Consider the following 144,179-nt stretch of genomic DNA (forward strand, 5'->3'; position numbering starts at 1 on the left):
CAACTGTGCAGCGATGCACAGGTCAAATCACCTCATCAAGTTCGCTGATGACACAACGATGGTGGGTCTAATCAGCACGAACGATGAGACAGCGTACAGAGAGTATGCGCAGCAGCTAATGGACTGTCTCTGAACATAGACAAGATGAAAGAGATGGTTGTTGGCTTCAGGAGGGCATGGAGTGACTATTCTCCACTGGACATCGACAGCTCCCCCAGGGAGATTGTGAAGTGCACCAAATTTTTGGCGTACACCTGGAAAGAAACTCATCTGGTCCCGCAACACCAGCTGCACAGCCAAGTAAGCCCGGCAGTATGTCTACGTTCTGCGCAAGTTGAGGAAAGCCCACCTCCCACCCACCCCCATCCTCACCACATTGTACAGAGAGTTCATTGAGAGTACCCTGAACTGCTGCATCACTGCCTGGCTTGGGAATTGCACTGTCTCTGATCGTAACGCCCTACAACGAATAGTAAGGACAGCTGAGAAGATCATCAGGGTCTCTCTCCTTTCCATTACAGACATTTACACCACATGCTGCATCCACAAGGCCAACAGCATTGTGGGCAACCCCACACACCCCTCATTCAAACTCTTCTCCCTCCTGAAAGATATAAAAGAGACCTAAGGGACAACTTTTTCATGCAGAGGGTGGTATGTGTTTGGAATGAGCCGCCAGAGGAAGTTGTGGAGGCTGGTACAATTGCAACATGTAACAGGCATTTGGATGGGTATATGAATAGGAAGGGTTTGGAGGGATATGGGCCAGGTGCTGGCAGGTGGGACTAGATTGGGTCGGGATATCTGGTTAGCATGAACGGGTTGAACCGAAGGGTCTGTTTCCATGCTGTACATCTCTATGAATCTTAGAAAGCAGAGCATTTGGTCTCTCACAGCCAGACTGTGTAACAGTTTCTTCTCCCAAGCCATCAGGCTCCTTAACACTGTATGATCGGACTCTTTTCCATTTGCAATTCTTTGCACAACTTCAAATTGCTGCTAGAACAATGTCGATTAAATATCATTCCTTTTATTACATTGTAATATGCATGTTTTGCACTTCTTATGCACTTTGTATGATTGTGTAGTTTGTGTTGTCAATGTTGCACTTTGGTCCTGGAGGAATGCACTCTTGTTTTTTCCTGTATCATTGTATATGGTAGAAATGACAAATTACACCTTTTCTCTCTCTCTCTCTCTATCTGAAAAAGAAGGAATGAAGAACATCCACTAATTGCCAAGACTGGTACTGGTACAAGTGCAAATACTATCCCTTTATGCATCTTCCATGAGATGTACTCAGGAACTGGTGCTGTCTCCACCTAAGAAGTTAACTGCTTACAATAGGTCTGACATCCCATGCATTTTTATTATTTACTTTAAATATGAATACAACTCCTCAGAATGACACCTTTAACGCTGGTCTGGGTATTATTGGTCTGCTAAAATGCAGAGATATACAGATGATTACAATCCACGAGTTAACAAATTTGTTATTTGTAACACCAAAGATTTTAGATTATAACATCAAGTCTATCCATGACCTAATTAAGTTTTATGGGCCAATACAGTGGCTCAGTGGTTAGCTCTACTATCTCACACTACCAGGGACCCAGGTTCAATTCTACCCTTGAGCGACTGTGTAGAGTTTGCACCTTCTCCCTGTGTCTGTGGGGGTTTCCTCCTACAGTCCAAAGACGTACAGGCTAGGTAGATTAGCCATGCTAAATTGCCCATAGTGTCCAGGGATGTGCTGGCTCAGTGGATTAGGCATGGGAAATGTGAGCTTACAGGGATAAGGTAGGGGGGATGGGTCTGGGTGATGTCCCTGAGCCAGCATTTTCTTTCTGAACATCCAGAGATGAACTAGGACTCTCCAGAAATGTAACCTTCAAAGGCAAACAAGTGATGATTCCTCAATATCTAAATCTAGACATGTTATACCATATGTATATAGGTCACATGGGCAGAGAGATGAACCAAAGGATTGGCAGATGAATCCATCGATTCACTTGGCATCAGTAAAGATATTGGTCCCCTGATCAAGTCATGTGAAACATGTCAATTCTGTTACCCTAACAATCAAGAGAACCTTTAATTCCATGTTGGATTCCTTCTAAGTACAAGATTGTGACTGATATTGTCCATATCCAAGGAAACAATTACATTCTGGTGACTGACAACTTCACTAATCTCCAATTCATTGCACTAAATCAGTAATACTACTAATGCAACAGTTCTTGACATGTTGACTGTCCTATTCTTGGTTTCCTCTACAAGTTGTGCCTGACAATGGCCGGCGGTATAGTACTGCACACTTGTGCAGGGAATGAAATTTCAACAGATTACCTTTTGTCCATATTACCCTCAATCCAACAGTCTCACAGAACACGCTGTTAACATAAAATCTAACGTAATCAACCACAAGGTGATTTTCTGAGACTTTTGGATTTGTTAAATTTGCACAGTGCGACTCAAGGTAATGGTTACCCTCAACAGCAGCTCTTAGGTTTGGAGGACATTGTAATGATCCCAGCCGATGATAACAACTTTGAGTGCAACCTGGCCTGATAAATACATATAAATGAAATGTTTGCAATTTGCTTGCCATGGTCATCAGTCACTGAATGCATTAACATGAGGCTGTAAATGTACTTCCGATAAAACAGCATAAGTTTGTAACTCAAAGAAAAACAAAATTATCACCAGTAAAAAAGAAAGATTGCATCTGTTTTCCCAGAAACATATTTTACAGACACTCACCTTTTAGGTACATGGTTGTGGTAGGGGACATTATAATTAGGAGGATGCATTTCCCGCCCTGTGTCAGATTAAGGACTTCTCAGGGTTGAAAAGAAAACTTGGAAATAGACTAGTCATCCACATTGGTAGCAATGTCTTTGGTAGACTAGAGAGGAGGTTTTTCTGAAAATGGCTAAGTGTTAAATTAAAAAGCAGGACCTCCAGGGTACTAAGCTCAGGATGACTGCATAAACCACAGGCAAACTAGAATAGGGTAAATACTGTCAAGGAGTTAAATGTGTGGCTCAAAGATTGATGTGCGTGGAATAGCTTTTGAGGTGTGGGTCACTGGTGCAAGTGTTGGGGTAGAAGGGGGCTGTTCTGGTGGAAGGGACCAATGACCTGGTGAATCAACTAACCATGGCTGTAGAGAAAGATATCCAACATGAGCAAAACTAATGTAGTTTACAAAATACCATGCAAGGACTGCACAAAACACTATATAGGACAAACAGGAAGACAGCTAACAATCCGCATACATGAACATCAACTAGCCATGAAACGACACGACCAGCTATCCCTAGTAGCCACACACTCTGACAACAAGCAACATGAATTCAACTGGAAAAACACTACTATCATAGGGCAAGCCAGACAGAGAACAGCCAGGGAATTCCTAGAGGCATGGCATTCATCCACAAACTCCATCAACAAACACATCGACCTGGACCCAATATACCAACCACTACAGCGGACAGCTGAAACTGACACCCGGAAGCGACAAGGACAGACCACTATAAATACCGGAAGAAACATCAAAGAAGCGCTTCGCAGGAGGCTCCAGAGCACTGATGATGTCGCCTAGCCAGGGGACGAAACGTTTGCAACAAAAACTTCCAGCTCGGCGAACAGAACCACAACAGAAAGAGTCTAAACTAAGAAAGAGCTTTAAACTAACCAGAGAGGGGAAGGTTTGGGAGAGGAGAAATATAGGCCTACAGAACAAGATGATTTGACAGCATTGCAGTACCTGGTAACAAAATCTCAGTGAGACTGGAAGGGTCAAAGTTTTCAAATGTAGAAAAGCAGCAGTAAAAGGGCTTAAACTGAGAAAAAAGCATGGTAAAGGGGCAAAGAAAAGGCTTGTGAATACAGGTAGTATTCAGAAAAAAATTAATGAATTATTGTACGAATACACTTTAAAGTGTATGATCTTGTAGTCATTACAGAGACATGACCACAAAGAGATCAAAGCAGGTAAATAAATATTCAGGAGTTTGTGACCTTTTGAAAGAACAGGCAAAAGGGCATGGTGTTGGGCTATCATTGTTGGTACTGGGCAGAGAATGAATGCAGGCAGGAAATGATCTTGAGTCAGAAGATGTGGAATCCATATCAGTGAAAGTAAGTAATGAAAAGGGGAAGAGGTTACTGGTCAGAGTCATCTGTAAGCCCCCTAACAGTAGGTGTGTATTAGGAAAGAGAATAAATCATGAGATAATGATGGCATGTAACAAAGGCAGTAATCTTAATCATGTGTAACTTTAATCTTCATGCAGGATCGTGAGATTGGCAGAGGAAACAACAGGGTAAAAAAAGAGTGGACTGAGAAAATGATTGAGCAGCAAAGACAGTTGAGGAATAATAATGCCAGATGGTTCAAAAAATACTTCATGGTTCATAGGAAAGATATATTCCAGTGAGGGGTGACATGGTTAATCAGGGGAGTTAAGGATCACATCAGATTGAAAGAAAAAAACTTATAAAGTGGCAAACTTACATAACAGGCCAGAAGATTAGGAAAGGTTTAATAATCAATGAAAGGCGACAAAAGACAGTATCAAGATGGACAGCAAAAGCTTCTTTAAATACATAAAAAAAGGGAAGAGAGAAACCAAAGTACATACGCGCCTTAGAGAAAAAATGCTGGGGAAATAATAATGGGGAACCAGGAAATGGTAGAGAAGTTGAATAAAGGCTTTGCACCCATCTTCACAGGAGAAGATACTAATAGCATTCCAAAATTGCTGAATATTCAAAGGCTATTTGAGAACAGCAAATAAATATAATAACCATCTTTCGAGAAAAAAGTGCTCAGGAAAACAATGAAACTAAAGGTCAATAAGTCCCCTGGACCTGTACATGAGGATAGTTTAGGAAGAAGCTATAGAGATAGTAGATTGGCAGAGGAAAATCTAAGGAATCCTGGTAGTAATCTTCCAGGATTCCTTAGATTTTGGAGACATCCCAGAGGATTGGAAAACTGTCAATGTAACATGCTGCAATAACTCAGGAAATGCAACTGGAATGTAACATAATTTATTATTGAGACCAAAAGAGAGCCACTATTGGTAGCATACATAGGCTAGTCCCAGCCTGGGACAGACAATTCTGCCAAGCCCACCCTTTTATAAATGCTTTATAGAAGGCTTGGGTGATGTACTTCAGCTAGGCAGGGCATTGCCTGTTACCAAGGGAACTCTAACTCATTGTGCTCCATAGGAAGGATTCTTAGTGATCCTCCACAGGCCTTGTAATGGTTATAACACACATTTATTTAAAAAGGAAAGGAGAGAAAAATGGCAACCTTAGGCCAGTTATCTTACCATCTGTAATTTGGAAAATGAAATATAGCATGTTATAAAGGCTAAATATCCTATAGGATGCAAAAACTTAATACGTAATATAAAAATTAGATTCCCTACAGTGTGGAAACAGGCCCTTCAGTCCAACAAGTCCACACCTACCCTCCAAAGAGTAACCCACCCAGCCCCATTTCCCTCTAACCAATACACCTAACACTACAGGCAACGTAGCATGGCCAATTCACCTGACGTGCACATCTTTGGACTGTGGGAGGAAACTGGAGCACCCGGAGGAAATCCACACAGACATGGGGAGAACGTGCAAACTCCACACAGACAGTCACTAGAGGCTGGAATCAAACCTGGGTCCCTGGTGCTGTGAGGCAGCAGTGCTAACCACTGAGCGACCATGCCGCCCACCTTTACTCCCCCCAAGAAGTCAGCATATCTTCATGAAAAGGAAGTCTTGTCTGACAAACTTGCTAGAATTCCTAGAGGAAGTAACAAGTAGGATAAATAAAAAGGAAGGCAGTGGATGCAGGCTTTTGGATTTTCAGAAGGCATCTGATAAAGCACTTACTCGGCTACTTAATAAGATAAGCAATCATAGTGTCGGAAGTAATCTACTAGAAGATTGAGTAACTGATAGGAGACATAGAATTTGGGTAAGGGTGACAGTCTGTAGTTAGTGGAGTCCACAGGGATCAATGCAAGGGGTCACAATTATTTATGATATACAGCAAGCTTTGTTTTAACCAGCACCTTATCAACTGGCACTCTTGATAAAAATTATATACCTCAAATACTGCAATCTATTATGATGTCTGAGTATTTATGCTGTGATAAAGTATAACAGTGATGTATATACCCCCTGCTATTTCTTTCTGTTGTAGTGATTGTAATGAGGTCAGCCAAGTCGACATCATAGAATATGAGTTCCCTGATTGGGGCTGTTAACCTCGTCCAATCATGGAGCCTTGGCTGACATATATAAACAGGAGTGTCCGAGATTCTGTTCACTCAGAGATGGCTCTGAGGAAGCCAGACCAGCATCAATAAATGGGCCATGCACGTGTAAATATACAGTGCCTCGGTGATGGGATTACAGCCTCTGTCAAATTATTTCAGTGGAGACGAGATAAAAAATTAATTTCCTGAAGAAAATCACTCACCGCGGTCATCCATGAGTAGGGGTAAACAATTCTGGCATCATATCGTTATTTGGGAAGCTTAACTCATTTGATCCTGCTGTCAAAGACTGGGCCCAGTATGTGGAAAGAATGCATTTATTTTCCCTGGGCAAATGACACTGGGCCAGATGAAAAGTAATGAGTAATTCTCCTGCCACCCTGTGAACCTGCAGATCTTTTGGGTTATTAGGAGCCTAACTTTCTCTGAGGCACCAGATACTAAAACCTTTCAAAAATTAATGCATTTACTTAAGGTATATCATGACCCCAAACCTTCTCTAGTTCTGAGACACTATCAGTTTTACTCAGCATTTTGGGAACCAGGGGAGTCTGTATCAGGATTGTTGATGAGGTTAAGGTGACTGGCAGAGGCATATCATTTTGCTTAATCCTTAGTGAGATACTGAGAGTCTGTTTGGTATGTGAGATTAATGATGTGACCATGCAAAAGTGCCTACCAGCGGAAGCCCAAGTGGACTTCAAACAGGCACTACAACGGCTTTACTATTGGGAAATTTGGCAAGTGGAGCATATGAGTTGCAGGGTATTCCGATGGAAGTGGGTACCCTTGCCAGTCCGACTGAGCTTTGGGAACACCACTTGAGTGAAGGCAATTACATAGCCTCACTCAGGGTGTATTCTTAACAGAAGGACTCTGGGTCAGCCCACAGCCAAACCCCAAAACAAAGCCAAGCCTCGTCCAAACAGTTAACATTTCCTTTGGGACTTGGCCGGCAAACCCTTTCAGTTGTAGCCGGTATGTGGACTCCAGGCAGCAAAAGAACCCCACTTGAGTTGAATTGAGCAAGAGAACTCATAGGCCAGTAGCCAGGACAGTGCGCCCCTAGAAATCTCACTCCATCTGGTTTGGAACAGTTAAATTGCTTAGCAACATATAAATTAGAACCAATCAAAATAAACGTCTGGTTAAATGGTCACCAAGTTCTAATGGAAGTTGATGCCATGGTTGCATTAATAATAGCAGACCCAGTCTTTAACAAAATTCACTCTGGACTCCAATCCTTAAGTTTGCATAAGACCTTGGCTAGACTGAGAATGTCTAAAGATGTACAGGTTAGGTGGATTCGCCATGATAAATTGTCTGTAGTGTCCAGGGATGTGCAGGTTAGATGGATTAGCCTTGGGAAATGCAGGGTTACAGGTTGGGTTGGGTGCGGGTCTGAGTCGGATGCTTGTTAGAGCACAAAACCAAAGCTGACATTCCAATGCATCACTGAGCGAGTGCTGCAATGTCTGAGGTGCAGTATTTTTTTTATGAGACATTAAACTGTTTTGAGACCAATATGACTCTGGTTCGGAACTGCAGAAGAATCACATCGGACTTGAAACATTAACTCTATTGCTCTTGCCACAGATGCCACCAGACCCATTGAGATTCTCTTGCATTCTCTGTTTTATTTCTGATTTCCAGCATCCACAGTATTTTGCTTTTATCCTTCTTCAAGTGTAATACCGAGCACGGAACATAATACTCCACCAGTCCCCTTAAGCAATACCTGTGCCAGGTATGAATTTAATGTACAATTTCTGAGTGTTTGCTATCAAATTACATTTTGTTACTTTTATTCTCGGCTGTGCGATTCTAATCAGTCATCAGCCTGGTAAAATGATAGTCTCATTAATATTATACAGTACAAACTGTTGTGGAAATTGGCCTTGCATTGCTCAGTCTGAATACAATGAAATGCAGTTATGATGAGCAGGTTGCAAATGTGCTGTCTATTTTTGGGTTGTAGTGTGTGACCTGCATTAATACTGAAAAGGCAGATTGCAAGAGGAAGTTGATAAGGTCAGAGGAAAGATGACACCACCTACAATGACGACTTCCACTTTTATAGCACCTTTAGGAAGCTTTGAGGAGCGCTTTAAAAGCTAGTGAAATGGAGGAGTAGGAAAGATTAGAGAGGAACAAGTATCACTGTATGAGCATGCTAATTCACCCCCTCTGCTGAGAGTAAAAGCTGTCACATAGATTAATGGCAATTGCTCAATAGTCACTTAGAACAATTTGTCAAACGCATTTGCAATTATTCTACTGCCAATAACATAAGTAACACCACCGCTTTGAAAAGGGTTAATCTCCTTAAGGTACAAACAATTTCCAATGCCAACATCATGTTCCGAGTGCTTGAGAAACTCACTGAATATGAAAGGGTTATGGACTTTGGTCACATATGTCAGGTGACTCAGAAGTGTCAGCTGTAGCCTGGACAGTAACATTCCAGCCTTTGTCATAGAGTCATAGGATCATACAGCATGGAAACAGACCCTTCAGTCCAACTAGTCCATGCCGAACATAATCCCAAACTAAGCTAGTCCCACCTGCCTGCTCCTGGCTTTTAAATATTGTAATTGGACCTATATCCACCACTTCCTCAGGAAATTCATTCCACACGCAAACCACCTTCTGTGTAAAAAAATTGTCTCTGTGTCAGAAAACTGTGAAAATCTCCTTGTAAAAAACTTTTGTGAGATCTAAGTTGATGTTTCAGTGCTGATGAAAGAACATTTCTTTCAGATGTGACAAATTGCAAAGGGTGAGGAGGATGGCGGGATCTTCAAAGGCCATAGGCAGATTGGTGGCGTGGGTGGACAAGCTGCAAAAGAAGTGAATGCCATGAAGTGATTTGTTTTGATAGGAAAAATGCCAAGTGGTGATATAAAATAAAGGGCATAATTCTAAAAGGGGTACGGGGCAGAGAGGTCTGGGATTATAAATACATGAATCATTGAAGGTGACAAGACATGATGGAGAGAGAAGCTAATAAAGCACATTATGCATTATTAATAAGGGCACTGAGTACAAAAATAAAGACAATGTATTAATGTTGTATAGAACATTTGTTCATCCTCAATTGGAGTTTTGCATCTGATGTTGGGCACTGTGCCTTAGGCAAGTTGTGAAGCTAAGAGAGATGATGTGGAAAACACTGATTCCCAGGATGAGCAACTTCAGGAACACGGATAGATTGGAAACATTTGGGAATTCCCTTGAGGAGAGGGCTCTGGACAGAAAAGATGGGAAAAATATTTGCAGAGTTAGAGTGTCGAGGACCAGAGATCACAGATTTAAGGAAATTGGAAAACACAACAAAGGTAACGTAGGGGAAAATGATTTCACCTGAGTGCTTATTATCTGGAAGGTGCTACCAGAGAGGTGGTCGAGGCAGATTCGGCTGAGAGATTCAGTTCAAGAGGGAGTTGCGCCATTACCTGGAAAAGGAAGAATTGGCAGGAATACAGAATGGGTGGGGGGTGGGGGGCAAGGGTGGTATAGCATTCATTGAGTAGTTTCTTTAGCGAGCCAGCACAGACATGATGGGCCAAATGGTCTTCTGTGCTGTAACTATTCTGGGATTCTGAGATCAATTGTAACAATAATTCTCCTGGTACTACTTTGAGACGTATTCTTCCCTCGTGCCAGGTTGATGTTTACCTCTCAACCCAAAATAATCAAACACAAGGTTATTTTCCTCTGGAACAATTGCATTCTAACCAGCAGGAGGCATCTTTTTATATAAATCTTTAGCAACAGAAAGTGGCTTTCACCAACAAATAATGTTCTTTTCATCAACAGGACAGACCATCCATCTAAAGAAGGTGCAATTGAAAACCATGAATTGAAAACCATTCACAGTAATATGAGGCACTCTTATCACAGGCACAAGGGACTCTTGTTATCATTGGCATGTGTTCTTTCACCAACAGGAGGAGCTCTCTCCCACAATTACAGAGCTCCCCTCAACAAAGTTGACACTCTTTTCAACACTAGAAGGCATTCTCTTCATTTAGATGAGCCCTTCTTTTTCCCCAGTGAAAGACAGTTGTGCCCAGTGAAGTGTGGGACTCTCTCCACCAATAAGTAATACTTTCATTATGATTATGATGTTTTTTTGTCATGGATAGAAGAGCTCATTTCATCAATAGCAATTGACCTGTTCACTAATAAGACATGCTACCCACCATTGCGAGATACTCTGTTCTGTCTATAAGAGGTGCTAACAGTGTCAAAACCAATTGCAACAGCTCCTTACACCATTAGGAGTTTTTTTCTGCCAAATGGAAAGGAGCTGTCTTCACCAAAAGTCATCACTCTGTTTGTAAGAAAGGAGATTCATAATTTATAAGAGGATTTCCCTTCAGCAGTAGATTTTTTTACACGATTAGATGATCTTTTTATTGTTAGGAAGTGCTCTCTAATAGCAAGTTCTATCTTCATCACTATATCCTTCATTAGGTTAAATTGTCTACACCAACAGGGAACATGATTATCACTGATTTTTTTTTCTCACGGTGAGCAGGGCGCCAGACACTGTTTATTTTTTTTTTGTTTTACCCCCACACTACCGCCTAACTGCGGTAGTGCTTATATTTTCCCCCACACCCATGTTGTGTGTGTGCAGGTGTGAGACACAGTGAGAGACACAAGGTGCATGAGTCTTTATTCAACTTTCCACCACCAGGAAGAAAGGAAACACCCAAGTAGCCTCCCCTTCACATCAAAGGGCAATGCTGTGTGATCAAACAGTGAAGGGCAGGGCAAGGATTAAATCAAAATAGAGTTGGAGGGGGAAATAATGCACTCCACTCCCTGCGGTGCCCATCTCTCCCTAAACAACTTCAGGGTGTTGGTGGACACGGCGTACTCCTTCTCCAGAGACACTCGGGCTCTTACGTAACCGCGAAAGAGGGGCAGGCAGTCAGCCTTAATGACCCCCTCCACGGTCCGCTGCCTGGACCTGTTTGTGGCCAGTTTGGCCAGGTCCAGGAGCAGACCCACGAGGAGGTCTTCAGAGCTACCCTCCCTCCTCTGTACCGGGTGTCCAAAGATCAGGAGCGTGGAACTGATGTGCAACCAAAAGCAGAGGAGGAGGTTTTTAAAGAAAAAAAATGTGCACACTCCACACAGACAGTTGCCCAAGGCTGGAATCAAACCCAGCTCCCTGTGAGGCAATAGCACTGTGCTATGCTCAGTTGTGAGCTTCACTGATATTAATTGTACTAATCACCAACAGGAAGGGCTCTTTTCATCAATTGTAGGTTCCAATTCCACCAATAGTAGTCAATTGCCTCACAAATTGCCTCAATTGTGGGCGGCACGGTGGCACAGTGTCTCAGTGTCACAGCACCAGAGACCCAGGTTCAATTCCCGACTCAGGCGACTGACTGTGTGGAGTTTGCATATTCTCCCCGTGTCTGCGTAGGTTTCCTTCGGGTGCTCCGGTTTCCTCCTACAGTCCAAAGATGTGCGGGTCAGGTGAGTTGGCCATGCTAAATTGCCCGTAGTGTTAGGTAAGGGGTAAATGTAGGGGTATGGGTGGGTTGCGCTTCGGCGGGTCAGTGTGGACTTGTTGGGCCGAAGGGCCTGTTTTCACACTGTTAAGTAATCTAATCTAATCAAAGGCAGCAGACCCAAATTGGATTCAGAATTCCTGCTGTCTGGACTTTGCATTATTATTGTTGTGCTTACACCGGTATGGTAAGCATATCATAAGTCACAGCATAGGAACGTGATTGGTTAGCTCAGTTGGCTGGACAGTTTTGCAACTTTGAGTGATATCAACAGCAAGGGTTCAATTCCCAGACCAACTGACTTTACCACAAAGGAGTCTCCTACTCAACCTCTCCCCTTACCTGAGGTACGGTGACCCTCAGGTTAAACCACCCACCACCACCACGAATGAAAGAGCAACGCTATGGTGTTGGGCCATTGCAGTGTTACCGTAATTAACGTGTTCACAATTCTACAACAGATTAGGGCAACAGTGATACAATACTACGACAACGACGTGCATTTGTATCGACAAACATGGACTGTTTCGCTGCTTTGTTTGTGGTCTCGGCACACTTACTGTGAAGTGTCAGGATGGTGCTTGGTAGGAACTCCTGAAACAAAATTTAGCATCCAGCCTTGACGGGCAAGTGACCGGAGCATTGTCTAGAGAGAATGTGAAAAGAAGAAACGTATAAAGGAGACAATCCCTGAAAAAAAAATCTTAAGAAGTAAGGCTGTCATTCCAATCCTGACTCATGAGCTGTTTTATTAGCCTTGGTGAACCAAGATCACGTAAACAATCGTCGATTGGCTTGTTTTAATCTGCGGTTTTATCAACGCAATAAAACAAAATCGTTGGATGTAATAGCAGTTCACGTTAACAAGAGTGGGGCATTGTTTTCTCCACTCCCTCAGGATATTGTATGTCCAGACTGTGCTGGTGTCTCCCATCTGCCAGTGAAGAGGAGAAGGAGGGAGGGGAAGAGGAGAAGGAGGAGGAACAACTGAATGACGGCTTCACTCCTCTCCATCTCACATGTGAGCTTGGGACGGCAGCAGCTGAAGGCACTCGGGCTGGTTTATTACAGCGATCAGGCAAGTCAGGTCAGTCCCCATGATGGCGGAGCCCAGCACACAGTCCCGTGTCTACTTTCAGTCCCCGGGCAAGGAAGAGGAGGCTCAGTCACAGCGGAAACTGGGCAAGTTCACGGTCCGGTACGACAGGAAGGACCTGCAGCGGAGACTGGACATCGAGGAGTGGCTGGACTTCCAGCTCCATCAGTTGTATGGCTGTGAGGTGAGTGGGGGCAGTGCAGCGATCACCTTGACTCGGGTCAGGCCGTGTGCTCGGATGCGGTGGGGGGCTCTGTGTTGTTCACCCCCCTGGCGGGGTCTGACTGCACCAAACGCTGCAGACACTGAATCCAGCAGCGACAGCCTGCCTTAGGTGAACACCTCTGTGTAAAAAGGTGGAAAACGCCAACCATTTGCAATGTGCCTTCACCACGGCAGTGTCAATGTCCAAGAACTGCCAGCCGATTGCATAGCAAAACATCTGTAATTCCAAGCTGTGGTTTTTTGGAGTGAGCTCTGCTGAGTTTTCACAGTTACTGAATGTATTATTTAATTGGGTGACTTTGTGCTGAAGGATTTGCAATCTTATTGAAAGCTCAGTGATTGTGTGTGGGCATGGTTTTGGGTGTGTGTTGGGGGGGGGGGAGTCTGTGATGTGGTGTCAGGGTGTGGTGCCATGTGGGTGGTACAGTACTGTGTCATGGTGTGGGCACCCAGAGCCATGTGGGCTCATGCTGCTGTATGGGGTCACAGTGTTATATCTCTCTCTCTGTGTGTGTGTGTGTGTAGTGTGGGGAGGAGGGGGGGGGGGTCACAGGTATGGTGTGAGGACATGGCCATGCAGTCGTGTAGGGTCGTAGGCACAGCACTGTGTGAGCTTGTAGTTGTGTGGTTCCATTTGTTTGTGTGAGGAGTGGAGGGGTATGTGTTTTGGTAGGGGTATGGGGAGTGTGGTGACATGTTTTACAATTGTATTAGTGTGTTAGGGTATGGGATGTGTTGGGAATGCCTGTTTTGGTGGGTATGTGTGTATGGGGGTGAGAATATCTGTCGGAATGGAGTATCTATGGGAATGAGAGGGTACGTAGCAGTGGTGCTGTTTGATGGTCATGACAAACGCATTGATAGCTCTGAGCACTGGAAGAATAGGAAACTGAACAGGCTAAATCCTAGAAATATGACGACTATCCCAGATTCTATTCACTAGACTGTATCCACATTCCATGTGCTGAATGCTACCTCCAATCTGTCTCCATTTCCTATTTTACCTTGTTAGATTGTAGTTGGATTTAAACATGTTTAATGGTTTCTCTGATTTAAGATGTGATATTACAGGCAGTGAACATACCATGTTTCAGATTTGGGGGAGGGTGGAGGTAAAATATTAGAATAACAATCTGATAATGTTGGAGTGATATTTTAATTTAATCTGTTTGGGCATGCCGGTTTCACACCCCTGAAGGAGGTGGGACTTGAATCTGGGCATCCCAGATCAGAAGTAGGGACATTATCACTGTACCATGAGAGCTCCCTCTGAGAATACCAGGAATTATAAGGCATTAATCAACATTATAATGTGCATAGTTGATTATTGAATATGAATGCAATTGTAATGTATTCATAATTGGGAATATTTTTGAATCCAATTAGACTCTGGTCTGTTGTGGAAGTCGCTCGGATCATAATGAGATCATAGCTCAAGTTCTACTGAGCAGGTTCAGGTTTGATTCAATTCTGATCATAGTACCTTGGTTGGGAGCAGATTCACTCATAGGACTCTAATAGGTGCATGTGTTGATCTAAATGGGTCTCTAAACCAGTCATGTAATGCAAGGACTAATGTCAACCTCAGCTCTACTCTACTGCACATTCTCTCATCCTTTGATTTGTTTAAAGTCTAAAACTTTGAGCATTTTCAAGGATGACATAAACAGTAATTGAGCATCTATAGCTTTCTTGGGTAGAGAATTTTAAAGATTTGCAACCCTCTGAATGAGGAAATCTCACTTACCTCATTCTGAGATCATGAGACTGTGACCACGTGTTCCAGACTTCCTTCCAGTGAGATCATCTCGGCATCTATTCCCTTTGTGGCCCCTTAAGAATATTTTGAGTTTGAGATGATCATATTAAAACATCTAGACTGCAGGATATATAATGCTCATCTACACAATCTCATCTTAGAGGATAAGCCCCTCACCCCAGCATTTTAATCTAATGTACCTTCATTGTTGCCTCTCTCAGGCAGGTATCCACTTCATTCTGTGCAAAGCCAGACATTGTGTACAGTTCTTCAGTTGTCAGTTCATGAAAGCTGCACACAATTGCACCAAGATGTTCTAGCTCCTGCACTTAAATTCTTGAACATTCAATGCCATAGTCCCAAAGAACCACTAATACAAGTAGTGCAACATATTGGGTTGCCTCCAGCACGGGGAACACCATACAGATTTGTACCTTCAATCCCCAATCCCAAAGATTGTCCTACCAATTGGTCTTCTAATCTCTCCAGTCTCATTTTGAACCTGCTCACAATTTTGGTTATACTTCTCTCAAGTCTTGCCTCTCTCTGGTTATGTGTTCAGCTAATGGAGGTTTGGGTATGAAAACTAATTCATTTATTGCTTGAGGTCTTCCTTATGGTTGTCAGAGATGCCAATGTTCTTCTATAGGGCAATAGAATTATTGGATATCTATGTGGGAAGGGTAAAATGGACATTGTGGAGTTTTGGATGGGTCCCAAAGTGTTTCCATGTTGGAAAGATACCTTTTGTGATTGTTATACAATATTCTGCTCTTCCCTTGTATGCCACTTTGGTTACTTTCATATTCACTGATGGTGCTTAAATAGTACATTTTAAGGATATAAAACCATCCAAAGCTCCTCTGTGTTGTAGATGGAGTGGGGATGGACATTAGCCACTTTCCCCATTCTATATCCCATCTGATTGGACCCTGAAATTGCCTCCCCTGATGGTACAGCACAGGCATGAATGTTTTTGTTAGACATCATGTGGTGTCCCTCACATATGATTCCGATATTCTCTACTTGGTAGGTGTGTTTGGGTTTCTCCTTCCCTATAATTATGGAATGGATGTCTGCACTCCTATCAACATATTTGTTTAACCACATTATCAACCTTGATGTATGTGCTAAACCTTTGCATTGGCAACAGGTCAAATGCATTGATCTGGATGTCAAGTACTGGAGCTGGTTATTGGTGACCGAGAAGGGAATGCCCTCTGATGTATCTGTCTAAAATGTAGTTAGGTCTGCTCTACTATCCAACATTCATACACCCAGCAGACATCATTTTTATGCTTCTTTGGTCCTTCAGCAATGAATTAATAGTTGTTTCATGCTGTGCCATTGCAGTTATGTATAACCTTTTGAGACTAACAGGTTCACAGAGCCACAGAGATGATATCAGTTTCTGGACATTGCTTCATTGGGGTTCCCTGGCCCCTCCAGCTTTGCGAAGGATTATCCTTCTTGTCCCAAATCATTAGGGCTTATCAGGGAGTCCATATCTATGTTCAGCCACCTTCCTTGTGTTCAAGTTCGGTACAGGCACCCTCTTCATTTGGTTAACCTGGAACCATGTGACACTCCCGAAGTTGAATAACGTAGATCATGTGACTGCCCTTGATCACAGTATTGTATGGGCCTCTATACAAGGGAACAGTTCTCTGTCAACACCTGATCCCTAATATCCCACTCCTCTGTGATTTATTTGTCATCATGAACAATTTATTGTGTTGGCTTTTCCTCCTAACGTTACAGGCTGTTTGTCTGCACAATTCCCAAAAGTGATTTGATGCTTGTTTGGCTCTTATACTGCTGGTGTGGCACTGTCAGTATGAGGTGGTGTGTGGGGGGTCCCCATAAGTCTGCTAACCCATGGAGAGAGTACCCAGTCTCCTTAGGTTTTTGGCCCTGTATATTGATGAGGAATGGTGTAGCACCTCATCTCTTCTGAGGCTGACTTCAATCTGCAGTGCTAATTTAATGGTCTGGTTCACATGCTCCACTGTTCCCTAAGTTTGAGGATTGTGGGGTCCATGCCATTTCCCCTCTGACCCCAACAACCTTAAATGGATTTACATCACCTGTGCCCTATTGATCTGATTCCAGTATACAGAACAACCTCTGTTATCCGAACGTCAAATATCCAAATTTCGGATAATCCAACCAATCAAGCTCTCGAGATCCTGGAAAAATGTTATCTGAGCAAGCAGTTATCTAAACAAAATACTCCCTACCTGTGTCACTCGGATAATCGAGGTTGTTTTGTATCAGGCAAATCCCACCTTGAAAATGCTCCCTTTAAGAGGGTTGACTAAGTTGGAAGTCACATGACACCAGGTTATAATCCAACAAATCACAAGGTGTTGGAGCACAGCCCCTTCATCTGGTGCAGTGAGAGAAGAGCACTCACGGATGTAGTTGATAGCCAGAGAGATCAAAGGATCATACAACTGGTGTGATTACTGTCAGATAAGTCTCTGGCTCATAAGAAGGAGGGTTTTTGCAGTCTACACAGCTGTGACCAATCTCAGAGGAAAGCCTGCATTCACTTTTTATAAAATTATAAACCAGGACCAGGAGTTCTTTTATCTTCTTCACTGGTAGAAGACCAATAAAGTGGATTAGTATGGATTACTGCAGCCCTTCTGCCCATCAGTTAACTCTCAAGTTGACCTTCCGTTCTGGGTGTTTATTCTGTCGTCTGATTCACATCGTTTCACGTGGGACTCCATACCTGCTCTTAGCCACTGTCCCACCTGCCCAGCACGTTCCCTGGATGTCTTGCACTGGGACTCCACAGGCCACTTCCAATTAACTCCTGTCAGTAAATCTCATATCTCCTTTGAACAACATGACTTCCTTCAGTACTAAACCTGTAGACTGCTGAGGGTCTTCCAAATCCTTTCCTCTTGCTTTTGTCTCAATAATGTTTCTTGAAACGGGGTCTTTGAGGTGCACATCAGTCAGGTCTGAGTGAAGGGGCATGCACACCATTGCATCCTTATCCATTGTGGCTACCATGGGTTATCCTTCTCCACTTCAGCTTTGAGTCGACGTTTGCCTTTGGGATGATGTTCTATTCCCTATTGACCACTTTCAAAATTACTCAGAGCAATGAGCTGGTCATGAAAGGCATCCTCTCATCTGGGGTGAATGGTCTAAGGGCCCATGCAGCTAGATAAGTTAAATGTGAGCATAGAACCAGAGCAGATGGGGTAGGGCATGGGCAATTCCTACAAGTGTGTGATCACATGCTATACTGCCTCCTGCTGGGTATTTGCCCTCCGAGCTTCACTTCTCTGTCCAGGCAATACCCCCTTTTTGTTTTAACCACAAAGCTGTCTTGTCCTTCTGGATGTATGCCCATACATGTATTACCCTTGGTGTCCCATACTCCTTCTACAGTACATATGAGTGCACCTTCACCATCCATGTTTACTGCCAGCTTTGGTTCATTGAATGGTTTGACGACCAATCCATCTCACCCGGGAACAAGGCCTACATGTGCCATCTTTGATCCTCGCCTTCAACCAAAGCTGTGTGTGTGTGTGTGTGTGTGTGTGTGTGTGCTGGGTGGTCAGGGTTATACTGTGTGCTGCTGTACATTTATAGAATACTGAACAGCATATTGAGTGGCCAGAAGCTGGGAAACTGAACAGCAGCACTAGACCCTTTTTGCTCTGTTGCAGGAGATGGGACTCCATCAACTCTGCGAAGGCTCAGTTTGGGCAGAGAGAGAGGTTTAGTTTCTTTGACCTGCACTCCCCTTCCCAGTATTCTTTCAGTCAGGCCTATGCTTTGCAAAAGCCTCTTCATTTTCCTGAACTCGTTTCCGGGACTGCATCAGTAAGTTCACTGAATTCCTGCTGGTTTTGTTTGCCACCAGTCAGCCTGTCTCCCCAGACAGAAACATGATCATCATCAATGATATTTTCACCATGTCTCTTGCAGATACCCATCGGTCATATCCATTGCCACGCTTGGATATATGAACAATTAGCCAATCTGCTCCTCGTACTCCGAGTGAGGGGTCCCCATTTTGTTCATATACATTCCCATTCGTTTGATAGGCCCTTTCATACTGAAGGATTTTGATACCACTGCTGTTGCGGAGTCACCTGTGAAACCCTCCAAATGGTCTGATCTTCCACTGGAGAGGGCTGGTCCCTGTGGTTTTGATGATCCAATCACAATGCAAGAGAAAGGGTGTCTAGTAGAAAACAGCACCAGCCTGTTCAGCCCCTCCCTATAGCTCAAATCCTCCAACCCTGGCAACATCCTTGTAAATCTTTTCTGAACCCTTTCAAGTTTCACAACATCTTTCTGATAGGGAGGAGACCAGAATTGCATGCAATATTCCAACAGTGGCCTAACCAATGTCCTGTACAGCCACAACATGACCTCATTATTCTGACCAATAAGGGAAAGCATACAAAACACCTTCTTCACTATCCTATCTACCTGCGACTCCACTTTCAAGGAGCTATGAACCTGCACTCCAAGGTCTCTTTGTTCAGCAACACTCCCTAGGACCTTACCATTAAGTGTATAAGTCCTGCTAAGATTGGCTTTCCCAAAATGCAGCACCTCTCATTTACCTGAATTAAACTCCATCTGCCACTTCTCAGCCCACTGGCCCATCTGATCAAGATCCTGTTGTTATCTGAGGTAACCCTCTTCACTGTCCACTATACCTTCAATTTTGGTGTCATCTGCAAACTTACTAACTGTACCTCTTATGCTCGTATCCAAATCATTTATGTAAATGACAAAAAGTAGAGGACCCAGCACCGATCCTTGTGGCACTCCACTGGTCACAGGCCTCCAGTCTGAAAAACAACCCTCTACCATCACCCTGTTTCTTCTACATTTGAGCCAGTTCTGTATCCAAATGGCTAGTTCTCCCTGTATTCCATGAGATCTAACCTTGCTAATCAGTCTCCCATGGGGAACCTTGTCGTACGCCTTACTGAAGTCCATATAAATCACATCTACTGCTCTACCCTCATCAATCCTCTTTTGTTACTTCAAAAAAACTCAATCAAGTTTGTGAGACATGATTTCCATGCACAAAGCCATGTTGAATATCCCTAATCAGTCCTTGCCTTTCCAAATACATGTACATCCTGTCCCTCAGGATTCCCTCCAACAACTTGTCCACCACCAAGGTCAGGCTCACCAGTCTATAGTTCCCTGGATTGTCTTTACTGCCCTTCTTAAACAGAGGCATCACGTTAGCCAACCTCCAGTCTTCCGGCACCTCACCTGTGACTATCGATGATACAAATATCTCAGCAAGAGGCCCAGCAATCACTTCTCTAGCTTCCCACAGAGTTCTCGGATACATCAGATCAGGTCCTGGGGATTTATCCACCTTTACCCGTTTCAAGACATCCAGCACTTCCTCCTCTGTAATCCGGACATTTTGCAAGATGTCACCATCTATTTCCCTACAGTCTATGTCTTCCATGTCCTTTTTGACAGTAAATACTGATGCAAAATATTTATTTAGTATCTCCCCCATTTTCTGCGGTTCCATCCAAAGGCCGCCTTGCTGATCTTTGAGGGGCCCTATTCTCTCCCTAATTACTCTTTTGTCTTAATATATTTGTAAAAACTCTTTGGATTCTCCTTAATTCTGTTTGCCAAAGCTATCTCATGTCCCCTTTTTGCCCTCCTGATTTCCCTCTTAATTATTCTCCTACTTTCTTTATACTCTTCTAAGGATTCACTCGATCTATCCTGTCTACACCTGACATATGCTTCCTTCTTTTTCTTAACCAAACCCTCAATTTCTTTAGACATCCAGCATTCCCTATACCTGTCAGCCTTTCCTTTCACCCTGACGGGAATATACTTTCTCTGGATTCTCATTATCTCATTTCTGAAAGCTTCCCATTTCCCAGCCGTCCCTTTCCCTGCGAACATCTGCCTCCAATCAGCTTTTGAAAGTTCTTGCCTAATACCGTCAAAATTGGCCTTTCTCCAATTTAGAACTTCAACTTTTAGATCTGGTCTATCCTTTTCCATTACTATTTTAAAATGAATAGAATTATGGTCACTGGCCCCAAAGTGCTCCCCCACTGACACCTCAGTTACCTGCCCTAACTTATTTCCCAAGAGTAGGTCAAGTTTTGCACCTTCTCTAGTAGGTACATCCACATACTGAATCAAAAAATTGTACGCATTTAACAAATTCCTCTCCATCTAAACCTTTAACACTATGGCAGTCCCAGCCTATGTTTGGAAAGTTAAAATCCCCGACCATAACTATCCTATTATTCTTACAGGTAGCTGAGATCTCCTTACAAGTTTGTTTCTCAATTTCCCTCTGACTATTAGGGGGTCTATAATACAATCCCAATAAGGTTATCATCCCTTTCTTATTTCTCAGTTCCACCCAAATAAGTTCCCTGGATATATTTCTGGGAATATCCTCCTCAGCACAGCTGTAATGCTATCCCATATCAAAAATGCCACTCCCCCTCCTCTCTTGCCTCCCTTTCTATCCTTCCTGTAGCATTTGTATTCTGGAACATTAAGCTGCCATCCCATCCCATCCCTGAGCCATGTTTCTGTAATTGCTATGATATCCCAGTCCCATGTTCCTAACCATGCCCTGAGTTCATCTGCCTTCCCTGTTAGGTCTCTTGCTTTAAAATAAATGCAGTTTAATTTATTAGTCCTACCTTGTCCCTGCCTGCCCTGACTGTTTGTCTCGCTTCTGAATAGGAAGGGTTTGGAGGGGTATGGGCCGGGTGCAAGCAGGTGGGCCTAGAGTGGGTTGGGATATTTAGTCGGCATGGACAGGTTGGACTGAAGGGTCTGTTTCCATGCTGTACATCTCTATGACTCTATCTACATGGACACCAGGTCATCACCATTCATCGTACACTGTCAAGCACAGGTATTTGGGATGGGCACAGCCCTTGGGACAGAGCAGAGGGACAGGTTCCCTGTCTGCAGTCTAATTTCAGCGACCTCTCAGTAGAGTTCTTTTATTGTTTGGAAGTCAAACATGCCGTGGGGGGAAAGAGTGTGGTGTCCACTCAATAGTCCCATTTCCTGAACATCCCCTTCTTCATCCTTTTGACTTGTGTTCGCAACCCCACCCTGCCCTGGCTCCCACTGTACCCACTATCCCTCTTGTTTGTTTCAGAGCCTCCCTGTAGTTTGTCCATCTTAGCCTGACATTGGCCATGGTTAACATCTCCAGATACAACCTTCAGAATTTGTTTGACCAGACACTTTTCTCAGTTCCTGAGAACTGAAATGCTGTCTAAATTCCTCTTCTATCAGACTGTCACACTGCTGGTGATCAGTGACCAAACTGGCTTTCAATAAATTGTAATCAGCTACACCATTTATCCCTTTCTCGCCCATGTTTTCCAATTATTCGTTTTTTTATCCCACGTGTCCTGCAAACTGTTTCAAAAACCTGTCCACAACCGTGTCCCCCTGTTCTAATTTTCATCTCAATTCCTCTATCTCTGCATTGAGTATAGGAATTGGGAGGTCATTTTGCTGCTTTACAGGACATTGTATAGGCACCTTTTGGAATGCTGTGTTCAATTCTGGTCTCCCTGCTATAGGAAGGATGTTGTGAAACTTGAAAAGGTTCAATAAAAGGATGTTACCAGGGTTAGATGGTTTGAGCTATCAGGAGAGGCTGAATAGGCCAGGGCTATTTTTCCCTGCAACGTTGGAGGCTGAGGAGTGACCTTATAGAGGTTTCTAAGATCATAAGGAGTATGGATAGGGTAAATAGCCAAAGTCTTTTCCCCAGGGTTGGGGAGTCTTGAACGAGAAGGCATAGGTGAGGAAAGAAAGATTGAAAAGGGACCTAAGGAGCAACTTTTTCAGGCAGAAGGTAGTACGTGTATGGAATGAGCTGCCAGAGGAAGTGGCGGAGACTGGTACAATTGCAATATTTAAAAGGCATCTGGATGGGTATATGAATAGGAAGGGTCTGGGGGTATATGAAGAGGAAGGGTTTGGAGGGATATGAGCCGGGTGTTGGTAAATGGGACGAGAATAAGTTAGGATATCTGGTCAGCATAGACAAGTTGGACTAAAGGGTCTGTTTCTGTGCTGTATAACTTTGACTCTGTGACTCCTATTGTGAATAATTTTCTTCGATAGCCCATTATCCAAATAGCCTTTCTCGCTGCAAGTAGATCCCGAAGTCCACTCATTGGCTTCTTGGACTGGGTTCTCACTGCTCAGAATAATCCCGACTTGGTATTCCTTAAGTGGAACCTTCTTTGCCATTGTAAAGCACAGTTGCCCCTTCCAATACCTATCCTGGTTATGTCTTTATATTCGGATGGCTTGCCAATCTGTAGGCTTTCATTCCTACTTTCCCTGGTCTATAAGGGTTTACTCCAATGACTCAAGATATCTCTAACCATTGCTTCCTTAACTAATGGGACTAAAGGCAGATAGTCCCCTGGCCCTGATGGCTTCTATCAATCTGAAAAGAAGTAGCCACAGAGATAGTAGAGGCATTGGTTGTAATTTTCCAACAACCTTGTGGTTTCTGGAGAAGTACCAGAGGATCGGAAAACTGCTAACGTGGCATGTCTACTCAAAAAGGGGGCAAGGCAAAACGTGGGTACCTATACGTCCCCTAGCTTGTTGAAGTGTTGAAATTAATTAGTAAGTAATAGCAGTAAAATTAGAAAATCATAATCTAGTTATGTCTGCTTAATTAATTAGAGTTTGAAGTCTGAACCAGGGTGGATAGAGAGTGTATTTGGACGAGCAGGGGTGTTTGAAAGTACATCATAGAAGGTTAAATCACAAGATAGGAGCCCACGGTGTTGGAGGTAGTATATTGTCATGGATAGAGAATTGGCTATTGGACTGGAAACGGATGGGTATTAGGGGTTTTCTTCAGGTTGACACCCCATTACCAGTGAGGTTTCACAGGGCTCAGGGCTGGGACCACAACTGTTAACAACATATGTCAATTGGCTTCCTTCCTATAAGCAATGTACTATAGCCACACTTGCAGATGACACACAAATAGCTGGAATGGCAAGTGGAGAGAGGGATATGTTTCCTGAAGAAGGGCTTATGCCTGAAATGTCGATTCTCCTGCTCTTTGGATGCTGCCTGGCCTGCTGAGCTTTTCCAGCACCACACTTTTCAACAGGGGGATATGTCTTACAGAGTTTACAGAGATATTGATAGATTGAGTAAACAGTTAGCGAATGGAGTATAGTGCAAAGTTGTTCAGTTTGGAAGGGAGAACAAAAGAACAGAGTATTGTTAAAATAGAAACAATTTTCAGAAAGCTGCAACATTAAAGGGGTTTGGGGGTACTTGTAAACAAAGCACAGAAAGCTAGCATGCAGCAGCAAATCGGGCAGGCTAATGGAATATTTCAAGGGGTAAGCCAAAACTAAAGAATGAATGTTGTCCACCATATCTGTTGACCAGGGTGGTGTTGTTGTTGACTGGTGTCTAGAGTCTTTAATGCAGAGGCTGAGCGCCAGCTCTCTCACACGCACACACTACCCCAGACCATGACCTCCACCATCGCGTGTCAGACCATTGTGTCTTATCTCATTTTGTCTGTTGACACCTTCCCATCCCGCCTGTTGCACAGACTCCAAGCTCTCAATCCTGCAACCCTTTACAGCCCGCTTCTACCTTCTTCCCAAAATCCATAAACGTGACTGCTTGAGGAGACCCATTACTTCTGCTTGCTCCTCCCCCATGGGTCTCATCTCTGGCCATTACAAACCCACTGACTCCCACAGTTACCTTGACCATACATCCCCATTCCCTGCTTCCTGTAAAGACTCTATTCATTCGCCCAGCTTCTCCACCTCTGTTTTGATGATGTCACCTTCCACAGATGGGTTTCAAATGTCCACTTTTTTTGCTTCAACCAAGATTCCCTACCACAGGGCCCTCAGCCGTGTTCAACCCACTTCTCCTGCACTTCTGTCATTGCCCCTCTCTTCCCTCCCACAACAGAGATGGGGTCCTCCTGGCCCTTACTAGCATCCCCATCTAAAGGATTATTAGCCACTATTTCTGTCACCTCCAGTGAGATGCTGCCACCAGACACATAGCCCTCCTCTTAGTTGTCAGTTTTCTGCATTCCCTTCAACCCTGGACCACTCCTCTTCCGTTCCCAACACCACTGTACAGCCTCAGGACATCTTCACCTTCTCCCCTCCACCCCCCACCCCGAGAGACACCTTCCAGACGAAGCCGGAACTTTTGCTCTCACTTCGCTCACTCCAGTTGACTGCATTCGCTGCTTCCCACGTGGTCTCCTCTATATTGGGGAAACTTTCCCAGTTACCATCAGTTCTGAGGAAGGGTCACCGGACCCGAAACATTAACTTTGATTTTTCTTCGCAGACGCTGCTAGATCTGCTGAGCTCTTCCAGCAACTTCTGTTTTTTTCATTTAGGGGTCTTCTCAGAATAAATGCTGTGCGGATGTAAATGCTGTGAGAGTCTCTGACCAAAGGGCACAGTCTCAGAATAAAGGGGCACCAGTTTAAGACTGAGATTAGATTCGATTCCCTATAGTGTGGAAACAAGCCCTTCAGTCCAGCAAGTCCACAACGACCCTCCGAAGAGTAATCCACCCAATACCATTTCCCTCTGACTAATGCACCAGTTCTTCTCCAAGAGTGGAGAGATTTTTTGGAACTCCTTGCCATAGAGAATCATCGGAGCAGTGAGCTTGTGTATATTTAAGGTTGAGAAAGAGTCTTGATCGTTAGAAGAATCAAGGGTAATGAGGGAAGGGCAAGCAAGTGGATGAGAGCAGAGCCGACTCAGCCATGATCCTATTGAATGGTGGAGCTAGCTTGAAGAGCCAAATGGTTCACTCTTGTTACTATTTTTTTTATGGTCTGAAACCTTTCTCCGTACAGAGAGGCTGTGCATTCAAACGTTAATACTGTCCAGTCTCCAGCAATTTGATCAGTTTGACCACTGACAAAAATCGCAAACATGTTGGCACAGTGACTCAGTGGTTAGTACTGCTGCCTCAGCGCCAGGTTCGATTCCTGCTTTGAGTGACTGTGTTTGTGGGGAGGTTGCACGTTCTCCCAGTGTCTGTGTGGATTTCCTCTGGGTGCTCCTGTTTCCTCCCACAGTCCAAAGATGTGCAGGTTAGGTGAATTGGCCATGCTAAATTGCCCATAGTGTCCAGGGATGTACGGACTAGGTGCTTCGGTCAAGGGTAAATGTTCGAGTAATAGGGTAGAGGAATGGCTCTGGGTGGGTTACTCTTCAGAGGGTCGGTGTGGACTTGTTGGGCCAAATGGCCTGTTTCCATATTGTCGGGATTCTATGTCAATTGATCAGTTGCTCATTCAAAACTGATACAGTCTCCTTGCAAAGATTTTTTTTTTGCTTGTAACAAATCTTTTAACAAGCTCTGATATATCTTGCTCGGGCTGTTACATCTATAGGTAAAAAATGAGGTCTGCAGATGCTGGAGATCACAGCTGAAAATGTGTTGCTGGTTAAAGCACAGCAGGTTAGGCAGCATCCAAGGAATAGGAAATTCGACGTTTCGGGCATAAGCCCTTCATCAGGAATCCTGATGAAGGGCTTATGCCCGAAACGTCGAATTTCCTATTCCTTGGATGCTGCCTAACCTGCTGTGCTTTAACCAGCAACACATTTTCAGCTGTTACATCTATATGCCACTCCAAGGAACCTTATGGTATTTACTTGGCATAGTTTGTGATGTCTGTTTAGTTGGCGTATTATATTCTAATACGTGGTCTCCTTTAAACCAAGATTTCAGCCTTTCAGTCATACTGTTGTACTTTAGTCCATTACTGTTGAGGTAAAGCACTTCATCTTACCACACATTCTTTCAGACACAGAAACACATTTAAGGCCAATGACCTTTTGTAATCGTTAACACATGAAGTTAGTTAGATGATTTTATTTTTTCTCTTGTTAGATTTTATTTCATTTTGGCTAACCCTGAAATTTTAGGTATTGTATACTGTAAACCTGCAATGTCCCCCAAATCATCATAAAAATGAAATTTTGATTAAACAGCCAAATAGCCCCATTTTCACTGGCCTAATTCAGATTAAAATAAAACATGCATTGTGTTTTTTCCACAGAAAATAACTATTATTTGTCATCAAACTGAGTGTTTTTTAACAATGGCAAAGAGTAATCTAGTAAAATGCTAAACAAAATTATATAAATGTAAACTCTACTTCATTTAAAATATTTTGTTCAGGTAGACAGACACACAGTCTTAAATGTTATAGGTGAACAAAAAAATTCACGGAAGCACAATTTGATAGCACCAGTTTGAACCAAAGGCAGCAGTGAGTTGTTTTCTTTTTGGTTCTTTTCAATTCCTTTTTGTTTTTTTTTCAACTCCTTGTTGATAGGAGGTTGTGGATTCTCTGATTCTCAGTTTTTCATTAGCTAGTTGGGAATGTGCCCTTTCAGTGTCTCTAAAATTGGCTTCCCCTTTCCCTTTTCAACAGTGACTTTGAAGAATGAACAGCTCACAGAGGAAAGGTGAGGAAGAACAGCTAGTTGCTATGGATTTCCTCCAGGGAGAGAGAGAGATAAATGGATGTGCTGTGTTTTACAGGCTAGACGTGTCTACTGCATTGTTCACGCACATGCTGTAGCCAACTGCCTAGGAACCAATCAAAAGTTTGTTGCTATGCTGAGCCCACAACAATTGATGCAATTGAAAAGCCCATCAAAGGACTGCTTTTGGGCAGTATTGTCCTGAATACATATCGACAGTACTGCTTTGTCTGGATCTCTCGCTCTCGCTCTCTCCTGCAATAATGCAACATCAACATCCGTAACAACACTATGAAGCTTGTTGTAACAGGTTTCCTTAGTTTAAATCAATAGATTTTCCCATTTTAGTCCACAGTCCTTTTTTTTTAAAAAATAGTGAACTTTTAAGCACCAGCATTCAATAGATTTCCTGAGATTTTCTATTCCCAGAGTGAGTACCCTCACAATTTCCCACATTGTATTCTGTACCTACTTCACCACTCACTGCTGTCAGCTTGAAACTGCCTAATTTATTACTTTTCTATTTTCTGCCTCCTTCAATCCTGTCCCCATACTAATGCAACATTTGCACAGCAGTTTATTTAAGGTGTTTTGAAAGCCCAAATACACTACATTCACTGGTCCCCTGTTATCCACCCTGCTACTCATTTTCTCAAATATCTAACAAGTTTGTTACAGAACAACTTTGATTACCTGAACAAGACGGGCAGGGAGTATTTTGTTCGGACTATTTTACGGAACCTTGAGGTCTTGTTCGGATAATCTGAAATTTGAATAATTGACGTTCTGTAATTGACATGGTTCTGTGATCAGTTTTCAATTCATAAAGCTGTGCTGACTTCGTCTAGACATGTTATGACTTTTTGACTGCCCCTTAATAATAGACTGCAGCATTTTCCCAATGATTGGTGTCAAGCCACCTGGCCTGAAGTTCTTTTTTTCACTCTCTCCTTTTTCTTGGGAGCAATATTATATTTGCTGGCTACCAATTCCCTGGTATGACTCCAGAATCTAGAGAATTTTAGAAAACCATAACCAGTGCATCCATCATCTCTCCAGATACCTCATTTAGAACCTTTAACATGGAAGCTATCTGTTCCAGGAAATGTTTGTTGACTTTCAGCTTCATTTTAACCTTAGGTTTAACGTTAAGTTCAAAAGAGTCATTAAACTCTTGCTTCACCACTATTTCTTGTATTCTTGTCAACTCTTGTATAATCTCTCAATTTGTTTCATGTCTGCATCACTTCTGCAGCTACCCACCACTTCCTCATTAAAAATTCCCTGTATCAGCCTTTCCACAGTTACATTCACCACTTTATAAAGTTGTGAAAGCTCTTATAACCTTCTTAAAAATATTTTTGGCTTGTTTACCTTCATAGTTTACTTTTTCTCTTCATGCTATATAATTGGTTTTATTTAAGATCAGTGCTCTAATCTGTTTGTCAGTCTGAAATTCTGTGACATTATGATTATCCTTACACCACTGGATTCCTTACGAAGACATTGCTAATTAACCCATCTTAGATGTAGGTTTGCTCACTGAGCTAGAAGGTTCATTTTCAGATGTTTCGTCACCATACTAGGTAACATCATCAACCTTCCCACCAGTGCTTCACCTGGAGGCTCACTGATGTTACCTAGTATGGTGACAAAACATCTGAAAAACCTTCCAGCTCAGCATGCAAATCTACATCTAGAACCTCAACCTGAGCTACAAATCTCCTCCACTTGCTAACCCATCTCCATTTGCAAAACCTAGTCTAAAGTTGCTTGTTCCTTGTTTGATGACTTTTACAAATTTCAGGAGCTGTCTTAAATACATTCCATGAATTAGTTCTCTCAACTATTCTTGCCTACTTCATTTATCCAGTCTATAAACAGACTGATATCCCCTTAATGCATTATATTTGTTACAAGTACCCTTTTTTTTTAATGAATACTCTCTCCCCTCAGTTGATTGAGCCTGCTCTGCCATCTAATTAGATTGTGCTGATTTCTAACTCCACACCACTTGCCTTATCTCCATCAGTTTGAGAAGGTGATGGCTTGTGGCATTGTCGCTGGAATATTAATTGAGAAACTCCAGCTAATATCTTGGGACCCAGATTCAGTAATAATATCTGGATTTAAGAGTTGACCGATGACTATGAAACAAAAACCCATCTGGTTCACTGATGTCCTTCAGTGAAGGAAATATGTCATCCTTACCTGGTCTGGTCTACTTGTGACTCCAGACCCACAACAATGAGGTAGACACTCAACTGGCCTCTAAAATGGCCCATCAAGCCACTCAGTTGTGTCAATCGTTATGAAGTTTCAACAGGAAATGAAACTGGATGAACCATCTAGCATTGGCCTAAGCACCAGAAAAGAGAACGGCAGAAATGGTCCTGTTGGCCCTGCAAAGTCCTCCTTACTAACACCTGGGGGCTAATGCCCAAAATTGGGACAGCTGATTCACCGACAAATCAAAGAACAACTTGACCTTGTCTGTAAGGTCAGGGTCCATGAGTATGACTATGTCCCAGACTCCACCATCACCATCCCTGGATATGTCCTGTCTCACCAGCAGGACAGACCCAGCAGAAGTGGCAGCACCGTTGTATACAGATTGGAAGTTGTTGCCCTGGAGGTCCTCAATATTGACTCCTGATCCCACGAAGTCTCGTGGCATCAGGAAAAGCAATCGGAAGGAAACCTCCTGCTGGTTTCTCTGTACTATGCTCCCTCAGCTGATGAGTCAGTACTCCACCATGTTGAACAACACTTGGAGGAAACACTGAGGGTAGTAAGAGCACAAAATGTACTCTGGGTGGTGTATTTCAATTTCCACCACCATGAGAAGCTCGACAGTGACACCACTTAGGAAAAAGCTGCTAGACTGAGGTCTGCAGCAGATGGGGAGGGAACCAACAGGAGGGAAGAACATACTTGACCTCATCCTTACCAATCTGCCAACAACAGATCCAACTGCCCATGCAGTATCATTAAACGTGACCATTGCACAGTCTTTGTGGAAACAAAGTCCTGCCTTCACAATCTCCATCATATTGTGTGGCACTATCACTGTGCTAAATGGGACAGACTTCAGACAGACCTAGCAACTAAAGACTGGGCATCCATAAGACACTGTGGGCCATCAACTCCAGCACAATCTATGACTTCATGGCCCGACATATTCCCCCACTCAACCATTACCATCAAGCCAGAGGGATCAGTCCTGGCTCAATGTAGAGTGCATGAGGCCATACCAGGACCAGTATTGAGGTGTCAGACATCATTAATAGCAAGTGATAGAGCAACATAATCCCATGACCAACAGATCAGAACTAAATTCTGCAGTCCTGCCAAATCCAATGTTATGAATGATGATGTCTAATTAAACAACTCACTGGAAGAGGAGGCTCCACAAATGTCCCCATCCTCAAAGATGGAAGAATCTAGCAAATCAGTCCAAAAGATCAGGCTAAAGTTTTCATAGTAGTCTTCAGCCTGAAGTGGATGATCCATCTTGGCCTCCTTCAGTGGTCCACAGCATCGCAGATGGTTTTCAGCCAATCCAATTCACTTCACATGATGTCAAGAAACCGTTGAAAACCACACAATACCAGATTATAGTCCAACAAGTTGGGCTATAACCTTGTGTTGTGTGATTTTTAACTTTGTACACTCCAGTCCAACACCAACATCTCCAAATCTAGAAGCAGTTGGAGACACCGGATATTGCAAAGACAATAGGCCCTGACCATATTTTAGCAATAGTACTGAAGACCCTTGCTTCAAAACTTGCTGTTCCAGTACAACGCTGGCATCTGCCCGGCAATGTGGAAAATTGCCCAGGTATGTCCTGCAAAACAAAAGAGCGAATCTAACCAGGTCAATGACCGTCCCATCAGTCTACTTTTGATCATCAGGAAGCTGTTACCAACAATGTTATCCAGCATCACCTACTCAGCAATAACCTGCTTAGTGATGCTGAGTTTGGGTTCCACCAGGGCCACTCAGCTCCTGATCTCATTACAGCTTTGGATCAAACATGGACCCAGGGTTGAGAGTGACAGCCCTTTATGTCAAGGCTGCATGCGACCAAATATGGCAACAGAGGGTTCTAGCAAAAATGGAATCAATGTGTATTGGGGACAAACTCTCTGCTGGTTAGAGTCAGACCTAGTACATAGAAAGATGGCTGTAGTTGTTGCAGGTCATTCATCTCTGCTCCAGAAGTTCCTCAAGGTAGTGGCCTATACCCAACCATCTTCAACTGCTTCATCAATAACCTTCCCTCCATCATAAGGTTAGAATTGGGGATGTACAATCATTAGTTAACAATGTTCAGCACATCTGCAACTCCTCAGATACATGTTCAAATGCAATGAGATTGTCTGTCTGGCATTTTTGCCCCAATGATCATCCCCAACAACAGACAATCTAATGACTGTCCCTGGATACTTAATGGTGCTACCATCACTGAATTTCCCACTATCAACATTTGGAGGGCAGGCTGCAAGAACAGGTCAGAGGCTAGGAATACTGCAACAAGCAACTCACTTTCTGACTCTGCAGAACCTGTCCACCATCTGCAAGGCTCAACTTAGGAGTGTGATGGAATAGTCCCTGTTTGCCTGAATGGGTATATTCCAACAACACTCAAGAAGCTTGACACCATCCAGGACAAAGCAGCCCACTTGATTGGCCCTACATCCACTCTCTCCACCACTGGCACTCAATAGCAGCAACATATGCTATCTATAAGATGCACTGCAGAGATTTGCCAAAGCTCTTCAGACAACACCTTGCAAACCCAATACCACTTCTGATGGAATCAAACATCAACTGGAAGGGAAACTTGGGATGGGCAATAAATATTGGTCTAGCCAGCAATATCCGTGACCCATGACTGAATTTAAAATTTAAGGCCTTTTTCTCTGGAATAGGGGAGTTCAAAATGAGAGGGCATAGGTTTAAGGTGAGAGGGACAAATTTAAAATGGACCTAAGAAGCAATCTTCTCAGGGAAAGGGTAGTGCGTGTACGGAACGAGCTGCCAGAGGAAGTCGTCATCACAGAAGGGAACTAACTCGGTCCAACCTGTCCATGCCGACCAGATATCCCAAACCAATCTAGTCCCATCTGCCAGCACCCGGCCCATATCCCTCCAAACCCTTCCTATTCATATACCCATCCAGATACCTTTTAAATGTTACAATCATACTAGTCTCCGCCACTTCTTCTGGTAGCTCATTCCATACACACACCACCCTCTGCATGAAAAGGTTGCTCCTTAGGTCCCTTTTAAATTTTTCGCTCTCACCTTAAACCTATGCCCTTTAGTTTTGGACACCCCTACCTCGGGGAAAAGGCCTTAACTATTTACCCTATCCATGCCCCTCATTCAATACCCTCTGCATGAAACAATTACCCCTCAGGTCTCTTTTATATCTTTCCCCTCTCACCTTAAACCAATGCCCTGTAGTTCTGGATTCCCCCCCCCATGGAAGAGACTTGGTCTATTTATCCTATCCATGCCCCTTTCGATTTTGTAAACCTCTATATGGTCACCCTTCAGCCTCCGCTGCTCCAGGAAAAACAGCCCCAGCTTATTCAACCTCTCCCTATAGCTCAAATCCTCCAACCCTGGCAACATCCTTGTAAATCTTTTCTGATCTCTTTCAGATTTCACAATATCTTTCTGATAGGAAGGAGACCAGAGTTGCACACATTATTCCAAAGTGGCTCAACCAATGTCCTGGTACAGCTGCAACATGACCTCCCAACTCCTCTACTCTAACCAATAAAGGAAAACATACCAAATGCCTCCTTCACTATCCTATCTGGAAGTGGTGGAGGTTGGGTACAATTGCAGCATTTAAAAGGCAGCTGGATGGATATATGAATAGGAAGGGTTTAGAGAGATATGGGTCAAGTGCTGGCAAATAGGACAAGATTAAATTAGGATATCTGGTCAGCATGGACAAATTGGACTGAAGGGTCTGTTTCAATGCTATACATCTCTATAACTCTGTGACTCATGGGCAAGGACACTTAAGGTCCCTTTTTGGAGTCCTGTACTTATTTGAGAAACAATTTTTCTTTCTACCCATTTTTTTCCACTAAAATGAATAACTTCAGAATTGTTCTAGCCTGTCCAGTTTTCCTTTGTCAGTCCTCCTCACAGCTGACACACTCCCCCCAATTTAATATCATCAAATTTTGAAATACTGCAATTAGTTGCCATATATGGATCATTTATATAAATTATGAACACACGTGATCCTTGCAGTGTTATGCTAGTAACAGACTGCCAACCCTACAAAGACCTCATTATCCTGCTCTCTGCTTTTCTGCCTGTTAATCAATCCTCAATCTGTACTAAGGTATTACCGTCATTCCCATCTAATCTAATTTGCTAATCTCCGTGGGACCTTATCAAAAACTTCTGAAAATCAAAATACAGCATGTTCACTTCTCTTTTATTAATACTAGAAGTAATATCCTCTCCATACTCCAAGTTTGTCAAACATGATTTCATTTTCATAAATTCGCATTGGCTTTACCCATTTTAACCATTCTTTTCTAAATGTCCAGTTGCCACATCATTTATAATAGTTTCTGAAATTGTCCCTACTACAGATGTCAAAGTGTCAGATCTGTTGTCCTAGTTCTATACTGACTAACATATGGGACTGAATATAATCCTAAGATTATAGTATGAGTTGTTCCACTTTTCAGTCTCCTTTCCGAGCTCCCTGAAATCGGATTTCAGGCTCACCCTACTTAAGAAATTGTTACTGACGTAGACCCTCTGCCTGGTCACCCTTCTGCAGAAGAATTCCTGCATCCCATTGACATCCATGACCTTAGATATAGGGAGGCAGCATTGCCATCCTAGAGTCATGTGTACAGTTGTGGAAATGCCTATTTCTGTAATGATCAAATGCTCCATTACTGCTGCTGATCCCCATGACTTCCTCCTAATATGTGCAGCTGAACTGATTGTGCTCTGGTTAAAATTGATAAATCTTCTCAGATACTTTTTTCATATAATCTAGGCCAACCCTAGATCATGATCCTTTGCACCTGTTATAGCTGGTCCTCTTCTATAGTTGCCAATTGTAAGTGTTGGCTCTGGGTGTGGACAAAGTGCAACATATCAACCTTGAGAATATCTTCACCTTCATAGTCTAAAGAATTAACTTGTGGAATATCTTGGTCTCTGGATGCCAAATATAATAATCTTGGTAATATTTCACTTTGAAGTTATATCTTTGCAGATTGGTGACTGATTTGATTGCATTGAATCTGGTCTGCTCCATCATAGTAGGCATGGTTTGAATTCTGAGTTGTGATTGTACAGAGATCTGTGCCTACTTGCAGACCTGCCACAGCTTGATGGTTGGTATCGAACAATTAGAAGCTTTTAGGAAGCCCAGATGAGCTTCAAGTGGATTGGGACTACAGTGCGATTCTGCCAGTGCATGAAGCTGGTGATCCAATAAAAACTGTGAGACGGTCTTTCAAAGGCTGTATCATGAAGTGCCATTTGCTGAAGGATCTATCTTTTCAGAATGCGTAATTATAAAATGTTGGCTGTAGCTCCCATATTGCTTTTAGCTTGTTGTCTGGACTTTTCAGAACATGTGTTCATCATGATTATAAAGAATTCTGATCACCTTGTAGTGCCAATATGGTGTATAAGGTTAACAGTGTGGAAAACATGGTCATCTTCTGGCATTTAGCTTTCCCTAGGTTGACTCTGCATCTCATTTATCTGCTGCAAACTCCTTGCTGCCGATGTTGTGATGTTATACCATTTGTGTTGGTTACCTGTGTTTTGTTCTGTGGTCTGACTTGGCCTTTGGGCATGTATAGAAATCTGATTCCCTTGGCGCCAAATGCTTTGCCAATATCACAAGAAGCTGGGCAGTTACAACTGGCATCTATTCCAGATTTTGTGGGTTTGGTGCGTTTTGCTGACTGTAACAATTGTGTAGGCTGTACCTAAGGCATGAAACCATTGTTGGCCTGCTCCTATGAATTTCATACAAGTGTCCATCCTGAAGTAAGACTTCAGCCCTTTATCAATGACCAGATGATCCTCCCTAAAGGCTTTTAGGGTGTGGAGGCTTTGACTAACTCAGTGAGCCTTCCTGACAGTTCCTGTTTTGAAAAGTCACATTCATGCTTCATCTGCCAACAAACTAGTCAATCTGACTCTTGGGGATATTGTCTGAAGAAGATTGGAAGCAAACGCAGATGAGCCAGTACAAGGCTTTAGCTGTCATCTCGTTGTTGCTACCTTGGCAATATACAATAGATGATGGAAATCTGAAATAAAAGTAGAAAATTCAGAAAGCTCAAAGCGAAGCAAAGTTAGCATTTCAGATTGACTCTCAGCCAAAACTGAAGAACAACAGAAATTGCAAAGTGTTATTTTTTTTTGAAGCAAGTGAGAGGAGGTAGGATTTACTGGCAAATACACAGTGGTGGAGTTCTATGATCAGTTGGGGTGTGGGAGAGGCTGGATGGTGGAAGGCTTCCTGGTGCAAAACTCAAATGGAGTGCTTATCAATTAAATACAGAAATGAAGAAATGTCATGGGGAGGAATGAGTGACAATAGCCATCTGAACACAAAGAAAGGGAGTTCAGCAAGAAATGATTAAAAGACGAACCGGAGGGGGAGAAAAAATAATGTAAATTAAATGGAGCCAGAGGTTATGTTGAGTGTTGTAAATTGCCTGAACCTGTAATATGCTGAAGAGCTCTCTTAATCCTTTCCCAAGTCTGCTTTGATCAATGCTCCATTTCGGCTTGTTGGTGTCTAATAAAATGACCACTTCCTAACATTGTTTTGTCTGCGCATCACATGAATGCGGATGGTTGTTGCTGTCTGTATGGTGAGGATAGTGCAAAGGATAATGGGGATGTACAAAAATAGAAAATTTGAAGGAACACCCGAGGTCTCAGAACTTTGGAACTGATGGAATGGATCTGCTATACCCTGCTGAAGAGGGAAATCGACCAATGGTACTTGCTGTCCTGTGACAGAGGGAAAGATGGCACTTGCAATAATTCACAGGGGACTGCGTACTGGCATTTTAACAACAATTCCGGATTTTCTGGAAACAGAAGAAGTTGTGGAGGTAACGTTGGTGGCTTAACTCCTAAGGTGGGGATATGGGAAAGCCTCTCTTCCCATCTCGTGACAAGAACGCATAGAGTTTTGATGAGATGGCGCTGCTGGACCAGGACGTTGCTGGCAGTAGTGCTTGATCTGAATCCTCAAGTCTAGCCTTCTGTTGCTTTATTATAGAGTCCCTACATTGGGGAAGCAGGACAATTGGCCCATCAAGTCCACCCCTCAGTTGCCCGAGGCATCGAACGAGTGTTCCTGCCCCAGTGAGATGGCAGTGCTAACCACTGAGCTATTGTGCCACCGCTGAGTCACCTTTATATTTCAACCAGAAATATAAGGGGAGGCAGGGGCCTTCAATGCTTTGAGTCGCAAGGCTTGTGGTTCCCACTTCTGAGAGACAGTCTGGACAAAGCTATGGCTGTTCTCGATGTAGCAAATGTTGATCAGATTTGATAGAGGCATTGAGAGTTATGAGGACTTTTGATGGAGTAGCTATTTGGAGAAACCGGCAAGCAGATTGTTAATCCACCAATTGACTGCTTTTTCCAGACTACTGTTAATGTTAATGGAATTTTTTTTTTACCCACAAAACTGTTATGCTTAATATGAACTGTTATCAATGCATTGCCCAAAATGGTGGCACAGGCAGATTCAATAGAAAGATTCAAGGGGAACCTGAAAAGGAAACTTGGAGAAAGAGCAGGGGTGGTGGGAGTAATTGGGTCGTCCCTTCACAGAATCAGGGAAAGGCATGATGGACCACAGAGTCATAGAGATATACAGCATGGAAACAGACCCTTCGGTCCAACCTGTCCATGCTAACCAGATATCTCCACCTAATCTAGTCTCACCTGCCAGCACCCGGCCCATATCCCTCCAAACCTTTCCTATTCATATACCCATCCAAATGCCTTTTAAATGCTGCAAACATAGCAGCCTCCACCACTTCTTCTGGCAGCTCATTCCATACATGTACCACCCTTTGCATGAAAAAGTTGCCCCTTAGGTCTTTTTGCCCTCTCACCCTAAACCTATTTCCTCTAGTTCTGGACTCCCCCACCCCAGGAAAGAGACTCTGTCTATTTATCCTATCAAAGCCCCTCCTGATCTTATAAACCTCTATAAATCACCCCTCAGCCTCCGATGCTGCAGGGAAAACAGCCCAAGCCTGTTCAACCTCTCCCTATAGCTCAAATCCTTGTAAATCATTTCTGAACCCTTTCACATTTCACAACATCCTTCCAATAGGAAGGAGTCCAGAATTGCGCACAATATTCCAACGGTGGCCTAAAATGTCCTGCACGGGAGCAACATGACCTCCCAACTCCTGTACTCTGACCAAATTAGGAAAGCATACCAAATACCACCTTCACGATCCTATCTACCTGTGACTCCACTTTCAAGGAGCTATGAACCTGCACTCCAAGGTCTTTGTTCAGCAACACCTCCTAGGACCTTACCATTTAAGTGTATAAATCCTGCAAAGTTTTGCTTTCCCAAAAGTGGCACCTCTCCTTTATCTAAATAAAATTCCATCTGCCACTCCTCAGTCCGTTGACCCGTCTGATCAAGATCCCCTTGTAATCTGAGGTAACCTCCTTTATTGTCCAAACACCTCCAATTTTGGTGTCATCTGCAAACTTACTAACCATAGCTCCAATATTCACATCCAAGTCACATATATAAATGATAAAAAGTAGAGGACCCAGCACTGATTCGTGTGGCACTCCACTGGTCACAGACCTCCAGTCTGAAAAACAACCCTCCACCACCACCCTCTGTCTTCTACCTTTTGAGCAGTTCACTATCTAACTGGCTAGTTCTCTCTGTATTCCATGAGATCTAACCTTGCTAACCAGTCTCCTGTGGGGAACCTTGTCGAATGTCTTATATTAACTCTTCTGTGAAAACTGATGTATTGGATGGTGAGGATTGCCCATTCAAAACCAAGTTTAGGCATTCTTTTGTCCTTCGAGTATTGTGAAGTTTCCTGAAAAGGTAGTGGAAGCAAAGTCCTTGAAGATTCCTAAAGTGGTGGTAGAGCTGTGTGAAGCAAAGGGATGAAAGGGGAAAGGATGGTAAATTTGAGGTTACAATCTGACCAGCCATGATTTTATTGAATGCCAAAGCAGACTCTGGGGCTGGCTGACTCACTCAGGCGCTTGATTCATATGTTTGTGTGTAAATGTTCCAGGGCCATGTAAAACACAAGGAACAGGAATAAGCCATTTGGCCCCTTGAGCCTATTTCACCATTTAATGAGAGAGTGGCTGAATTCCACATACCCGCCTTTGATCCATATCTCTTAATGCCTTTGCTTAACAAAAATGATACTACCTCTGATTTAGAATTAACAACTGATAAATGCAAGTTTTATATTTTAGGGTATTTGAATGTAAGGCCATGGTACTATTACAAAAGGTGAGTAACCTCATTCTGAATGCTTCCCACAATTTTGAAAAGTTGCAAAATGAATGAATTTAGATTTTTGTCCTTTTTTATCGCCACAAGGAAGCCGCTTGTGTTCATGATTCATGAAGTGTCATGTTTACCGAGTGAAGGTAAATATAGGTTGACATTGAACATTGCCACTTTCATACCAAAGTAAGCTCGTACTGGAGCTTAAATGCTACAATAAAATCCAAATCATTGACAGTGAGCTCCTTGAGTTTAAACAAGGGTCAAGTTCCTTTCCAAACCTACCCAGATGTGTTCATCTTTTTATACCCTAGAAGTAGGCAAAGGACTACTTCTCCCCTTGGTCCTAGTGGATTGTACCACTAAATGATGTCATATTGTGAATCAATTTATGACATCATACAGAGGGTTGATCCATTTGAAAAAAGGGGGGAGGGGAACAATGGTGATTGTTGCCATGCACTTGCACTGGATTTGTTTTGATGGTATGACTGGAGACTGGTGCAATAAGTATATTAAAATTCCCAGAGCAATACTCCTTGTTCATTAAATAAAAAATGGAACCAAAATCTTAAATCAATTGCAAATATTTACACTTCTTCATGGAGTGTGCAGGTTAATTAGGTAACTCATTGGTCATTGTGTAACATAGGAGCAGGAGTAGGCAATTAAGCCCCTCGAGCCTGCTCTGCCATTTGTTACGATCATGGCTGAGCTCACCTTGGTCTCAACCTCACTTCCCTGCCTGCCCTCCGTAACCCTTCAGCTCATTGACAGATTTTTAATTAGTAATGTCCCAGAATCCACCACACTAAACCTCAGAACTAAGATCCCATTCCCTCCCTGTTTCCAATTTTTTTTTCTCTCATTCCTTTCCTTCCCATTCCACCTCCTCGTCCATTCCTTTTTCCTTCAGCTCCAACTCATTTCTGTAGTACCAGAGGTGAAGGCTCATTTAGTGACGTGCTAATGTGACACAGTGTATATCATCGCAGGAGGTAAGTGCAGTGTCTCTCATGGGATGGCAAGATGGTTGTTAAAAACAATGAAAGTTTTCCTCACCTCAGCAGACTTCATAAATATTCTTTTAGCGGCATGATAAGCACAAAAATAATTCTTTGCCTTCCAGGAATTCCTTACCCTTCCCACCCATTCTCGAAATTTCTTCCATTTCTACCCTCCCCAATCCTATTGTCTTCACCTATCTCCTTCCCTCATCCAGTTCCCCAATCTCTTCTACATCCTATGCTTTTTCCATTCCCTTTTATAATACACGGCAATTCCCTGGAATTAGTCAAATTGCCCTCAATGGAAGTGTGGACAGTTCCACTGACTGGGAATGCTATTGGGTCAGCAAATCCCCATAGTGTAGTGAGCAGCTGGGTCCCCTTCTGTATTTATACCCACCACCTCCCTCACCTCCAGTTGGTTGCAACAAGGTAAATTTACAAAGGGATCTCTCCCTTGTCACTATCTTTGGCTCCTTTTGAAACGTTAATAACAATTTAAGCAGGCTTTCTTAAGGTAGCGGTAAAGTTAGTTTATCATTGACAAATACAAACAAAAACAATAATACAACACATACACAAATATTAGAAATGAGAGTTGAGGCCAAGAAAAGCTATAAAATACATAATCAGATATTTATTTAAAAACTATGGATTCTTCTTTGACATTTAGATCACATTAGTACTCGAACCCTGGCTAGTGTACATGAATACCTCTGCCATTGGCACACCCAAACACCAGTTCATTTGTACATATACGCCTTCCACAAGAACACACAGACCAGAGTTTAACTCCTACTCTTGAAAGAGAAAACACAAAACATATCTCTTCCTGACTTCTCTTCCACTATGTTCATGGCTTGAGAATTCCCAGAAGACGGTAATTCAGTTTGAAGCACATTTCTGCCTTTTAAGCCCATTGATTTGAACCTTCCTTGATATATTAACCTATGTAAGCCTTCCAAGAGTACTCTCTCTCCAGACAAGCCACTGGATTTACATCCGCGGTAACTTCCCCTGATTCAGTCCTTTTGGTTTAAAAAGCACATTGTAATTTAAAGTTTGATATGATCTTGGGTTATCTGGGATGATGATCCATCCGCTTCAGTTAGAGCACATCAGTTGACCTCCGCTCCCTACCAGCCCCTGCTTTCAAGCTATGGGAATGGGAAATAAAAGGGTTGAGAAACCTGCATCATACTTTTTCTTTATCTTCCGTTTTAAGATAATACTGCTACCTGGACATAGAAAGTTTGAACTTGTCTCGGATTATGGATGTCTACATTCATGCTGTTCCCAAAGTTGCTTTCTGCTTATCACTAAATCTTCAACTGCTTTGTACTTTAACACTCCTTTATTTGCATTTGCACACAGGTTATCAAATGCAGCGCTTTCTAGTGTCGTGCCTAAGACTGTTTACAACATTCATTGTCAACAGGTATCTTCCACCTGGCTGAATTGTGTCATGTGATCAATTATATCCTATAATTTACATAAATCTCATCACCCCTCACTGATGCTTCCTTGTGACCACCTCCCGGTAAAGTGTGCTTAGACGAACAGTGGGGAGGATAGGATTACCTATGATATACATTAGCAATTTATTGTACTTGTCAGAGGAGAATGGGGCAAGATTTCACTGCATGGATCTTGCAGTTGGAACAACTTGCATTTATACAGCACCTGAATGCAGTGAAATATCCCAAGTTGCTTCATGGGAGCATTTTTCAAATAAATGTGACACCAAGCTGCAAAAGCAAGTATTAAAGCAGGCCAAGAGCTGTTCAGGGGGAGGGCTAATAAGCCTTTTATGAATTTCATGGAATTAAAAAGTGAGTAAAGTTTAAGGGGCAGTTCTAGAATGTGGGGTCATGGCTGCTAAAGAAATGGCTGACTATGGGAAAGTGATGGAAATCACGGATTCTCAAGGCGCCCAAATTACTAGGAAAGAACCAAAGTCCACAAAGATCAGAATACGCTTAATCAGAAAAATGTAGTTGATATTCCTGTTTTCCCTCTCAGAGGTGGGTTCCAGTTACTGCTAGATTTCACATGCTCCTGATAAAGTTATTTCACTTAAAATACAAAGGTCTAGCTGGTGAATTATTGCTGCTCATAAATCTTTATTCACTCACATTCCTCTGGTGCTGTTAAGTTTTTTTTACTATTGGGCAGTCTGTAGTGAGCTCAGGATAATTGAAAGAGGTAACAGGTCAGAGTTAATGGATTAGCTATTTACTTGTCAGTGTTACAGTTGAGCTCATCAAGTCTTGCAGTGAGTTTTTTGTGAAGTCACCTGAAATTCTCTCAGTGAACATAGTGTGATGCAGAGATTTGCTGCTACTCTATGGTACATGTCAATTGCAGCTCTGAACACCAATGTGATCTAAATCCCTTATGATTAAGCTGTCACTACAACATCTCAGTAACAGTTGCTTTGGTGCAGTTCGTGATCTTCGTTAACCTAAATATAGGTAGTTGGTAATTTATTGCCATTTTCTGATAATTTATTGAGTTTGTAAAGAAGCAGTAGAGTCATACAGTGCAGAAACAGACCCTTCAGTCCGACTGATCCATGTTGACCAGATACACTAAATTAATCCTAATCCCATTTGTCAGCACTTGGCCCATATCCCTCTAAACCCTTCCTATTCATTTGCCATCCAGATGCCTTTTAAATGTTGTAATTGTACCAGCCTCACAACTCATTCCATACATGTGTGAAAATGTTGCCCCTTAGCTCCCTTTTAAATCTTTCCCCTCTCGCCTTGTACCTATGCCCCTCTAGTTTTGGACTCCCCTACCCTGTGAAAAAGATGTAGTCTATTCATTCTATATCTATGCCTCTCATGATTTTATAAACCTCTGTAAGGTCACCCCTCAGCCTCTAAAGCTGCAGAGAAAATAACCCTACCCTATTCAGCCTCTAGTTTGGATAGGATACATTAGTTGGTTGGATAAATACATTATACAAATGTGACAACTGGGGATGGTTCACTGGTACCAGAGGACAAACAGTCTGTTGGCGAGGAATATTTTGATGTTGTTAAAGTGGTGGGGGCAGCATTCTGCTCTTCAGCCAGGGTGTTAGGAAACCCCTCCCTTGATCTTCCACCTCTCTTTCTGGTAAATCTTCCCCCTGCCTGGGGCAACTCCCCTAGCCCTGAGTCTACTCTGTTCTCGGTTTCCGTGTCGATAATCTGGTGGGGATTTGGCTTCCCTTACTTCCTTGGCCCCAGCACAGCTTTCCCAGGGCAGAACTGGCTTAGCCTCTGATTCCCCCAATGACTCCTATCCTGAGTATTTCTCCAAGTGTGGCACTTCATGCACTTGATTATGGTATGACAATGGGTTATTTTCTCTAAATCAGTCATTTGTCTGAATCCTTTTGGCCAATAATCTTGGGGAGAGCCAGTTGGAGGATCGTGGTGTTATCTCAGAATTCTCTCTGGGGCAGACTCTCCTAATGTTGGCTCAGTAAACGATCATTTAACCTGCTTCTCAAAATTATTTCGTAAAATAACTCAAGTCTCAGCATCACTTCCTCCTCCCCATCACACAACCGAAGTACAAACTGAGGAGGAGGGAGAATAGGTTAATGCAAGTTAGTCAGTATTTCCAGGCTGGTCAAATGGTCTTTGATTTATCTTGGGCTTTGGTTCGAAGCTGCTACCTACTCTGCATTTACACTGTCCCTGAGGCTGCTTACTCTTCATCTATTCATAAGGCTAATCAACTCAACTTTATTTAGATTAGATTAGATTACTTAGTGTAGAAACAGGCCCTTCGGCCCAACAAGTCCACACCGACCTGCCGAAGCGCAACCCACCCATACCCCTACATTTACCCCTTACCTAACACTACGGGCAATTTAGTATGGCCAATTCACCTGACCCGCACATCTTTGGACTGTGGGAGGAAACCGAAGCACCCGGAGGAAATCCACGCAGACACGGGGAGAACGTGCAAACTCCACACAGTCAGTCGCCTGAGGCGGGAATTGAATCCGGGTCTCTGGTGCTGTGAGGCAGCAGTGCTAACCACTGTGCCACTGTTTACATCCATGATTAGTAGGTTCACAAATGCAATTATCTAATAGAGCGTCTGGAACCTCTCCTACTTGCCCTTGGACTCACGTCTTCTCTCTCACTGATGGTGGAGTCAGTTGCACCATCATGATTTGAATGAATCACATTATACTATATTCCCCCTAACTTCCTATCAACTTGTTCCACATTATTTCAGTAATACATCAACTTATTACCTAGTCTTTGTGATCATTAATGGTGTTAATTGTAATAACAATGTTAATGGGTTCTCAAGAAGGGTCATTAGACTCGAAAAACATTTATCTCTGTTTTCTCTCCATGGATGCTGCCAGGCCTGTTGAGTTTTGCCAGCAATTTGTTTTTCTCCAATGCGCTCTCCCATGCATTCTTGCCTCGTTTGTTCAGGAACTCGGGTTTTCTCCGATCCTGATTGCTTTTAGCAGTGGTAGATAGCATTTTCAGACTTGTACTTCTATTCCCGTTTTTAAAAAAGACTTGTATTTACATAGGGTCCAGACATAACATCAGAAACTCCCACAGAGCTTCACCCAAACCACCTTTTTTTATTTTGTTGTTGAGAAATCACTGTTGCAACATTGGAAATGTGACAGCCAATTTATTTAGTCAACTCTCCATTTCTAGGTCATGCATTGAGGGTCAAATATTGGCCAGTATACTAGGAAGAAATCCTTTGCCTGTACAAAATCTTTGTATCCTCACAGGAGAGGTCCCAGAAGCCTGGAGAATAGCCAACATTGCCCCTTTGCTTGAGAAAATCAACAGGGACGATCTGGGAAATTACAAGCCATTGCACTTTACGGCAATGGTAGGGAATTATATTGGAGAGGATTCTTAAAGACAGTTAATTCATATTTGGAAAAATATGGTCTTATTAGTGATGGGCAGCATGGCTGTGTGTGGGGGAGGTCATGTTTTAAAAACTAGGTTGTTTTTTGAGGAAGTGACAAAATTGATTGAGGGTAGGATGGTGGATGTTGTCTGTATGGACTTCAGCAAGGCCCCTCATGGCAAGCTGATACAAAAGATGAAGTCTGCACTGAGCTGCTAAGATGGATACAGAACTAGTTTAGTTATAGAAGACAGTGAATAGTAGTGGAAGGGTGTTTTTCTGACTGGAGTTCCGTGACCAGTGGTGTTGCACAGGAATTAGTGCTGGGACCTCTGTTGTTTGTTTGTGTTATATTTAAATAATTGAATTGAATTTATTGTCACGTGTACCGAGGCACCGTGAAAAGCTTTGTCTTGCGAGCAATACAGGCAGATAACAGATTTAAGTAGCATAGATAGTAGATAATAGGTAAACAGTAGAAAAAGCAAAACATAGGTGCAGGTGAATGTTAAAAGTTTGAGAGTCCATTCAATACTCTAACAACCGTAGGGTAGAAACCATTGCGAAACCATCTGATGTGTGCATTCCGGCTTCTGTACCTTCTCCCCGATGGTAGAGGTTATAGAAAAACATTGCCAGGGTGGGATGGATCTTTAAGAATGCTGGCGGCCTTTCCTTGACAGCGGGCCTGGTAGATGGATTCTATAGATGGGAGGTTGGTCTTTGTGATTGTCTATCTGGGCTGAGTCCACTCTCTGTAACCATCTCCAAACTTGAATGGTACAGTTGCCCTACCAGGTAGTGGTACATCCAGACAAAATGCTCTCGATGGTGCACATGTAAATGTTGGTAAGGGGATTCACTGTCATACCAAATTTCCTCAGCTGCCTGAGGAAGAGGAGACATTGTTGGGCCTTTGCATCCACGTGAAGAATCCAAGAAAGCTTGTTGTGGATGACCACTCCCAGGAGCTTGACACTGTCCACTCATTCCACCTCTGTGTTGTTAATGTGTAAGGGGGCATGAGTAACATTCAGCCAGAAGTCAATAATTAGTTCCTTGGTTTTGCTGGTATTGAGAGCTAGGTTGTTCTCAGTGCGCCATTTTTCCAGGTCTTCCACCTCCCATCTGTAGTCTTGTTTCATCGCCATCTGAGTACAACCGACTATGGTGGTGTCATCAGCAAACTTGTAAATGGCATTTAGTCTTTTATTTTGAGGAAAATGTAAGTGGTCTGATTAGTAAGTTTGCAGATAACCTAAAGATTGGGGGAGCTGCAGATAGTGAGGAGGATTGTCAGAGGATACATAGAACATAGAACATAGAAGGATACAGCGCAGTACAGGCCCTTCGGCCCTCGATGTTGCGCCGACCGAGTCCTACCTAACCTATACTAGCCCAATAACTTCCAAATGCCTATCCAATGCCTGCTTAAATGAACATAAAGAAGGAGAGTTCACCACAGATACGGGCAGGGCATTCCATGAACTCACAACCCGCTGTGTGAAGAATCTACCCCTAACATCTGTCCTATACCTACCACCCCTTAATTTAAAGCTATGTCCCCTAGTAACACCTGACTCCATTAGCGGTAAAAGGTTCTCAGTGTCGACCCTATCTAAACCCCTAATCATCTTATACACTTCTATCAGATCTCCCCTAAACCTTCTCTTCTCCAATGAGAACAGCCCCAAGTGCCTCAGCCTTTCCTCATACGATCTTCCTACCATTCCAGGCAACATCCTGGTAAACCTCCTCTGCACTCGTTCTAAAGCTTCCACATCCTTCCTATAGTATGGCGACCAAAACTGCACACAATACTCCAGATGAGGCCTCACCAGAGTCTTATACAACTGCAACATGACCTCAGGACTCCGGAACTCAATTCCTCTGCCAATAAAGCCCAGTACACCATATGCCTTCCTCACAGCACTATTTACCTGGGTGGCAACTTTCAGAGATCTGTGTACATAGACACCAAGATCCCTCTGCTCATCTACACTACCAAGTAGCCTACCATTAGCCCAGTAATCCATCATCTTGTTATTCCTACCAAAGTGAACGACTTCGCACTTAGCTACATTGAATTCCATTTGCCACATTTCCGCCCAGCTCTGCAACTTATCTATATCCCGCTGTAACCTACCACTTCCTTCCTCACTATCCACAACTCCACCGACTTTCGTGTCATCCGCAAACTTGCTTACCCAGCTTTCAAGTCCTTCCTCTAGATCATTTATAAAGATAACAAAAAGCAATGGTCCCAAAACAGATCCTTGTGGTACACCGCTAGTAACTGCGCTCCAAGATGAACATAATCCATCAACTACTACCCTCTGTCTCCTTCCAGCCAGCCAATTCCTAATCCAAACCTCTAATGTATCCTCAATGCCATACCTCCGAAGTTTTAGCATTAGCCTACCATGGGGAGACAGGATACAACAGGATATAGATAAGCTGGAGACTTTACGGATGGAGTTTAATCTGGACAAAGGCGAGGTGATACATTTTGGGAGATCAAATGCAGGAGGAAAACATACAATCAATGGCGGGGCTCATAATAGCATCAACATACAGAGGGTATTGGTCTACAGTTCCCTGAATTCACAAGTGGATAAGGTGGTCAGGAAGGCATGTAGCATTTTGCCTTCATCAGTTGGGACATCGAGTATGAAAATTGGCAAGTTGTTTTGCAGCTGTATAAAATTTTAGGCCACATTTGGAATATTGTGTACAGTTTTGGTCACCACACTACCAGAAGGATGTGGAGGTTTTGGAGAGGTAACAGAAATGGTTTACCAAGAGGCTTCCTTTTGAAGTTATTAGCTATAGGGAGAGCTTGGACAAACTTGGTCTGTTGTCACTTGAACCTCGAATGATGAGAGATGACTTCATTGATTACAAAATGTATGAAAGGCATGGATAGAATGGATAGTAGGAGTCTTTCTCCTGGGATAGAAATGGGAATTACTAAGCAAAAATGTGTTTAAAGGTGTTGTGAGAGCAGAGGGTGGTTAATGTTTGGAATATGCTGCCACTGGAGGATTTTAGTTTAGGTTTTGTCTTTATTGTCATGAGTACTTAAGAACAAAAGTATAGCAGTACAGTGAAAAATTTTCAGTGCTGTCATCTTAAGCAGAAAAGTGAAAGAATAAGGTAGAAAGAAATAATAAGGAGAAAATATAAAGTTTAAAGGAGGAGGCAGATTCAATAGCAATGTGTAAAGTTGCCTCTTGAAGATAATGAATAGTCAGGAAGTCTAGGGATATGGACATTGTAGAAGCAAAAGTTTTAGTTCTGAAAGTCAACTTATGTTGAATGGCCTGAACCTGTGCTGTACAGTCATTTTGTTCTCTCTTTGTTCATCACCAAAGCTGCATTTTCAGATCTGGCTGTTATAGATTATCCTCAACTCTTAGTGGCAGGAACCAGGGTCTAGGTGCAAACTTAAAAATGGACACGCAACATGGATGCACAGTAATATAAACATTGACATCTACAAATATGGGTGCAGGATCAAATGCACACATGCACTAATAAACAGACCTATCCTGTCAATAAACACAGCAAAACACGCACAGTTACAAATACGTATTCACTCCCAAATACCTGCAGCTCGCAAGCAGATGTACGTGCACTCTATTTACTGGATATCACTCAATGGCAATCAAGAAGGTGAGCACAGGGTCCAGGTATCTTCATCCAATTTGTTGGCACATGCACTTCCTGGAGTCACAAGTCCATGAATCAGAATTGTGGATCTTGTCTGATTATTATTTTTTTTCTTTTCTACTTCCTACAACCGGGTGTCTAAGTCCATTATATCCACGTTTTTCCACTCGAGATGAAATCAGTTGTGTAGCTTTGCACTGACTCAAACTCAAACCTAGTTTGCCCGATTCACTAACACACCAAGTCAACCAAGGCTGAGAGATTGTGGGGAGCATGTATTTATAATAAAAGATTTTCACTTGTCTGACCTCAGCAGTACCTTCTCTTTCTGTTTGGAAGCATGTTTACCTTGCCACTGGAATGCAGTGGGGAGGAAGGAAGGAGACCAATAGTCACTAATAACTTTTATTACACAGTTGACAAAGAAACAGATTATCTTGACGTTTGCACTTGCTATATGTGGTGATAGTGGCATAACAATAACATTCTTGGACTTGAAACTTTTATATATAGAATTCCTACCGTGTGGAACCAGGCCATTCAGTCCATAGAGTGCATACTAGCCCGCTGAATATCACAAGCAGACCTGTAACCCTGCATTTGCCATAGTTAATCCACCTAGTCTGCACATGTTTGGACTGTGGGAGGAAACTGGAGCACCTGGCGGAAACCCGTGCAAACGCTACACAGATGGTCACCTGAGGCTGGAATTAAACCCAGGTCCCTGGTGCTGTGAGACAGCCAGGGTAACCACTAGGCCACCATTCTGCCCTTTTAACCTGCACCAACAATAACCCAGAAGCTCATGAATTCAAATCCCACAACAGCAAGTTCAGAATTGCTGAACACTGTTATGGCGATATCTGTTCTGAGAACCTCCCTCGCTCATTAACTGCTACTTCCATAGCAATGGTTCACCCTTAACTGGCATTCGAAACGAGCTGGAAGGTGACGGGGAGGTGGCAGCAGAAAGGCTCTCCACGAGCAACCACCTCCGGCCTTCCGTGGATGTGTGAGAAGATCTGGCCTTGCCCCACCCTGAGCATGAGAAGAATATGAAGCTTCCATTGTTTGTGTTCTGCTAGATGTTGTCAAGACCCCAGAATGTTCCAGGTCGTGTCAGCCACTGCTGGCATCACGCTTTGCAAACTGACAGGGAGAACTGAAGGTCACTGTGTTCTTTCAAAGAAAAAATACCTCTATTCAATACCCATTTACACAGAGTCCTTTCATTAACAATGTGAAGGAAACACCAGCATCAGAAAACTGCAGAAGGAAGCTTTTGTTCAACAATTTAACCCGTTGAACTTGAACAGCATGATTGGGTATAAACACTGGGTGCTAATCAAACTGTCAAATGCTATTTTTCAATATCTTGCTATAGAGGATCAGCCTGCAGCACCCCCGCCTCTGCGTGAGAACACTGTACACCCAAGGCACTGCGCAGAGAGTTAAGGCCATAATCTAAACCGACGTCACTAGTACGGCCTAGTCAAGGGTGTCATCTTTCAGGCAAGATATTAAATCAATGCTCTGTCTGAAACTTGATTAGATGTGGAACTAATCTGAAGGTGAATACAGGAGTTCTCTCTAGGATGCTAAGTAATATTTCACCTTCAATGTATAACCCTGAAACAGAGGCTTTGCAAAATAAATTGTCGCATTTCCAACATTATATCAGTGACTCATCTATAAACACCTGAACACCTCTACTTGATTCCAATCTGTAACTCATTTCTAGGTATCCATTATTCTATATGTAAAGTATCTGAACCCCTCCATTAATTCCCAGTGTGTAACTCACTCCCGGATAATCATTTCTCTATATATAAACCGACTGAACCCCTCAATTAGATACCAATCTGTAACTCATTCCTGGATATCTGTTATTCTGTCTTTAAACGTCTCACTCCTAGAGTGAATGTAATGAGGTCAGCCAAATGGACCTCAAAGAATGTGTTTCTTGATTAGACCAGATTAACAGCCCAATTTGGGAGCCCTGGCTAATAGATAAGAATGTGAGTGTCTAAAATAATTCATAGGCCAGTATCCAGGACAGTGCACGTACTGGAAAATCTACCCACGTTTGGCTTGAAGCAATTAAAATGCTTAGCAACATCCCAGTCAAAAAAAAAGAACGGGAGTGTCAGGGATTCTGTTCACTGAGGGAGCTGGATCAGTGTCAAGGACTGTCCCACTGTAAATAAAGGGTGACTCGATGACAGGATTACCAGTCTCTGGGAATTTATTTCACCCTCAGTCACCAACACCAATATCCTGTCTTTAAAAAAAAAGCCAGTTCCACAGTCTATGACAACAAAAAGAAATGTTAGGCATCCTCTTTTCTCTGAAAGCTGGATCTGTGGGAGCTGGATCAGTGTCCAGGACGCTCCGCGTATAAATAAAGGGTGACTTAATGGCAGGATAGCGACCTCTATGGAGTTATTTTAATAGTGATAAGAGTGGAATGCTGAAAGACCATTTGGTGTTTGGGATTAATGATGTAACCATGCAAAAGCACCTAGCTGAAGTCCAACTGGATTTCAAACAGGCACAACCACTAGCTTTATCGCTGGAAAATGCAGTAAGTGGAGCTTATGAGTTGCTGGGTATTCCTCGCCAGCCCATTAGCTGAGTGAAGGCAATTGTGTAGCCTCACACAGGATATATCCTGAACTGAGGGACTGCAGGTCAGAAGAATTGGCCATGCTAAATTGCCCATAGTGTTAGGTGCATTAGCCAAATGGAAATGGGTCTGGGTGGGTTACTCTTCGGAGGGTGGGTGTGGACTTGTTGGGCTGAAGGACCAGTTCCCGTACCCTAGGGAATGTAATCTGATCTCTATACACAGCAAATAACTGACCATTCTCAAACCTGCATCTGTTATGTTTTAGGCTGTGAATGTTTATTTCTTTTGTAAATTAGAAAATATGACATTACTAAAGCGGTGGATTTTACTGGTACTCAGCACACTGAGTACAATATTTTTCCCATGTGTCTTGAGAGTGATGACTGTTTACCTCCTCACTGCTGTGAGGCCGACACTAGGGATTTTCATTACGGTCTGTCTAACGAGCCTTTTTAATATATAAGGATGACTATAATCTTCTGGTAATTATCTCTGTGAAACTCGGTCCTTGCTTGTTTGGTATTTCTTGCTTCCACTCCTTTGACCGCATTAATTATTGCAGATGGACTGGTTCATTGATTATACGACTGGAGCCATGTTAATGATTAAGTTAAAAGCAGGTTGTGGTCTACTCAAGCGGTATAGCCGGAAGGTGACCTATTTTATTGTTGTTTTTTGTGTGTGAGCGTGTGTAGGAAAGTCAGTTCTGGTTGGGGGTAGTCCTGTAGGTTCCATCACTTGCTTTCCCATTTCTAAGCCATGCCATTGACACGTCTGCCCCTATTGTTTCCCCAGCTTCTGGTGGTCAATTAGAAAATAGACAGATTTCTGATTGCTGCATGTTCCTGATTGACACTTGGTCAAATAGTTTGATTGTTACTATTTCTCTAAATAACACCGCACGATTAGTTGTCAGTCTGTGTTTGTGACCTGCATGTTAACCTGGTACCCGAACTGAGGCTAAAGAATTGATGGATATTGGTGTTGATGCGTATGTACCTGTGTATGGTAGGAAGTGTTCAGAAAAGGAGATCATGTTTTATGTATCGCTCTCTCCAGGATTGGAGGTGAAGCTTCAGTTACTGCTGACTTCAGGCCCATTCTGAAAGCTTGGCAAACAAATTCTTGTTGCTGAATCTCCATCGGCAGTGTTAGCTAATTTCTGTCTTCTTAGGCAGTCCCTCAGGATTGAGGATGACTTGCTTCCCATGCAGCTCGATAGCTTCCGAAATGGCTGAGAAGTCCACTCCGTGATCTTCAGACTCTGCAGACAGTTCTTGAAGGGTTGGGTAAACATATGGTTTGGAGGTTTGTGCAATCCCTCTAATGGCTCGACTTCACTTCTGCTGATTCCCAACCAAGTGTCTCAATGTGTTCGGAACCTTTTATAAGCAATGCTTCCCATTCCAGTTGATCTCCATGAGTCAATGTGTATACTTAAACTCTTGGGTGCTTTAAGAACCTCTTGTACATGGATTTTCTGCTGTTTTCTGAACAGCCTCCCGCCATGACTGAGTTCCAAGTAAAGTACTTGTTTTGGGAGTCTGTTGTCAGGTATTCCAGTGATAGACCCCATTCAGTGTATCTGATTTAGCGTCTCAATGTTGACTTGAGAGAAAGTATTTTCTTGCCACAGGGCTTGGGGGATCCTACAGAGATGGAACTTCTCCAGTGTTTCATGAGGCCTACAGTAGATTGTTTTTATCTATTATAAAGATTCAGACAATGACTGCAGATGCTGGAAACCAGATTCTGGATCAGTGGTGCTGGAAGAGCACAGCAGTTCAGACAGCATCCAACGAGCAGCAAAATCGACGTTTCGGGCAAAAGCCCTTCATCAGGACTAAAGCTGAGTCTTTATGATATCTCCTGCTTGGTGAACTGTGATCTTTGTTTCAGGTTTGAGATACTTGGTCTCAAATAATTTTTTTTTACCTCATACTCCTTACCTCAGTTGGCCTAAGGCTGAACTAGAATATTGGAAGTCATAACAAACTTTTTCATCCATGTCTGCCTTCAGAGACACAGACAATAGTCCACATTTTCCAGGATCTAACTATAGCTCAGTCGATATAACTTTTATCCCTGCTGGAATATTATAATGGACTAGATCAGACACCTCAAAATATTTTAAGAAGGTGGCATACAACCAAATGTTTTCTCATTTTAAAGGTAGATGTGAAGTACATGATGCAGTGTGACTGGTCAAACTACCCAATATTAGACAAAACAATTTATTTAAACACTATTGTTAAAATACAAGCAAAGGAAAGTGGAACTTAGAATAACTTAACTCTATTGGAAAACTTAACTCATAGGTACTGTATCTATTATTTAGTTAACTGTTCCAATATAATAATGTCCCATAAACACACCCCTTGGCAAATCCAGCAACATGACGTTGTCCAATCCAGGAGGAGAAAAAACATCAAGAGAAAATTCGGAGACTGTGGCAGGCAGCTTCCAACTCTTCTGAGAGCCCAAGAGCTTTTGCTTAAAACTAAAGCTAAAAACTGAAAAAGAAACGGGAAAGCCTGGTCTGAGAGAGCGGGCTCCACCCAGGCTGCTTCCCCTGTTCCAACTTCAAAAAGAACTCCAAGGCATTACAAATTATTTACTTTCTTGGCGACAGCTCAGCATATCTCTGTCTTACACCTTCTTCTCTTCAAAAATAATAAACCGGGACAAAATACCGTCTTTGATGTGGCACATGGTCACAATATCACGGATTTAATTTGCACTTTAGCATGAGATCCAGGCAGACACTTCCGTGTCCAAACTCCAAGCACTACTTTAAAACATCATAGTCTGGCAGGGAGAAGTGGTTTAAGCAAAGAATTCAGGAGCAGGCTATAAATAAAGGCTGAGTTAAGAGATGATCTCAGTTTTTTTTTTAGCTGAGAGCACAGGAAGCACACCCTAGCTTCCATTTACTGTCTGGGTGACCAACTGGGTAGTTTGACACCTGTTTACAGAGACTAGGTATTGGAGTCAAGGGAATACAGAAAGGAACTCTTTACTATTGTGAGTTGTTGGTTGTCTGTCTGTGTTGTTTATATTTAAAAACACCAGGTTATAGTCCAACAGGTTTATTTGGAAGTACAAGCTTTTAGAGCTGCTCCTTTGTCAGGTGGCTAGTGGGGAAGGATCATAGGGCACAGAATTTACTGTTTTAAAAAAAAATCAGTGTCATAAAACTGATGCGATGCATTGAACAAACCTAGATTGCTGCTACGTCTTTAATCGCTTAGAATGGGGATGCAGGTTTTGATTGACTGATATGTACAGAGGAACCTTGATTATCCGAATATCAATTATCTGAATTTCGGATTATTCGAAGAAGATATCAAGGTCCCACAAATATGTTACATCAAAGAGGTAGGTGTATTTGGATTACCTGTATTTGAAGAATATGTGAAAACGCTGGCAAAAACAAAGAAACCCAAGCAGCTCAAGCAACAGTGACTGGATTTTTTAAAACGTAAGGGTTAGTTACACAGCCCTTTGCAAATGTAAGTGCTTTACTCCCACCACATTACCAGACTGTTCATGCAAAAGATGGCGGAGAAAGTAAGCATGTGCACGAGGTGGTGCTTCGGTCTTTCTATCGTGACAGTGAGTTCAGCAGAAACTGACAAATGCTCGTGTGATTGTAGAAGCTGTTTGGGAGCCTGCTTAATGCTGGGATTTCATTTATTTACATGATGGTAGGGTTTAGTCCTTCTCAGTTTAACCTGCAATTTGCAGAATGCAAAGATAAGTCTGTTTAAATAGGTGACTTATCAAAATTATAGATGTTAAAGAAACTATCTGGTAGAGCACAGCGTTAGAGCAGTATGGCTTCCCTTGTTTAAGGTCAAGTTGATTATCCAAATAATCAAATATCCCAACGAAATATTGTCCGACCATCTTGTTCGGATAATCGAGATTCCTCTAAATTTCAGAACTCTTTCAAGTCAGAGTCCCAAGATGATAACTTAAGGTTTTATATTAAAAAAAGTGACCACTCTGCTCAGACAATGCAGTAAAGCTGAGGTTAGAGTCTCCCAACCTTGAGTCAGACCAGTTCTATTTCCACAGTAGTAATTCATAAAATATCACATGTACTGCCTATAGGTTGTGTGGTTTTTGAACAAAATAGAATGTATCTGCAAATGCAAATTCATCACATGGACTTTAATGGTCCTGCCCCTCTAGCTACTTGATGAAGAGGCAGCGCTCTGAAAGCTTGTACTTTCAAATAAGCCTGCTGGACTGTAGCCTGGTGTTGTGTGGTTTTTTTCACTTTGTCCAATGCCGTCACCTCCACACCATGTATTGTTTATGACCTGGAAACTGGGCCGGAGCCTGAACTGAGGCTAAAGAATTTGATGGAAATAGGTGTTTGTGCGTAGGTTCCTGTATATGGTAGGGAAAGAGAAGATTGCTACAGATAGCACAGAGACTGCTTTTGCAAGTAAAGATTTGAGCTCTCCCAGCAGAGAAAGCTTTCCCTTGTGGGTACATGGGTGCCTTAATGAGTTTCTCTTTAATACTTGGTGCACAGAGCTAACCTGGTGTTAAGCCAGGGGTGAGGGTGGGTAGTGGACCAATTGTATTTCTAAGCAGCACTGAAACCAATCCGGTTGGTGGAGTGGAACAGTCCACGCTGAGTAATGGCTGCATGATGGTTAAGGTTTAGATTAGATTAGATTAGACTTAGTGTGGAAACAGGCCCTTCGGCCCAACAAGTCCACACCTACCTGCCGAAGCGCAACCCACCCATACCCCGAAATTTACCCCTTACCTAACACTACGGGCAATTTAGCTTGGCCAATTCACCTGACCCGCACCTCTTTGGACTGTGGGAGGAAACCGGAGCACCCGGAGGAAACCCACGCAGACACGGGGAGAACGTGCAAACTCCACACAGTCAGTCGCCTGAGTCGGGAATTGAACCCAGGTCTACAGGCGCTGTGAGGCGGCAGTGCTAACCACTGTGCCACCGTGCCGCCCAAGGTGTTGCAGACCCCAGAATTGTATGGCTACCTTTTGATCCAACAGAGTACAATCCCAATCCCTTGGATACGGGTGCTGAGCATCACAATCCTTTATGGTGGTACTTCCAAAAACATCTTCCCAGATTCCGAGGCTCAAATTGTCATGTCCCCTGAGTGTTGGAGTGGGAAAGCTACTGTTAATCTGTTAGGATTTGGTCAGAGCTCCAAAGCTGCCTCAGAGCTCGCAACCTCCAAATTTCAGCTCCCACCTCACTTGGAGTTCTGACCCCCCACCACCAACACCACCCCCCACCCCACTTTAGAAAGCCTTGCCTGTATGGAATCCAGTACTGGAAGTCACTGCTTCAATTGAGTCCAGTTGTGTTTTCCCAGATCTGCAGTAATGTTTTCCATAAATATATTATTTCTGAAGGAGGAAGAAATCCCGGATCTGGAGATCGACATCGATGAACTGTTAGAAATCTCAGATGAAGACCAGCGTTCAAAACTCCAGGTAACCACTTTCTGTTCTCATTGCTATTACTCTGATTTCAAACCATCTCCTTTGCTTCAGTCATTTTGCTGAGAATAGTCTTCACCAAGATTTGGAAGCATGAGTGAGAACCTCACTGAAACTGATTAAAATTCTGACAGGACCAGACAGAACAAAACACAGGAAGGATGTTCCTGATGACTAAGGAGTCCGAAACTGCCCCAGAGGATTGGGGGTGGGGAGTTGTTACAGTCTAGGATTATGGGATAGGCCATTTAGGACTGAGACTGGGAGAATTTTTTTCACCCAGAGAGCGTGGTGAGGAATTCTCTGCCATGGAAAGTGAGTGAGGCCAAAATGTTGAATGTTTTTAAGATGGTGCTGGATATAGATCCTAGGGCTAAGGAGATTTTTAGCGTATGGGGAGAAAGCGGGAACAAGCTAGCCCAAAAAAAGGGGAGTCTAGAAACCTCAGATCCCTGGAGCTGATTAAAGAGAGAGTACATTTTTCCCAGTTCTTCTGAATGTGCCCCTACTTTCTATGTTTGTAAGATTCCGTTAAAGAGAGATGGTCCCTTGATAGAATCTCCTGGCTATGATTTTATTAAAACGTACGTCCTCATGGGATAAGTCCCATAAAACTCTCAACTTTGTTGGTTAGGCTCTCGCTGCGCAATGGTGGCTGTAGGAACCACAATGCACTGCATTAATGAAACCACTCTATCACCCCATTAATAGATATAGGACTGCCTTTTCAGGAGAGCTCACGCGTGCAGAGCACAATGGATTAGCAGTCCATCGCCTTAACCACTCGACCACCTTATCTATGGTTCCGGGTGGACCTGAGGAAAAGTAATGGGGCTTTTCTGCGCATCAGTTTCGAGATGCCATTCTTGGCATTGGAAATTTTGTGTTGGGGGAGGGGTCGCATTGTGGAACCCAACAGATTTGAGGTCCACGGGCATTTTCAGTTTTCACAGTCATCTCCCAGTTTCCCCTTGCAATAGGAGGCTTTCTTGTTTGCTGGGTGGAAATTGCAGCCAAAGACCATTCAGTGATCCTGCTCCCTTTGGTAGTGGGCTGGCTGCTTTTACTGTGATGTTTTTGTTTTTCAAGAGGTGATGGCACCTCTCTGGGTGAAATGGCTTCCCCCCCCCCCCACCAGTTATTTACTTTGCACGCAAGTGATGCTGGGAAGGCTCAGTTTGTTCTTTTTTTAGCTTCAAGGCCCTGCCCACTGTCCTCCAATGGTCAGGAAAGTTGGCTCTGTGCCAATAAAAGGAACATCCTTTTGAAATTCTGAACAATCACTTCCTCCCACCTCTCTCCACCTTCTCCAAATAGGAGGCTACCATCATGGTGAAACTTCAGCGCAGTGTCTTGTCACCAGGTCCAGTTCCACATTTAGATTTGCCAGGGATCCCTTCCTGGGTCTAGTGGTATCATCTGCTGCAGGGGGTTGGGGGTGAGGGAAGTGCAAGGTGATCTTTTATTGAAAGTGAAATCAAAGAGCTGTGTATTGGAGAGGAAATTGTAGATGCAGGGACACTTAGTTTACAAGATATTTGGACAGGTAAGTGTAGAGGCAAGGTACAGAGGAAAATGGGCCAAACCTAGGCAAGTGGGACAGTTTAGTTGATTGGCATAGATGAGTTAGACTGAAGGGTCTGTTTCTGTGCTGTATGACTCTGCGCTATAGCGACACCGTAGGGTTATAGGTCAGGTAGGGGGAATAATAACAATGGTGCACCTTTCTGATGCCAACCAGGTTTTAGGTCCTGACACGCACGTCTCTTTAATTTCTGATCGGAGACCGAGAGAGCCATTAATGAGATGAGGCCAGAGAGAAATCAATGAGCTACTTTATTTCACAATGAGATGAACTGCACTTAGGAGCAGATGCACTTAATTTGCCTCATAAACAACTTTTGGTTAAGACTTGAAATAAAGGGCGGGTTACACTTCACCGTATCCTGACTTATCCCATGCTTTCTTTAACTCTATTCAAGCCCATTGGTATCCCCACAAGGGGGATTGGCCTTTGTTTAGAAAAAAAATATTATTCTTTTACGGCCTGTGGGTGTCACTGTCTAGTTCAGTGTTTCTTGCACATCCTAATTACCCTGGAGAAGGTGATAGTGAGCTGCCTCCTTGAAATATGATCGTATCTCCTTTTCAAAATGGCATTGAATACAATTCACGCAGGATAGGTTCACCCACAGTGCTGATGGGTAGGGTATTGCAGGATTTAGGCCCAGTGACAGTGAATGTGAACAGTAGGGTTCCAAGTCAGGATAGCGTGTGGTTTTAGTGTGGTGTTACCATGCACCTCAATCATAGAATCCCTACAGTGTGGAAACAGGCCATTTGGCCCAACACGACCACACCGACCTTCTGAAGAGTGACCCACTCCCCTACTACTCTCCATTTCCCCTGACTAAAGCACCTAATCTACACATCCCTAAACACTTCACCATGGTCAATTCACCTAAACTACACATTCTAGACTGTGGAAGGAAACCGGAGGAAACCCATGCAGACACTGGGAGAATGCACAAACTCCACACAGTCGCCCGAGGGTGGAATCGAACCCGGATCCCTGGTGCTGTGAGACAGTAGTGCTAACCACTGAGCCAATATGTCCCACCCATCTGCTGTCTTTGTCCTTCTAGGTGGTGGAAGCCTCGTGCTTGTAAGTTGCTGTTAAAGACTGCAGTGCATTTTGTAGATGGTGCACACTATGCATCAGTGATGGAGAGGGTGAATGTTGAAGATGGCACATGTGCAAATCAAACAGTTGCCTTGTCCTGGTTGGTGTCAGCTTGGTCCTGCACTCACATCCTGTAGACATTTTGTGTTTGTATGGTTTTGGTCAATGGTATACCTCGACTTCTCCACCCCCACACCCCCAACCTCCAGGATGTTGATAATGGGCTATTCAGTGATAGAAACACCATTTAATATTAAGCATAGATGTATAGATGTTGCAACTAGTGTGTTGTGAATGTTGCTTGCTGCTTATCAGCCCAAACCTGAAAGTTTGTTCAGCTTTTACTCATTTCGACACAAGCTGCTTCAGTATCTGAGGAGTCTTGAAGAATACTGAGCGTTTTGCAAACATCACTCCACATTCCTGCTTCAGACCATATGATGAGGGATGGGCTTTGATGAAGCAGCTGAGGTCGATTGGGCATGGGACATCACTTAGTTTGATGGTTTCCAGCATCTTGTGCCACTCAGGTTATGCTGCTAAAAAGATCAAAAAAGCCAGTCTGATTTTTTTTTAATGTCTCTTTGCTGTTCTCGATGCTTTAAACTAATGATTTTGATATCTTTTTCCTCACAGGAGATGCTGCATGAATGTTGTAAACCCACAGATGTAAGTGAACCCACCTGATCTCCATGACCTCTCCCTCACACACGGTTACTTCATTTGCAGGCCCCTCAGAAAGGAGTGTTGTTCAGGGGTTTTAGTAGATCAGCTAGGTCATAGGGCACTGGGTTAGGTGGATTAGCTGAGCTGGTGGACGTGCTGCATTGGGTGGTTCAGGAGACTTGCAGCTTCTTTCTTGTTGATAGTTCATGTCGACTGAGTGCCTGAACATAAATCTGGCTGGGTAGTAGAGATATTATGCTTGGAGCAATATGACCATACTTAACCTTTTGTCACATTGCTGTATCCCTCTCAATTACAACAAATCACACAATCAAGATAGCTACCTGATAACTTCGCGATTACTGTTGAAATAATATTACTGGCTTCACATCTCTATAGTCAAAAGGATCACAGCCTGTATAACTAAAGGAACAGAAACCAAAATTGGACAGATTGTAGGACTTGGATTAACCATACCTGGATCATTTGAGTTCTGAGCTCTGTTATTAGATAAATTTATATAAAGGAAAATGCAAAAACACTATTACCAATAATAAGAGGGTACAACGAGAGAAAATTGAAAAGATAATTCTGAATGAATCTTGAATGCTTTGTCGGGGTTTGATAAGGAAGATGTTTCTACTTGTTGAGGAACTAGATAGTCTTTAGGATATTGAGATAGTCACTACAAAATTCAATGAAAAATTCAGGAGAAATATCAGGAGAAGTATTCAGGGTTCTTAGAATGTAAATAGCATAGATGTATTTAAGGGGAAGCTCAATGAGCACACGGGGAAGGACTAGATGAATAATCCGAGAGGGTTAGCTGAAATAAGGTAGGAGGCAGGTCATGTTGAGTGGAAGGCCCTGTTTCTTTATTGCAAATGCTAAGTAATTCTGTGTAAGAAGTGAAACCGAGGAATCTTCTCCAGCTCTGGTGCAATGTGTGGAACAAAAGTGGAAATAAATGGAAAAAGGTAAACTGCTCCCAGTGGACATTTTATCAAAACGTAAAGCATTTTCAACTCCGGAATGTCAGTGCACATTATTAATGAGACCAAAATATGTAAAGTAACTACCCTGTGCCAACATACAGCACCAATGAATTTAATACCTCCTCTCTCAATCCGCTCAATGCCTTTCAGTCCCTACTATCAATTTGCTTCTGACAACATGAAAAGCTTAACATTAGAGGAACGTTTGAGGACCCTCTATACTCGGAGTTTAGAAGGATGAAGGGTGACCTAATTGAAACTTACAGAATACTGAATGGCCTGGACTGAGTGGATGTTGGGAAGATGTTTCCATTAGCAGGAGATACTAGGACACCGCCTTAGAGTAAAGGGAAGACCTTTTTAGAACGGAGATAAGGAGAGACTTCTTCAGCCAGAGAGTGGGGAATCTATGGAATTCACCACAGAAAGAAGGCTGTGGAGGCTAGGGCATTGAGTATACTTAAAACTGAGATAGATAGGTTCTTGATTGTCAAGGGAAGGAGGTGGGAGAATGGTGTTGAAAAACGTATCAGCCATGATTGAATGGCAGAGCAGACTCGATGGACTGAATAGCCTAATTTCTCCTCCTATGTCTTTTGCTCTTAACATGATAACCTCCCTCTCAATTTTTCCCAGGTGGTCTGCTCCTTATGCAGAAAGGCCTTCACTTTGGCTAGTTAATTCAGAATAATCAAATCCTCCAACCCTGGCAACATCCTTGTAAATCTTTTCTGAACCCTTTCAAGTTTCACAACATCTTTCCGATAGGAAAGAGACCAGAATTGCATGCAATATTCCAACAGTGGCCTAACCAATGTCCTGTACAGCCGCAACATGAACTCCCAATTCTTGTACTCATAATCTGACCGATAAAGGAAAGCATACCAAACGCCTTCTTCATTATCCTATCTACCTGCGACACCGCTTTCAAGGAGCTATGAACCTGCACTCCAAGGTCTCTCTGTTCAGCAACACTCCCTAGGACCTTACCATTAAGTGTATAAGTCCTGCTAAGATTTGCTTTCCCAAAATGCAGCACCTTGCATTTATCTGAATTGAACTCCATCTGCCACTTCTCAGCCAATGCCCATCTGGTCCAGATCCTGTTGTAATCTGAGGTAACTCTCTTCGCTGTCCAATACACCTCCAATTTTGGTGCCATCTGCAAACTTACTAACTGTACCTCTTATGCTCGCATCCAATTCATTTATATAAATGACAACAAGTAGAGGACCCAGCACCGGTCCTTGTGGCATTCCACTGGTTACAGGCCCCCAGTATGAAAAACAACCCTCTACCACCACCCTCTGTTTTCTACTTTTGAGCCAGTTCTGTATCCAAATGGCTAGTTCTCCCTGTATTCCATGAGATCTAACCTTGCTAATCAGTCTCCCATGGGGAACCTTGTCAAATGCCTTACTGAAGTCCATATAGATCACGTCTATCCTCTGCCCTCATCAATCATCTTTGTTACTTCTTCAAAAAACTCAATCAAGTTTGTGAGACATGATTTCCCACGCACAAAGCCATGTCGACTATCCCTAATCAGTCCTTGCCTTTCCAAATACATGTACATCCTGACCCTCCGGATTCCCTCCAAAAACTTGCCCATCACCGAGGTCAGGCTCACTGGTCTATAGTTCCCTGGCTCGTCCTTACCATCTTTCCTAAACAGTGGCACTACGTTAACCAACCTCCAGTCTTCCGGCACCTCACCTGTGACTATCGATGGTACAAATATCTCAGCAAGGGGCCCAGCAATCACTTCCCTACCTTCCCACAGAGTTCTCGGGTACACCTGATCAGGTCCTGAGGATTTATCTACTTCTATGCATTTCAAGACATCCAGCGCTTCCTCCTCTGTAATCTGGATATTTTGCAAGGTGTCAACATCTATTTCCGTACAGTCTATATCTTTCTTATATCTTCGATGCAAAATATTCATTTAGTATCTCCCCCATTTTCTGTGGCTCCACACAATGGTCACCTTGCAGATCTTTGAGGGGTTCTATTCTCTTCCTAGTTACCCTTTTGTCCTTAACATATTTGTAAAAACCCTTTGGATTCTCCTTAATTCTATTTGCCAAAGCTATCTCATGTCCCCTTTTTGCCCTCCTGATTTCCCTATTAGGTATACTCCTACTTCCTTTATACTCTTCTAAGGATTCACTCGATCTATCCTATCTATACCTGACATATGCTTCCTTCTTTTTCTTAACCAAACCCTCAATTTCTTTGGTCATCCAGCATTCCCTATACCTACCAGCCTTTCCTTTCACCCTGACAGGAATATACTTTCTCTGGATTCTCATTATCTCATTTCTGAAGGCTTCCCATTTTCCAGCCGTCCCTTTTACCTGTGAACATCTGCCTCCAATCAGCTTTTGAAAGTTCTTGCCTAATACTGTCAAAATTGGCCTTTCTCCAATTTAGAACTTCAACTTTTAGATCTGGTCTATCCTTTTCCATCACTATTTTAAATCTAATAGAATTCTGGTCACTGGCCCCAAAGTGGTCCCCCACTGACGACTCAGTCACCTGCCCTGCCTTATTTCCCAAGAGTAGGTCAAGTTTTGCACCTTCTCTAGTAGGTACATCCACATACTGAATCAGAAAATTGTCTTGTACGCACTTAACAAATTCCTCTCCATCTAAACCCTTAACACTATGGCACTCCCAGCCTATGTTTGGAAAGTTAAAATCCCCTGCCATAACTATCCTATTATTCTTACAGATAGCTGAGATCTCCTTACAAGTTTGTTTCTCAATTTCCCTCTGACTATTAGGGGGTCTATAATACAATCCCAATAAGGTTATCAGCCCTTTCTTATTTCTCTGTTCTGCACAAAAAACTTCCCTGGATGTATTTCCAGGAATATCCTCCCTCAGCACAACTGTAATGCTATCCCTTATCGAAAATGCCACTCCCCCATCTCTCTTACCTCCCTTTCTATCCTTCCTGTAGCATTTGTATCCTGGAGCATTAAGCTGCCAGTCCTGCCCATCTCACACCCATGTTTCCATAATTGCTATGATATCCCAGTCCCGTGTTCCTAACCATGCCCTGAGTTCATCTGCCTTCCCTGTTAGGCCCCTTGCATTGAAATAAATGCAGTTTAATTTCTTAGTCCTACTTTGTCCCTGCCTGCCCTGACTGTTTGACTCACATCTGTTCTCAGTTGTACCCATCTCAGATTGATCTCTTTCCTCACTATCTCCCTGGATCCCACCCCCCAGCTTACTAGTTTAAATCCTCCCGAGCAGTTTTAGCAAATTTCCATGCCAGCATATTAATCCCCTTCCAATTTAGGTGTAATCCATCCTTCTTGTATAGGTCACTTCTACCCCAAAAGAGATTCCAATGATCTAAAAATGTGACTTCTTCTCCCAGACACCAGCTCCTCAGCCATGCATTCAACTGCTCTATTCTCCTATTCCTGCCCTCACTAACTCGTAGCACTGGGAGTAATCCAGATATTACTATCCTCGAGGACCTCCTTTTTAAATTTCTGCCTAACTCTCTGTAATCTCCCTTCAGAATCTCAACCTTTTCCCTTCCTATGTCATTGGTTCCAATGTGGACAATGGCCTCTTTCTGACCCCTCTCCCCCTTGAGAACATTCTGCACCCTCTCTGAGACATTCTTGATCCTGACACCAGGGAAACAACACACCTTTCTGCTTTCTTGCTGCTGGCCACAGAAACATCTGTCTGTACCTCGGACTAGAGAATCCCTGACCACAATTGATCTCTTGGAACCCAACGTACCTCTCGTTGCTGTAGAGATAGTCTCAATACCAGAAACTTGGCTGTTGGTGCTACGTTCCCCTGAGAATCCATCACCCCTACATTTTCCATAACAGCATACCTGTTTGAAATGTTTATAGGGTAAATAGGCAAAGTCGTTTCCCTGGGGTCCGGGAATCCAGAACTAGAGGGCATAGGTTTAGGGTGAGAGGGGAAAGATATAAAAGAGACCTATGGGGCAACCTTTTCCCACAGAGAGTGGTACATGTATGGAATGAACTGCCAGAGGAAGTGGTGGAGGCTGGTGCAATTGCAACATTTAAGAGGCATTTGGATGGGTATATGAATGGGAAGGGTTTGGAGGGATATGGGATGGGTGATGGCAGGTGGGACTAGATTAGGTTGGGATATCTGGTCGGCATGGACGGTTGGACCGAAGGTTCTGTTTCCGTGCTGTACATCTCTATGACGCTATAATCTATTCACCTTCCATTTTCTGAGTGACCTTACATACAGACTTTGAGTAATGTAAACCATAACCCTAGGGCTCTGGTGGTGCAGTGGTAATGTCCCAACCTCTCTGACAGAAGGCCTAGCTTTAAGTCCCAGCTGCTCCAGAAGTGGATAATAACATGCCTGAATGGCAGAAGGAAGCAGAATTTTAGGGAAAGGTCAGCTTAGTAGAGAGCAAAGAATTAAGGCTATTTATCCTTGCTTGATGCAATCCTTTCTTGAATACTTAGTTACAGTCTCTTGCCCACTTACATTGAGAGTTCCCAATGAGAAAAAAAAGCTTTAAGAATAAAACTTGTTTTCTTTGTTTACCCAACCCTGGTCTAGGATTTTATTAACGAACTGCTACTTAGAATAAAAGGTCTTCGGAAAATGTCAGTCTCTCAGAAGAAGTGACGCGGGCTTCTGCTATCAATGGAACAGAGTCACCAAGACGAAACGGAGTGTGTGGTCAGACCAGCCTTGCCCTGACCTATTTATGAAATAACACCCTTGTTTTGGTCAAAAAAAGGGATCAACTGTGGGACTGAAATATGTGAAGCATGTCAGACTGTGGATCAAGTTCACGGATTTATAACCAGAAAATAGAGAATGAGCAGGATATGTTTGTGGCTATTTATGGGTCATTTTTGTTAAAAATGTTAATAAAAGATGATGTGTACGTGTAATTTCTGCACTGCTGTTGCTGGAACAAAGGACATTTTAATCCTCTTACCACCTTTCAGACTGCACAGGCCTCTTATTTGAGGGAATCTGTGCCAAAAGGGGCTTAAGCCCCAACTCCAGCCCTACACTCCCAGTGCAGTACTGGGGGATTGCTGCACTGGTGAAGGTGCCATTTTTCAGGTGACCTACTCGAAGGAGGCCCAGCGTACCCAGTTGGCTGGATGTTAAAAGATCTCATGGCTCTATTTCAAAAGAAAATAGCAGGAAGTATTGCATGTGCTCCTATTTATCACAGCTACTAGTAAAAGTGAATTCCACGACATTGTGGAATTGCTATTTGTGGGATCTTGTTTTGTAAACTGGCTGTTGTGTTTCTTTCATTACTGCAGTGGCTCAGTCCAAACATAGTTCATCGGCTGTGCAGGGCTTTTGGGACAGAGCGTATAAATTACTATCGAATTACCAGAAATGTAATCAATTATGTGATTGGTGGAAGTCAGATCTGCGTGAGGGAGGAAATGTAGAACATTCAGGAACAGAGAGCTCTGACAAGCCAACCAACTGAAGACGGTGACCCTGCAGGAAGGCAGCAAATGCCTAACAGCAGGATTCTGGCAGTCAGTAAATTGACTGGTCCGCAATGCAAGTTGGGAGACTGAGTTGGATTTCTGCCCTATGCTGTGGGAACAAATTTAATCCTTAACGGATGGTTGGGTCCACAGCATTCCTGGAGCCAACTATGTATGTTTGAAGAAAAATTATAAAGTCAGCCAATATCTGACTTCACCTTCTGATCGTTACCCTGTGACACCCTGACGTTTCTGATTTCTGCCAAGTTCCTATTTCAGCAGAAAGTCCTGCTCCTGTGTCCCAATTACACAAACACCTCTCAGGTTGCTGGAGATCAAACTCTGGAGCCTGGTAACAGGAAGGCAAAACAGCTGAGAACAGGGATATGGCCTATGTGGTGAGCTGGACTCAGTACCACATTATTGGACGATAGCAGCTCACCTAGTGCAGGCTTGCCCTACCTTTCAAGTCTCAGATGAACACATTAGCGGTAAATGTCATGAGCTGGGTTTGTGTAGCAGCTGGCATCTCTGTGGTCCGACTGTGAGGTTGAGGGTTAGGTGGAGGGCATGGTTCTGGATGTAATCACTCTTAACAGGTCATCCTGCTATAACGTGCATTTGCTTAACCCGAATTCGTTACAACCCGATGACGAATTGGGGACACTGTTTCTATAGCATGAAGTGTGTACTGGTTATAACCTGATTCCAGTCCCATTCAGTTAAACAGTGGTGCTATTATGCAATTTTCTTATAATACGGATTGCACAAGAATGGAGCTAATGCGTTATAGCAGAATTGACTGCACCTTGAGCGTATGCAACCAGGGGAGAGAAAGTAGATTGGGTGATTGCCAGGTAAAGAAGGAGCAGACAGGTAATCCCCTGAGTGTATCCCACTCTCTAACAGGTAGTCTGTTGTAAATAACCATGTGCTGGTGGCTACATTTGCTGATGACACAAAGATAGGTAGCAAGGTCAGTGGTGAAGAGGACGTAAGGAGCTGACAAAGGGATGTGGGTGGACCAAGTGAGTGGGCAAAGATCTGGCAAATGGAGTCCGATATGAGAAAGTGAACTCCCCCATTTTGGTAGAAAGAAATATTTTACCTAAATGACGAGAGTAAACTGGGATTTGAGTGTCCCAGTGCATTAAACACAGACGTTTAGTAAATAGCTTTCCTGATTACTTGGTAAACATAATAGAAATGTTATGTTTTATTGCGAGGGGAAATGAGGACAAAAGTAAGGAGGTTATTGCTTCCATTACAGAGCACTAGTGAAACCACATTGGAGTACTGAATACAGAATCGATCAGTGTACATAAAATCTCTATAGTATGGAAGCAGGCCACTTGTCCCATCGAGTTCACGTTGGCTATCTGAAAAGCATCCCGCCCAGATCCTCATATCTCTCCATTTCCCCTAGCTAATCCACCTAGCTTGCATATCCCTAGACACTATGAACAATTTAGCATAGGCAATCTACCTCACCTGCACATTTTTGGACTGTGGGAGGATAGTTCCACATAGACATGGAGATAATGTGCAAACTCCATACAAACAGTTGGTTGAGGGTGGAATAGAACCTGGGTTTCTGTGCTATGAGGTACCGGCGCTAACTGCTGAGCCACCATGCTGCCCTATGCTGCTATGTACAGAGGAATGTTGGAAGCAGTTCAATTAGATTAGATTAGATTATTTACAGTTTGGAAACAGGCCCTTCGGCCCAACAAGTCCACACCGACCCGCCAAAGCACAACCCACCCATACCCCTACATTTACCCCTTACCTAACACTACGGGCAATTTAGCATAGCCAATTCACCTGACCCGCACAGCTTTGGACTGTGGGAGGAAACCCTCGCAGACACGGGGAGAACGTGCAAGTTCCACACTGTCAGTCGCCTGAGGCGGGAATTGAACCCGGGTCTCCGGCGCTGTGAGGCAGCAGTGCTAACCACTGTGCCGCCCACAGAGAAGGTTCACGAGAATAACACCTATAATGAGTGGATTGCCTTGTGAAGAAAGTATCCACAAGCTAGGCCTGTGTTTTCTGGAGTTTAGAATAGTAAGAGGTGACTTAACTGAAATATCTAAGATCCTGAGGGAACTTGACCAGGTCAGTGTTGAAATGGTGTGCCCTCTAGTGCCTGAATCTGGAACTGAGAGCCAGAGTTTAAAAAATAAGGGGTTAGCCATTTAAAGCAGAGATGAGGCTTATCGGTCTTTAGATTTAGATTAGATTAGATTACTTACAGTGTGGAAACAGGCCCTTCGGCCCAACAAGTCCACACCTACCCGCCGAAGCGCAACCCACCCATACCCCTTACCTAACACTATGGGCAATTTAGCATGGCCAATTCACCTGACCCGCACATCTTTGGACTGTGGGAGGAAACCGGAGCACCCGGAGGAAACCCACGCAGACACGGGGAGAACGTGCAAACTCCACACAGTCAGTTGCCTGAGGCGGGAATTGAACCCAGGTCCCTGGCGCTGTGAGGCAGCAGTGCTAACCACTATGCCACCGTGCCGCCCTTATAAGGAAATATTTTTAAGGCAGATGAAAGATTACTGGGGATGTGCAGGAATGTAGGGTTGAGGTTAAAACCAAAGTAGCCATGATCTTATTGAACAGTGGAGCTGACTGGCCTACTGTTGTTCCTTGTTTGTATGTTCAATGTTGCAGAGATTTCACTGAGGCTCTCAAAATCATGATGGATCAGGACAGACTAGATGGGGAGAAATTGTTCTCGTTGGCAGAATGTTTGAGAACCAAAGGGTATAAGATGAACAGCAAATGAGCCCAGTGGTTTCATGAGAAAAACTTTTTCGTGCATTGGAATGTTCTGCATGAGAGTGTGGTAGAGGTGTGGTATCGAAATGGACTTGAATAAACACGTGAAAGAAGTTTAAGTGACAGGGCTACGTGGAAAGGTCAAAGGAATGGGATGGGCCAAGTTGATCTTGCATAGAGTTGGCACAGACAAAATGGGCTGAATGGCCATCCATGCTATCATCATTCTATGACATTCCCCAGCTAGAAGGAGACATCAGGGGCCAATACAGATTAATGAGTGCAGTGTTGGTGGGTCTGGAATTGGACTTGCTAGTAGTCTGTATCGTAAAGAGATTTGGGAAGAAGAGTTAACGAAAGAAGGTTCAATGTGGCGAAGGAAGATGAGGTAATCAGAAGTGGAATTTCAGCATTTCCATCATTATTTAGAGGTTGTAAGTGGATTTAAGAGGGAATTATGTACCATTCTGGAGAGAGAGAGAGAGGAGAAGGAGCCTGGATGAGAAGGCCAGTTGGCTGGGATTGACCTCAGATAATGTTGGTCCTAGTGAAACCTTCCTGTTTGTCACACTGGGAGGCCCAGGAAAAAGAGGACATCCATTTTGGCAGAGACTTCCAGATGTGAATGTCACTCATCCTACTTTTAATGTTGAGCTAATTAGTTGGTAACATTTGAGCATGTTTATTTGATCTTTAACCAGGCAGTTTTACTACAGCTGGTTACACTACATAGAGTCTTGTTCAGCTTATTCAACAGCAGGTTGCTACAGACTTCTGAATTAGTGGTAACACTACCCTTTTTATATTAGCACCAAGTGAGAGTATTGAGAACTGTAATTGTACTCACAATGCAGCCAGAAGGTGAAAGCACACACACACACGTACACATACAGTCACTTATACACACACAGACACATGTACAATGACTCACATGCACATACAGGTACACACACACAAACACACAATTGCACATACCACACATGTACACACAAATGCATTCACACACCTTGAACAAAGCAATGCAGTGAGGAGGCAGGCAGGTCATCTGAAAGGTACATAATTATAACTTATCTGCCTGCCAACATGGCACATTTAACCGTTTTCATTGCTGCACCCTCTGGGGGAATGGGTCTGAGCAGTTCAGCGGCTTGTCGTGCAGGGAATCATAAAACACTAACTCCCCACCACCCAACCCAACATTGAGTGGTGAGGGATTCCTCAGAGTGAGCAGTACTATGACCTTTGACATTTCTTTGTCGTGGAAGCACCAGGGAGAAGACTCCAAACCCTTTGAACCAATTCCCTTAATGTCCAGAAGTCCAGGACCTTGAGAACAATTTTTCTTTGCCTTGTTGTTTGAATGCAGGGTCTCTGTGTTATAACAAAGGACTTTCATTTCAAAGGCACACTACTTTCCTACTGTCAGGATGGCCAGAACTGTACTGGTTGGCCACAAAACTGACCCTGGCCTTTGCTCGGACTCAGTGCCTACGATCCCCGATCCTAATCTATTGCGGTGGCTAGTTCAGTTCATTTACAAATCGACGCTTGTTTCACATCTGTCCGTGGAAACATAATTGACATCCCCATTCATGCCCACTGTGCAACGTGCTTCTCACCTGAAAATAGAAGAGATTATCTTATTAAGTTCCTTGTCTGTAAAAACCACACTCCTCACACCTCAAGTAGTCATCCAGGTTGGGCTGTGTACATGAGCAACAGAGCACTTCCCTTTCTGTGTCAAGAAGATTGTCAGCCCTGTCTCAGTGGGTACCTGATATATTTATTTTATAAATATTCAAGACAACAGTTTCAGCCTTGGCTTCGTATCTCAGCCAAAAGATGGTTGTTCTGACAGTGTAGCATTCCCTTGGTACCGACACTGGCATTGTCAACCAGAGTTGGAGCGTCGGAGGCTGAGAAGTGACCTTACAGAGCTTTATAAAATCATGAGGGGCATGGCTAGGGTGAATAGCCAGGGCCTTATCCCCAGGATAGAGGAGTGCAAAACTAGAGGGTATAGGTTTAAGATGAAAGGGAAACATTTAAAAGTGATTTAAGGGGCAACTTTTCCATGCGGAGTGGTACGTGTATGGAATGAGCTGCAAGAGGAAGTGGTGGAGGCTGGTACAATTACAACATTTAAAAGACATCTGGATGGGTATATGAATAAGAAAGGGTTAGAGGAAAATGGCCCAGATGTTGACAAATTGGACAAGATTAATTTAGGACTCATTGGACCGACGGGTCTGTTTCCGTGCTGTAACATCTCTCTGACTCCAACATGATGGGCTTGGGTCTCTGGCATGGGATGTGAACTCACAATGTTCTGCCTGAGAGATGTGACGTACTGGCATCTGAGCAGCAGGTACATGGGAACACCACCACTTGCAAGTTCCCCTCCAAGCCAATCACATGACTTGGAACTACTTCCCTGTCACTGGGTCAAAATCCTCCCTAACGCCACAGTCCCCACACACTGAGACTGCAGCAGTTCAACAAGATGGCTCATCACCATCTTCTCGTGGACAATTAGAGATGAGCAATAAATTCTGACCCAGCCAGTGAAGCTCATTTCCCATGAATTATACATGGCTTGGAAAGGGTGGACGCTAGGAATTTTTTTCTGTTAGGCGAAGAGGCTAGGACCTGTGGACACAGCCTTAGAATTAGAGGGGGTCAATTCAGAACAGAAATGCGGAGACATTTCTTCAGCCAGAGTGGTGGGCCTGTGGAATTCATTGCCGCAGAGTGCAGTGGAGGCCGGGACGCTAAATGTCTTCAAGGCAGAGATTGATAGATTTTTTGATGTCATGAGGAATTAAGGGCTACGGGGAGAATGCTGGTAAGTGGAGTTGAAATGCCCATCAGCCATGATTTGAAGGCGGAGTGGACTCGATGGGCCGAATGGCCTTACTTCCACTCCTATGTCTTATGGTCTTACGGAATTAATAAATAAATACTAAATGGCAGACTATTGCACCCTTTATTTTCCACACTCATTGATTTAGCCAGCGAGGGCCAACACTGCGAGCAGAGAGAAGAGAAGGCAGCTTAGTAATATATGTCACCAGCATTCTATGTCTCACAAAGTGACATGGTGTTTGAAAATCAGATGGCGTTAGGAGCAAAAACATGTACAACAAAAACTTTGAGGTGAAAGTCAGGGAGCATTGGGAACTGGCCCAAGTGTCCAACTCTGATGACACCGGCACTGCCTTCAATATGTTGTGGTCTCATCATTGCCACCCAACCATTGCTCAGTTACTCCTCTAGTTCTCCAGCCAGCACCTAACATACTTCAGTAAAGGAATGGTACTCACTGAACTGGCAGATGTATCTGTTGCGCGTCTTACAACGCTGATCATTCCAGTTGAAAGCACTTGAAACTTGCAACTCGACACAGTTTCCAAAACTGGTACAAAAAGAAAGGACGCCCAGTGAGTGGAATGATGATAAGCTGAGGGGATACACATTGTGCGTGTCTCCCATCCATTTTTAGCAGGGAGGTTCATTTCCACTGGTACCAGAATATGGTACTATTTTTCTGGTTTGGTGCTAATTAGTTAACACAGTTGATGACACAAAGTAATGCCATCATGCTGAAGGTTCCAGAGGTTCCGCATGAATTTTGTATGTTATATATGTGCTAATTATCTGAGCAAGGAATGTGTCTCAGCCCACCCTGACTTACCCCTGATTATCTGGCTGTCCAAAAGCAAAACTGTAAAAAGTGGGAAGTTCCCCAGAGTCCCAACGGAATGAATCTCTCGACATTTTGTATGTTAAGCCTGAAAACAGTAAAAAGAGCCAATTAAGCTAAAATAAATACATCTACAGTGATTTATCCATCTTAATCCTATTATAACCATACCCCGTGTCTTTACTGATGTTAATCCAGCTCCCTCACACTGTCACTCAGTAACCCCTCTCCCTCAGCACCCTGTGTTTCTGACTGTATCTCTCCTGATGTTAATCCAGCTCCCTCACACCGTCACTCAGTAACCCCTCTCCCCCAGCACCGTGTGTTACTGACTGTATCTCTCCTGATGTTAATCCAGCTCCCTCACACTGTCACTCAGTAACCCCTCTCCCCCAGCACCCTGTGTTACTGACTGTATCTCTCCTGATGTTAATCCAGCTCCCTCGCACTGTCATTCAGTAACCCCTCTCGCCCGATCACCCTGTGTTACTGACTGTATCTCTCCTGATGATAATACAGCTCCCTCACACTGTCACTCAGTAACCCCTCTCTCTCAGCACCCTGTGTTACTGACTGTATCTCTCCTGATGTTAATCCAGCTCCCTCGCACTGTCACTCAGTAACCCCTCTCCCCCAGCACCGTGTGTTACTGACTGTATCTCTCCTGGTGTTAATCCAGCTCCCTCACACTGTCACTCAGTAACCCCTCTCCCCCAGCACCCTGTGTTACTGACTGTATCTCTCCTGATGTTAATCCAGCTCCCTCGCACTGTCATTCAGTAACCCCTCTCCCCCAGCACCTTGTGTTACTGACTGCATCTCTCCTGATGTTAATCCAACTCCCTCACACTGTCACTCAGTAACCCCTCTCCCCCAGCACCTTGTGTTATTGACTGCATCTCTCCTGATGTTAATCCAACTCCCTCACACTGTCACTCAGTAACCCCTCTCCCCCAGCACCTTGTGTTACTGACTGTATCTCTCCTGATGTTAATCCAGCTCCCTCACACTGTCACTCAGTAACCCCTCTCCCCCAGCACCTTGTGTTACTGACTGCATCTCTCCTGATGTTAATCCAACTCCCTCACACTGTCACTCAGTAACCCCTCTCCCCCAGCACCTTGTGTTACTGACTGTATCTCTCCTGATGTTAATCCAGCTCCCTCGCACTGTCATTCAGTAACCCCTCTCCCCCAGCACCTTGTGTTACTGACTGCATCTCTCCTGATGTTAATCCAACTCCCTCACACTGTCACTCAGTAACCCCTCTCCCCCAGCACCCTGTGTGTTTCTCCTAAGGTTAATCCAGCTCCCTCACACTCGGGAGTAGAGTGACTATGACTCACTGAGAGTGAAATGAAGCCAACACAAAGATTATTAATGGATAGAGAGTGTTATGGATTAAACAACAGCTCACCGATCCAGAAGTTGCGAGTTTCAAAGTCTGGGTCAGTCACCTCATTTGTAGTCTCTAACTGGCTAAGGTAAAAAGCCAAAATATCTTGCACCTTCTGGTTTTTAATTTGTGCTAAAATCCCACCTCGCTCCTGAAGAAAAACAATGAGAACAAAGGTTAATCCACAAAGATGTCACAGCAATAAGTCAGACTTGGAACACTGCTGCTGGAATTGACTGGTTTTTCTATACTGTATATCTGAGTCACTAGTCTGAGAATCTATTCTCTTTACAAATAATGTGTGTTCACTCTTGGCTTCAATTTTCATTTTGAGCATGCAAGCTGATGTAACATTCATGCCATCTATTCCATGGCACTATGGTTCAGCTTAAATATAGAATAATGCTCCCTGTCATACAGCAATGTAGGTATAACACATATTAGAATAATCATAGAATCCCTACATTGGGGAAGCAGGCCATTCGACTCATTGCATCCACACCAATGTTCCAAATAGCATCCCCAAACCCACCTCCTATCCCTGTGACCCTAAATTTCCTATGGCTAGTCCTCCTAGTCTCCATATCCATGCACATTATGGTCAATTTAGCATGGCTAGTCCACCTAACCTGCACACCTTTGGACCGCAGGAGGAAACTGGAGCATCCAGACGAAACCCACGCAGAACGTGAAAACTCTGGGCAGACCGAGGCTGGGATTGAACCCAGGTCCTTGGTGCAGTGAGGCAGCAGTGCTAACCACTGAGCCACTGTGGCACCTAGAATTGGGGGCCTGAGAAACTTCAAAGGCAGGGCTTGCCTGGTTTGTTCTGTTACCTGACATTTGTTCTTGGCTCCGTAGTATGTGTCGGCTTCAGGAGAGACCATAAAGCAATCCCCATCAATCTGGATATCACAGGTATGAAATGGAAACTCCATCTTTTCTGGGAACGAAAAGTCACGCAAGAGTTAGGGGTTAGAACAGCTACCGGGAAAGAGCAAGGCTGAGTCATACAGTTCTTTCGAAGAGCCAGCATGGCATGATGGGCCAAACAATCATCTTCGTGCCTGTATGACTGTAAATGATCAGGGATCTTGGGTTTTAATCACACACGACACAGAACCAAGAAACGTGTGAAAATGCATTGCCCTCACCATGAGAAAACAGGGATCATATACTAGGACATACCTCTTAATAGGTCTGCTAGACAGCTCCTTAGATCCTATTAACCTTCCAGTTTAACTGTTTCTTGTTAAAATCTCACGTTAGGTTTGTCAGAAGAAACTTATACAGAGATCTTTGGCAAGACAGGCATGATTTGGCAATGACCTTCTGATCATGACATTATTTCCAGCACAGGAGGAGGCCATCTGGTCCACTGAACCCCTGCTAGCTTCTCAGGAAACAATTCAGCAGGCCCACTCCTCCATATCTCTCCCCAAAGCCTGTGAGATTTAATTCCCTTAAGTGTCCAACTCCCTTTTGAAATCACGGACAGTTTCCAGTTGCACCACCTTCATAAACAGTAAGTTCCTCGCCATTACTGCTCGCTGCATAAAAAAGACCATCTTGCTCAGCTTCCCACGACATCTCCTGCCCATAACATTTAATCCAGCCTTAGATATTGGGTAAAATGCTGAACAGCCTCTTTCTTGTCTGTCTTCCAACAGCTGGGCTGTGCTTTAAGATAGCAGGATCTAAATTCCAGAATGGCCTCTATTAATCTCTTTAGGAGAAAGTGAGGACTGCAGATGCTGGAGATCAGAGTTCAGAGTTTGGCGCTAGAAAAGCACAGCAAGTCAGGCAACATCTGAGGAGCAGGAAAATCAATGTTTCGTACAAAGGCTCTTCATCCTGCTCTCTATTCCATTTTGATTTGATTTGACTTATGACTGTCTCGTGTGCCGAGGTACAGTGAAAAGTATTGTCTTACATGCTTTACAGGCAGATCGTACTATACAAGCACTTCAGGGTAACAGAACAGAATTTAGGATACAATGTTACAGCTGCCAAGAAGGTAGAGAGAGAGATTAACATTAAAAGTTTGATTACAGCAGGGAAGAAGGTGTTGTTAAACGTATTCGTATGTATATATAAACTTTTATATCTTCTGTCCAATGAAAGAGGATGGAAGGAAGTGTAGTTGAGGTGGGAGGGGTCTTTGATTATGTTGGTTGCTTTCCTGAGGCAGTAGGGAGTATAGATGGACTCAATGGCCGGGAGGCTGGTTTGCATGATAGATACCTCAAGATGCACCTCTCGGGCTGAACTTCCAGGCACCTTCCCTGATATCCTTTATTGTCAAAAACACATTTGTGATCTAATTTGGAATGTGATGCCACTGTAAAGTTGGTACATAAATACGAATTGTTGTTGTTTTCTGTAAAGTTCCAATCTATTTCCAAATGCATTTGAATAGATATTGGCTGATACCAATGATTAGCCAACAGGGTAGGAAACAAATTGCGCAAGGATTGGAAGTTCTCTTTGAGCATGCTCTCTACAGGCAGATTTATATACTGCCTTCAGGGCTCTTGTAGTGCAGTGATAGTGTCCTACCTCTGGGATAGGAGGCCAGAGATAAAGTCCCATCTTCTCCACAGGTACGCCATGAGATGTCTGAAATGGTTGATGAAAACTATCTAAAAATACGTATTGCCTGAGCTCAACTGAAGCTGTAGTCACTATTGTTCTCTGAGAGCCTCTGCTGGCAACTAACTGACACTGCAATGGAACAGCACAATGGGGATTTGCTGGATGTTGAGTGGAAACTGCATATCTTTGTCTGCAGTCTACAGGAAGCTCCTCATTTCCATCTTTGGTCTCGGTAGTTCTGTAGTTGCCGACGTGTCAGAAGCATGTACAGCTTCTTCCTCAAGAAGGTCAAAATATTGGTCTGAATCTTCTGATGCCAAAAACAAATGCCAAGTACAAACAACCAGAGGGATGTCCTGAATTTGCACACGTGCAGGTTTTACCTGGAACACTTAAATTCTGACTGGCAGAATTACAGTTCCCAGGGTTTTTGGCAAATGTATCCAACAGTGACATTGACATCACGGTCTCAGGTTTCATGGGCAAAACGTATCCAGAAACCCACCCCAGGATGGATTTACATACCTGTCGTTGGTCACAGGTAGAATATCTGGGTTGGAAAAGCCTAACAGTGGGAAGACCCAACCATTGACCTTTTTCCAAATATCTCTCATGCGCCTGTCTCGATGGGTGACTCAAATATTGGTGTTTCAGCTTTCCATTGGGAAGAAAATGACATTGCATCTATGGTCCTCAAAACTTTCTGTGGTTTTCCTCACCTCTTGCGCACTGAAAATTAACTAGCAGAGAATGATTGACACAATTGGTCACCAACTCAACGATCATTGAACCAGCTGCCATCAGGTTGGTAGAGAACAGGATGGATGTTGAGCCTGTTCTCCTGCAAACATTTCAACATTCCTATCCTTCTCAACAACGACATCAGCAAAATCGATCTCCACCTAAGTTCAGCTTCTGACTCGCATCGTTTATTTAATTTTGTCCTTTCAGGACAACCCACATTTCTCATTCACTGAGAGGACTGAGTTGTTTAAATTGTATAAGCGCTGAGGACTGAACAACCAGTTCAGATGGACAGTCAGTGAATTTAATGAGCATTGGAATTTGGAGTCTGGTCAAGGTAAGCAGGTACCTTCTTGCAATGACTTACTGACTGCTTGGCAATACAGTATGAAAGCATGAATGATCAATTTGTCAGCTCATTTTCAATTCAGACAATTCCCTTCTAGACCTGCCCCAAACCTCAACTCTTCTTAATAAACGTAAAAGAAGTTACACAGCTCCTGATGAGGGGCTAACTCAAACAAGAATAAAAACAACAATCAAACAGTCAATGGAAATATTCAAGATTGCAATGAAAGCGTTTCAAATTGTAAAGTCACCTCCACTGGTGATGATGCACCTCAGCCCCTTCTTCATCGATGTCCGAGCTTAACTGACAACTAATCCCCAATCAGTACCTAATTTCCAACCCTAATCCTAACCCGTAATCCTAACATTAAACCTAGCCTTACTTACTTTGTCAGCCTTCCACCTCACAAGATAATGGCTTGCGCTAGAATGCTCAACTCTTTGTCAAGTGTGAGCTGGTGAGGCTCAGGGAGCCCAATCTGAGCCAGCCGTGAGTGGAGAAGCTCTGGTTTTCTCTGGACCCTCTTCTCAACCAGTTTAGGATTTCATTTTTCTTCATATTTTACAAACAGTCAGTCTCCAGAGGTCATGCCCATCAGCGATGTCTCCTAGTATCAGTGCTGATGTCTGCCAGCTTTATATTTTGCTTGCAGTATCCTTGTGGCAGAGGGACAGTCATTCCATACTCAGTTCACTGTACAGAAGTTATTGGCTATACAGCCGGTTGGGCCCAATAGTGACATCATTGGCTTAGTAATGGGGTGGCTCAATAATCTTGTTGGACCTTGTCCTGGCAAAAAAGCTGAACATACCCTTAACTTTAACCTTAAGCATCTATCCATCCTAATCTTCATGCCTAAACCTACTCTAAAGCCAATCCCAACTCCTAACCGTGAGTATAAACCCTGTGCATAATCTTGACTATTACCTCTAAGTCTCACCTTTAAACTTAGTTTTGAGTCATTGCAGTGAGGAGCATCCATCGATGAAAACTTGCCACACTCTGCAACTGTCTCTGTGTCCTTGGCTTTCATATGAATCTGTTGTCACTCACCTTCCTTTCATTATATTAAAAAAAGTACTTTACTCCTAAAAAATATCTTTGTGTACGTACATAGTCACTAAAGCAATTCAATTCTGTACAGTCATTGCACATGGAGAACAAACAAACATTGGAGTTTGACATTCCTGCCCATTGTCACTCACCCCCACACAGGGCTCCTCCATATCCGACATTGCACATGCAGGAGCATTCTTCTTCTCTATACTTCCCGTGAATGCACTGCACACTGCACCTGACTGGAAAAAAGGACAGCCAGTTTCACAAAGAAAGACAATGTTTAATCTCTTCACAACTCAATTTGTCTCCATTACACCACAGAATCCAAGCTCAATAAAACCCCTACATTGCGGAAGCAGGCCATTAGGCCCATCGAGTCCACACTGTCCCTTTAAAGAGCATCCCCCTCCACTTCCACCCACCCCCATAACTCTCCATGTCCCATGGCTAATCCATTTACCCTACATATCCCTGGACACTATGGGAAATTTAGTATGGCCAATCCACCCTTATCTGCACATCTTTGGACTGTGGGAGGAAACCGGAGCACTCGAAGGAAACCCACACAGGTACGGGGAGGACGTGCAAACTCCACACAGACAATCGCCCGAGGGTGGAATTGAACCCCGGTCCCTGACACTGTGAGGCAGTGATGCTAACCACTGAGCCACCGTGCAACTCCATGTGGGATTGAGATACGTCAGAATCGTTATAATTATTCAGATCTTCAAGCAATAGCCTGAGTATTTGCAACCAGCTCCAAAGTGGCTCAGTGGGCAGTGCTCTTTCCTTTCAATCAGGAAAACTGTAGTTAAATTCCCACTCCAGAAAGTAAGATCCAGACTGGTATTCTCAGTGAAGTACTGAGTACGTGCTGCAACATGGGGTGCTTCCTGTTCAACAAGCTGTTGAATTGGGACTTCTCTTGCCGTGTCAGGTGGGTATAAAAGTTCCCAAAGCAATATTTGAGAAGAGTACGGCAGGTGTCCTGGACAATATTTAACCTTCATCCAACAATACATGATGTGGCTGATATCATATTGCCGTTTGCAAATGGTCTGTTGTGTTTCCTACATTATATCAGTGACCCCATTTTGCACTTCATTGGTTGCCAGGTACTTTGAGATGTCCTGAGATGGGAAGAAAGCAGTCAGCATAAGTTTCACAGTCCAAGGTGGGTAATGGACCCCAGTTCCTCATTCCTTGCACATACCTTGGCAGTACCTCCCAGTGAATCCTGGCAAACACTCACATCGACACGAGCTCACATTCAGCTGGCCTCTATTACTGCAGCTCATCCGACACGGGTTCCTGGGAACCTCTGGAAGGAAAAGGCTTGCATTGATACAGTGTCAGTGCACAGCAGGATCCCAAACATAGAAATGTGCCAACAACTTGGCAGTCTCTTTCAGTGGCGCTGGTTGAGGGACAAAAGTCGATTGGTTGCGGGGGAGCTCTTTGCCAATTGGGTGTGTGGGATGATTTGCAACCAATTGAAAAGACTTTGTTTAACTCAAAGAACAGCATTTGTGGGAGTGTAGGGCTTAATGGGGTGAAACTCACCCACAATGGTCTGACTCAGGAATGGAAGTGCTCTCATTGACTTATGGCCGACATTTAAGGCATCTAAGCAAGGAGATTCTAAGGAGAGATAAGGTAAATGGATATTCCTCTGGCATTAGGTTGGGAAGGTCTGGTGGAATCCAGTTGGTGGAGGATGGAAAATCACAGTGTGAGTTGCCCCACCATTTCTCAGCTTCCAACACTGAGCCAGTCCAACCAGAGAGCTGTACTCACTCATAATCTCCTGCCAAACAGTGGAAATTCAGCCCGTTTGAACTGATCAAATGCACAAGTGACATTGTGTGAGATGTCTCCTAGCTTAAAACTGTTCAGTGTGACAGGTGAAAACATCATGCCTGAGGGTGGAAATTTCAAGCAGATTTGACTATTGAGGTGGGTAGCTCAATCAGAGAAATTTCCAGACAGGCCGGACTCACCTCAGTCAAAAGTAACACAAAACATGCAATGTTTCACTTGGATTAAGTCAGACCCATTCAAGCAGAGAGTAGGTGTCGATGGGGTGGGGCAGGTTCTGAAACAAGGTGTGAGAAGACCTGCCTCTGTTCTCTGCAATTTTGTCCCAATTGTCTTGGGCCATGTTAGGTCCTTCAGCCCTCATTTCTCCATGACCCATACTCTCTATCCCAACTCAATGTTAACTCACGCTCCACAACCCCAATTGACATTGCCCTCCGTTTCATCCACATCACTCCCTTAGCCTCTCAATCAGATCCCACCATTAGCGCAAGAGCAATATAGAGAGATGAAAAAAATATTCTAGCAATCCTAATACAGCACTCACTAGGTACTAAAAAGGACTAAAATTCATATAACATCTTCAAAGCTGCTAAATCTCCTTAAGTGATTACTTGCATAGAAACAACAAACTTCTATTCAGACCCACCTAATCCTGTAATAGCTGCAAATGTGTTGCTGGTCAAAGCACAGCAGGCCAGGCAGCATCTCAGGAATAGAGAATTCGACGTTTCGAGCATAAGCCCTTCATCAGGAATGATCTTAATCCTGTAATAGTCTATTCAAATTGTCAATCAAACTATGAACTCAGAGCACTCTGCTGAGGTAACTGAAGATTTTGAAATTTAGCAAAGCAATCAATGATGACATAATTATATCCCTTGGGGTAAAATCAACAAAGATCTTTAATGTATCTGCACAATCAGATGTTATGCTTTTTATAACCGAGCCAGTCATTAAAGTAGCAGAGGGATTTAAAAAATAAAATTCACACTGACAGCTACAGCCTTTTCTCTTCAGATTAAAGCATGGGGAATTTAAAATACTTTGGACTATGCTGGTCATGTGGACTCTATCAGTTCTTCACACGTGTTTGCATCTACTCCATAAGTTCATGAATCTCACACTATAGGGTAATGCCCTCAGCATTGACCCTTCTGAGTGAATCACACCTACCCAGTTGCTGGATCAGAAATGGGTGCAAGGTCAGTACCTGGGTCCTGCCTTCCATTCTGTGCAGTTTTGCCCGACTCTGAAAATCCGGCCTTTACATTTACCAAGCAATGAGCAACGACTCCGAGTTTAAGGAATGTTGAATGAAGACTTTTAACTAGGCAGACCTAGAAATATTGTTATTCGTAAGGATTAAGGACTTTGTTCTTTTTTGAACCTTTAATATACTATGTAAGCTGGGCAAAAGTGAGGACTGCAGATGCTGGAGATTAGAGTTGAGAGTGTGGTGCTGGAAAAGCGCAGCAGGTCGGGCAGCGTCTGAGGAGCAGGAGAGTCGATGTTTCGGGCAAAAGCCCTTCATCAGGAATGAGACTGTGAGCTGAGGGGGTGGAGAGATAAATGGGAAGGGGGTGGGGCTGGGGGGGAAGGTCGTCAAGAGCGCAATAGGTAGATGGAGGTGGGAGTAATGGTGATAGGTCAGAGAGGAGGGAGGAGCGGAGAGGTGGGAAGGAAGATGAACAGTTTATGTAAGCTGTCAATCACACCATAACTTAGAACATTCTGTTGAAACAACTTGAGATTTTCAAACTTCCAATCTTCTACCTGCGGTTTTAACCCGACCATTACAAACAGGTTTGGTCCTGTATTAGTCTCGCTATGCACTCACTTTTAAGGGGGAAAAAAACCTATTCATAAGCTGCTGAGTGGCATGAGTTTATTTCTGACGGCCTCTGATAACTTCTCGAAATATTTAGAACACACTGGCCGTTGCATTTCTGAAGATATCACCCACTTATCCATCACTTTACACTGAACCTGCATCAGACAAACAAAAATGTCTGTACCAGTAGGTTTGTAATGGTAGAGTTGATGCCAATCTGTAGTTGGGTAATAACAAAGCCTTTACAGAGATTTGTCTTAACAGAGGATTGTTACACACAGTGTCAATGGTATGGTATATAGGAAAGTCACTGACTCACTGCAGCTACTCACCGCACAGTCCACCACGGTGATCCCAGGATTTAAAGCAACCTGACATGCGAGAGGTGCAGAGGGAGCATGAAGCCCCTTCCTTATAAGGGATGATGGTCCTTCCATTGATTTCCCAGTTGCCACTGAAATGTAAACAACGAGGCATGAGAATGGACCCCATGCATCCAGACCTGATCTGCACAGTGCGAAACTGAAGCTGGGGCAAGGGGTGGAGCTGTACTCTTACATGGCCCTTTTATACTGTGGTAATGCAGCCTGCTGCTGTCCCTACTGCCATTGAGGGGAGAACATCATCTCATCAATGTGACACCTTTACCACCAAGGTCCACTAACCTGGAGTGTCAGTACTGTAGAATCTACACACTTTGTAGATATAATCGGTGATCATAGAGATTCCTAGGTTTCTATATATTAAAGATACAAGAAATATGGGGATTGTGCAGGAAAATAGCATTGAGGCAGAAGATCGAACATGATCCAGTTGCCTGGTCGAGTGGGCTCAGAGGTCAAATCACCTACTCCTCTTTCTCTAGTTCCCTCACGACTCTGTTGATTGCTTTCTAAGTAAGGCCAGACGTGAACAGAAAGGAATGCGGTTGGAGGACCTGCCCAAGAAGTGCCTGGAGAGCTCCTGTAATTGCATAGTGACCTGACAGAGAATGAAGGAATGGCTATCCACGTACCACTCCACCCAGGAGGGGGAGGGTGTGTGGGCACAAGTCACTTGTCTTGAAGCTCCATTTTCTTTCTCTCTCAGGATTTGCATTCAAGGATTTGGAGTGGGAATTTGACCTTGATTCCCCAATGCTGTACAGTTCTAAAGGGGATACCTCAACTGTTAACATCATGGGTAAGCAGGGATGAGCTAACTCTCCTTCTTCATTCACTGACTCCCTAAGTTGGTTAAAAAGGTTAATTAAAAAAAAGAGTCCTTCCCTTCAAACATCTTTCTTCCACAACCATCTTAACTTATACTTTGAAATGGGGCCAGTTTGACCAGACTTCCTTGAGTATGCAACCATCTACTCTGCATGAACAATTCAGAGGCTGATCTGAATGTCTGTTCTTTTTTTACTATTACCCTTTAGACTCACCTCTTGTTTCTAATCTGTGTGTCTACATGTTGAGTTAGTATTTCTGCTTGTGGTTAGTAATTAGTAAACCCACTCTACCACCACTCTATCCATTTCATCTTTCTCACTTTCCACCATTTGCCATCTCTTTTAGAATTTTGAGGTTTTCTGGCCTTAGGTAAATTTCTAATGTAAGTGCCACACCAAATCTTTAACTGCGTGAAGAACAGGACATTTAAATCCTCAAAAGTAATTCTGCTAGGAATACTGTGACATCCAATGAGGGTATTTCTGTACCGTAGCAAATCAAATCCATGAAAGACTTTGCAGTATCTTTCCTTCTTTTTTCCAAACTGATAATTACCTAATTGGGTTAGTGTGGACTTGTCGGGCCAAATAGCCTGTTTCCACAGTGTGGCGATTCTATGATTCTAATTCTGGATGAGCCCCTAATTTGTTACAGCAGATCATTGATGATCTATGACCAGACTTCAGGTGACGTTCTCCAATTAACTACAACTCTAAATGAGGAACCACAAACTGGCTCCTCATCTTTATTCACCCATTTTGTCAATTGGTTGCATTAAAAAAAGATCCCTTGCCTTGTTTGTACCTTTCTCCCTCACCATAGAGTCACAGTCATAGAGTCAGGGAGATGTACAGCACAGAAACATACCCGTCCATGCCAACCAGATATCCAAACCTAATCTTGTCCCATTTATCAGCATTTGGTCATATCTCTCTAAACCCTTCCTATTCATGTACCCACCCAGATGCCTTTAAATGTTGTAATTGTACCAGCCTCCACCACTTCCTTTAATGAGCTTATGCTTTAAAAGGAGCTAATTTAACTTGGCTTCGCTGAAATAACAAAAAGTGTGTGTTTATTAATTATTATATGTGGTAAAAAATGCTAACGCAGCACACACACATACGCAGATCCAAAGTAAGAGGGGAGTCCAAAAGAAATGGCTAAAAGAAAAAAACGCACTGATCAGTTCCTGAATTGTTCATGAAGAGCAGGTAGTTGAACATTATGGCTGCTGCGGTGTAAGTTACCAATAGCACTGACATTGGTTGGTGAACAATTGGTCTCATGGTACTTGGTTTTGCAGATTGGTTGAGCTTCTGTAGTTCTGCTGCATTTCAATCCTGACTGAGCTGTAGCATTCAGGGTGATATTCCTTTGCTGTCCTTTGTTCTTTTTAATCGGTTTGCTGTGGTCAAAGTTACAGAGTTTTTGCCTGCAACATAAGGGTAACTAGGAGACAGTGCTTGAACTAACATGCTTACATCTAGTCTGGTACACACAGTAGTGTTTAGTCCCACTAGCTCACTCCAGTAGTATTGAAACTGGCTTTTTAATCCTTTTTGTATATTCCTGGATGGTAAAACAAAACTTGAATCTCTACAAAGAGAGGGGAGATAGTCCATCCTCTCATTAGTTCTTGCTAAGTCCCTCCTTGTTTGAAGTTTCCCTGACAATTTACAAGTGTGCCATTCAATTAGCTTCACACAGGATTTTGCCAGTCACTGAATTTTCCTGTCGCAGCCCTCCTTTTAAACACACATTTTGAAATTAAAAGGAAAAGCAGTCTAAAATACTTTAGTGTTATGACTGATCTTCATAAACTCTTCTAAGTCAAAGGCAAGAGTGCAATTACTAAGTCACAACCAACACCGTTGACATCTCATCACTTCTAACAAAAAAAATGTTAAGATGTCAATGAAACTGGATATGAGGAGACAGAGTAAATGTAAACAGACATTATTTTGAAAAACAAACTTTGAAATTTTTTTTTATTTAAAAGCTTGGACCTGGAAAAAAGGTTGAGACCGAAAGAACAGAATGATTCAATTGGGTAATGAAGAGTCCATTCCATTTTGGAAAGGTGCAGTTTTAGCAGGAAGGACTTTTCAGGGCCATTCCTGTGAGGGACCTATGTGATTTCAACATGCAGATCATGCCTAACTAGAGAACGGTAACTGTACCATTAATAGGGTCTTACCCTGGTGAATAGGCACAGATAACGATGTCCATCCATTCTCCATCCTGAAAACACGTGTGCTTCCCACATCCCACTTTGCTGGTGGTCGCCCAGACAAGCTGTTAAAAAACAGAATTCAAGAGCATTAAGGTTTGCTCCTCCTCTCACTTGCCTCCCACGAGCTGTTGTCTATAACTGGGATTGAGCAGACCTTAAAGGCAGGGCAGAGGGTGAAGAGCACAGGGCAGAAGCAAAGGCCCAAAGAGTGGCACAGGGGAAGGGCAGAGGAAAGGACAGGGGGAGGATTAGCACAGGACAGGATACTAATTGTTTATTAATTGCATTTAGTTGTATGCAAGTGGTAGGTCTTGGCCTGCGCATTCACTTCAGCCCTTACCAGTAGACACACACTACTGAGGAAGTGGGGAGGCTGCAGAAGGATCTAGACAGTTTGGGAGAGTGGTCCAGGAAATGGCTGATGAAGTTCAATGTGAGCAAATGCGGGGTCTTGCACTTTGGAGAAAAAGAATACAAGCATGGACTACTTTCTAAACGGTGAGAAAATTAATAAAGCCAAAGTACAAAGGGATCTGGGAGTGCTAGTTGAGGATTCTCTAAAGGTAAACATGCAGGTTGAATCCGTGATTAAGAAAGCGAATGCAATGTTGTCATTTATCTCAAGAGGGTTGGAATATAAAAGCAGCGATGTGCTACTGAGACTTTATAAAGATCTGGTTAGGCCCCATTTAGAATACTGTGTCCAGTTTTGGGCCCCACACCTCAGGAAGGACATACTGGCACTGGAGCATGTCCAGCGGAGATTCACACGGATGATCCCTGGAATGGTAGGACTAACATATGAGGAATGGCTGAGGATCCTGGGATTGTATTCATTGGAGTTTAGAAGATTAAGGGGAGACTTAATAGAAACTTGCAAGATAATACTTAGCTTGGAAAGGGTGGACGCTAAGAAATTGTTTCCGTTAGACGGGGAGACTAGGACCCGTGGATACAGCCTTAAAATTAGAGGAGGTAAATTCAGAACAGAAATGCGGAGACATTTCTTCAGCCAGAGAATGGTGGGCCTGTGCAATTTGTTGCCGCGGAGTGCAGTGGAGGCCGGGACGCTAAATGTCTTCAAGGCAGAGATTGATAAATTCTTGATGTCACAAGGAATTAAGGGCTACGGGGAGAATGCGGGTAAGTGGAGTTGAAATGCCCATCAGCCATGATTAAATGGCAGTGTGGACTCGATGGGCCGAATGGCCTTACTTCCACTCCTGTGTCTTATGTGGATGTTTCGTAGTTGGATGGGAGACTGCCTGGCAATACCGGGTGCAGTAAGAGGCTGCTCACATCACCTCTCTCCACTTTCCTTCTACAAGGGCTCTTATGATTCAGTGTAGTATCCCTACCTTAAAGGCAGGAGGCCTGGGTTCAGGTCACACCTGCTCCAGGGCTATGTCATAACATCTCTGAAATGATTGATTTAAAGACAAAACTTATGATTATTTGTATTACGAAGTGTATGCTTGCAATGTGCAATTCTGTAAATAAATACAGAAAGAGATTAGCTCCAATCTTATCTTTCACTCACTGGAACACAGGGTGTAGCATAAAAAGCAAGGTAGGACATAACCCAAGCTGGTGAATGGCACAGAACAGGAGGTGGTGGTATGTGCGAGGACACTTAGCACTAAACAAGTTGGAGAAAGTGAGGACTGCAGATGCTGGAGGTCAGAGTCAAACAGTTTGTGCTTGTCCAGCGCCACACTTTTTGACACTAAGCAAGTTGTATTACATTGTATGTACCTACGGTGTGACAAGGGCCAGAGATTTTTTTTAAAAAAAGATCAGCCAATTAACTTAAGATGGGCAGTAAAGCACACGGTAATTGTATTGTCAGTGGAGCCAGTTTGTTCAGTTTGGGCACACCAACCTGAGTGTAATGCTGGCAGGAGGTATTGTATTTGCACTGTCCCGTGTGGTAGTGATAATTCTGAGCCTCTCGAAACCACAGGTCAACGATTTCAGAGACAGACAACATCCCAGCTGGTGAGGAATGGTAATTCCAGCCGATCTCCTCCTCCTCTTCTCTCTGAGCCCACGGTTCCTGGTGATTCCTGTGGCAACTGGCTGCCCGCAGCTGTGCCAGTCGGGCAAGATTCTCACTCCATTCCTGCAAGACAGCCCAGAGGGAGAGGGTGATTACACCATTCCGGTAACCAGCACACCCCCATTGATCATGGCTTCAGATAAGACGGTAAAATTGTGACCCCCTATCTGTCCTGAAAGAGACTCAGATCACATGGCTAATTTGTGAAAGCTTGCTGTGCGTAAAATGGCTGCCACATTTCCTACACTTTCCAAGTGAACTTTAATGGCCGAGATCATGCAAGAATCTTGCAGAGGGTGATTCTTCTTTCAGGCCAGAGCACGTCAAAACCAGGAAAGGGGACTTTTTTTAAGCAGCCTTTGTGATTGCTCAAACAAATTCTTGAGTTTTCTATGCTGTGAGTGAGAGCTTTTTTTTAAAAAAAATATTATTCAAAGACCTTCCATGCATTCCTCCAATATTAGCCTGGATCTTGTGGTTTGCAGCAAAGGACCTGCCTCACGCTAACTTCTTATGGGCACTTGAGAGCGGTAACATGAAATATTTCAGGGTCTTTCGCGCTGACCTCTAGTTCAGGCTCTTTGTTGCAAACCACAACCCCTACATGAGATGGGCAGGCTATAGGGTGGATCTCCAAGCAATCACTGCAAAGAGCCCTCAATGAGACATGAAAGCCCTGGAGGAGGAAGAACAGAGCTCGGAGACCATGAGGAAGCAACAGTGCTCCTCCAGGCCCACAAACCGTGCTGCAAAAGCAAACATCCTCTGCTTAGAGCTTTCCTCAGGCCTGATCCTCTAGCTGCTGTGGATTAAACCTATCAGTGTTAAGCTAGTTTTGTGGGATCTTTGCTGGCACAGTGGTAGTGTCCCTATATCTGGTCCTGACAGCCTGGTATTCAAGTTCCAACTGCTCCAGAGAAGTGTCACAACATGTCTGTACAGGCTTGTTAGAATATCTACAAGTACCTGCAGAGGCTTAACAAAGACTTTGCACAGGACTACAGTCACATCTTTCATATTTTGATGTGGTTACAAGAGTCCTTGGACAGGGATTATGCAGTGTCCACCAATAGTCTCAATGCCTTTAGTGAGAGCCAGGCAACACAGGAGTTGGAGTTCTTTATTTCTTCCTCCAACTCCATTTTAATTCCACGCTCTCCCTCTTTCTCTACCCTCCCCTACCTCTGTGTTTGTTGCACTGCCTCAGGAGGTAGTGCTTGATAATTGTTCATTTAATTAGTAACTGGGTGATTTGATGCTGGTAAATAAAAAATCCAGAGGGGTGCAATAGCATCGCTGAATAGAAAAGATAAAAAAAAGAGAACAAGTAAAGCAAGTCTCACTGGGGCTCCTGTCGCACAATGGCAGTGACCCTACCTTTAAAGCAGCAGATCTGGGTTCAAGTCCCACCTGCACCAGCAGTGTGTAGTAACATCGCTGAACAGACTGATTAGAAAATATCTCATGCTTTTCTCATTAAAATGTTTAAATGGACACACAATCCCTTGAAGTGGATTCACTGCATCCCCCTTCCTCTACCTCCAGTCAACTAAAAGGTAGGTGGGTTATAGAATCATAGGCTGGGGGCAGTGGTTTAACTCGCTGTCTACCTGTTGACTTTCTACAAGAGCTGTTAGCACACTCTAACCTATCCCTGTCATTTCTTTCACTTCAGATAATTATCCAATTCCTTTCTCAAAATCAATCTCCATCGACACTGCATTCCAGATCCTAGCCACTCGCCGTGAAAAGTTTCTTTCTTGTGTTTCCCCCATTTTATTTTGTAAATCTAACTTGTCTGGTGACTCAGTGGTTTTCACAGTTGCCTCACAGCGCCAGGCACCCGGGTTTGGTTCCAGCCTCGGGCGACTGTCTACATTAAACTTGCACAATCTCCCTGTGTCTACGTGGGTTTCCTCCAGTTGCTCTGGTTTCCTTCTACAGTCCAAAGGTGTGCAGGTTAGGTGAATTGGCCATCTTTAATTGCCCATAGTGTTCAGGATGTGCAGATTAGGTGCATTCGTCAGGGGTAAATTTACAGTAATAGGGTTTGGGCAGGATACTCTGCAGAGGATTGGTGTGGACTTGTTGGGCCAAAGGGCCTGTTTCCAGACTGTAGTGATTCTATGATTCTAAGGATTCTATGATTATCTAGCTTGCAACCGGTCCCCCAATAGGAACAGTTTCCCTCAATCTAATCTGTCCAAAAAGTTTATGAGTTGGCACACCTCAATCAAATTACCTCTCAACCTTCACCAACCTATCCACATAACAGACGTCCCTAAACCCCACTTGGAGCCATTCTCAAGAACTGGTTTGACCACTCTCTGCAATACTTTCACAGCCTGGCTCAAATGTGTAGCTCAGAATCGGGTCCAATAGTCCAGCTGGGGCTGAACTGATGTTCTCTCATAGGTTCACAATAATTTCCTTGCTCAAGAGCTCTGTGTATTCATTTATAAAGTGCAGGATCCTGTGTCCTTCAGTTTTCACCTTCTCAACCTTCTCTGCAATTTACAATGCTTAAAACCCAAAGAAATCCCTGTCAGAAATCAGTGTCAGTAAGCTTAGAAAATGTTCAAAAAAATTTATTGAATATCAAAGGAATAGCTTTTGCTCTCTCACTCTCAGGAAACATTCTTTCTGAGTTGACAACCACACAATAATATAGGTTGTTATCTCTACCAAGGTCAGGCTCTGAAGCAAGACCTTCTTATACCTGATAAGGAGATGAAGCTAGATTAGAGTGGTGCTGGAAAAGCACAGCAGGTCAGGCAGCATCCAAGGAGCAGGAAAATCGACGTTTCGGGCAAAAGCCCATCATCAGGAAGGGCTGATGAAGGGCTTTTGCCCAAAACATTGATTTTCCTGCTCCTCGGATGTTGCCTGACCTGCTGTGCTTTTCCAGCACCACTCTAATTTAGACTCTGGTTTCCAGCATCTGCAGTCCTTGTTTTTACCAAGGAGATGAAGCTGTCTGATGAAGGAGCAGCGCTCTGAACGCCAGTGCTTCCAAATAAACCTTCCAAAAAACCAGGACGAAAACCTGGTGTTGTGTTATTTTTACCTGATAAGCAGAGTTCTCATGGCCCACAAGTAAACCAATGGTCAAAATCAAAGCAAGACAGTATGGCCTACCAAACGATGAGCCATTAGATAACCTTATGGTCCTGATGGAAATGAGGGGTAATCTTGAATACCTGTCCCTTTGTAATGCACAACCGATTAAGCGACTGACTTAAGAATCCCAGAATCAAGATATATAAATGCAGAAACAAAAACAGCAGTTGGTGGAGAAACGCAGCAGGTCTGGCATCATCTGTGCAGAGTAAGCACGAGCAACATTTCGAGTCCAGTGACCCTTCTTGAGGTGGACCACTTCTGACCTAACATGTTGGTTAATCAAGAAAACTTGGAACAGAGGACAGCTTTGTGTAATGATTTGGCCTAACACTTTGGTTTGCTCAGGTCAGCTTCGTCCATCGTTTTTTTTCTGATCTAAAGCCAGTAAACAGATCCGAGGAGACTGCTTCCCCAGCCATGGAATTCAGCAACCCCCTGCTTTTCCCATCCATTCTGGGACCAGATCTTATACAGACAGCGTTGATGGGATGACTCGTGTTTTCAGGTGCCTCTTGTTCATGTTTCACCCTGATACTGTGAAGTAGAGATTATGACCACATGGTAAGGGATGAACGTACTTCCGGTATTGATGTTGCAATCTTCAAACACTCACTTCCTCAGGAGACCAAAGGCTAAACCAGCAGACTTCAGGCAATCTTTAGAAATCTGTGATAGACAACATCTGAGGCATTGCAACCTGTGCATGCACATTTGTCCCATTGCACACTGCTACCTCTGTGTCGTTGTTCAAATTTACATATTCCAGACTGTACATCCTGTGTACTGCTCTCATACAACTCAGTCCATGTGTTATCCCATGTACAATGTTTGTAATATCTGACATTCAGCCTGTGTGTCCCATGCATAACATACACCAGTCTGTGTTATCCTACATGTATCAGACTGGTACCAAGTTTTACATTGCTCGCAATAAGGATGTTTTTGTTTCTCTCAGGTAAAAGCTTGCCTCCGTGTGAGCAAAGTTATTAACATAATCAGTGTGGCTAACAAGCCAGAACACTGGATTTTCAACCACCACATTTAGTTGTGGAGCTGACACTGGAATTGAACACCCTCAGTACAAACAAACATCTCTCCCATCCAGGGATGCCTTTGAAACCAACAATGCCTCATTCTTGCTTGCTTCAGGGTAAAGATTTGGTCAGATCATTGAGAAACTCAGAGCCACTTTTGCCACTTCTCACTGATTTCCATTTGCATCTTCCAACTTTGGCCACACAACTGGCTTTCCTCTGTTCATACAATCATTCTTAGGTACCTGATAAAGCCATAAAACATCCTTCTCTGAATTCAGGAGCTGCTGCACAGTTATTTGTTTACTCTGCAATCTTTGTGAGTTTGAACTGGGCTGTGTATCTACCATTCCTTCTCAACACCATGTTATCCTGTTTGGGCGTGGGATTGGCAAGAACACAGCACACATCAGTGAGCTAGTAGCCTTGATATCCTGTGTTGATTTGTGCACATACCAGTTATCTTCAATGTTGTTTTATCCTATGATTCTATCAATTAAGTTTGTGTTAGGACATGTTTGACTACAGCAGTGAGTGGGTGGGTAATACAGAGCTTGGATTTTTATTTAATAGCCAATAGTTGATCTGTACATGAGGCACGGAAAAAATTAATCATCTTTGGCCATACATTGGAGGTCAACTTTAATATCAGATTGGCCATTATTTGAATACACACAGTTATGCTTAACCTACATCAACCGTTGGGTAAATCACATTTTGAGTATTATATGGAGTTCTGTTTGCCACATTTCAGCAAATATACAGAGGCTATGGTGAGTATTTACAAGGTTGGTGCCAGAAGTGATTTGGTATAAATATCAGGAAAGAATCAACAGGCAGGGCCACCTCTGTCCTCAAGACAGAAGGCTAAGTGTGAGACTTGAAATGATAAGAGGTGAGCAGTCAGAGGGAGAGTTTCCTCTTGTGAGAAAGAGGATAACTAGAAGCTATCAGTATAGGACAGTCGCCAAGAAATCCAGCAGGAAGTTCAGAAGAAACCTAACCAAACAATGCTGAGAATGTGGAACTCAGTACTGCAGGGAATGGTTGATACATTTAAAGGCTGACCGAGAGGAGATGAGAGGGTTATGATGGCTTAGACTGAGATACAAAAGGGTGGAAGGATTTTAAATACAGCACCAACACATGACCAAATCATACTTATTTTTCTCCTTGATTATAGATGCCTAGTTCTCTAACGTTAACCCTGTTTCTCACTCAGCAGATGCTGCTTGACCTACCCAGTGTTATCCAGCATCTTCTCATTCTCACGGGCTATGAGTGAGTGGGACAGGCTCCTGATGCAATGAGGTCCCTGTTGTCTTGACAGTGTGATCTGGTCGGTCACACCTGAGAGGGAGGGAAATGCCTCCTTCGTCAGCGCGTTTCTGCATTTATGTAGCGTCCCTCAGGACCTCGGAGCATTTCAAAGTGATTTACAGCCAGCATTTAAGTGTTGCAGCCTCTGTTGGGATGTGGAAAAAGTGACAGCCGATCAGTGCACACCAAGCTCCCAGAAACAACAATTTGTCAATGAGCAGCTTTTCTGCGACGAGGGGTTGGATGAGGGATAAGATTAGATTCCCTACAGTGTGCAAACAGGCTCTTCGGCCCACCAAGTCCACACCGACCCTCTGAAGAGTAACCCACCCAGATCCATGTCCCTCTGACTAATGCACCTAACACTATGGCCTCTTCACCTGAACTGCACATCTTTGGACTGTGGGAGGAACCCACGCAGACACAGGGAGAATGTGCAAACTCCACATAGGCAGTTGCCCAAGACTGGAATCGAACCCAGGACCCTGGCCCAGTGAGGCAGCAGTGCTAACCACTGAGCCACCGTGCTGCCCTGTAAGTATTGGCCAAGATTGGAGGGAGAACTCCTACCGGTGCCGCACACAGTTGTTTCTGTCCGCCTGTGAGGGCAGAGTCTTAACTGTGAACACAGTATTCCGTGCAGCACTTCTCTCAGTCTTACACGAGCACCATCAGCCTGGTTCAAGCACTGAGCCCTATACAAATGACCTTCCAGCTCAGTGATGAGGGAGGACGTTTGAGAAGACCATGGAGAAAGAGAACAAGGCCAATTATTTGAATTAAAGTGGAGCCAGCTCTTGGTCACGAGCCCTGAAGACAGACTGCCAAAGAGATAGGCTGTCAGGAGGTGTTCCCACGAAGGGGGTGTGTGAGATGACAGCAGCTGCAAGGGAGACAGATGTTCATTGTTTATCGGGATAGTGTTGAAATAAGGAGTGCCTTCTCCCAGGCCAGGAGGCCACCTGTTTTATGAAAGATGTGACCCAAACTAAGAAAGGCACTGAGCGCCATAAACGTGGTTCAAAGCTCTTAACTCTTTGTGGGCCATGGAGATGTGGAGATGGAGCGGGCTGAATATTTTAGCCAGCCTAATTCATAACACCTCCTGCCAAATATCTCCCGACATGAAACGAGACAACAGCTGGAGTCAGGGCTGAACGTGAGCAGCCAGGTTATAAATACGCCAAGAGATGCATAGCTTAAAGTGCTTAACGACTGGAAGGATTACACAGCAACAAACACGAACGGAATTGCACACTTGGCTCAGCAATTAAACAACAGAACAAAAATAATTACAAATATACCCAGCTAAATGTCAATTGTGGGGCAAAATGATTCTGAGCAGGAGGAAAAACTGATCACCTTGTGGTATCTATTCTGAGGGAAGGTTGATCCCTGTGGCTGTGAGGATCACAGATATAGCATCACACGGATATTATAAGCACAGAGTTACAGTGACAGGGACAGCTGGTATACGTGTACAAACACAGAGCCCCACAAGCACATGATTCGGGACGAAACTGGGATGTGAGGTGTTTCCCGATCCAAGACGATGTTAATTCTCAGTATGGTCCGTGTAATGCAGATGACCTTCTCAACTGTCAGGTAATACTCCATCTGCCCCCTCAGATACAAAAAAAGAAAATCCTGATTGAATAAGAATTGAGAGGATTCTCCTGGGTGTCCTTGGCAATGTTTATCCTTCCATCCACATTATACCTGCCCATTATCACCTTGGTGCCTGTGGGACCTTGCTGTGTATCTAAGATTATCACAATGATTACACTTCCAAAGCCCTTAACTGAGGGTAAAGCTGTTTTGGATTCCCTGAGGTTGTGCAAGGAAATATTTATCCATTTGAAAGCATGTACATTTATTTCAACCTGCAACCTTCTGGCCCAGCATATCCCCCACTCAACAAGCCAGGAGATCAACCCTGGTTCAATGAAGAGTGCAGGAGATAATGCAGGGAGCAACTTGAGGCACACCTAAAAATGAGATGTCAACCTGGTTAAGCTACCAGACAGGACTGCGTGTATGCCAAACAGCATCAGCAGCAAGAGATAGACAGAGCAAACCAACAGATCAGGCCTAACCTCTGCAGTCCTGCCAAATCCAGTCGTGAATGGTTGTGGACAATTAAGTAACTCACTGGAGGAGGAGACTCCACAAATATCCCCATCCTCGATGATGGGCGAGCCCATCACATCAGTGCAAAAGATAAAGCTGAAGCATTCACAGCAATCTTCAGCCAGAAGTGCTGAGTGGATGATCCATCTCAGCCTCCTCCAGTGGTCCCCGGCATCACAGATACCAGTCATCAGGCAATTCACTCCACATGGTATCAATAAATGGTTGTAGGCACTGGATACTGCAAAGGCAATAGGCCCTGATGACATTCTGGCAATAGTACAGAAGACTTGTGTTCTAGTACCTGACGCTCCCCGAGCCAAGCCCTTCCAGTACAATTACTGATATCTACCTGACAATATTGAAAATTGACCAGGCAAGACCTGTACACAAAAAACAGGACAAATCCAATCTGGTTAATTACTTTCCCACCCGTCTATTTTTAATCATGACTAAAGTGATGGAAGGTGTCATCAACAGTGCTATCAAACAGCACCAGCTCAGCAATAACCTGCTCAGTGACTCCCAGTTTGGATGCCACCAGGGAAATTCAGCTCCTGACCTCATTACAGCCTTGGTTCAAACATGGACAAAAGAGCTGAAATCTAGAGGTGAGGTGAACTCACTGGAGGAGGAGACTCCACAAATATCCCCATCCTCGATGATGGGCGAGCCCATCACATCAGTGCAAAAGATAAAGCTGAAGCATTCACAGCAATCTTCAGCCAGAAGTGCTGAGTGGATGATCCATCTCAGCCTCCTCCAGTGGTCCCCGGCATCACAGATACCAGTCATCAGGCAATTCACTCCACATGGTATCAATAAATGGTTGTAGGCACTGGATACTGCAAAGGCAATAGGCCCTGATGACATTCTGGCAATAGTACAGAAGACTTGTGTTCTAGTACCTGACGCTCCCCGAGCCAAGCCCTTCCAGTACAATTACTGATATCTACCTGACAATATTGAAAATTGACCAGGCAAGACCTGTACACAAAAAACAGGACAAATCCAATCTGGTTAATTACTTTCCCACCCGTCTATTTTTAATCATGACTAAAGTGATGGAAGGTGTCATCAACAGTGCTATCAAACAGCACCAGCTCAGCAATAACCTGCTCAGTGACTCCCAGTTTGGATGCCACCAGGGAAATTCAGCTCCTGACCTCATTACAGCCTTGGTTCAAACATGGACAAAAGAGCTGAAATCTAGAGGTGAGGTGACAGTGTCAGCCCTTGACATCAAGGCCGCATTTGGCTGAATGTGACATCATGGAGCTCTGGCAAAACTGGAACCAATAGGCATCCATGGCAAAATCTCTGCTGGTTGGAGTCAAACTTGGCATATAGGAAGATGGTTGTAGTTGTCTCAGCTCCAGAGCACCTCAGCAGGAGTTCCTCAGGGTAGTGTCCTAGGCCCAACCACCTGCTTCATCAGGTGCTGCTTCATCAATGACCTTCTGTCCATCATGAAGTCAGAACTGGGCATGTTCGCTCATGATTACACATGTTCAGCACCATTCGTGACTCCTCAAATACCGAAGCAAGCTATGTTCAAATATAGAGTTTAGATTAGAGTGGTGCTGGAAAAGCACAGCAGGTCAGGCAGCATCCGAGGAGCAGGAAAATTGACATTTTGGGCAAAAGCCCTTCATCAGGAATAGAGGCAGGGTGCCTGCAGAGTGGAGAGATATATGAGAGGAGGGTGGGGGTTACCATTGACCAGACAGTCAACTGGTCTCACCATATAAACATAATGGCTCTCACAGCAGGTTAGAGTCTGGGGATGCTGCAGCATGTAACTCACTCCTGACTCCCCAAAGCCTGTCCACCATCTACAAGGCACAAGTCAGGAGTGTGATGGAATACTCCCCTCTTGCCTGGATGGGTGGAGTTCCAACAACACTCAAGAAGATTGACACCATCCAGGACAAAGCAGCCCGCTTGACTGGCACCACATTCACAAGCATCCACTCACAGTAGCAGCAAGATACATTTCAGAAATTCACCAAGAATTCTTGGACAGCACCTTCCAAACCCATGAATGCTTCCATCTAGAAGGACAAGAGCAGCAGATACATGGGAACACCACCACTTGCAAGACTCTCCCTAAGTCACTCACTATCCTGATTTGGAAATATATTGTCGTTCCTTCAATGTTGATCAAAATCCTGGAATTCCCTCTTTAATGGCATTGGAGGCCAACCCATAGGAGGTGGGTTGCAGCGGATCAAGAGGCAGCTCACCACCACATTCTCAAGGACAACAAGGGACAGGAAATCAATGCTGACCAGCTAGTGATGCCAACGAATAGGTTCGGGGTGGAGTCAAGTCTCTGGTTCAATGCTGCCTGATGCAGCATAGTTTTCAGTTCCAAGACCATTTCAAACTGGTCCATGAGTTAATTTAACCTTTGATGGTCTGCCTCCCTGTGTTAATGTTGTAGCTCTTCCTGATCACAAGTCATAACCTCATCCTAGATCCTTTTTGGGTTAAAGATCAACAACACTCCCACCCTTTCTCAATCACACTGACCCACCATCAAACCTACTTTTTCTGAGGATCTCAAAACCAGTGGATGGTCTTCCCCAGTTCAGCTCCCTCCGTCATACAGCTCTTTCTTTCCTCCCTCAGCTTGCCCGCCTCTTCAGCTCACCTTTCCTATGCTCATCAGACCTTCTTCAGCTCTCCCTCCTTCCCTACCACAGCTCTCCCCCCCTCAGCATTCCCTCCTTGAGTTCTCTTTCCTTCCAACAATTAAAGACGTTTAAACTGCAAGCTCTGCTTTTTAACGCTATTGACCTTGTTGACAAGCTACATTGTAAAGGCTGTGGCCCTTCACCTACATTTCCCGATCTAAAAACAATCAACTGTGTTACTGTGTCACAACAGAGTGCACAGACTATCAAACCTGAATTCACTCATAAATCAAAGACCCAAGCCATGATATAATTAACCACTGCACTGGTGAAGTTTGGCTGTTAGACTTGCTCTTCCTATCTTTCAAACCCATTAACCCTGAGAAACATATTTTGGACAGAATATTTCCAGGCTGTCTCAAGTTGCTAGCCCAACTGTGGACACAATGTTAGGCTCAGTTTAAACGGTATAAGAGGATAAATGATCTGAGGCCTTGATCATGAACAAAGAGAGCCATAGAATGCTTATTCTCCCTTCCTCCAATCACCAGCCCACTGAGCAGTGATTACACTCCCCCTCCTCCTCTAATCAGCATATCCCAGAGCAGTGTTTATACTGTACTCTCTTGTCCTCCAATCACCATCTCCCTGCACAGTATTTACACTCCCCTCCTCCAATCACCATCTCCCTGCACAGTGTTTATACTCCCATCCTCCAATCACCATCTCCCTGCACAGTGTTTACACTCCCCTCCTCCAATCACCATCTCCCTGCACAGTGTTTATACTCCCATCCTCCAATCACCATCTCCCTGCGCAGTGTTTACACTCCCCTCCTCCAATCACCATCTCCCTGCACAGTGTTTACACTCCCTTCCTCCAATCACCATCTCCCTGCACAGTGTTTACACTCCCTTCCTCCAATCACCATCTCCCTGCACAGTGATTACACTCCCCTCCTCCAATCACCATCTCCCTGGACAGTGTTTACACTCCCCTCCTCCAATCACCATCTCCCTGGATAGTGTTTATACTCCTCCTCCTCCAATCACCATCTCCCTGAACAGTGTTTACCCCCCCCCCCCAATCATTATCTCCCGGGGCAATGTTTATACTTTCCCCTCCTGCAATCACCAGCTCCCAGGTCTCACTACCCCCACCCAAACCCCATTTCCCAGTATTTCTGATTCCCTCCCATAGCCATTCTAATCCTACACATAGTTAACTTTCAACAGACTAAACTCAATAGACTTATGGTGGATAAGTGTATCAAGTCAGGTGGATCCAAGGCAGGGATATGGGACTGAGATACAATTTAGGCATGTTAAAAGTGAATGGGAAAGTTGGTCTCAGAAGTTGAATGGTCACTTCCTTCTCCAGTACTCCTTGGTGGCAAAAAATGCCAATCTTGCCAGTTTTGTTCAATTAGTAAGAACAAAATAAACAATAAAGTCTCTAGGACTTGCCAAAGAGTCCATGTTAAGCATATACTCCACATTCCAATCACGGTCGAATAAGGTTAGCCTTCCCCCGCCCCCCACCTCTTATTCACATGCCATGCTTGGCACTGTACAACCTAGCTGCAAAAATATAAAACCCTGTAAATATAAAACAAGATTCAAGGTCAGATGCCCTAGTAAACTCAGACAGGGCGAGGCACTACAAACAGTAACATGAGAGAAATGGAACAATGCCCTGAGCAAAACACATTTTTCTAACTGCAGCATGTACAATCCAGACTGAAGAATAAACTACATTCAGACAACAAAGTCCTGGATCATGGTTCGGGCTTTTCACCCACCATCATTACCCGGGGATCTCCAGGAACTGAAGTAAGAGAAATAATTTGAAGATTAAAACTGTGCAGCTTTTGTTTTTGCACTCAGTCAGTATAATAGGGTCCCAACGTTGCGGAAGCAGGCCATTTGGCCCATCGGGTCCACACTGACCCTCCAAAGAGCATCCCACCAGACCTACCCAACTACCCTATCCCGCAGTTCCCATGGCTAATTCACCTAGCATGCACAGCCCTGAATACTAGGGACAATTTAGCACGGCCAATCCACTTAATCTTAGCAAGTAGCAATGAGGTAAAAGATTAGATAATTTGTATCAAGGAAGTTTATTGCGAGATAGATTTTGGCCAAGACACTAGGGAGAACTTACTTGCTTTTGAGGACAGATGGTGCATTAGTCTCATTCATAAAGCAGCAACTCTGACAGTGCAGCACTCCTCCCTACTGCTGCAGAGTGTCATCTAGAGGCTTTGCATTAGAGTCTAGAGAGTCCAGACACTTTGGACTCCAACCTACAACCTTCAGGAGTTGAAGCTGTCACTCACAGAACTATGGCTGAGACCTGAAGTGGAGCCAGTGACCCTTGGTTGGTCGGTGCTGACAATGGCCCCAAAAGCATTATTTTCTCTCATTTTCCAGGAAGAAATGAAGGTGAGTTCCCCCCAGTCTTATCCTTCTTTCCCCTGAGATACGAGTGACGTTGGGCTCGGTTTTCTCAAAAGCACCGACTGTTACTGGCAACTGCCAAGAAGGGACTTTCTGTCAGGGTAAGAGAAAAAAATCAATATAAACACTGCAGCCACTCACCCTCCCACCACCTCCTGTCTTCCTTTATGACATGTTTTCTTAGAATAAAGTCAGATTGTTTAAAATTTGAAGGTTTGTATTGAAAGAGGAGCTTTGGTTTATTGACTAATGTCTCTCTCACACACACGCGCATGCGTACACACATATAAATCTATGGGGTGAATTTGTATTTTCAGGTAAATTCTATTTTGTTCAAAAAGCTCACAATCTGTAGGCAGTCAGTCAATGTGACATTTCATAAATTCCTATGTTGGAAATAGAACCAGTCTGACTCCAGGTTGGGTTACAGCCAGACTCTACCCTTTACTGCATTGTCTGAGCCAAGATGTCACTTTCTTAATATACTGAAAAAACCTTAAGTTATCTCGGGCAGTAATTCCAGGGTGTACATATTAATCAATCAAAACCTGCATCCCCATCCTAAATGATTAAACCCTTAACAGCAGGTTTGTCGAATACATCGCATCAGTTGTATGACACTTTGATTTTTACTTATAACTTCAGTGCCCTATGTATCCTGCCCCACTAGCTACCTGACAAAACAGCAGCGCTCTGAAAGCTTGTCCTTTCAAATAAACTTGTTGGACTATAACCTGGTGTCGTGTGATTTTTAACTTTGTCCACCCCAATCCAACACCAGCACCTCCACATCTTGACTAATCCAAACAGAGTCACTTTAACTTATGCGATTATCAATCGCTTGGTTGTTACTGCTCATGTCCAGGTCTGTTTTCTTCATGGGATGTAGGCAGAGCTGGGCAGACCAGCATTTTTTGCCACTCACCTACCTGACTTTGAAAAAGTGGTGAGAGACGCTTTCTTGATCCATCATGGCCAAATAATGGCCATCCTCAAAGAGAGAGAACCAAAAGAACCTTGACATTCAGCAGTACCACATTTGTTGATTCCCCCACCGTGCCCCCCAGTATCAATAAAATGGCTGCAAGATCAAGTCGAAGGCTAGGATATCTGTGGCAGATAAACTCACTTGCTGACTTCCCAAAACCTGAGCAACATCTACAAGGCACAGATCAAGAATGTGAAGGCACACTTCTCCCTTGTCTGGATGAGTACAGTTGCCAAAGCAATGCCAAAGCAAATCACTTGACTGGCACCCCATCTGCCAATTAAAGATTCACTCCATACACCACCGTTGTGCAGCAGCAGTCTGTAATGTCTACAAAAGGCACTGGAGCATCTCACTAAAGTTCCTTCAAAAGTACCTTCTGAATCCATGGCTTTTACCTCATAGAAAGACAAGGGTGTCAGGTACATGGGAACATCACCTCCTTCAAGTTCCCCTCGAAGCTGTGCACTGAATGAGTTGAAATGGTATCACTCTTCCTTTAATGCTTCAGTTAAAATCTTGGAACTTCTTCCCTAACTGCACTGTGAGTATATCTGCATCACATTGACTGCAGCAGTTCTAGAAGGCAGCTCATTACCATCTTATCCAGGGTAGTTAGGGATGGAAAATAAATAATGGCATAAATGATGCACACACAGGATCATTGAGTCTAGAGCATGGAAACAGACCCTTTTGTCCAACTAGTCTATGGCCGACCATAATCCCAAACTAAACTAGTCCCACCTGCCTCCTCTGGGTCATATTCTTCCAAACATTTCCTATTCCTGTATCTATCCAAATGTCTTTTAAACATTGTAATTGTACCCACATCCATCACTTTCTCAGAAAGTTCATTCCACATGCAACCCTGTATAAGAAGCTTGTCTCTTACGTCTTTTTGAAATCTCTCTCTTCTCACCTTAAAAATGTGCCCCTTATCTTGAAATCCCCATCCTCGGGAAAAGACAACTACCATCAACTCTATCTATACCTCTCATTATTTTATAAATTTCTATCAGATTGCCTCTCAGCATCCTACGGCTCTAGTGAAAAAAAGTTCCAACCTATCCAGCCTTTCTTAATAATTCAAACTTGCATACCCAGCAACATCCTGGCAAATCTCTTCTGAATCCTCTCCAACTTGATAATAACTAGGCGACCAGAACTGGACACAGTATCCCAGAACAGGCCTCACCAATGTCCTGCGCAACTTCAATATGACTTCCCAACTCCTATACTCAAAGGACTGAGCAATGAAGGCAACATACCAAACACCTTTTTAACCACCCTGTCAATATGTGACACAAACTTCGAAGAATTATGTACCTGCACCCCTAGGTCTCTATGATCTACAACACAAGGTCCTACCATTAATTGTGTAAGCCCTACTCTTGTGTTGTACCAAAATGCAATACCTCGCATTTATCCAGATTGAACTCCATCTACCATTTTTCAGCCCATTACACAAACAAATTGCATAGACCTCTAAATGACTTTTCATTGCCTAATTTTAATAGGGTAATAGAAGATTTTGACACAAGTACAAAATATCCCTGGAAATTTGGATGGAATACTCAATATACAGAAATTTGAAATGCCAAATTAGCAGTTTCGTGTACTTCCAGGTCCAACCTATTACCTTACCCTGTACTTGCCTGTCTCTCTTTCTCTATCTTTCTCCTATGCCACAACTACTAATACATTGTATACTCTTTAAGCATTATATGATGATTCTTCTCTCCATCAGTGTGAAACCTCATTCTGTGTTCTTTAACATCTCATAGCTTTCTGTTCACAGCAGTTGTCTTACTTTACAACCCCTCAAAACAGATCAGTAGTGTCTTGTTCATAATGCTCCACACTCCTCACTTACTCTAGCACTGACCCCTTCGTTACAACCATGTACAACACACCCAATAAGAATCTCTCGCATATCACCAAAGGCAAAAAGACCTAAAGACAAGTAGTATGTTCATTGGGTTGAAAGAGCTAATTTTAAAATTATTTTGAACACAGTCATATAAATGGTGGGGAGTGAAAAGAAAGAAACATGCAAAATGAGTCAATTCCTAAAATCAGGAATGTGAGTGGGTGGTTGGGAGGGGAAGGGAGCTGACAGATCAATAGGAGTGGCGTTGAGGTTGGGACTGGGGGCAAGGTAGCTGGGAAGATAATAGGTAGATGCAGGTGGAAGGGGGGATGATGGTAATAGGTCGAGGGAAGGATAGAGCAGATAGATGGGAAGGAAGGTGGACAGGTAGGACAGTTCAAGAGGGTGGTACCAAGTTGGAGGGTTAGATCTGGGATGAGCGGGGGGGAGGGGTGATGAGGAAACTGGTGAAATCGACATTGATGCTGTATGGTTGGGTGGTCCCAGGGCGGAAGATGAGGCGTTCTTCTTCCAGGCGTCTGGTGGCTAAGATTTGGGGGTGGGGGAGACCCAGGATTTGCATGTCCTTGGTGGAGTTGGAGGGGGAGTTGAAGTGGCTAGCCACAGGGCGGTGGGGTTGCTTGGTGTGTGTAACCCAGAGAAGTTCTCTGAAATGTTCTGCTAATTGCTACATATATACTTACAACTCACAAAACTTTCAACCAGTGTTAGGGAGATATCTGGGTGCCAAACTGCGATTCACATCTGCTTTTATTGCGGTTTAGTGTTGCTTAAATTTCACTGAGCCTGTCGTTGAAAATATATCTTTGTGAGAACTAGGGCAAGATCTCCTTATGTCGACAGGGAGTGCCCACAACTGGGAGATTAATGCACTTTGATTGGGTATTAGTAGCCTGGCTGTCTTTTCCCTCTATTGCTCCTGCCTCTGTAGCACCATTCATGGCCAGCTCATGCTGCAGGGAGGTTTATTCTGATCGTTTTCAGGAAGAAGATTATTTTGTTTGGCTTTCTTGTTTGTGCTTTCTTGTTCCTCAGTTGCCGGAATTGCAAGCAACAAAGGACATGAAGTAAACGTCTTCAATTATTTGAAGGCAATTTATTGGCAGGCCCTCTTGGGGATCATATTGCTGAATATTAGACCGATTAATTCTCCAACTCTCTCCTTTGACAGAAATTCCCTGTTACATGGCTCAGGACACGGTTAGGACTTTGTTCGTTTATTATGCGCATAATTTAGAACACTGGTTACCATGGAGATTTTTTTCCCCAAACAGTTTATGCCAAGGCCAACACGCTCAATAAATTTGTCATTATTTATTGGCACACAGCTGACTACCGTCCCCTTCTACCACCTCTCCCCTTCCCCTCCCCCAACCACCACCCCTCTCCAAACTATCCTGTGTTTTTTGCCTGCAGCTGTATTGCACGTGCTCAGTGCATTTGACTGAGGAACTGGAAAGTGGATGCTGTTCTCTGGAAGCTAAAAGTTGAGTGGCAACATGCTCTCCCATCCGAAGTGCAACACCCATTTCCCCTCACCATTACCTCGACAACCCACTTGGTCCATATTTACTGCCTTATGTGATGTCTGATTTGTCTGATGACCATAGCTTCACGCAGCTGGTGCAAACAAAACAGATAGCACACAGAATGGTCTGATAATGTTACATAGAATCAAAATTTACAATCAATTTAAGATCATTGAGAGATAACTTAGAGGGAGACCTATTCTTTCTGGGCATTGACTCGAAATGGCCTCTATTCCCATGGGAGCTAAACTCCACAAAGCCCTCTTCCGGCCAGACTAGGAACAACTGATATATGAAACGAATTGAGTTCACATTATTTCACACTGAATGCACAATGAAATGTTTCTTGTCACAATCTCAATCCAAAACCCCAGGAAGGCTTGGCCCCTTATTGTCCATATCCTGTCTGTTTAAATTCAGTTCAAGTAATCCTTCAGGAAGGTTTGAGAATCAATGTGCCTCCAATTCAGTTATGACTCTATTACCCTCAATAAAATTCAGTGCCAGTTTTTCTTATACTTTGTATCTCAAAGACTATTTCTGAAACCCTGTGCTGTACATCTCACTGCCTATCACTGTTGCACTGTACTTTTTATATATGCAATGTTAAGATGTGTCTGTGTGCTATTGGCTAGGTCACTTACTGACCACTGAAATATATCTCCATACCTCACTGCTTGTTCCTAATGTCTTGTCTATCTCAAAGATCTATTCCTGTTACCTTGTATATTTTCCTGTCTGTCCCTTTTACACTGTAGGCCTCACTGCATGTCACTGTTACCCTGAACATTGCACTGTCTATTCCTGGTACCCTTTACATCTACTTGCCTGTACCTGATATATTTACATCTCACTGCATTGTCCCTGATACACCACATATGGCACTGTTTAAACTTAATCCAGTATGTCTCATTACATGTCCATGATACAATGCATATCTCACTGTACATTATATCCCTTACGTCCTGTACATCTCACTGTCCTTTACGATTAGATCAATGGATGTTCCATATTTTACTGATTTGCCATCCTACACTGTATATTCTCAGCCTGTACCCATCATATTTAATTGCATCTTCCCTACTTTTCCCTGTGTAACTGACTGCCAATTAATTATAAGGTTTTGCTGAGATAAACAGGAGTGTTTGAGCCAAAATCTCCGTTAATCCATCAGATTCTCTCAATTTAATCGATCTAAAAACTGTCCAATCACACTCTCTCCTCTCTATATATCATTGACTGACCTCTATTACCTCATGTATTCCACTGACTACTTCCCATTACATCCTGTATCTCACAGACAGCCCTTTATTACCCTCTGTGTACCTCACTGACTCCCCTCCATTACCCTCTGTATACCTCACCGACTGCCCTTTGTGTACCTCACTGATTGCCCTATTACCCTCTGTGTATGTCACTGATAGACTTTTTAATACCCTCTGCTCTCATTGACTGAAATCTAATACCCTCTGTGTACCTCACCGACTGCTGTTTATTACTCCACTCTGTTCTCACTGATGCCCTGTATTACGCTCAGTGTATCTCAGTGATTGCCCTATTACCCACTGTCTGTCTGTTAATGACAATGTGACAATGCCTTTATCACCCAGCTGATAACTTCTCACAGAGGTGTTCAGCACAGAAGGAGGCGCTTTGGCCCATCAATGTATTGGTCAAAAACAACCACCTAACTATTGTAATCCTACTTTCCAAGGTTTGGACCATAGTCTTTATACCTTGGCCTTGCACGTGCACATTTAAATACTTCTGAAATATTTTGAAGGTTTGTGCCTGAACCACCCTTACAGTCAGTGAGCTCCAACTCCCACCACACTCTGAGTGAAAAAGAATTCCTCACATCCTCTCCAACCCTCCTGCCTCTTATCTTAAATCTATGCCTCCAGTAAAGGAAAAGATTCCTTTCTGTCTATCCTGCCTATGCCCCTCATAATTTTTGTACATCATAATTATGCCTCTCCTCTGCTGAAAATGTGTTGCTGGTCAAAGCACAGCAGGCCAGGCAGCATCTCAGGAATAGGGAATTCGACGTTTCGAGCATAAGCCCTTCATCCTCTGCTCCAAGGAAAATAAAAACCCAGTCTGTCCACTTCTTCTTCATAACTAAAGCTCTTCAGCCCAGACGACATCCTGGTAAATCTCTGCACCCTCTCCAATGCTATTACATCCCTCCTATAATGTGGATTCCAGAACGGTACACAATACTCCAGCTGTGTCCTAACCAGTATTTTTTACAAGGCCCGGCATAACCTCTCTGCACTTAATCTCAAATGTCTCAGCTGACAAAGGCAAGTAATCACTACTTTAAGGGACTGGTGGACGTTCATGTCAACATCTCTCTAATCCTTGGTGCTTTCCAGGGTCCTACTGTTCATCAAATATTCCCTTTTCTTGTTTGACCTGCCCAAGTGCATCATCTCAATTATTTGGAATGAATTCTATTTGCCACTGATCAGCCCACCTGACCATCAGTCTATGTCCTCTCATAATCTCAGGCTATCCTCCTCACTATTTACCATCCCACTGATTTTTAGACCCATCCATGAACTTACTGGTCAACCTTCTTAGTTCAAGTCTTAATCATTCATCTGCGTACCACAAATGGCCCCAATACTCGTCCCTACACAACTGGGTTGGACACAGGCTTCTAGTCCTGAAAACACCCCTTAAACATCCTCTGCTTCCTGCCATTTAGCACCAATTCTGGATCCAATTTGCCAAATTTCCTTGGATCCATGGGCTCTTGGACTGATGTCGTCAGTTTCCCAGGTGGGACCTTATCAGAAATCTTGCTGAAGTCCAAGTAGACAACATCGAATGCACACCTCATCTCCATACCTGGTCACATCTTTGAAAATTTTAAACAAGTTGTTCAAACATGACCTCCCCTTAACAAAACCATGCTGACCGCTCTTGATTAATCTCTGCCTCTCCAAATGCAGATTATTTCTGTCATTTGTATTGTTTCCAATCATTTCCTTACACTGAGCTTTTACTGACTGATCTGTAATTTCCTAGTCAATCCCTTCCCGTCTTCTTGAATAATGGTGCCTGCCCTCCAGTTGTCTGGCATTTCTCCTACGGCCAGTGAGAAATTGAACATTTTTGCCAGTGTGTCTATTTCCTCCGGTGCCTCTGTGTGGAGTTTGAACATTCTCCCCGTGTCTGCGTGGGTTTCCTCCGGGTGCTCCGGTTTCTTCCCAAAGATGCGCAGGTTAGGTGGATCGGCCATGCTAAATTGCCCATGGTGTTAGGTGCATTAGTCAGGAGTAAATATAGGATAGGGGAATGGATCTGGGTGGGTTACTCTTCAGAGGACTTGTTGGGCCAAATGGCCTGTTTCCGTACTGTAGGGAATCTAATCTAATCTAATCTAATCTAATCTAATCTAATCTAATCTAATAGCCTGGGATACATTTCATCTGACCCTGAATATTTATCTACTTTTAAACATCCTAGACCACTCAAAACCTCCATTCTTTCTAAACTAATTAATAAAAGTATATCATAGTTTTTCCCCTTGATTTATATATCCATATCATCCCACTCACTAACGAACACTGTCACAATGTATTCATTTAGAACATTATCTATGTCCTCAGCACTGTGGTCATTAATGGGCCTTATGGTTTCCCTAGTTATTCTTTTATGCTTAAAATATCCGTAAAGTAACTTAGGTTCTTTCTTTATTTTGCCGGCCATCACCCTTCCATGCTCCCCTTGTGCTCTCCTAATTTCCTTGTTTACTTCCCTTGTACATTATACTTCTTGTCTTCCTCCAGAGCTTCTCCTGTTTCGGTCCCGTGGTATCTACTATACGCCTCCCCTTTTCTCTTTATCCAATCCTGCATATCCCTGGATATCCAGCAGTCCCTGGATTGTTGTCCCTACCCTTTACCTTCATGGGAACATGTTAGCCCTGTGCTCTCCTTATTTCCTTCTTGTATGAGTTCCACTGCTCTGACACCGATTTATCTAACATTATCTGCACCCTGCCCACTCTGGTCAAATCTTGCCTGATTTTATTAAAACCAGCCTTCCACCAGTCTAGAAATTTGATTTCCGGCCCACCCTTGTTCTCTTCCATTAAAATCTTGAATCTAACAGAATAATGATCGCTGTCTGCAAAATACTCCCCCACTGATACTTTAACCACTCGCTCAACTTCATCGACTAAAATTAAGCTCAGGGCTAGCCGCTCTTTTCTACAGCTTTATATGTGCTGGCTTAAAACAAAAGCTGTCCCGGATTCATTTTAAGAATTCCACTAAACCTTTCACACTATGTCCAGCCCAGTTAATGTTGGGGAAGTTGAAATCTCCTACTGTCACTACTCTATCAGTTCTACCACTTTCTGAACCCTGCCTATGTAGCTGCTCCTCTATTTCTTTGGACTGTCAGGAGGGCTATCGTACACTCCCAGCAATGGGATTGCTCCATTTTGGTTTTACAAGTTCTGCCCATATGGCTTCATCTGAGGAGCGTGCTAAGGTGTCACCCTTCCTTACTTGTGTAACTGATGCTCTGATCAATATCGTGACGGCCCCTCTTCCTCCGCTTTCAACTCCTTCCCTGCTTCACCTGAAGACCCTGTATCCTGAAATATTGACCTGTCGATCCTGCTCCCCCCCCCCCCCCCCTTTCTGGTACGTCTCAGTGAGAGCAACACCAACAAACTGCGTAGAGGGCTGAAGAAGCAGAGTGCCCTTATAGTTCAGGAAACGAGAGGATAACTCACCAGCTTCTGCATGTTAGCGGCAGGAGGCTGCACTTTGCTCCTGAGACGGTTATGGTGGGTCAGGATGGTGAAGCATTCTTTAGGCGCCAACTCTGCAAGGAGCAGGTGATAAAAAATGTAAAAATGCAAATGCCAGGGCTTAACTTCCAGATCTCCATGGCAACAACCAAATGTGTCTCAAAGGTCCAATTCTGACCCTGGGCATGAACAGGAATAATTCACTAATCGTTTCAAACGGGTGTTGAAATAAGAAAACAATGTTTGGTATAACTTCTAAGTGCAATCTGACCTCTTTGCAAGATCTGATTCCAAAATTAGTTGCAGAAGTTGTCATAGAGCTTGAAACGGTTCTGCTCATAAGGAGCACAGATAGACTCACTCCTCCAAACCTTGCATCAAAATAAAAACAAAACTGGTCCCACTTTTAATTCTCTATAACTGGGGCAACTTCTTTATTTTTGTTCAGAATCAAATGCCAATCGCTCATTCAAAGCACGAGAGAGACTCGGCTCCCCTACCTTTCCGATCCCAGTTGAGGATCCCTGTCCCCGGCGGCGCTGCGGGAGCCTCGCCCGCAGTAGGCACCAGTAGCCTGGCCAGCAGCAGCAGCAACACCGGCAGCCCAGCCGCCCCTTCCATCTGGCTCGGTCGTCGATGCACTTGCTGCAGTCACACCCACACACACTGGCTCCTTCTACTGAGGCGGTGTAGCAGGGATTGGAGACTGAGAGAGAGAGAGAGATATGAGTCAAGGGGACACGAGAGAGAGAGAGAGAGAGAGAAACACGCTTGAATCAGCCAGTCCTTGCCGCACACTGGATACAGCAAAGTGCCCCCAGGGACAGATACATGCAGCAGCGTTCGGTTAACTACATCCAGCACTTGGAAGGATGTAGTGTCTGTGATGTTCCCTGTTCCACTCCCCTGTATCTAACACATCCAGGTCAGGGGCAGCGACAGTGTCACTTGCACGCTAGGATTAAACTCCACCATCCGAGAAGGTTAAGTTGGAGATCTGCCTGTGCTGTGCACATCAAGGCAGTCGTTGGTACCCTCCTCCTTCATGCTCAACACCATACCCTTCCCCCTTCCCACCGCCCTCCCACTGCCCCTTCCCCTTGCAAGAGTAGAAGATGTTCCACCTGCCCCTTTGCTTCCTCCCTCCTCACTGTCCAGGGGCCCAGAGCACACCTTCCAGGTTAAAGCAGCACTTTGTCTGCACTTCTCAGTTTAGTTTACTGCATTCACTGCTCACAGTCTGGTCTCCCCTACACTGGGCAAACAAAGCATGTAGACTGGTGACCGTTTCATGGAACACCAACGTTCTGTCCGCGAAAAAAAAAGACCTTGAGCTTCCAGTTGCGTCCCATTTCAATACACCGTCCTGTTCCCTGTCAACATCTCTGTCTCAGGCTTGCTTCAGTGCTCCAGTGAAGCTCAGAGCAAGCTGGAAGAACAGCTCCTCATTCTCAGCTTGGAAACTCTCTGGCCTTCTGGACTCAATATCGAGTTGAACAATTTTAGGGGTTGTGGCATCTTCACATGTGCTTACCCTCCAACCCTCACACCAGGCTCTTAGATTAGATTAGATTACTGACAGTGTGGAAACAGGCCCTTCGGCCCAACAAGTCCACACCGACCCGCCGAAGTGCAACCCACCCATACCCCTACATTTACCCCTTACCTCACACTACGGTCAATTTAGCATGGCCAATTCACCTGGACTGTGGGAGGAAACTGGAGCACCCGAGGAAACCCACGCAGACACGGGGAGAACGTGCAAACTCCACACAGTCAGTCGCCTGAGGCAGGAATTGAACCCAGGTCTCTGGCGCTGTGAGGCAGCAGTGCTAACCACTGTGCCACCGTGCCGCTCTGTTATCACAAAGTCTGTCTGTCGTCTGCAAGGTGTTAGAAAGGATTCTGAGGGATTTATGACCATCTGGAAGAGCATGGCTTGATTAAATGCAGTCAACACGGCTTTGTGAGGGGCAGGTCATGCCTCACAAACCTTATCGAGTTCTATGAGGATGTGACTGGAAAAGTTGATGAGGTTTGAGCTGTGCATGTGGTGTATATGGACTTCAGCAAGGCATTTGATAAGGTTCCTCATGGTAGGCTCACTCAGAAGGTCAGGAGGAATGGGATTCAGGGGAACATAGCTGTCTGGATACAGAATTGGCTGGCCAATGGAAGACAGCGAGTGATGGTAGAAGCAAAATATTCTGCCTGGAAGTCTGTGGTGAGTGGTGTTCCACAGGACTCTGTTGTTTATAATTTTTATTAATGATTTGGATGGAGGGATTGAAGGATGGGTCAGCAAGTTTTCAGGAGGTTGGAGGTGTTGTTGACAGTATAGAGGGCTGTTGTAGGCTGCAGCGGGACATTGACAGGATGCAGAGATGGGCTGAGAGGTGGCAGATGGAGTTCAACCTGGATAAATGCGAGGTGGTGCATTTTGGAAGGTCGAATTTGAAAGCTGAGTACAGGATTAAGGATAGGATTCTTGGCAGTGTGGAGGAACAGAGGGATCTTGGGGTGCAGGTACATAGATCCCTTAAAATGGCCACCAAGTGGACGGGGTTGTTAAGAAAGCTTTCATTAACAGAGGTATTGAGTTTAAGAGTCGTGAGATCTTGTTGCAGCTCTATAAAACTTTGGTTAGACCACACTTGGAATACTGCGTCCAGTTCTGGTTGCCCTATTATAAGAAAGATGTGGATGCTTTGGAGAGGGTTCAGAGGAGGTTTACCCTAGGATGCTGCCTGGACTGGAGGGCTTATCTTATGAGGAGAGGTTGACTGAGCTCTGACTTTTTTCATTGGAGAAAAGGAGGAGAAGAGGGGACCTAATTGAGGTATACAAGATAATGAGAGGCATAGATAGAGTCGATAGCCAGAGACTATTTCCCAGGGCAGAAATGATAACACGAGGGGTCATAGTTTTAAGCTGGTTGGAGGAAAGTATAGAGGGGATGTCAGAGGCGGGTTCTTTACACAGAGAGTTGTGAGAGCATGGAATGCGTTGCCAGCAGCAGTTGTGGAGGCAGGGTCATTGGGGACATTTAAGAGACTGCTGTACATGCATATGGTCACAGAAATTTGAGGGTGCATACGTGAGGATCAGTGGTCGGCACAACATCGTGGGCTGAAGGGCCTGTTCTGTGCTGTACTGTTCTATGTTCTATGTTCTAAAGTCTGCTATTACACACTTCCCGTCGTAGGGAACTATTTGTCTACCAGTAGATATTCAATCTCCCAGGCTGATCGTTATACACTCCTTTGTCTGTCCAACTGTTCTTCTCTCTGTGTGGGCTCTATCCCCACCTAATGTTTACTCCTTACCCCCTTCTCGCACCCTCTCTTCTGCATAAAAACCATCCTTTTCCTAGCTTCTGAGAAAGTGTCACTGAACCCAAAACATTAACTCTGATTTCTCTTCACAGACGCTGCCAGACCTGCTGACCCTTTCCAGTAACTTCTGTTTTTGTTGTTGATGGCAGAGCACATGCAGGTTTGGGTGAGTAGGGAGTCCTAGGTTTTGGACTCAGTGTTAATATTGGGTCGGATTTGTGCAAGGGCACTCATACCTTACTACACTTACAGGCATCCACAGACCTGCCGCATGCGTGTTTGGGCAGTATTTGTACACTTTTTGAGATCCTTTTCGACACTGCACCCTCTGCAGAGGTTCTGTCATCTGAGTGAGTGGGGTCTTCACCAATAGTCTTCACTGAGACCACACAGAATTTAAACAATGATGAATTTGGATAGTGATTTCAGTGAATTATCATGCGGTGATGTATTATAATCACTCTGAGTTCAAGTTGCTAGATTAATATGCATTTTTTGCCACACATGTTACACAAGCCGTGAATTATGAACAATGACGGGAAAGACTGCAACTTCCATTGTCTGGCCGACCAGGAATCTTTCCCATTCTTGCCACTTATCACATGGGCTGGAGGGATTTGAAGGCTGGCTGTATATATGAATGCACCATTACCTTTTGGGCTAGGACTCCAACCCAAAGCCTCTAGCTCAGAGAGAAAGGCACTACCCACACCACCACTACAACCACATCTCCATAAAATCACAGGTTGAAAGTGAAAGAAGGTAATGGAAAGTTTGGAAAGAGGCAAGTTAAGCGAATGGAAAAGTAAAACATATAGTTATTAGATTAGATTACTTACAGTGTGGAAACAGGCTCTTCGGCCCAACAAGTCAACACCGACCCGCCGAAGCGCAACCCACTTATACCCCTACATATACCCCTTACCTAACACTACGGGCAATTTAGCATGGCCAATTCACCTGACCCGTACATCTTTGGACTGTGGGAGGAAACCGGAGCACCCGGAGGAAACCCACGCAGACACGGGGAGAACATGCAAACTCCACACAGTCAGTCGCTTGAGTCAGGAATTGAACCCAGGTCCCTGGCGCTGTGAGGCAGCAGTGCTAACCACTGTGCCACCGTGCCACCGTGCCGCCCAGTTATGTACCTTTAAAAGCGTTATCAATGACAATTTGATGGAGTTAAACCTCAAACAGAGGAATGTTAATACTCCATGCTTCGGAGGTGTCTGGCAGTAATTATAAATTACCACTCTGTTAATGGATTCACTTATACTCCAGCCTTAAGCTTTTCTGATGCCTTTACTCAGTGTACATTTGACAATTGTCACAACTCTGGGTCATCACAGACATTTGAATCTGAATATCCTGACAATGTGTAAACTTAAAGAAATCAGGCCCAAATACTGCCCCCCAAAACCTTTTAGTGATCAATATTTTTATAATACATTTGCTCATATATTTACTGTTACCCCATCACCCTTATGTTTTTGAGAATACGAATTCAGACAGCCTGGAGATTTCACTGTTCTTGTTGAATAGGTTCTAATCAGCATTGCAAGAATAGAGAGCTTGTTTGATGGAAGATAGTTGCCTTTGACTGTATTCCCGACTGTCTGAGGTCTGTTGCTGTCTTTTGAACTGGTGGACATTTAATCTGTCTCAAGGAGGATGCTATCTCTGCTGGTGAAAGCATGTTTTATTTGCAATCTTTTGATATTTGCTCATCTCTCTTTTAGGTGGTGCATTCCAAATCAATTGGAGACATCAAATCTTCCATGTGTGCCAGTGAATGTTTGTTATTTCCAAGTCTGGATCGAAACTCCCATTGACAGGAGTGTCAGCTTACCCAAATATTTGGTCCACGCCATTAATTTCCTTGAGGAAAACCTGAGGTTTGTCTTTTCCTGGAGAATATTCTGCCTCATTTACTTTTTGAGTTTGACAGTTCTTTGCCATTTTGCTTTTCGGTGGCAGTGTCCAGCTTAGCACATTTCTCTAAAGCAATATGCAGTTCTACAAAGAAGCTTTTGGTTATTAGTGTTTGTGCCAATGGGGTTTCTTGGCTGTACGTTATTGATTAGGACTCCTGCCTGTTGCACTGGGACACCATGTGTCACTTGCCATGCTTACATTCCAAAGATATCCTGCACCAAGATTGAACTTTTCCCATTACGATTGATCTGCATTATTCCCAGACCTCTGCTTCACTCTCCATCTGAATCACACTCTCTACTGTCAGAAGAAAGTGAGGGCTGCAGATGCTGGAGATCAGGGTCAAAAGGTGTAGCACTGGAAAAGCACAGCAGGTCAGGCAGCAGCCGAAGAGCAGGAGAGTCAGCGTTTTGGGCATAAGCCCTTCATCAGGAATGGTGGAGGAACACTTAATAGCGCGCTAGATTATGTGTGGCACTGCAGACTTGTGCCCCAGAACTTGCCATGTCCCTAGACAGCTGCTCCACTACAGCTACAACATTGAGAAACGTCACATATTGTCAGGGAGATGCCAGGTATGTTCTGAGCACAGGAAACAGGACATATTCAAACCAGTCATTCCTGATGAAGGGTTTACCTAAAACACCAACTCTCCTGCTCCTTGGATGCTGCCTCTATATAGTCAGGCCTGCTTTGGATTGTAATCAACCTGACCAAGTCTCATCAACAATTCGCCCACCATTTTGGTCTCTTATGATTTTTGATGTTAAGTCATCATAATTGCAGCTCATGACTGTTTTGTACAGATCAATAACAAATGATCTATGGATTCTCTTGAATACTGTATTCTGTTAAACTTTGCGTTTTGAAGAATTTTATTAATTGTGAAATTGTCAGATGCTTTCAGTACCTCTTGAAATGTGTCTGTTGCTATTTTATACATCCTTGGCAACCAATAACGTTATTTTCTAAGCTTCTAATGGTGTACTAAAATCATGTGTGGTACTGAGAAGATTTGTAGCTTAGGTTGAGGTTCTGGATGTAAGTTTGGTACTGAAGACTTGTGCCCCAGAACTTGCCATGTCCCTAGACAGCTGTTTCACTACAGCTACAATATTGAGAAATTTTCCACATTGTCAGGTAGATGCCAGGTATGTCCTGATCATGGGAAACAGGACATATTCAGACCTGTCAAATATCATGCTATCAATCTACTCTGGATTGTCAGCAACGTGTTGTCAACAGTGTTATCACGCAACACTCACAAAGGAATATATTGTTTAGTACTGTTCAGTTGATGAACCACAAAGCCACTCAGTTGCTGACCTCATTATTACAGTTTTGGTGCAAATATGGACAAAAGAGCTGACTTAAGTGGTGAATTGGGAGTGACTGCTTTTGACATCAAGGCAGCATTTCACTGAATACAGCATTAAGAGATCTTCGCAAAACTGGAATCAATGGGAATCAGGGGGAATTCTCTGCTGATTAGAGTCAAAGCTAACACATGGATGTTGGAGGTCAATCATCTGAGCTCCAGGCTCAGTTGCAGGGCAGTATCCTAGGTCCAACCATCTGCAGCTACTCCATCAATGATCTTCCTTCCATTGTAAGGTCAGAATTGGGGATATTCCGCAATGTTTAGTAATTTAAAGCCCATTCGCAGGAAGACCTGGACAATATCCAGGTTTGGGAAGACAAGTGGCAAGTTACAGGAGAAAGTGAGGACTGCAGATGCTGAAGATCAGAGTCAAGAGTGTGTTGCTGGAAAAGCACAGCAGATCAGGCAGAATCCAAAAAGTAGGAAAGTCAATGTTTCGGCCTAGAGCCCTTCACCAGCCCTTCATTCCTGATTAAGGATTCCGACCTGAAACATTGATTTTCCTGCTCCTCGGATGCTGCCTGACCTGCTGTGCTTTTCCAGCAACACACTCTCGACAAGTAGCAAGCTACATCCTATGCCATAGAAATGTCAGGTATTCACCATCCCCAACAAAAGAGAATCCATCCATTACCTTGTGGCATTGCCATCACTGAATCCTCTACTACCAAACCTCTGGAGTTTCATACCGAAACTGAAATGGATCAGTGATACAAATGCTATGGCTACAAGAGGAGAGGCTAAGAAGAGGCTAGAAATTCTGCAGTCACTTCCCCCAATGCCTGCTTCCCATCAACAAGACACTCTGGAGGAGTGCAATGTAGTACTCTCCATGTAACCTGGATATGTGCATTTCTAACAGCACTTAAGAAGCTCAACATTAGGACAGCTCCATCCAGCATCTTTAACACTGACTCTCTTCACAACTGATGCACAGTGCAAAGACTGTGAAAATCTACAAGATGCAGTAACTTAAGAAGTTCCTTCTATAGCACCTTCAAAGCCCATAACCTCTTCTATCTATTAAGGGGAAGGGCAAAGAAGCATATGAACATTCTCACCTGCATGTCTGCAGCCAAGCCTGACTTGAAGCTATAGCTTCAGTCCTTCATTGTTCCCTGGTCAAAATCCTGGAACTCTCTTCCTAATGGCAGATGTACCTATTAGTAGATTTCTGTCCCCCAGTGTCATGCTTCACTGGGGTAACACAATGGAAATCAGGAGCCATTATTCCAGGAGTCATTTCAAAAGTTGAACAATTAAAAAGTATGTAGAATTCACTAATTTCCTGTACTTTAGATCCAGGTTCACAGTGCACACTGAGCAGGTTTCTGTACTTATACAAGAAATCATTTATTACAAATAAGTAGATTCTACTTTAAGTATGAACCATTGTAATATAACGCTACTGGTTAAAACTTTAACCCTCTTGTAAACTTTACCCTTTACAAATGCATACTTTCAGATATAGACAGGAAGTAAAAATATGGGTATTATGGGTGGAGGGAAATACGGGGAAGGCACTTCAGTGGTTCCACCCAATAGGGTTTGCTGCAATGATTCTTGCGCTGATCAGAAAGCTGCTTCTTGATTTTCCTTCTTCAGATACTTTGACCTATTTGCAGAAAACAATAACTATTTCCTCTTACAAAAGTCATCGACTTATCAATTAATAGTCACAGTTTACAGTAACGGAAAAAGTAAAATAAGCAGGCTATCTTCAAACGTGAGATGCTTTTACTGCAGAGAAGAGAAACAGGACTTGCTTTTGCATAGATCCAATTGCTTCTGCCAAAATATTCATATTCCATGCTGTTTGGCTCCCTGGAAGGCAGTCATGTAATTGTTGACAGGTAAAAGGCTTTCATGATCAATAACTGATCACTAGCCCACAGTGCAATCAGTTACTTGCTCCCAACCAAACCTTTATTCCTTCAGCTCATTTCCAAACTAGGCTTCCACTGCTGTCTGAACAAGCAGCTGTGTAAACAGTGCTTACAATAAGCTTCAGCTTACTTGCTTGTTAAAAAGTACAGCAATCTCTGGCTTTTAAAACAACTGTTCTCCTATTTAAATCCACAGTCAAAAGTACAGAAAAATATAAATTTTTAAAAATCTGTACACCAAGAACTGCAAAAGCTCAAGAAGATGATGCACTAACCCCTTCTCTGGGACAATTAGGGCTGAGCAAGAAGTGTTGGCCAAGCCAGCAATGCCCATATCTGAGGGATGAAGTCAAAGGGATACTTGTTCAGTTTATGACTTAGTATCTAGTTTAAAAGTTATTATATGTTTCACGAATTGTTATCTCTAAGATTTCCAATTTAGCGCTGTATTTGGCCATCTATTCAATTAAATCTTCCTTTCAGTACAACCTCTGATGCTAAACTGTAATGGAAGGAATTTGTGCCTCATATAATGTTTCCTCTGGTGGCATTTATGGAGTATTTCCTACATGTAATGAGGATTTCCCATCGTTTGCAGCTGCAATGGAGAATCCCAAAACATTTCTGTGTTGCATCAGAATCACTCATTTCTTTTAATCGAGGAGGAAGTGAGGACTGCAGATGCTGGAGATCAGAGCTGAAATTGTGTCGCTGGAAAAGCGCAGCAGGTCTGGATGCTGCCTGACCTGCTGCGCGTTTCCAGCAACACATTTTCAGCATTTTTTTTAATCGCCAATGCCTTAAAATGACTGGGGTTCATAACGTTCCTTGGTTCTCAGTTCTCAGGTAATGTGAGTCTCTCTCCTCTCTTGACCCTGTTATTTCCATTTACTTTTGCTCAAGCCATGTTTCTTGGTACTGTATTCACCTATTATGGTGGTGATGCAGTGCATTCAAGATCTAACAATTCAATGCACAAAAAAAATGTCAATCTGCTCCACCCCATTTTGTTTTGATAATGGCCTGATGAGTGTTTTTGCTGTGTAGTACTCATGTTGATATTGAAATATTTACCCATTTAGTCACTGCCCAGAGTGTAGACGCAAGGATTATTAATCATTTTGTGTGGTAAAGTATTTGGAATTAAGATAGGACTTAATCTATCCAATGAGCAGGGATAGATCGCATCTGACCCATGCGATATAATAAACAGGCTAAGGATACAAGCTAAAATTATTATTTGCAAATTGATATCATTTGGGCTATTTGGCGTATGTTCAGGGATCATTTCTGGGTATTGTGGAGTGAAGGGTTAATTATACCTTTTATACCAAGAATAACCATAGAGCACACCTGTAAGGCATTATATCATAGTATCATTAGACTACACAGAACTAGAACTTGAGTCTGTAGGGTTTCAGAGATGCCTTCCCATTGGCAGTCTAGTGCAGCCACTAAACTACATTAGGACCAACCCGATATCTGGAGCATGCCGCCATGTAAAATGATCCTCCGAGATGGACTAGACTTAGGTGAGTTGAGAATGTGGTGCTGGAAAAGCACAGCAGATCAGGCAGCATCTGAGGAGCAGGAGAATCGATGTTTCAGGCAAAAGCCCTTCATCAAGAATGAGTTACCAGACTCAAGTGAGCAAGGAATTCTGCCCTAACCCACCCATAAACTTTCCAGATCATACAGGGCCCTAGACAGTCTGGACAAGGGCACAGAACCGCAAGTGACAATGGCAGGAGTATGCAAAGCATTTGGAAAAGGCGTCAACTGTCAAATCTGACCAGAAGAAGGAGAAGTGGAGATGTTACGGAATGCAATTTCGGTGGTTAGGGTGTCGGTAATTAAAGCTTCAGCCAATGTGAAGCAACTCATATCAGTGTCTCATAGTGATGGGAAGATTTGATAATAGTCTATGGATTTTCAGAAAGAGGTAAATGAAAATCATTACAGAAATTAGATTTAATAACATTTTGGTTAAGAGCTTCAGTGAAACTGAACTATATTTTTATTGAAGTGACTGTAATTAGCCACTTGGTAATGCTGACATCTTAAGATGTGATAAATAGTTGCTCAGTCTATGTTGAAGGTGATATATGAAGGTAATAAAAATGAAAATCTCACAATGTGTATCTATGCTTTTGTGCACATGAACATGTGTGACTATCTGTCCGTACTTCAATGCATGCATTTGTGTCTGCATGTGTGTATGTACACATGTCTCTGCAACACATATCAGCATGCAATGATGCCTGCATTCATTCATGTACATAAGTGCTCATGTGGATGTACATTCACATGTAGATGTGCAAATGCGCATCTGAGAGTGTGTTCATGGTTGGTGTGACTCTGTGTCCACATGCAGGGATGCATGCATGTGTGCAAGAGTAAGAAATGCATCCCTGTAGTAATATGGATTAGTACCAGTAACAGTAGTGAGGGAATCCATTTTCATTTCTCTATCTCTGCTTTTGTGATTTAGTCGCTGTTGTACAAAATTTCCCAGATAAAAACTCTAATGATGATATTGCAGTGGTAACAATTTATATATGGCTACTGTAGTCATTTAGATAAATGATTTGGATGTGAACATAAGAGGTATAGTTAATAAGTTTGCAGATGACACCAAAATTGGAGGTGAGGTAGACAGCGAAGAAGGTTACCTCAGATTACAACGGGATCTTAATCAGATGAGCCAATGGGCAGGTGGAGTTTAATTTAGATAAATGTGAAGTGCTGCATTTTGGAAAGGCAAATCAGAGCAGGATTATACACTTAATGATAAGGTCCTAGGGAGTATTGCTGAACAAAGTGACCTTGGAGTGCAGGTTCATAGTTCCTTGAAAGTGGAGTTGCAGGTAGATAGGATCGTGAAGACAGCATTTGGTGTGCTTTCCTTTATTGATCAGAGTATTGAGTACAGGAGTTGGGAGGTCATGTTGCGGCTGTACAGGACATTAGTTAGGCTACTTTTGGAATATTGCATGCAGTTCTGGTCTCCTTCCTATTGGAAGGATGTTTTGAAACTTGAAAGGGTTCAGAAAAGATTTACAAGCATGTTGCCTGGGTTGGAAGATTTGAGCTACAGGGAGAGGTTGAATAGGCTAGGGCTGTTTTCCTGGAACATTGGAGGTAGGGGGTGACCTTATAGAGGTTTACAAAATCATGAGGGACATGGATATGGTAAATAGATAAGGCCTTTTCTCGATGAGGTGGGGGAGTCCAGAACTAGATGAGGATGAGAGGGGAAATTTTAAAATGGATTTAAGGGAAGCCTTTTTCGCATAGAGGGGTGATGCATGTGTGGAATGAGCTGTCAGATGAAGTAATGGAGGCTAGTACAATTATAACATTTAAAAGGCATCTGGATGGGTATATGAATAGGAAGGGTTTAGAGGCTTATCGGCCAAGTGCTGGCAGGTGGGACTAGATTAATTTACGACATCTGGTTGACATGGATGTGTTGGACCCAAGGGTATGTTTCCGTGCTGTACATTTCTATGACTCAATGACTCTAAATATTACGGATGTCCTCACTATGTATTTAAACCCAATGCTGTTGCCTTGAAATATTAGAAAATATAAGCACATTGGGTTGGGGTGGTTTGAAGTAAACATTTCGCAATGGAGGGCTTTCAGCAGACTGAATGATGAATGTTGAGGGTGAAATGCTGCTGAAAATGTGTTGCTGGTTAAAGAACAGCAGGTTAGGCAGCATCCAAGGAATAGGAAATTCGACGTTTTGGGCATAAGCCCTTCACCTGTAATGGAGGAAAGTCATCCCCAAAATCATTCCAAACAGCATCAGCAGGCAAACTTTGACCTCAAGACATATAAATGGGATAGATGATTATATTGCTCAGACAAACGTTATTCTGGCATTTCGAAAAGGGCGAAAGAGAGGTAGACAAGTTATTGTTGGTATTCAACAGCCAAGGTAGTTGAAAACATGACTATCAATGGGATTGGGGGATGTAAACAAATATGCAAGAAGATAGAATGAGAAGTTTACAGTGACCCCAGAGGATGACAGAGCTAGAGGAGGTGATAGACAGAGAATTGCAGCAATTGAATGCTTTGGAATGATTTCAACACCAGCCAGTGAACAGGGGAGAGATAGGCTCAGGATTTGAGAAGCAGAGTTTTAAATGAGCTGGCATTTTCTCAGAGGGTGGAAGATAGATGCACAGCCAGACAAGTATTGAAATGTGCAGGAGGTGACAAAAGCCGAGAGTGTTTCGCAGCAGAGGCAGGAGATGTGGCAAAATTGGAAATCGCACTCTAAATGCTTATGGAAAGGAAAGGCTAGAAAAACTCGGATTGTTTATACAAGATGATTAGGGGTTTAGATAGGGTTGACAGTGAGAACCTTTTTCCGCTAATGGATTCAGCTGTTACTAGGGGACACAGCTTTAAATTAAGGGGTGGTAGGTATAGGACAGATGTTAGGGGTAGATTCTTTACTCACAGGGTTGAGAGTTCATGGAATGCCCTGCCAGTAGCAGTGGTGGACTCTCCCTCTTTATGGTCATTTAAGCGGGCATTGGATAAGCATATGGAGGTTATTGGGCTAGTGTAGGTTAGGTAGACTTCGGTCGGCGCAACATCGAGGGCCAAAGGGCCTGTACTGCACTGTATTTTTCTATGTTCTATGTTCTACGTTTTTTCTGGAGCAATGGAGGCTGAGGAAAGACTTGACAGAAGTCTACAAAATTAGGAGACGCATAGTTAAGAGTCTACAGTCAGAATCTTTTCCCCAGATTTGAAATGTCTAATACTGTGGGGCATGCGTTTAAGGTAAGAGGAGAAAAGTTGAAAGGAGATGTGAGGGACAAGTTTTTTACAAAGAGAACGGTGGGAGTCTGGAATGTGCTGTCAGTGGTGGTGGAGGCAGATACGATAGAGATGTTTAAGGGGCTTTTTAGAATATGCAAGGAATGGAGGGAAATGGACCAAGGACAGGCAGAAGGGATTAGTTTAATCATGTTCAGCACAACATCATGGCCAAAGGGCCCATTCTTATTCTATACTGTTGTACGTTCTATGGATGTGTAGCTGGAAGCTGGACTTGGGGTCAAAGAGAGTGCCAAGGATGTGAAATTGGAGCATGTGAGGAAGTTATTGTCAATACCCAAGGAATGGAGTTGGTCAAGTGATTCAACAAAAATGACTTTGGTCTTTCCAGTATTTTGCTGAGGGAAATTTCTGCTGGTTCACTACTGTGATGCTGTTCAAGCAGTATGATAAACCAAGGACAGCAGTGGAGTCAACAAGAGGCTTGTAGTCAGACATGCAGAAAGAATGGCATAAAAAATATGTACCCATCACAAGCAAATACAGAGGGAAAGAAAAATGCAGAGAAAACACACACAAGGCACAAAGAGGCACAATAACATGGAGATTACTTCTTCCAAGTATTATTGTACAAGTAGTTAACACAGTCATATCAAACTTCTCTCTATTACACCATTTTATTTTAAAATAAGTGGGTTCTTGCATTGGCTTTACATGATAGGATTGCGAGAGCACCTGGTGCATGAATAGTAAAGTGCACGGCTTGAAACTTAATCCCATTTTGCTTGGTTCACTTTCAGCTGGGATTTCTTCAGTTCCCCCTCTCTTGGTGAAAGCTGGTCATTAGGGAGTGTAATCTCTCTTGTGATTGCTGTCAGAAAGATTTGGAAGGACTAAGGGAAACCTGCCCATCACTGCAACTCTTTCTCGCTGAAGAGAAGGGATTGTAGTATAAACTCTTAACACACATATTAAATTCTTTTCCCTTATCTCAATGAAAGCTTGAATCAAAGACTTTCACAGAACAGTAAGGCCATTTGGTCTACCGTATTGACTGGCTCTTTGGAAAGTGCTAACTGAGTGCCTAAGTTCCCCATTCATTTCCCATGGCTCTGTAAGCATTTATTCAATTCCCTTTTAAAAGTCACAAGTGAATCTTCTTCCATTGTTCTTTCAGGCAGTGCATTCTAAATCAGAATTATTCACTATGTTAAAAGAATTTCTCTTCATCTTTTCTCTCATTGTTTTGCCAATTACCTTACATTTCTGACCTCTGATTATAAAACCTCCTGCTATTCTTGCACGCTCCCTCATAATTTCAAACGCTTCCATGAAATCTTCCTATTTTTCCCTGAAGAGAACAGCCCAGCCTCTTGAATCTCTTTGAAGAGAACTCCCCTATCCCTGATACGGTTCTCCAAAACTCTCTTCAGGCCCTTGGTTTGCTTTCTAATGTGTGATACCCACAACTGGGACACAGTGCACCAGCCGGAGTCCAACCAGTGACTGGTAAAGGTTCATTGCTTGGGCTGTCACTGTCTTCGGAGGTGGAACCTACGCAGTTTCAACAGAGGAAATCTAGGACAGAGTTACATCAAGAAGAATTCTGCAGATGTAAAAGTAAATTAACGCTAATAAGCTGCGTAAATGGCCTTCATAATATCACCCACCCACATTATATTGATGGGTCAGAGTTTCTGGGCTTCAGCATTAAATGGCATTGCTTTTTGCATTGGGTTCCATCACGCCTACCTGTTCACAACATGAAATACACATCTAAACAGCCAGCGTTAAACCTACAATGTATGTGCCATTGTAGCACTCGTGCCTCTGAACCACAAGGCTGCAGTTCAAGCTGATTCTTGAGATTTGAGCATGAAATCTTGACCCAGTGTGGCACTGCACAGGTGATGCATTGTTGTCAGATTTTAAATTAACTGTAGAACTGGAGTTCCATCTGCCCTCTCAGTTGGCATGCGCAAAGTCAACAGAGCAATTTTGAAGAAGAACTGGGAAATCATCCCTTATCTCTTGGCCAACGTTCATCACTGAATCAGAACCACCAAAATATTAATTGGTCATTTATCAGATTGTGACACATAGCTGTTTACCAAATGGTAGCTGTAATTCCAACATTGCAAGAGCGAGTCCTCTTCAAAAAGAACTTCATTGGCTACAAAACATTTTAGGATTCTCTCAGGTCAGGAAAGGCACTATACAAATGCAAGTCATTTTTTTAACTGAAGAGTGTCGCTACCACTGTGGGCGGCACGGTGGCACAGTGGTTAGCACTGCTGCCTCACAGCGCCTGAGACCCGGGTTCAGTTCCCGACTCAGGCGACTGACTGTGTGGAGTTTGCACGTTCTCCCCGTGTCAGCGTGGGTTTCCTCCGGGTGCTCCGGTTTCCTCCCACAGTCCAAAGATGTGCGGGTCAGGTGAATTGGCCATGCTAAATTGCCCGTAGTGTTAGGTAAGGGGTAAATGTAGGGGTATGGGTGGGTTTCGCTTCGGCGGGTCGGTGTGGACTTGTTGGGCCGAAGGGCCTGTTTCCACACTGTAAGTCTAATCTAAGTCTAATCTAATCACTGCTGACTGAAATAGTTATTACCGGGCTCCTTCAGTCACCATAGCCACACGTGACTCCTTCACATTTGGAGCATTAGTTGGATCACCACTCCCATTGAATCTTTGGTTGTATCATTGCACTTTTTTCCAGTGTGTGAGGATCAAAGGAATGACTCAGACATAGGGATGTGTGGGGACACTTCTGTGATCCATGATCATGCGTAAGAAAGTCGGGGGGGGGGATTTAGAATTAATTTCACTTGAGGTTATTACTCCATCCCACCAAATTTCATTGAAAGGCTTATTCCCAGTTTGTCTGCATTCCCCTGGAGTCAGTCGAAACAGTGCCTGGAACCAGTAGGTATGAGTGCAGCCATTAGCATCAACAAGTTCATGTGTGAAAATCTACAATAGGAGCTGCATTAATGAGGCTTTTGATAAATTCCAACAAGGTCATGTGAGGCAGGAATCAAGCTTATGGGCGGCACGGTGGCACAGTGGTTAGCACTGCTGCCCCACAGCACCTGAGACCCGGGTTCAATTCCCAACTCAGGTGACTGACTGTGTGGAGTTTGCACGTTCTCCCTGTGTCTGCGTGGGTTTCCTCCGGGTGCTCCGGTTTCCTCCCACAGTCCAAAGATGTGCGGGTCAGGTGAATTGGCCATGCTAAATTGCCCGTAGTGTTAGGTAAGGGGTAAATGTAGGGGTATGGGTGGGTTGCGCTTCGTCGGGTCAATGTGGACTTGTTGGGCCGAAGGGCCTGTTTCCACACTGTAAGTAATCTAATCTAATCTAATCTAAGTCTTGTCCTTCCAAGAAAGAAGTGGCACCACTTAACCCTTCCTTGCCCGGCTTGCTTTCTCAGTACCGCAGCTCTTCATTTTACTGAGATCGGGTTAGACTCCCGTCTAGACTGGGCGGCATTGGCTGATCCTCAAGCTGATCCGGGGCACACATGCAAATGCAGTACCTGTGCCCTCAAAGGCCAGACGTCCCGTGCCAGGGAGTCAAGGGCTGTGGGGACGACAAAGAAAAATGGAGTCAAGGCCACAATCAGATCAGCCGTGAACTTCTTAAATAGCCGAGCAGGCTCCAGGGGACAGAAGGACCCTCATTCAAACATTCCGAACTATGTCAGTGTGGTATCTAGTACATCAGGTATTACCCGGCTGTCAGTATACATGGGTTGATGAATGAAAGAGTGCAGCAGGCGGTGAAAAAGGCAAATGTGTTGGCCTTCATAGTGAGAGAACTTGAGTACAGGAGCGAGGGTGACTTTCTGCAATTTTACAGGACCTTGGTGGGTCCATACATAAGAGTATTGTGTGCAATTTTCATGTCCTTGCCTGAGGAAAGAGGTTCCACCTATCGAGGGCTCACGGATTGACATATGAAGACAACTTGAACCGGTTAGGCTCACATTTGTGAGAGTTCAGAAGAAGGAAGGGGATTGTGTAGAATCTTATAAGATTCTAGATAAGGTACAGGCAGGAAAGATGTTCCTGATGACTGGAGTCCAGACTAATGGAACATAATCTAAGGATTGGGGGGTAGACCTTTTAGGACTGAGATGAGGAGAAATTCCTTCACCCAGAGAGGGATGAGTCTGTGGAATTCACCACCACAGAAAGTGGGTGAGCAAAACACTGAACGTTTTTAAGCAGACATTAGATATAGATCTTTGGACTAAATGGATCAAAGGGTATTGAGTAAAGCAGGAATTGGATACTGGGTTGGATGATCAGACATGACCATATTCAATGGTAGAACAGGCTTGAAGGGCTGAATGGCCTCCTCTGCTCCTATTTCATACATCCATGGAAGTTGCCTTCACTAAAGATGGCTTGGGACAAGAATCCTCTCAGGCCTGCACAAGATGGGCTGGGAGACTCAGGACAAGGCAGCTCTTGTCATGCATTATCTGTCTGGCAAAATGGTTGATAGGAGGTTGATGTGTCACTTTGACAGAAGCAATGGTTAAGATGTGAAGTTTATATTTACAAATCGCTGTTCATCCAGATGGGGGATGCTTTTGGAAATTTGTGTCCCCTTTAAAACTGTATTCTTTCTGCAGTCCCTATTTAGTTTTTCCTGTGTAGCGCAAAACCTCATTGAACTGCGCTACACTAATAACTAGTCTTCTACAAAAGTAAACAAAACATTTATCAGGTGCCACATTATAGAGTCATAGAGCTGTACAGCCGACATACAGCAGTCCAACTCATCCACGCTGGTCAGGTATCCCAGCGTAATCTAGTCTCATTTGCCAGCATTTGGCCGATATCCCTCTAAACCCTTCCTATTCATGTACCCATCCAGATGCCTTTTAAATGTTTCAATTGTACCTGGCAGCTCATTCCATACATGCACCACCCTCTGTGTGAAAAAGTTGCCCTTTAGGTCTCTTTTAAACCTTTCCCCTCTCACCTCGAACCTGTGCCCTCTAGTGTTGGACTCTCTTACTGAAAATAATTCTCCTCTAAAATGAATATTTTAAGACATACCAGACAACATTATTGATTTCAGGGCGGGAGGTCTGTGATAACAGTTGAAAAGTGTTGTGCTGGAAAAGCACAGCCGGTCAGGCAGCATCCTCGGATCTCCGTCATCTGCAGTCCTCACTTTCTCCCTGTGGTATCAGGTACCTAAAAACAGGAAGTCGACAGTCAAATTGTAACACGTTTCTGATAGTTTCTCGCAATTGTGAAGAAGAAGCAGTTTAGATATGATTCCTCACTTAGTTACGCAAAGAAAATATACAGCCATGGCAGCTGAGAACACTTCAGTAATCCTGAGACTGTAAAATGGATGAGCAGACAGCGGCAGTTTTGAAATGGTGGAGTGTTCATCCCTGACGTCATAGAGGTGATAACAACCTTTATTTGCTTCATTGGGTGATGTAGGGAAACTCCAGAAGATGGGGCTTGCTGCCCCAGATCCTCCCTCTCTCCCTCTATATCTTTCTCTCTCCTCATCTCTCCCTATTAGACCATAAGACCAAAAGAAATAGGAATATAAGTCGGCCACTTGGCCCTTCAAGCCTGTTCTACCATTCAATAGGATCGTGGCAGATCCGATATGCCTTGTGTCTCCTTTCCTGCACTTTCCCTATCGTTCTTGATTCCCCTGCTGATCAAGAATCTAACTATTCTCAGCCTTAAATATACACAAGGACTCGGCCCCCTCAGCTGTCTGTCACAAGGTGATCCAAAGATCCATAGCCCTCAGAGAGAAAATTCATTCTCGCCTCAGTTTTTAAGTGGTACTCCTTTATTATAAGACAATATCCTCTGGTCTTAGAGTCTCCCATGATGGGAAACATCCTCTCAGCATTTAGAGTGTCAAATCTTTTAAGAATCTCCCTTGTTTCAATGAGATCTCGACTCATTTGTCTGAACTCCAGTGAGTACAGTCCCAACCTGTTTAGCATTTGTTCATAAGTCAATCCCTCATATCAGGGATCATCAGAGTGAACGTTCTCTGAACAGCCTTTACTGTAAGACCCATTACAGTTCGGTACCTCATAAATCTACAAAATTTGACAAGGCCTTACATGGCGCTTCCAGACAGATTAATTCTGATACTCATGTGTTCTTACATCATTAATAATATAGATTTTCTTATTTACGTATGATTATGAACTCTTTACACTGTAGGGTCTCTTATTCAAAGGTAGCAGGAAGTGGGTGGGGTGGGGGGGAGTCACCTGCTCAGAGGATACCCCCCTTCTCTTCTGTAGCACCCACTCTGCACCTATTTACCCAGGTCACTGAGCCTGTGAATTCCCCACTGGCCAGCAATGATCTGAGTGCAGTACTGCCAGGAGATCACCTCCCAGTGCCACTCCCAACTAATGGAGCTGTGGGCCTCTGCCAGCAGGGTAGGTGATAGGGAAGGACATCTGCTCCCAGACCCTTACCAAACAAGAACCACTTGGTACATGGGGCAAAGAAAACAGACAACAGGCTAGTAAATTCCTTATGATGTAGCAGTGAAATGCATTCGCCAGTTTTGTGAATGCTCCTCTCCACCTATTTTTAAAACTGGGCATAAGTCATTTTCTTTTGGTTGTGTTTTTCATCTTTGAGGCATGGGCATCATCGGCAAAGCCAACATTTTTATCCTTAACTATCTTCAAGAAACTGATGGGAAGCTGCCACTTTGAACTGCTACAGTGCTGGGAGATCTAGAATTCTGACTCAGTGATGATTGGAGCATCGGAGGTTGAGAGGTGACTTTATAGAAGTTTATAAAATAATAAAGGGAATACATAGAGTAGTTGGCTTTTTCTGAGGATGTGGAATTTCATGGCTAGGGGATGGATAATTAAAGTGAGAGGAGAAAGATTTGAAAAAGACCTGGGGAGCAAATTTTTTATAGAGGGTGGCTCGCATGTGGAATGAACTTCCTGAGGAAGTGGGTGTGGGGGTAATTACAATGTTTAGAAGGCGTTTGGATAAGTCCGTGAATAGGAATGGTTTGGAGAGTTATGGACCAGGAGGAGGCAGGTAGGATTACTTTAGTTTGGGATTATGGTCGGCGTGAACTGGTTGGACTGAAGGCTATGTTTCCGACTCTGACTCAACGATGATAATGAACAAGTGACAGCATGTGTAAACATACATGCTGTATGACTCAGGGAAGAGTTGGAAGTGATGGGGTTTCCATTACGCTGAATTATCTGACTGGATTAAATGGCAGTCATACCATTCTATGGTTGCATTGAAAACTTCACCGATATCTGGAGTTTTGACTGGGAATCAAAATGGAAATACCTCTGTGAATATAGTGATCAGACTGTTTTCGAATTGTTGTATGGAGACTGACAATGTTGTTGGCTTCTGATGACAAGAAATAAGTATTGATCCATGTTCCATTGTGGAGACCTCCCTCTGGCTTTTCACCAGCAAAATTAGGTAGAGCTTTTCCAAATAACGGAAATGTGTAACTCTCTTCCGCAAACAGGGTTGGACCCTGTGCGGCACTTGGAACTTACAATACAGAGAGAACAAGAGAATTCTGTTGGGCAAAGCATTAGGAGATGTGGACCAAAACTTGGTAAAATGGAGCCTAGACATAAATTAAACCATGATCTCCCTGACTAGGGGAACAAGCTCAAAGTGTTGAATAGCTTCCTCCTGTTCCAAAGCTTCTATTACTCACTCAAGCATAGTTGCATGTTTACCATGTCTTCATTGGCTACCTTCAAATAAATTAAGATTTCCTATCAACCGGTCTTTCATGACTTATTTTAATTGCAACCGTCAGGAGTCTGGGATCAACACATGAGGCTTTGTAGAAATCAGGTTAGGAAGGGAAGAGTGCCAATTTTTTGTGGCGAGAGAGTTTGACCCAGGTGAAGGAAGGCCACAGAAGGGGGAGGACTGGAACTGCTGTCAGGGCATAGAAATTTCATTGAGTCCCAGAGACTCTTGGAAATCTGGCATGAAACAACCAGGCGGCCACACTCCATCTATCAAATACAGAGCATCCCTAACAGAACAATTTCACACATGCTGGAGTAAAGTATTAAGAAGAGGATTGCATTTAAAGGTGGCGTGAGGAACCCAGAAAAGGAAAGTCTGAACACTCAGATCTCTGGGACTAATTCACTTAATGGTAAGGTCCTGGGGATATTTGCCAAACGAAGAGAACTTCACATGCACATTCATAGTTCCTTGAAAGTACATTCACAGGTATACAGAGTGGTGAAGAAGGTATTTAACATGCCTGCCCTTATTTGTCAGTGCATTGACTGTAGCGCATTGAGCGGTCATGTTGCGGCTGTACAGGACATTGGTTAGGGCACTTTTGGAATACTGTATGCAATTCTGGTCTCCTTCCTGTCGAAAGGTTGTTGTGAAACTTGAAAGGGATCAGAAAAGACTTACAACGATGTTGCCAGGATTGGAGGATTTGAGCTATAGGGAGAGGCTGAACAGGCTGGGGCTGTTTTCCCTGGAGCGTTGGAGGCTGAGGGGTGACCTTATAGAGGTTTATAAAATCATGAGGGACGTGATAGGGTGAATAGAGAAGGTCTTTTCCCTGGGGTGGGGGAGTCCAGAATAGAAAGCATAGGTTTAAAGTGAGAGGGGGCAGATTTAAAAGGGACCTAACGGGCAACTTTTTCACACAGAGGGTGGTGCATGTACAGAATAAGCTGCCAGAGGAAATGGTGGAGGCTGGTTCAATTATAGCATTTAAAAGGCATCGGGATGGGTATATGAACAGAAAGGGTTTGGAGGGATATGGGCCAAATGCTGGCAAATGTGTCGAGATTAAATTAGGATATCTGGTTGGCATGGACAAGTTGGACCGAAGGGTCTGTTTCCATGTTGTACATCTCAGTGACTTTATGATTCTATGGCTGCACAGGATCTTGATTTGGCTACTTTTGGAATGCTGCATTCAATTCTTGTCTCCGTTCTCTAGGAAGGATGTTGTTAAATTTGAAAGAGTTCAAAAAAGATTACCAGGATGTTGCCAGAGTTGGGGGATTTGAGCTATGGGGAAAGGCTGAATAGGCTGGGGCTGTTTTCCCTGGAGCGTCGGAGGCTGAGGGGTGACCTTATAGAGGTTTATAAAATCATGAGGGGCATGGATACAGTGAATAATCAAGATCTTTTCCCCAGGGTTGGGGAGTCCAAAACTAGAGGACAATGGGGAAAGATTTAAAAGGGACCTAAGGGCAACTTTTTCACAAAGAGGATGGTACATGTATGGAATGAGCTGCAAGAGGAAGTGGTGGAGGCTGGTACAATTACAACATTTATGGATATATGAAGAGGAAGGGTTTAGAGGGATATGGGCCAAATGCTGGCACATGGGTCTAGATTAATTTAGGATATCTGGTCGGCATGGACGAGTTGGACCAAAGGGTCTGTTTCCGTGCTGTCCGTTTCTATGATGAAGCAAAGATCTTATTTTCCTCTGAAGGTGATGACCCCTTGATATAAGGAGCATCTACCTGTATTTCATTCAAATGGGCATTAATTTTCACTTTGTGTCAATAGTCAGAGTTCAATTGTAACCTTTGCTCACTTTGTGCATTTTTATCAGGGGTCCTGGGTGATGATCAAGAGTGGAGAAGGCTGGTAACCTCCAAATAGCAGCTGATTCCACAAAGTCCATTGTAATACTATCTGAAGTGAAATAAATTCCAAAGCATGACTAGAGTGAGAAGTTAAATACTCAGGAGAGGACAACTTTGAACAACAGAGGGATTAGATTTAATTGGAGATGACAGAAGACCTCATGTCCCTTTAGCTAAGGAAAGACAACTCAAGGTATCTTCCTGTCAGGGAACAATGGGAAACTGCCATATGCATTTGCTCCACTAGATGTCCTCCCACTTTTTTCTCATGGGGCACTAATGCCATTCTCAAATGAAACATTCCAAGAATGAACCTGCATTTATACAGCTTCAAAATAACCGTCATTGTTGTAAAGTCAGGAACAATAGCCAATCTGAGCGTGGCCAGGTCTCACAAGCATGTGACGATGAGCTGATAATCTATTGTAATGATGGTGGGTGACAGTCAGCAAACTGAGGAGAGACCTTTCTCGCTTCTTAAAATAGGGCCATGGGATCCTATGCGTCCTCCTGAGAGAGTCAATAAAAGGGGGTCTCTGTTTAACTGAAAGACAGCACCAAAAACAGCTCAGCACTCTCTCAGCTTTGCACTGGGAGTTCCATTCTGGATTATAAATTCAAATCTCTGGATCTCCAATCTCTGGAGTTGGGCTTGCACTTACAACATTTTGATTCATCAGAAGCAAGAATGGCATTGACGCTACCATTGAGCCACAACTGATACTTGTCACCTAAGTCTCCATTGATTCGTGCTTTGATGTTCCTCATTCTGAGTAAATTCCTGCAGCGAATTATTTCTTTAAAATTCTTCATGGACAAAAGCATTGCTAGGTAGGCCAGCTTTTTATACCCATCCATAATTGCCCAGGGACCAGTTAAGAGTCAACCATATTGCTGTGTGTCTGGAGTCACATGTAGGCCAGACCAGGTAAGGATGACAGATTTCCTCTCCTAAAGGATATTAGTGAACCAATGGGTTTTGTTTTCCCAATGGACTCATGGTCATCATTAGACTTTTAATTTCAGACTTAATTCTCATTGAATTCAAATTCCGTCATTTGCCGTAGTTGGATTTGAAGCCAGGTCCTCAGAACATCTGCGGATTAACAGTACAGCAATAATACCACTCAGCCATGAGCTCTGGTGAAAAGGTCAGTAATGTTTAAACCTTTTGTGAAGCAAATCTGGAAGTGTGCTGTTGTGCCTCACTGGGTACCACAGTATAAATCAAGACCTGCTAATCCCCGGAGTTATTACAAACGTTTTTTTTAAAAACATGCTATATTTGCCAATATACCTCTCTTTTAGACCAATGTTGACAGAAAGCATGCATCATGTTTTGACACTTAACAAAAATTATTAATGGTCATGAACAATTACACTGCAGTTACAGGTAAACAATTATGAACCACTAGCACATCACACTACTAATTGATACTTTAAATCCCTTTATAAACATGTTATTGCACAAAAAACAGGGACAGAAAAAACATGGGTGTTACAGATGGAGAGAAAGTAGTTCAGTGATTCCTGAGATGATTCTTGTGCTGTTTGGAATGCTCCTTCTTGGTCATCCTTCTCTGCATTGTTTCCACTGGCTTGTAAAAGGTACAGGGTGGCTGGTTCACTTGTTAAAGGTCTCTATCTACCTTATCAATTAAAATTCAGACCTTGCAGCAAATACCTAGGGAAAATAAACTGGTCTTCTTCACCTCTAAAGTGGCTCTTACTTCAGAAAACAGAGAGGGTCCCTCAATTGGTCGAGGTCTGATGCCTTATATGTACCTTGTTCACAACCCTAAATTGTTCAGCTACTGACCAAAGCGACTCATACACAATCCCTTGGCACAAGATGTTGTGGAGAAAATGTAGAGGATCACCAGGAGATGCAGAGAGTTCTTCAAGAAGTAGGTCTTTTATTTGCAAACAAAAAACCATGACACTGAGAAAGCAGATTCTCAAATGCCCACAAACCTCAGGGTCCCTGGATTTTTTTTTATCATGTTACTGTTATCAGCATGACCAACTATATTAATCAAAGTACCTCACTCTAGCAACACAATAAACCAGTGGTGTTAGTTCCCATTATCTCTTTAGTTGTACATTTTACTTAATGTTATTCTAATGTCACAGTTAGATATTTATTGCTAACTCTGCTACAGACTAACTTGTCATGATAGATATTTAGCTATTCCATCTGTTACAATAGTGTCTTGTCTCAAGCTGACTCTACTAACTATTAATTAGATATTTTAATGTCATGTCCCAAATATTTATTGTCCCAATCTTGCCATAATACACTTAACAGAGAAACTTGCTTTATTAATGGTGTTATCTCATCTTGCCATCGTGACCTTTCAGCCTTAACCTTACTCTGCTAATTGGTGTAAGAGCATTCCACTATGGTTATCCCATCCTGTCTTCCACAGAACACAGATTGCCAGTGGTCTTCATGCTTTAACTGTGCCCCTGCTTTCATGTTCTTTATTTTCCATATTCCCCCGTTGAGACCTACTGGTCTCACCCAGAGAAAGAAGACAATAAGCTCAGTGTCTCTTGTGCCGTGTTAGGTCCCAAGATGGACTAAACAATTTTTAAAGTCTGAGACTTAAAGGGTTCTTCCTCCATTCCTGGGGTCCCTTGGGCCAAAACCTTGTCCTCCACAAACCAGAACAGGAAAAAAGACCCAAGATCCCTTACAATCTAGGACCCACACATTCTTCAGAAATATCATCAACGTCCCCACGTGGACATGTTCCTTGCACCGTGGTGGTTGTCAGATCATAATAATAAAGCGGGGGAGTTCCATCAGAGGAGTAAACACTTTTTGGGGTAGCTGAAATGACCACAAGTTGCTGTGTCGTGGCGCGAACTAAAAAGGACTTAATAAAAGGTAAAGCACAACAAAAGATGAAGGCAACACCAAGCAAAACCGCACCTACAATAAGACCAATCTTGACAAACCATGCTCCCCAATCAAAAGCCTGGTGACCAAACCCCACATTGTCTTTTAGCTCCTGTCTTAGATTCTTTAGTTTTTCCATTGCTTTAGTAAAAGATCCCCCAGGGCTCGTGTTGTTAGGTATAAAGATACAGCAATGCTCTCCAAACATCACACAAACCTGGCCTTTTTCTGCCAGTATCCAATCTAAGGCCTGTCTGTTTTGCCATGTCATTTTAGTCATAGCATCCAATTACTCTCCCAAGGCCACAAGGGCATCATCAGTATAATTGATAAATCTCTGCTGGTTATAATAAATGTAATTAATCCATTCAGCATTCTTGCTAACCCCTATCACTGGGATGACAGCCTCCCAGCCTGCGGCAATCTCATTGCTGGCCTTAAATTCATTAGGAATACCTCTTGGCTGTCCTGTGCTATCAATCCAAATCGTTGGATCAGGGACATACTGTTGCTTAGTTCGGTGCAAAGCTGACTGTAACGTAGCATCAAGCTGCGTGTGTGGTGATATAACTATCTCGTGTAGGAGCATTACACGGGCACAGCTTCCACTCCAGTCAGCGGGCAGTGCCGGCCGCAACCCTCCTTTCTTACCACACAGCCACCAAGTATCGGCCAGTGGGACGCGTTGAGAATTTAAAACAGTCCCAAATGTGGTATCCATTTCGAGTTCAATCATATTCCCGCAAAGACCCTTAAAATAGCCGACTGGTTTGGAGCCATTTCGCTTAAAGCATTCAAAACTCAACCCTTTCTGTATCCTGAAAGCAACCAGGGGGAACATATAATTAGTCTTACTGGTAGCCACACCATTGTTGGAGTTGCTGTCACCCACATCATCCTGCTGATAGAACGTAGAGACCTGAAGTAGGAGGCACCAAAACGGGCAATGGGATTGCCTGTAAATTGATGAATCATCCGGATTAAGAGGTCGGCTAGAGTGCTGCAAACGCCATTGAGTACAAGTGGTCGAGTGTTTGGGCATAGGGATAACATAGCATGAGAGGGTTGCCTTAGTACACAAGAAACAGTCCTGCCTAGCCATCATTATGGCCGTATAGTTTCCCCATTGATACCAGTGATTGTCATGGGCGTGTACCCATGTTAGGGCAGCAAGGTCTGCACTTCTAATACATCTTTGCCTCCCAGCCTGAATGACCCTGGCATTACCAGTCCAGGGCTGCCAAATTAATGGTCTCCAAGTCTGAGTATGCAGGCCTGGCATCAGAGAGAGGGGTATCATGGGCATCCCCCACGTCTTCCCCATCCCCACTGCCAGGAGAACTATGCTCCACATCTCCATCACAATCATTTCTGGAATGATCAGTATCCCCAAGAACTTCACCTGTACCTTGTTCAGAACCCTGCTGAGGGGTACTAGCCTCCTGTGTGACCTGCCTGTTTCCAGGTTCCTCAGCCTCAGCTCCACTTACCTCAGTGTTAGAGTTAGTTTGTGCTGGTGGGAGAGCTTTAGTACAGTGATTAAGGTGGTATCATATGTGTCATCCTTCCACTTGGTTGGCGGTAGATGATGCCTTAGTCTCTATTAAAGGTCCCTCTCTCCTTGGCTCATTCCAGCATCTTCAAAAAACCCGTACGTACACCCAATCCCCAGGCTTAATATGTCCTTCCTCTTTGACGGGGGTCGGTTCCCTATGTGTTTCCTGCAGGTGGATAGTCTCATGTATCATAGTTAGCTGCTGCATATATCGCTTAAGTTCTAAGCTTAACCGTTCCAAGCTAGCCCTTCATATGGGCCTCTCCACCTGGGTGCTAGCATAAATCTACCTGTGAGCATCTCATGCAGTGTTAGATTGGTCATACGATTATTCTGCATGTGATAACTCATTAGTGCCAGCGGCAGCGCATCAACCCAATTAAGGTTGGTGCTTGTGCAGATCTTGTTTAATTTGGCTTTCAATATCCCATTAATCCTTTCCACCATCCCCTGTGACTGGGGATGATACACGCACCTAAGCCTCTGCTTGATTCTCAAAGACTGCGGCACCAACTTAATTACTTTCTGAATTAAGGCAAACCCATTGTCTGAACTAATTCCCGATGTTATAACTAACCTTAGGATAAGTTCATTCATCAGAAATTTCACTACTGTCCCAGCTCCTGGTTTCAACCTAATTTCCCCTGGGCTAGCTGATTTCACTCTCCCCAAATCTGTATCATGTTGTGACCACAAAGTGGCTGGTGATGCATCCAATTGCTCATCACCATATTGATCATCTTCCTCCATTGTCACTGGCATACTCGACTGGGGTGTCATCTTGACTTCCTTCAGATTTCCTGTCAAGTTGCAGCATGCTAGGATTTTAATATAGCTGCCATTCCAGATTCCCAAACCCCTGTTGTGAGCATATGCCATTCCCTGACTGTTTCCACATGCCTGGCCATAGGTCCTAATTCTTTAGATTGATATCCCTTATTTACCAGTACGGTTACATGTGGTACTCTATACCACATTTTCAGGAACATTTGTCTCTCCATTTGCAGGATCACTCCCTGCTCCCCTAATACTATAGCTTCACTTCTTAAATGTTGTGGAGCAGTGACTTCCTGCTGCCACTGCCTCTCTATCACCTCATCCTGAGACTCATCAAATATCACTGTACCGTGGAGCTCAGACTTAGGCAATCTTGCTTTAGTTAACATTGTCAAGACTTCTGCTTCCCACATCCCCCAAATGTCTTGAATATCACTTGCTATAGCCTCTATCCAATAAACATTAACATCTTTAACTTCTTGTATCACTAATTGTGTATTGGCCTTTTCTCTGACCAAGCCCTGCTGTGTCCACTCCAATCTTGCCCTTAACTATAGTAAAGAATCTCTACCTAACAAGTTAATTGGCATCTCTCTAGACACTAATATTGGCAGAACTATCTCCCTACCTTCCATTTCTAATCTTACTGGAGCTGTAAATCGGGTTAACTATGAGTTCCCTGAGAACCCTACAGTTTTAACAAATTTACTTGACATGGGAAGGTGAGAGGCATACTGTGGCTGTACACAAGTGTATGTAACTCCAGTATCTATCATCACTGGTGTCTGCTGCCCTTCTATGTTAACTTGTATTACTGGTTCTTGATTAGCCTCCCATGCTACAGGTAGGTGCCCCTTCCTACCCAGGTTCTCAAGGCATCCCTAACACATCCCATCTGGGTTAACAGGTCCTGCTGGGCCTGTAGGTGTCTGGGAAGTGGCCACTGGGGATTCCTGCCGTCCAGGCCCGCTGTAGGGCAGAGAGGGCCCACTGCGGATTCCTGCCGTCCAGGCCCGCTGTAGGGCAGAGAGGGCCCAGTCCAATAAGGGCAATTCCTCCTAAAGGTTGATGGTTGATGGCATCCCCAGCACACTATTTCTGGCCCCCCCTTGAGCCTGATTATTTATCATGTACCTAAGTCCCCCATTCCTACGTCCCTGTCTCTGGGGACCCCAGTTCTGTTTAGGCTGTTGTTTAAATCTGCCCTGCCCTGGATATGTCACCTGTGGGAAAGCTGCTCTAAAAACCTCCATTGCTGGCATGGGACTTCCTGGCCCCTGTCTGGCTACCTGATAGGACTCTCCCCTTGCGCTGGCACTTGGTTCACGCCAGTGTTGATTACTGTGTCAGTTCTTACAGCAACAACTTTTTAGCCTTCTCTTTTTCGTTCTTTTTAAACTCTTTGAGTCCATTTACACCAGCTTCCTTTGCACCTCCTCCTGCTGTTCAGACAGCTTCTCTTTGTCTTTTCAAAGCATTTCAACTGCATGAGCTACATGATCTCTACATTCCTGGTGGCTCATTGATGATGTCAGACTCACCACCTCCTCCAGCCTTGACCTGACTTGGGAGGGCATTGCCTCAATGATGGAATTTCGGAACATTGTGGTCAGCAACTGATCAGTCTCTATGTCTTGCTCTGGTTCCAGCCTCCACTTCTTTACCTGTTCCTCCAAGTAGGCAGCCGGGTAAAAGCAAAGTACTGCAGATGCTAGAATCTGAAACCAAAAGAGAAAATGTTGGAAAATCTCAGCAGGTCTGGCTGCGTCTGCAAGGAGAGAAAAGAGCTGACGTTTCGAATCTAACTGACCCTTTGTCAAAGCTAAAAAAAAGGGGACAAATAGAGAGGTATTTATACGAGGCTGAGAGAAGGAGAGTCATGGCTCCAGAAGTAAAGGTAGCAATAAAGAGATGATAATGACAGTGCATAGAGAGATTATAAGGAGATTAGGAGCTGTGAATGACCAAGGCTGAAGCCAGTGCTATGTGACAAAATATGTGGGGAATGGGGGGGGTGGGTGAAGCAGATGCAAAATGGAAAACAGGGGAGAAGGGTAGCAAAGGGGGAAGAGGAGAGAAAAAGATGATGAGAGAGTGGGGAGCGAGAGAAAGAGAGACAATCAAGAAATAAGAGTTTTCACTTTCTCCCATTGGATCCCCTCTCAGAGCCTGGGGGTCCATTTTGGGTGGATAACAGACTCTTAACGCCTGACATATGTTCTGAGTCACTCGATCAAACCCAACCCCCCCATCAATAATTGGATTGTCTGCCGCATTTTTCGAACGGGCTCGGACCATTATTTTCTTTAACTTCGGGAGTCCTACCAACCTCACCAGCAGTACCTTCAAGTCTCCTATAGCCAGCAATCAGCATGTGGTTTCATCTTCAAAAGCCCTGATCCACTTTCCCGCTCCTTCGTGTAAACTGGGCAGTGCATTCTTCAGCCCTTTCAGATCCTGAGTTCCCCAAGGAATGTATTGTGGTTTTCTCCCCTCTCTTATAAGGAGCGGTAGCATCCTTCCCTGTTGGCCCTTTTTCCCTTTATTAACATTACTTCTCAATAAATCCCCCTCGGGTTCTGAGTCCGATGCTATTTCTAATTCCTCCCATTCTCTAGGTCCAGGGCCTTTTTCTTTCCTTGTCTCTCACTATCCCTTTCTGCTTGCTCTGTGTCACTTTCACCGCTTTTCTCTTCAGCTCTCCTTTCGTATCGCAATGAGTATTCCTCAATTGCTTTTTGTACCCTTAACCCACGCAGCACACTAATCTCATATTTCAGCTCTTCTTGCTTTCATTGTACAGCCTCTATTTGTTCCTGCCTGTCCTTTTTCTCTCTTTCTCTTCTTTCCTTCAGCTCATTTTTGTCTTCCGCACTTCTATCCCATTCTAACTGTCCCTCTATTTCTACTGTTCCCTTTATTACTGGACACTGCTTCAATGCCTCTTCATTCAAGTAGGGAGAAGGTCTATTCACAACTCCTCCTCATCTGTATTTAGAAGGGGTGCTAATTCCTGCTTTTCTGTTTCCCGTAACTGTTCAGCTTGTCCTTTTGCAGCTTTCCCAGTCACTACAGGTGCCTAACAAGCTATCTTCAGTTCCTCACCCTCTTTCCTGAAAAGTTTCAGTATTTCCATCTCCTGATCCCTTTTTTGGTTTCTATTTTTAGATTTATCTTTCGGCTTATAGTTCTTAATTAGTCCTTCCATCTCATTGCGCAAATGTATATCAAAGGTATCTTCTTCTGGCCTTTTATAAATCCTTAGTTCTTTTTTCTCATTTCTCAGAAATTTTTACAATATCATTTCTTGCCACTGGAAATTTCTTACTCAGTATCTCAACTGCAGTCCCTTTATCCATCCTATGATACATTTCAGTCCAGCTAATCCTTGCTCTCATAAATCATTTCCTCATACCATTCAAGTCCGACAGTGCTTTGTTCAACAGTATAAGCAATTCCTAACTTTATAACTTGCAATTGTCCCTTACCAATCTATCAATTCCTAAATGTCCTCAATTGCAGCTAGTTAATACAAACGACCTATTCTCATTCATTCAACCTAAACCAATCTAACACTGTACCTACAAAATGCATCAATCACTAACAGTTTCTTGAGAAATTTCTTTCTCAAAACAGAACTATCTTAAATCCTTACAGTGCAAAATAAAATCAAAATACCCCTGGATCTCGAGCTCCTGGGAAACAAAACACAAACATTTCACCACCAACAAACAATTATGCATTCAAATCAGATCACAATGGTTAAACCATAAACTCTCTCTCTCTCTCACACACACACACACACACGCCGTGAATCAATCTCTCTTAGCCAGAGCCTTACTTAAACAGACCCTTTGTTCATTTCCAAAATCCTATTATCCTACAGGCCTTACCTAAAACATTTAACAGTCTAGTAACATTATAACATTATGACTATTCTCTGCTATTTTACTTTTAATCATCCACTACCAATTTGCCCGCTTTCAAAACAGGTCTATCAGCACTTCCAGTAAAACAATGTCCCCTTCTTTATTCTGCCCTATCTATCTATAGGGTCTTATAAAACAATTTCCCCTTTTATTCTGCCCTATAGGGTTTTATATTTCTGCCCTATCTATCTATAGGGTCTTATATACACCATGTGGACTTTTTACACAGACAATTGCTACATTCTATTCTTACTCACCCCTTACCACACTGCACCATTTTCTTGACCAATTCTCCACGTCTCCTTCAGCAGCAATTTATACCTTGCCTTTGGACCTTGGATTGGAGAGACCCTCTGGCAGGTCACCGCACCTCCGAGTCCCCAAGGACCACTCCAAGCCAACAGAATATAGTCCGAATTCACAGCAAAAATGCTAACTTTTTTTTTGTTGGGTACCCTTATTTTGTCAGTCTTGGGGGTGCCCCCGGTGGACCAGGAAGCACCCTGTTACTGCTACCCTCTGTCCAGGTGGGTCTCTGCATGACCCTGCTCGCAGCACCAAGTTTGTTGTGGAGAAAATGTAGAGAATCACCAGGAGACACAGAGAGTTCTTCAAGAAGTAGGTCTTTTACTTGCAAGCAAAAAACCGTGACACTGAGAAAGCAGATTCTCAAATACCCACGAACCTCAGGGTCCCTGGATTTTTATATTTTTTTATCATGTTTCTGTTGTCAGCATGTCCAACTATATTAATCAAAGTACCTCACTCTAGTTACACAATAAACCAGTGGTGTTAGTTCCCATTATCTCTTTAGTTGTACATTCTACTTAATGTTATTCTAATGTCACAGTTAGATATTTATTGCTAACTCTGCTATCGTGATCTTTCATTGCAGACTAACCTGTCATGATATTTAGCTATTCCATCTGTTACAATAGTGTCCTGTCTCAAGCTGACTCTACTAACTATTAATTAGATATTTTAATGTCATGCCCCAAATATTTATTGTCCCAATCCTGCCATAATAACACGTCACAGAGAAACTTGCTTTATGACTGGTGTTATCTCATCTCGCCATAGTGACCTTTCAGCCTTAACCTTGCTCTGCTAATTGGTGTAAGAGCGTTCCACTATGGTTATCCCATCCTGCCTTCCACAGAACACAGATCACCAGTGGTCTTCATGCTTTAACTGTGCCCATGCTTTCATGTTCTTTATTTTCCATAAAGCGTATCTGCAACCACACGTTAAACACTCAATCAGGAAACTGTTTAAATGACACGAACAATAAGCATCAAGGAACTTGTTTTCAGAATGTGCAGCAATCTTGATTTATAAAACAGTTCTTTTCTCATTTTATTCCTCAATTTAAAGTTGACGGAAATGCAACAAAATATGATCTTTGTAATGTAAGCAGAATAGTAAAAAAAATTCATTTAATATCGTACCTTTAAACTGTGCAATATTTGATTCTTATGTTTTTTTACGCATTGTTAAAGCACTGCACCTGATGAAGAAATTTACCCTGGATTTAACACAAATCTAAAGAGGATTGTGTCCTTAAATTCAATTCATATAGAACTAAAATCGAGCGTACCTGCAAATTCATTTTCCACAAATCGTAAGAAAACTTTATCTTTAAATTTATCATATCCCAACTGAAAATGATTCTGCTTGACGATTCATTGTGCATGAAATTATAATGGCTGTACCTTAAATTGAGCTTACATCGAAATAAAGTGGACTTTGTCTTTA

The 144,179-nt window shown here is 43.5% G+C and overlaps 2 protein-coding genes across 2 annotated transcripts; one reads left to right on the forward strand and one right to left on the reverse strand.

The window, feature by feature from the left end:
• Positions 1-12,611: 12,611 nt before the first annotated feature.
• Positions 12,612-65,996, forward strand: ppp1r14d (protein phosphatase 1 regulatory inhibitor subunit 14D). The gene is made up of 4 exons (XM_060828332.1): positions 12,612-13,110; positions 56,638-56,718; positions 60,044-60,076; positions 65,656-65,996. The coding sequence occupies exons 1-4, from the start codon at positions 12,928-12,930 to the stop codon at positions 65,722-65,724; spliced, it is 366 nt and encodes a 121-aa protein (XP_060684315.1). The 5' UTR covers positions 12,612-12,927; the 3' UTR covers positions 65,725-65,996.
• A 3,300-nt stretch (positions 65,997-69,296) lies between these two features.
• LOC132817829 (C-type lectin domain family 18 member A-like) lies at positions 69,297-111,024 on the reverse strand. Its single transcript, XM_060828333.1, has 12 exons — positions 110,757-111,024; positions 110,239-110,330; positions 88,190-88,429; positions 86,272-86,369; positions 83,190-83,311; positions 80,419-80,526; positions 79,352-79,444; positions 75,295-75,401; positions 74,480-74,609; positions 73,054-73,150; positions 72,683-72,774; positions 69,297-70,978 (listed from the first exon to the last, which is right to left on the reverse strand). Exons 1-12 carry the CDS (start codon positions 110,875-110,877, stop codon positions 70,950-70,952), a joined length of 1,329 nt encoding a protein of 442 aa, XP_060684316.1. The 5' UTR covers positions 110,878-111,024; the 3' UTR covers positions 69,297-70,949.
• Between the last annotated feature and the right edge of the window lie 33,155 nt (positions 111,025-144,179).

This window comes from Hemiscyllium ocellatum, chromosome 8 (assembly GCF_020745735.1).
Source record: "Hemiscyllium ocellatum isolate sHemOce1 chromosome 8, sHemOce1.pat.X.cur, whole genome shotgun sequence".
Lineage (NCBI taxonomy): Eukaryota > Metazoa > Chordata > Chondrichthyes > Orectolobiformes > Hemiscylliidae > Hemiscyllium > Hemiscyllium ocellatum.

Excerpts from the sequence above, each read along its gene's own strand:
- ppp1r14d (XM_060828332.1), top strand. The coding sequence starts at position 12,928 with ATGATGGCGGAGCCCAGCACACAGTCCCGTGTCTACTTTCAGTCCCCG. Across the intron at positions 13,111-56,637 it reads ATCAGTTGTATGGCTGTGAG|GAGGAAGAAATCCCGGATCT; the intron begins GTGAGTGGGGGC and ends TTATTTCTGAAG. Across the intron at positions 56,719-60,043 it reads ACCAGCGTTCAAAACTCCAG|GAGATGCTGCATGAATGTTG; the intron begins GTAACCACTTTC and ends TTTTCCTCACAG.
- LOC132817829 (XM_060828333.1), bottom strand. The coding sequence starts at position 110,877 with ATGGAAGGGGCGGCTGGGCTGCCGGTGTTGCTGCTGCTGCTGGCCAGG. Across the intron at positions 74,610-75,294 it reads GAGCCAAGAACAAATGTCAG|GAGCGAGGTGGGATTTTAGC; the intron begins GTAACAGAACAA and ends GTTTTTCTTCAG. Across the intron at positions 70,979-72,682 it reads CAGATACATCTGCCAGTTCA|GTGAGAAGCACGTTGCACAG; the intron begins GTGAGTACCATT and ends TTCTATTTTCAG.